The 144,179-nt window shown below is 43.3% G+C and overlaps 2 protein-coding genes and 2 long non-coding RNA genes across 10 annotated transcripts; all 4 read left to right on the top strand.

Moving 5' to 3' along the window:
- The first annotated feature begins 65,001 nt into the window (after positions 1 to 65,001).
- Positions 65,002 to 76,724, top strand: CNBP (CCHC-type zinc finger nucleic acid binding protein). 6 transcript variants are annotated; one of them, XM_078853684.1, is made up of 5 exons: positions 65,002 to 65,059; positions 74,099 to 74,239; positions 74,649 to 74,741; positions 74,918 to 75,119; positions 75,637 to 76,724. In XM_078853684.1, exons 2-5 carry the CDS (start codon positions 74,116 to 74,118, stop codon positions 75,752 to 75,754), a joined length of 537 nt encoding a protein of 178 aa, XP_078709810.1. In that variant the 5' UTR covers positions 65,002 to 65,059; positions 74,099 to 74,115; the 3' UTR covers positions 75,755 to 76,724. The 6 variants fall into 6 exon arrangements, with proteins under 6 accessions (XP_078709810.1, XP_078709811.1, XP_073208366.1 ...); XM_078853685.1 differs by lacking the exon at positions 65,002 to 65,059 and adding an exon at positions 65,110 to 65,224; XM_073352265.2 differs by lacking the exon at positions 65,002 to 65,059 and adding an exon at positions 65,382 to 65,558 and having other exon boundaries at positions 74,921 to 75,119.
- Positions 76,725 to 94,046: 17,322 nt separating this feature from the next.
- Positions 94,047 to 95,465, top strand: LOC140915276 (uncharacterized). The gene is made up of 2 exons (XR_013636123.1): positions 94,047 to 94,291; positions 94,862 to 95,465. It is a non-coding gene; the product is annotated as an uncharacterized LOC140915276 (long non-coding RNA).
- A 6,620-nt stretch (positions 95,466 to 102,085) lies between these two features.
- Positions 102,086 to 123,989, top strand: ISY1 (ISY1 spliceosome associated protein). Of its 2 annotated transcripts, XM_073352229.2 has the most exons (11): positions 102,086 to 102,213; positions 103,040 to 103,062; positions 104,686 to 104,737; positions 107,064 to 107,129; positions 107,668 to 107,710; positions 108,827 to 108,939; positions 111,544 to 111,661; positions 114,152 to 114,274; positions 118,507 to 118,616; positions 120,643 to 120,729; positions 123,062 to 123,989. In XM_073352229.2, exons 1-11 carry the CDS (start codon positions 102,211 to 102,213, stop codon positions 123,167 to 123,169), a joined length of 846 nt encoding a protein of 281 aa, XP_073208330.1. In that variant the 5' UTR covers positions 102,086 to 102,210; the 3' UTR covers positions 123,170 to 123,989. The 2 variants fall into 2 exon arrangements, with proteins under 2 accessions (XP_073208330.1, XP_078709809.1); XM_078853683.1 differs by lacking the exon at positions 107,064 to 107,129.
- Positions 123,990 to 127,278: 3,289 nt separating this feature from the next.
- On the top strand, positions 127,279 to 138,733 carry LOC140914445 (uncharacterized). The gene is made up of 3 exons (XR_012159866.2): positions 127,279 to 132,788; positions 136,326 to 136,890; positions 137,853 to 138,733. It is a non-coding gene; the product is annotated as an uncharacterized LOC140914445 (long non-coding RNA).
- The last annotated feature ends 5,446 nt before the right edge of the window (positions 138,734 to 144,179 follow it).

Below are 144,179 nucleotides of genomic sequence, written 5' to 3'. Positions count from 1 at the left end.
AGATCCCTTTTTTAAAGGCTTGTATCAACGAGGTTGACACGACCCATACTGTCTGGGTATTTACTGACTATCTTAAATTACTAAATTGGTAAAATTTACCTTTTTTAGAAGACTATAGTAGATCAGAAACTCCTTTATGGTCTCTGGCACTGGGCCCCTGAGCAACTGGTGCCAGTCTATAGCTGCAGCAGGAGGTTCAGAAGCTCTAACGTTGTCCCAGAGTCATATTATGATGGTATTTGCTGAGACTTTGGAGAAGGCTCCCAGGGCAGAAAGCCCACTGACCTGTGCTATGAGAGACTGCAGTTGTAGAAAGTGACCACAGACTCTCCTCCACCAGAGAACCTGTGTGGATTAGCACAACCTTAAAAGTGGGTAGTACTGGCTAGGGAATGGGTATTACAGGGTATTAACTGCTGCCACTTTGGCAGAGGATACATGGAATCAGCACGTTCCCAGATTAGCCTCTTCCGGCAGGGCTCTTAGATTCCAAACTATAATTTAAGGCTGCCCTAGCCAGGCAGAAACCCTCAGGAGAATGAGGATGGCAGCAGTTAATACCCTGTAATACAGAGGGCCAGCCTGTTGTATGGAGGTGGTGTATATTGCACCTCCATACTTCAGCCAGTCTGCCTGAAGTGAGACCTTTAACTTCTTGTCTTTTCAGAGCCATCAGATGATACAAAGCAGTGCTCTCAACATGTGAGTTTTGGGTGCTGCACTAAGGACACTGATGTTTGTGCTGGGTAGGAATGAAGCTAAATATGCTGGGAGGCTTGGATTGTGGCCTAAGGCAGGTTCCTGAGGACAGTGCAAATGTTGTTAAATCACCAATGCCTCAAGCAATAAGAGCTGAGTTAGCGGTGATGGCCGTGATTTCTATAGCAGAGCAAATCACAGCACCTCTGACACAGAACCACAGGGGGTGAATTTATGTTAGAGCTGCTGGACACCCAAGAAGCCTGTAAGCCCTGTGTATGTAAATATTTCTAGGGTTGATGGCAAATCCTGTGCATTAGTGTAAACATAAGTTCTTCTGTTATACACTCAAATGCTAGTGAGTTTTGTTGTGACCGTAATCATTGTGCTGCGTAATCTCCTTCAGTAAACAGTTTCTTTAAACTAATCTCTAGGAAAGATAGCTTCCCACACTGTCATGTTTCCTGCATTTGTATACAGACTTGTTATAAGATTTCCCCGAGTGACCTTTCTTCTCCCTGGGCAGTGCTTGGATGCAGTAGATGATTCATAGATATTTAGGTCAGAAGGGACCATTATGATCATCTAGTCTGACCTCCTGCACAACGCAGGCCACAGAATTTCACCCACCACTCCTGCAAAAAACCTCACACCTATATCTGTGCTATTGAAGTCCTCAAATCGTAGTTTAAAGACTTCAAGGAGCAGAGAATCCTCCAGCAAGTAACCCGTGCCCCATGCTACAGAGGAAGGCGAAAAACCTCCAGGGCCTCTTCCAGTCTGCCCTGGAGGAAAATTCCTTCCCGACCCCAAATATGGTGATCAGCTAAACCCTGAGCATATGGGCAAGATTCATCAGCCAGATACTACAGAAAATTCTTTCCTGGGTAACTTGGATCCCACCCCATCTAATATCCCATCACAGGCCATTGGGCCTATTTACCATGAATATTTAATTACCAAAACTATGTTATCCCATCATACCATCTCCTCCATAAACTTATCGAGTTTAATCTTAAAGCCAGATCTTTTGCCCACACTGCTTCCCTTGGAAGGCTATTCCAAAACTTCACTCCTCTGATGGTTAGAAACCTTTGTCTAATTTCTAGTCTAAATTTCCTGGTGGCCAAGGGAACTAGAAATCTAGGCAAGGGGAGATATTGGTTTAATATTTAACCCCTGAGAGACTTGTTTCACTATATTTCAGTTAAGAGTCTTACACTATGTATCTAAAGGAGATTCTAAACTGAGACTGGAGAAATACCACTGAGGGTGCAGTTGCATGGTTCAGAAGTAAAAAAATAAATAAATAAAAATTTAGGACCAAATCGTGAGTTCCTTCCTCCATCCTCTCTGAGACAAACCATAAGCTTCAGTGGGAGTTTAGGATGAATAAAAATTAAGTACCTCAAGATTTGACTGAAGGTGACTACATTGATAGTAGAAATTTGTTAGAGGTTACCTCAGTGAGAGCTATGAAATGTGGTAACAGACAAATTTAGGAATAGTTTTTGTATTTGAAATCATTCAGTTTTCAATTTCTTGGTCATAAACTGTTCCAGTTCCATTCTTCAATATACACAGCTCACATTGACTTCAGAGGGAACTGCACACCTGAATGGATTCAAAATGGCTGCAGTGAAGAAAACAACTGACAATACCCACCTGAACCTTCCTATGTGGTGGGGAGGTGGTGTAAAGAACTAGTGGGGAGAAGAGTGCAGAAGATTGTATAAAGCAAGATGGGTAGGCCTTTAACATCACATAGAGAGATTGCAGGGAAGTATGACTAGTATGACACATGTAAACTTTTAAAAGTTTGGGAAATAATAACATAGGCTATAATTAAGCTGCTGGCTTTATATTGAGAGATGGATTCAACTGCACAACCAAGAGAGCTGGAGTGTTCTAATCTAGAGAAACCAATTCAGGCTACTTCTAATTGAACTCAAACTGCAAAAAAGCCCTGGGATAGTTATAGTACAAGCATCAATCATCAGAACAAGCTCAATGAGAGTAATAATTTGAGCCAGGACATGTACCTAGTTTTAAAAGGAAACTGTGGAGATGACATAAAGCACACAAAACAGCAGACGTCATGGAGAAACCACTTGAAAGTGCAAATTATTCCAGTTTTTAAAGGCTTAGTTTTACAATAGTAAAGACTGTTTGAACTGATGTATTTCTATAGGTCTTGTCACTAACTTACAAAATTAAGAGTTATGATAGACAAAAATGAGCAAATGCCTGTCCATTATCTTCGTCAATTTACAGTTCTGAGTCTTTCCTCACCCAATCTTTCCAGAACCCCAGATGAATATTCTTCTACTCCCAGTATCATCTACCAACATTTATTGCTTGTATTAAAATAGCATCTAGAGGCCTTCCAGCACTGCTGTGCTAGACATGGTACAAACCTATACTTGTTCCTCTGAGATTTTTATCTTGCACAGTTAAAATGAAAGGTCAAACTGAAGCTATGCTATGAAACAGTAGCTGAATTGTTTAAAATGGTATAAGAACACTACCTCCTATTTCTTCCTTCTGGTAATAGGCCTGCAGTACCACACCCTCTTGGCATGTTGTTGCTCCTCCTGGGAAAGGCTTAAGTGTATTTTGCTGAATACTGCAGTGATGGCACCAATGCAAGAATCTAGATAACTGGAACCAGAGTCATCTAATCCTGCTCAGAGCAAGTCTAGGTGACGTTGATTTAAAATGCCTGTGGCTGCAGATATCTTGGGTAAAATCTTCAAAAGTTCCTAAGTGACTTAGGCTCCTAGGTGCTTTTGAAACCCCCACCCCCTCACAGCTACACTATTGCCGCTACTATTGAAACAGTCATTGTGGTGGTTTTAGTGGAAGGAGGGTGAAAGGCTTATGTTGACAAGGCAGACTCATTACCCCACTCTGATAATAAGATGGGTGAGAGTCTCTCACTAGAGAGAATCTCTGGTAAGGGCTGACAAATCCTAATGGAGGAAACTTAAGTGCTACCTGATCTTATTGTTAATGGAGCCAAACCCTCTGAAGAGGTGAGTTGACTCAAGCAGGCATGGACTTTTAGATCCCAATGGGGAATGCACCTGTTCACACTTCTCTTTAATTGGTGGTGAGAAATGATATGTCCATCAAATATTAACCAATAAATATCTGCACCTGCTGTGGTTGCAGAGTTCAAACCTGGGTCAGCTAATGCGAAACATGGTGCATGAAAGTCACTTATCTACTATGAAACTAAGCTCATGCTTTTATTGTATTAATATTCAAAAATCCCAAATCAGAGGTCACTGAGAGTTGATCCCTAATCTCTTTGGAATTTCTTGATGAGGGGGCGGAGCTAATTTAGGGAGAACAGTCAGCTCATAAGCAAACGGGAATTTGGCAAGGGAGTTCTCTAAATGAAAGAGGAGTAACAGTGTAACTCTTGGGGTGAGTTTTTATTCTGTGCTTGCTTGCTTGAAGTTTATAGTGTGATCTATTTGGGGGGGGAGCTGTGTGCTGAGCTTAGTGGCCTGCTTGGCAAGGCTGTGAGCTCCCTAATGAGGCTCTAACCCTGCCATCCTTTGATCCCTAGTCCCTTTAGGATCCCTTGATGAGGGGTTGCGGCTAACTCAGGGAGCACAGAGGGTTTAAAAAGCCGTCTCATAAATGGCCAGAGGAGCAAGTAAACAGGAGCAGCAAAACAGGGGAATGGATGGAGCATGAGAGCAAGATACTTCTAAATACTCTCTAAACTTAGGCCAATAACATCCCACCCTACCCCCCAAAAATCCCCCCCAAAACACACACAAATCCACACACAAAGAACAAACAAAAAATCCTCCACAAGAGTAAAACTAATGCAGGTAGAAGCAGGGGTGCTGGAACAATTTGTATAGTGGGGGTGCTGAGAGCCATTGAATCACATTGTAAACCCTATGTATGATGGAAACCATTTCATGGCCGTCAGAGTATGGGCTCTTGAAACCAGAGTGGCCAAACTGGAGGAACTACTGGAGACATAGGGACATACCTGAGACTTCCCAGGATACAGTAGAGCAGTACAAAATGCATAGGCATGACTGAGCACTTTGCATTGGTGCCTGCAAGCTGCATGGAAACTTTTTAAAAACACCATAATAGAGTTTCAAAATATATATGTGCACCCCAAATAAAAAAAATAGTAAAAGGACCCCCCAAAAAGCCACAATGTTTAAACAACACAGTAAAAGAGGTGCTCAGAAACAAAGACATCCTTTAAAAACTGGAAGTCAAATCCTACCGAAGAAAATCAAAAGGATCATACATTCTAGCAAATCAAATGTAAAAGTATAATTAGGCAGTCCAAAAAAGAAGTTGAAGGGCACCTAGCAAAAGAGAATAAAAATTTGCAGTTAGTTTTTGTAAGTACAGCAAAAGCAGGAAGCCTGCCAATTGCTGGGGCCAGCAGAGGATTGAGGTACTAAAGGAGCACTCCTGGAAGACAAAGCCGTTGTGGAGAAGCTAAATGAATTATTTGCATCAGTCTTCACTGCAGAGGATCTGAGGCAGATTCCCATACCTGAGCCATTCTTGATGAGGGGGCGGAGCTAACTTGGATTGAGTTGTCAATAGAAGATGTTTTGGAACAGATTGATAAATTAAACAGTAATGAGTCACCAGGACTTGTTGGTATTCACCTGAGAATTCTGAAGGAACTCAAATATCAAATGCATTACTAACTGGTATGTAACCTAATGTTTAAATCAGCCTCTGTACCAAATGACTGCTGGATTGCTAATATTATGCCAATTTTTCAAAAAAGGCTCCAGAGGCAATCCTGGCAATTACAGGCTGGTAAGCCTGACAACAGTCAACAGTACACATACAAATTGGTTGAAACCATAGTAAAGAACAGAAATATCAGATATGTAGGTGAACACTGAGAGGCGATGTGGCAGCAGGGAACACATGTGGGGTCACATGCCCCCTCAGATTTGTTGCTTGGCTTGTACTGAGCATGCTCACACAGACCGAGCGTACTCAGTAACACTGTTGAAGCTGGCTGCCATCACTCTGCTCCCCCTCCCCATGACTGTCAGGCACAGATTGTCTCTGTGAACACTATATGTTGGGGTGGAGTCAACATGGCTTTTGTAAAGGGAAATCTTGCCTCACCAAACTATTGGAATTCTTTTAGGGAGTCAATAAACATGTGGACAAGGATGATACAGTGAACCTGGACTTTCAGAAAGCCTTTGACAAGGTCCCTCACCAAAGGCTCTGAGAAAAGTAAGGTGTCTTGGGATAAGAGGGAAGGTCCTCTCCTAGATCAATAACTAGTTAAAAGATAGAAACAACGGGTAGGAATCAATGGTCAGTTTTCAGAGTGCAGAGAGGTAAATAGTGGGGTCCCCCAAAGGATCTGTACTAGAGAACAGGGGATGGATCACTTGATAAATTGTCCTGTTCACTGTTCTTTTCATTCCCTCTGAAGCATCTGGCACTGACCACTGTCAGAAGACAGGATACTGGGCTAGATGGACCATTGGTAGGGCTCCGTGTTTGTCATGGAGGTCACAGAAGTCATGGATTCTGTGACGTCCTGCAACCTCCGTGACTTCTGCAGTGGCCAGTGTGGCTGACCCCAGGGCTGCCCAAACAGTGGCCGATGCGGCTGGCCCCAGGGTCCGCCTGAGCAGTGGTCCTGAGGGCAGCGGGAGCAGCCGCAGCTCAGCAGCTCCCGGCACTGGTCCTGGGATGGCCGGAGCAGTGGCTGGCCCCAGGGCTCCCTGCCCCTGGCGGCGATTGGAACAGCTGTGGGCCCCCTGGTGCTCCCCGCTCCCGGCACCCTCCTAAGATTAAATCAGGGGTATTTATGATATAAGTCATGGACAGGTCATGGGTCATGATTTTTTGTTTCTTGCCCATGACCTGTCCATGACTTTTACTAAAAATACGCATGATTAAATCATAGCCTTGACTATTGGTCTGATCCACTATGGCCATTCTTATGAGCTCTTCACAGCAGGCTCTTAGATGCTACCAGAATCTGGTCCTAGCTTTGAATTTAAAGAATTTGGCCATCATTGGAGCAAAAATATGAAATGAAGAATATTTAACACCTAAGGCTTCAGAGCACCATACCAACACTAACCATTTCATTAATGAAGTATAATGTTTGCAAGTATAAATCTATATTTAACAGTTAAACAATTCCAACAATGCTGGGCTTGATTTGAAAGCGGTTCAGCATCCAGGATCTTTTTGTTTAACTGCCAATGGAAATTGTGTACTGTACACGGCACTAGCTCATTTAGGGACAGATTTCAGCCTTCAGAGATTGCCTGGAGGGAAGCTTGCATGGCACCTGGCTCTACAGTAACTCCTCACTTAATGTCCTCCCGGTTCACGTTGTTTCATTGTTATGTCGCTGATCTATTAGAGGACATGCTCGTTTAAAGTTGCGTAATGTTTGCTTATAACGTTGTTTGGTTGCCACCTGTTAACGGATGGGGCTTGGAACCAGGGTGGGGCTTGGAGCCAGGGTGGGCCGGTAGCCCCCCTATCAGCTCCCCTCCGCCACCCCCAGTGCCTCCTACCTGCTGGCAGGCCCTGTGGATCAGCAACTTCCCCCTCCCTCCCTGCCCCAGCAAGCAGCTCTTTTGCAGGATTCAGGAGGCTCTGGGAGGGAGGAGAGAAGAGTGACGACGCACCACTCTCGGGGGAGGGGGTGGAGTGGGGCGGGCCTGGGGCAGAGCCGGGGGTCGAGCACCCCCTGGCACTTTGAGAAGTCAGCGCCTGTGCAGCCATGTATATGCCTTCCAGAGGAGGGAGTGGTGCGCTCCAGTGGGATAGCATGGGTTCATCATCACATTCAGTTTCCGCAGGGATGCGCTGCGGTGCATCTATTGTGTCTCCTGCCTCCTTCAATACTGTCTTGTAGAGTGTTAGGCTACATTATCATACACATTGTAAGGAGACTGATCACTTTAGATAAACTATTACCAGCAGGAGAGTGGGGTGGGGGGAGAGAAAACCTTTTGTAGTGATAAACACCCATTTTTTCATGGTCTGTGTGTATAAAAACATCTTCTGTATTTTCCACAGTATGCATCCGATGAAGTGAGCTGTAGCTCACGGAAGCTTATGCTCAAATAAATTGGTTAGTCTCTAAGGTGCCACAAGTACTCCTTTTCTTTTTAGGCTACATTAACAACAGCGTGTTAACCCTTGAGGGCTCAGCCGAGTGCTAGTTCATCATTTAGCAGCAAGGCATTCCCTGGGAAATATCCCACCTGATATCAGCACAGCTGCTTTAGGAGAAGCTCGGGGAGCTCATGAGCAGGCCCCCAGACAATCCTCTGATTAGAACTTATTTAAAACTTATACGGTATATGTCTATAATGTCTTTTGTTTGTTGAAAAGATTTCCTTGGAACCTAACCACTCCCCCCGACCCCATTTACATTAATTCATAGATTCATAGATTCATAGATATTTAGGTCAGAAGGGACCATTATGATCATCTAGTCTGACCTCCTGCACAATGCAGGCCACAGAATTTCACCCACCACTCCTAAAAAAGACCTCACACCTATATCTGTGCTATTGAAGTCCTCAAATTGTAGTTTGAAGACCTCAAGGAGCAGAGAATCCTCCAGCAAGTGACCCGTGCCCCATGCTACAGAGGAAGGCGAAAAACCTCCAGGGCCTTCCAATCTGCCCTGGAGGAAAATTCCTTCCCGACCCCAAATATGGCGATCAGCTAAACCCTGAGCATATGGGCAAGATTCATCAGCCAGATACTACAGAAAATTCTTTCCCGGGTAACTTGGATCTTACCCCATCTAAAAACCCATCACAGGCCATTGGGCCTATTTACCATGAATATTTAATTACCAAAACCATGTTATCCCATCATACCATCTCCTCCATAAACTTATCGAGTTTAATCTTAAAGCAAGATAGATCTTTTGCCCCCACTACTTCCCTCGGAAGGCTATTCCAAAACTTCACTCCTCTGATGGTTAGAAACCTTCGTCTAATTTCTAATCTAAATTTCCTAGTGGCCAGTTTATATCCATTTGTTCTTGTGTCCACATTGGTATTGAGTTTAAATAATTCCTCTCCCTCTCTGGTATTTATCCCTCTGATATATTTATAGAGAGCAATCATATCTCCCCTCAACCTTCTTTTAGTTAGGCTAAACAAGCCAAGCTCCCTGAGTCTCCTTTCATAAGACAAGTTTTCCATTCCTCGGATCATCCTCATAGCCCTTCTCTGTACCTGTTCCAGTTTGAATTCATCTTTCTTAAACATGGGAGACCAGAACTGCACACAGTATTCCAGGTGAGGTCTCACCAGTGCCTTATATAACGGTACTAAAACCTCCTTATCCCTACTGGAAATACCTCTCCTGATGCATCCCAAGACGACATTAGCTTTTTTTACAGCCATATCACATTGGCAGCTCATAGTCAACCTATGATCAACCAATACTCCAAGGTCCTTTTCCTCCTCCGTTACTTCTAGTTGATGCGTCCCTAGCTTATAACTAAAATTCTTGTTATTAATCCCTAAATGCATGACCTTACACTTCTCACTATTAAATTTCATCCTATTCCTATTACTCCAGTTTACAAGGTCATCCAGATCCTCCTGTAGGGTATCCCTGTCCTTCTCTAAATTAGCAATACCTCCCAGCTTTGTATCATCTGCAAACTTTATTAGCACACTCCCACTTTTTGTGCCCAGGTCAGTAATAAAAAGATTAAATAAGATTGGTCCCAAAACTGATCCTTGAGGAACTCCACTGGTAACCTCCCTCCAACTTGACAGTTCACCTTTCAGTAGGACCCGTTGTAGTCTCCCCTTTAACCAATTCCCTATCCACCTTTCAATTTTCCTATTGATGCCCATCTTATCCAATTTAACTAATAATTCCCCATGTGGCACAGTATCAAACGCCTTACTAAAATCTAAATAAATTAGATCCACTGCGTTTCCTTTATCTAAAAAATCTGTTACTCTCTCAAAGAAGGAAATCAGGTTGGTTTGGCACGATCTACCTTTTGTAAAACCATGTTGTATTTTGTCCCATTTACCATTGACTTCAATGTCCTTAACTACCTTCTCCTTCAAAATTTTTTCCAAGACCTTGCATACTACAGATGTCAAACTAACAGGCCTATAATTACTTGGATCACTTTTTTTCCCTTTCTTAAAAATAGGAACTATGTTAGCAATTCTCCAATCATATTAATTAATTCTAATGGGGAAATTGGATTCGCTTAACATAGTTAACATAGTTTCACGGAAAGTCGCATATTTTCAAGAACATAACTACAACGTTAAGCGAGGAGTTACTGTATTCAGAATTACTCCTTATTCTTATGGAGTCCAATCCTGGAAGAGTTAGAAGTCCAAAGAAAAGCTATATTTGCGTGCCTCTGGAGCTACCAAATGAGGGCTGGGGAACATTTTCACCTTGGAGTGAAGGACTATACAGAAGTCCTGGGATACCCACATAACATAACCAGATGTAGTCCAGCTAGGTATGCTCAGATGGTGGTAAATCCTTTGCTTCTTTGCTGATTTTTGGCCTTCAGGATTTACATTTTACATGGAATGCTCATAGCCCACATTTACTAGTGGGGAGAGACCTTTTAAAGTAGTTACATGTCAGGATGCTCCCACAGATGGGAATGGATATATTGTAAAGTGACCACTTAAACTGTCAACTCTGAAGTACTTTGAACATATTCTTGCCTTAAGAAATATTCCCCTTCTCACACACTCTGATAATTTATGGATATAGAGTTATCTTAATCTGTTCTTGTCAATACACTGACAGACTTTTTTTTATAATATCATAACATACTTTGTACTTCCTCATAACTAATTGCTTAAGTAAAGGAAGATTACTGCATCAACTAGAATGACTCCAGCTGTTCTGGTGACAAAAAAGAACATTGTATTTTCAAAGACTTATATAAAACAAAGACAACTTAAGTTCCAGACGTACAGCTTTGCCACTGACTTGCACGTGCTTTGTGACTCTTGGTGTAGTTTCTTTACTTTGTTACTAGCCTACTAGTTTTGAGTCTGACCTACACTTGCTCCTTCGGATCAGGACCACCAACCTGGCAGACAAGCTCTTCTGCCAGGCAGGAGTGTGCACATTTTCAAGAATAGAGACTGGCATCAGGCAGACAGACTTGTCTAACTGCAGCAGTTAAGGACCCTGCTTGTGTGATTAACTTCAGGACCAAAATGTACAACTCTGCTGCTGCAAAGAAATAGCAAATCTATGACGTACATTTTCAGATCCCACAATCTGACACTGAGATTAAAGATAACATTTAATTAAAAGCTCAAATAACAATTCATAGTCTGATCCTTTTTCCTCAGGCTTTTTTTTTTTTTTTGGGGGGGGGGATCTTTTGGAAGCTTAATCAATTTCTACCTTTTTATCAAAATGCATTTTATTCCATCACTCCAACAGGTTTTGTTGTTGGCTGGCCTCTGTGAGAAGCCCTATGACAGGTTTTGTTTTTAAGGAAAAAAAATAGTAGTTAGCTTTTTTGGGGGCAAAAATGCATATCAGAATTACATGGTCGTCTTATACAAATTTCCATAGCATTGATCACTGTAGTATCTTAAGCAGCTATAATACTTACAATTTCTCTAGTACCTTCCATACATGATTTCAAAGTACTTGATAATATAAGTCTGAGAATGAGAGAGTAAGCCTCATTATCATTTTACAGACTGAGAAACTGAGGCAGACAAGATCAGAGACACAGGAACTAAGTCTGAGCTGGGAAGAGAATTCTAATCCAAGTGATACATCATCTCTAGAACTAGTCACCAAGCTCTGTCTTTCTACTTCCAAGAGGTAAATCACACAATGTGACTCAATGAGAAACCACAATTAATGAATGTCTGGGACACAGATAATTCTGGAAATGATAGCATAGAATAAACAATGCAGAAGGAAATATACTGTTGGTAATAGGCTCCTCTATTTTTTATGACAGGTTTCAGAGTAGCAGCCGTGTTAGTCTGTATTCGCAAAAAGAAAAGGAGTACTTGTGGCACCTTAGCGACTAACCAATTTATTTGAGCATAAGCTTTCGTGAGCCAGTGAGCTGTAGCTGACGAAAGCTTATGCTCAAATAAATTGGTTAGTTGCTAAGGTGCCACAAGTACTCCTTTTCTATTTTTTATGCATCAGAAAAACTAATGAACAAACAAATTCAACTCTGTGGTGTAATGTTTAATTTAAAGCAAGGGACTGTGAACCAGGACTTCTGGGTTTTAGTTTTCGCTCTGCAACTGACTTGTCATGTGATTGTGGGGACAAGTCACGTAACTTCTCTGCCAGTTTCTCCATTTGTAAAATGGAAAATACAGTAAAATCACTTTTTGATACTGCTTGTGTAGCAGCAGTAAATATGTTTGGATAATCAAGAGTTTGGAAAACTAAATCAATAGAGAAAACTGGCAATTTGTTAGAAAAGGAGGTTCAGGTAAGCAGAACTCTACTGTACTTAAGACGATGTGAGGCTTAGTCAATCTTTGTAAAGCACTTTGAGATCACTGGCTGAAGCACTACTGTGTATATGGTAAGTGCAGAGTATTACTACCGCAGGTACTTTAAGAGAGCCTGAGAATTTGGCAGAGAATGTTGTATGCTAGACATTAGGTCTGTCAAGCGATTGAAAAAATTAATCGCGATTACTCACGTTGTTAAACAATAATTGAATACCATTTATTTAAATATTTTTGGATGTTTTCTACATTTTCAAATATATTTATTTCAGTTACAACACAGAATACAAAGTGTACAGTGCTCACTTTATATTTTTTATTAGAAATATTTGCACTGTAAAAAACAAAAAGGAATAGTATTTTTCAATTCACCCCATACACGTATTGTAGTGCAATCTTTTTATCATGAAAGTGCAACTTACAAATGTAAATTTTTGTTGTTGTTGTTACGTAACTGTTCTCAAAAACAAAACAATGTACAATTTTAGGGCCTACAAGTCCACTCAGTCCTACTTCAGCCAATCGCTCAGACAAACTTGGTTACAATTTGCAGGAGATAATGCTGCCCACTTCTTGATTACAGTGTCACCTGAAAGTCAGAAAAGGTGTTTGCATGGCACTGTTGTAGCCAGCATCGCAAGATATTTACATGCCAGAGGCGCTGAAGATTCATATGTCCCTTCATCTTCAACCACCATTCCATAAGACCTGTGTCCATGCTAATGATGGGTTCTGCTCGATAATGATCCAAAGCAGAGCGGACCGATGCATGTTCATTTTCATTATCTGAGTCCGATGCCACCAGCAATAGATTTTCCTTTTGGTGGTTCAGGTTCTGTAGTTTCCGCATCTGAGTATTGCTCTTTTAAGACTTCTGAAAGCATGCTCCACACCTCATCCCTCTCAGATTTTGGACGGCACTTCAGATTCTTAAACCTTGGGTCAAGTGCTGTAGCTATTTTTAGAAATCTCACATTGGTACCTCCTTTGCGTTTTGTCAAATCTGTTGTAAAGTGTTCTTAAAACAAACATGTGCTGGGTCATCATCCGAGACTTCCAGAACATGAAATATATGGCAGAATGCGGGTAAAACAGAGCTGAAGACATACAGTTCTCCCCCAAGGAGTTCAGTCACAAATTTAATCAACGCCTTATTTTTTTAGCGAGTATCATCAGCATGGAAGCCTGTCCTCTGGAATTGTGGCCAAAGCATGAAGGGGCATACGAATATTTAGCATATCTGACACATTAATACCTTGCAACACCAGCTACAAAAGTGCCATGCGAATGCCTGTTCTAACTTTCAGGTGACATTGTAAATAAGAAGCAGGCAGCATGATCTCCCGTAAATGTAAACAAACTTGTTTGTCTTAGCAGTTGACTGACAAGTAGGACTGAGTGGACTTGTAGGCTCTAACGTTTTACATTGTTTTGTTTTTGAGCTCAGTTATGTAACAAATAAAATCTACATTTGTAAATTGCACTTTCACGATAAAGAGATCGCACTATAGTACTTGTATGAGGTGAATTGAAAAATACTATTTCTTTTGTTTATCATTTTTACAGTGCAAATATTTGTAATAAAAATAATAATATAAAGTGAGCACTGTACACTTTGTATTCTGTGTTGTAATAGAAATCAATATATTTGAAAATGTAGAAAAACATCCAAAAATATTTAATAAATTTCAATTGGTATTCTATTGTTTAACTGTGTGATTAATCATGATTAATTTTTTTTAGTTAATCGCATGAGTTAACGACGATTAATTGACAGCCCTACTAGACATACATCACTTAGATCTCCAGGCCACCAAGTAGAATGTCTGGGTCTGCTAAGTTGGTCTTCATCCAGACTTGGTGGGTCAAGGATTTTTAGACTTTTTGGTGGGTTATAATTATTATCTGTTCTCTCCAATCTGATAGACTGATAGACTAAAAGCTCTTAGGAAGATAAAGCCATAAGGTGTGGATCATGTCAGCAACTGTCAATGTGAGAAACATGTTCCGTATCATGAAAGTATTTGACTTTGTCTCTAGTGTCTATAGCAGCTACTCTGACATCAGAATCGGTTTAGGTCCCAGAACTCCTTGCTCCAGCAATGGGAGTAAAGGAAATCTCTGACCCCCATGTGGCTCCTCCTGCCTCAATCTGCCTGTTGTCAGCCCAGAAGTAGAGACTTCACATGTTTCCCTATTGGGACTGATTCTGTAGCCCTTAACTTGGCAAGCTTGTCCCTCCCCTCGTGTATAGAGAGGAAAAAAGTTTTCCAAGTGCATATGCTTTGAGTAGTGTAAATTCAATGTTCAGATTTTAGAAAGGAACAGAGGGAAATCAAATAAATTAAAACAGTTTCCGGATATAAACATTCTTTTACAGTATTTGCAAATTAACTATTGCAAATACTGAACTAATACAAGAGAACAAGAAACTGACTGGTTAATGTCACTTGTTTCTAGGCGAGCCTCATTCTCCAAGCAGACACATTCTGTTGGAAACACCAGTAAAAAGTGCATTATTAAATCTGAAATTAACCACTTAATCTAGTTTAGTAGTAACAATGAACTTTTTTTCAAAAACATGTATTTTTCGACTTTACAGGGCTGCTTTAAAAATATCTCTCTGCAGAGCCTGGTTTGCATATTGAGACAAGTATAATTTAGGAGAGCTACTACCATAACAGAACTCCCCCTGGACTGAGTCAAAGCCAGAAAATGTTATACAAGGCTACTGGCTATCTTTTAAAATATGACTTTAGCAACAAACATGAATTTGCTAAGAATGTGAGGTTAGAGACAGCTGCCAGACCTTTGATCAGCTCTCCTTTTTCTATGCAAGCTCTTCTAAATCACATTGTTTGGTTCTTAGATATATCAATTCTAAGGAATTGCTGCTATAACGGTTCTGTATCTAAGCTCACTATTTTATTTAAACTTGCCAAGTAGTGGGGAACTGGGCCCTTTAAGAGAGGAAGGTTGGGAGAGTTGCAGGGCTTGCTGCAAGGCAAAAGGTTGTGTGCAGACCAAAGAGGGAACTCTGTGCAGCACGGGGCTAGCCCTACATGTCAGATGAACATACAGACTCATGAATGCTTATCTGAACTTTGATCATTATTTATAAAGCCAAAAAACTATGGTTCTGAAAGAATGGTGTTATAATGGAGAATATATTAATTACAATGATCAGTCTCAACTAATTTGCAGGAAGAATGAGACCGTAAATACAACTGGTGCTATGGAGACCCTCTAATCATTTTTAACATTAAAGTGATTTTTGTGAGCTAATCTGAGTTTATCCTATCTGTGATGGCTAATGTAACTACAGGAGACATCTGGTGTTTCAGCTGTAGCAGCTATTTTCTTTAATTTGCTTGCATGGTTTTAGTCATGCCCACATCAAAATCTAGTCTTGACATGCTGTTATAGATAGAACTATACCTAGAAATTGACTCCATCTGTATTCAGTCACGCCTAATTGCTCTTCAGACAAAAATAAGTTTCTACTACTGTTAACGCTACAGCAGACACAGCTATGGGACAGTGAGGTGCATGCTGTTTATCAACAGAACTGTTAACTATGTTACAATTGTACAACCCCATATGACTGTATGAGCCAGGAAGAAACCAGCTTGACTTAAGCCTCTCGGGTGTCTTCACTGCAGAGGTTACCAAGGTCAAGCCTCCCTATGAGCACCTGTGCTGCGGAGCCACGCTCTGCTCATACCCCTGTAGCTGCCTCCACACTGATGCTGCAGTAACCTGGGTTAGGTCATTAAACATTTCTTGTAGCAAATCAACCCTGTATACTTTATTCGTTCCTGGTTCAATCATAGTCCTTTCCTAAGAGGCCTGCATGAGTACCTCAGTCCGTCTGAGGTGGATGGTCCTGCCAAGGCAATGCAAGAACACTATATCCATGGAAATAAAAAAAAATTCTCCTTTTATCTTCTGCATCAAGGCAAGGCCAAAAGTAGATACCTGGTACATTTCCACATGTTAACCTGTTCAGGAGTTGCTGCAGAACAGATTACCAGTCCCCAGATACTTACTATAGAATATTTCAGATTTTCTTCATTTAAAAAATTAAGAGAATTTTTGGGTCTGGTTGAGGGGTTAGGGCGATCAGACCAATATTCTTTCCTGTACTTGCACCAGAGGGCAACCAGAACTCTTATGTGATCCTCTGGCTAGCTAGGTGCATGCTGGGATGAGGGTCTCTGGGATGGATGAGGGTGGCCAACCTTCCCAGATTGGCCAGGAGTCCACTGAAATTGGCATTGATCTCCTGGGGACTATTGAAAGCAATTCGGGATATTTTAATAGGCTGCTAAAAGTCCAATCAGCAGCGCAGCGGGGCTAAGGCAGGCTCCCTACCTGCCCTGGCTCCACGCGGCTCCCGGAAGTGGATGGCATATCTGGTTCCTAGGCACAGGGGTGGCCAGTGAGTCTGCCCCCACCCTGAGTGCTAACTCCGCAGCTCCCATTGGCTGGGAACCACAGCCAGTTGGAGCTGCGGGGGCAGCGCCTGCAGGCGGGGGCAGCGTGCAGAGCCACCTGGCTGCCCCTGAGCCTAGAAGCCAGAGGGACATGCCAGTCACTTCTGGGAGCCGCCCGAGGTAAGCCCCGCCCGACTGGAGCCCGCACCCCAACTCCCTCCCCCAGCCCTGAGCCCTCTCCCACACCCAAACTCCCTCCCAGAGCCCTCACCCCAAACCCACTCCTGCACCCCAACCCCCTGCTCCAGCCCTGTCTTGCTCTCTGAACCCCTTGGCCCCAGCCCAAAGCCCCCTCTTGCACTCCAAATCCCTAAATCCCAAATTTAACTGAGCCTATCACGTTCTCTCAAGTCTGTTTACTGTACACCTTGCTAAGTGCAGTTATTGCCTGTACTGTTTCCTCAGTTTCTTAGGTCTTGGTCAGTGTAACTTTTCAAAATGCCGTATGGAAAATGCCTAATGTAAACCTGGCTTGCTCCTCTGCAGGTTTTTCCAGCCCACATCTATTGTTCAGCATAGCTTTAGTTTATCTGACTGACAACCTCCCTTTAAAGGCACAGGCAGGTATCTGAAAGGTAAGAGACTAAATATGTTCTGCATATGTGGATATGATATGTCTTTTCCAGAGCTATTATCTATGATTCATTACATTACCTAAATACTTTCAGCTATTTTCAGACTGGACCTAAATTCCAGGTTACACCTCCTCTTTGGGCTTTTTACATAAGGGTAACTTGGCTTTTGCACACATGGTAAAACAAGCTGAACTGCTTTGCATATTTTTTTGTTTCTTCAGCCAGTCTGTCTAACAAGGCCAAGTGCATACTGCTGACTTAGGTGCTGCACTGCACAAGCTACATTTTACATTAGTCCCATGTCTTCATGGCCTAGAAGAGGAACTTTGCAGTGGAAGCACTGTGGAATAATCAAGTGAGATAGGCCCTGCACACAGCGGTGTGGGGGAACCTACCAAACTAAAAGCAAAATTCTCTTTTCAATTCTCCCAAAGGTGGAGATACAAAGTACACAAATCAGGAAACTCTCAAACACAAGGTTGCTCTGCCACATTGTGCATCATGCATATTTAACGGTATACCCTAAGAGCAAACAATAATAATTGAGGTTTGCATCACAAAGAGAAATACGTGCACCAGAGCCAAGTTCATGTGGCAACAACCTCAACTCTGGAATTGCCCCCCTTTTGAGTGATCAATCTTAGTGTTCCATTTTAATGTGCCTTTAGAAGAAAATCTAGAGTGCTTCCAATGAGGGAGTTTGTGCATCACCTTGAAGGTGGAGTTATTTGATTTAAAAGGCCAGATTCTGTCCTGTGCAAATCTGCTCAGTGCAACACTGGGGTGGTTGTCTGGGAGCTGGCTGTGATGCTGGCAGACCAGGTGCCAGCTCATGCCAGAGCCCCAGGCCAATTCACTTGTGTATTCATATAGATCAAAGCAATTGTTAAATGTGTAAGAGTGTATTTGGTGTTTAAACTTAATGAAAACTAATGGAAAGTTGCTTGTATTGTTTTCACTTTATATGTATCCTGTTATAATGCAATAGCAAACATTTACATTGTTCATACCCCTGTAACTAAATAACCCATCAAATGTGAAAGAAGCCTTGTGGAATGCAAAGAAGAACTTTAACAGAGAAGTGCTTATTTCAAAGCAAGTGGCCATTGTATGTGATGACTGGAGGTTAAGGACTCTAAGTGCATTCCTCACTCACTCTCATCAAAGGAAAAGTCCATGTAGATAATATCACTGTCCACTTCTTTTCTGTGAGAAGAAGCTACAAGTACGGATTCAAGAAAAGATCCTTCATCTCTGGACTGCTTGCACTCTTGAAGGGAAACATACCAGAAGCAAAGAGGAAATCCCAAGAGACAATCTGGGTACCCTGAGAAGACTTCTGGGAAACTGGCAGTTTATTACATCACTGCCACCATTTTAAATTATGAACTGTGACTCACCTGTGCATATATTTTTACCTGCTTTAACCTCTCAGTAACTCTCATTTCCTTTCAGAGTAACAGCCGTGTTAGTCTGTATTCGCAAAAAGAAAAGGAGTACTTGTGGCAGCTTAGAGACTAACCAATTTATTTGAGCATAAGCTTTCGTGAGCTACAGATCACTTCATCGGATAAATTGGTTAGTCTCTAAGATGCCACAAGTACTCCTTTCCTTTTTGTCTCATTTCCTTTTCTCAGCTAATAAACCTTTAGTTAGTTGACTATAGAACTGGCTGCCAGCGTTGTCTTTGGTGTAAGACGTAGAGTGCCAATTGATCTGGGGTAAGTGACTGGTCTCTTGGGACTGGGAGCAACCTGATCTGGTTCACTGCACAGTTTTATCACAAAGTCCTTTTATCACAAAGTCCAGTTTGTCTGGGTGGCAAGATAGCTTTAGACTCTCCAGTCTATGTCTATGCTACTGATCTTACAGCAGCTGTACTGCTGCAGCTGCGCCTCTATAAGGTCTCCTGTGTAGCCACTCTATGCCGGCATAATTAAACCACCCCCAACAAGAAGTGACATAGCACTGTCCATACCAGTGCTTTTGTCGGTGACACTTATATTGGTTGGGGGTGTGTTTGTTTTTTTCCCCACACCCCTGACTGACAAAAGTGCTAGTATAGACAAAGCCTAAGGGGAGTGCTGTGACTCTGTGGTAAGACTGGTACAGTGATTCAGGAGTTCACATTTGTTACTGGCTTGATGAAATCTAGTTACAGAATACACCACCAGTGTGGAGTGACTGTCCTGTTTTCTGACGGTCTGCCCTGAGATGCACACTCACATTCGTGAGCTACTCCAGACAGCGTGACACAGCCCCTGATCCTCATAGCACACTTACACGAACCCCTCTGTAGCCTAGGTGCTGGAACACAGCGGAGACTCTTACCTGAAGCCACCTTAAACTGATTTTATTCAACTAAACCACATTTCACTGATCTTCCACAATCCAGATGTACTGCTGAATATACAGTTAAAGTGGATTAAACTATTTAAGCTGCTTAGGGGATCTTAAACAGCTTTTGAGTAACCAGAATGCAAAATTTCTGACTGCAACATAATAGCATCACCCCCCCCCCACACACACACACATTTGAATAACTCAAAACTGACCACTCATTTCATTCAGGCTTTCAAAAAATAAAGTTAGCCTTTGATCTAGGACTAAGCATGGAAAGTTTCAGCTGAAAAGGAATTTGTTTAATAAAGTTAAAAGCAACTGAAGAGGGGTTGTTAAACTGGAAAGCAGGACTGTTTCCTAGTGGTTACCATCTGTGTCTGCTACAGTTTCAGCTTAAAGACTGTTGTCACTTTTAAAAGACAGCTTTGGACATCTTGGATCCATCTCAATCAAGAGACCTATGCCAGTTTTGTTCAGTGTAGACCTTTCAAATAGGTGAGGATCACTTCTAACCATGTAGATAGTATCAGTTATGTGAATTTTGAACTGCCCGCAACTTTTGGGCCTCCTGGTGGTGGCAGCTACTCTATCTTGTTAAAAGGGGACATGACATAACTACCAATGTGTATGGAACCAAAGTCTAGGATTGTAAATGAGCTTTTGGCCCCTTAATCATCTGTTGTTCTCTGAATTTCTTCCCAAAGGAAAGGGGAGCCTGGGCATGGAGAGTTGCTGGGAGGCTACAGGAGAACAGCCTGAAGTTTGAAAAAGCAGGATCAATCCCACCATATGTGAAACTCCAGTTGTGGTTCAGTGATATCTCCATCAACTTGAAGGACCCTTGTTCTGTGTTCTAGGTTCTGTGTTGCCCTATTGCTTTTAGCACCAATGCTATTCTAGACATGCCCCCTGGCCATCAGGATTTACCTTGTCTTTTAAGGCTCTTCACACTTAAATTGAATTGCAAAACTCCTCCCTGTAAACTCTGGTTACCTGTTTTGTTTTGCTTAATTCTGCTGCACCATGCTAAGCATTCATCCTTATATGGGTCTGTCTCTAATTAACTGGATGGTCTAGAGCAGGGGTTCTCAAACTAGGGGTCGGGACCCCTCATGAGGGGTCGCAAGCTGTCAACCTCCACCCCAAACCGTACTTGCTTCCAGCATTTATAATGGTTTTAAATATATTAAAAAGTGTGTTTAATTTATTGGGGGGGATCGTACCCAAAGGCTTGCAATGTGAAAGGGATCACCAGTAAAAAAGTTTGAGACCCACTGGTCTAGAGGCCTGAAAACTGGTCTGGTATCCAGAGCTCCTGACCTCTAATCTTGGCTCCGTCCCATCAGCCTTGAGTAACTTGAGTAAGTTATTGTGCCTCTCTGTTCGTTCATGATGTGCGTATAGTTTCATTCCAGGTCCTACAACATTAGTATAACCTCCTGGCCATATGGCTGGCTATCTATCTATCTATTTGGCTGAAACGGTTACTGAATTACCACTTTTGGTCTAAATGCCATGGGACTGCCTCCCACCCCAGAAGATTTGGGATAGTAGAGATGATCCATGAACTTCCCAGACCCATATCGTCTATGTATGCCTTTTGAGGAAAAAGGACTGAATCCTGAGGATATTAAAACCTAGGATAAAGTGCTGGCGTGTCCTTTAAAGGCTCCACAATAGTCAATTGTATTAGTCAATGCAAAACATGCTTCTGTAGAGTTGTTTATATTTAATAAAACAAAATATTTAGAATGTATTGGACACTGCAAAGACTATATGAGATAAAATCTCTTCCTTTGGATACATGCTGGCATTGTGGTAAAGATAATACCACACTGGTGCCCATGTCATGGGAATGTCCTCCAGTTAAACATCTGTGGAAAGGTGTTGACAGAATTAAACAGATTTTAGGCTTTAGCGAGCAAACATTGGCAAGAAACTACATATTCAGATATTTATGTGCAAATTCGGGCCTCTCAGCAGCACAGAATTTGTGGTTCGGGAGCAGTTATGATCACAAAGTGAATAAATTGACAGAGGTGGAAAAGTAAAACAACAATGGTATTCTGCCAAAGAAAGAGTCACCTTCCACTTCAGGGATCGACTACATACATTAGAAGAAATCTGGGCTTTTTAGAAACATCTTGACTAAGGGCCACCCAAAGGCTTAGTCCACTCCAGACCTCTTTCCCGCTGGACTTTCTTCATGCTCCCTGGCCTGCCTTGTCTGTGTCTGTGTTTTGTAAAGTATTGATTTATGCAGTTTAATAGTAAGATTGTTATATGCTGTTTGCACAGGTGTGTTAATGCTGTGGTGTCACAGATGGTAATTAAGGTTATAATCATTTTTTCTTTTTGCATTGTGATTGTATTGGAAAACAAAAATTAACACATCTTAATAAAATCTAGTTGCTGTAATGATTATTTATTTCTATTACTGAAGCACCTTGGAGCTCTAGTCATGGACCAGGACAACTAGGCACTGTACAGTTGTTACTGCCTATAGTTTCCTAAAGGTATGAATGGAAGACCTTAAAATTATTAGACCTGCACAGAACATCCTATTTCTCATAATTACAATAACTTGAGTTTATAAGCACCCACAAAATCACTACAAATACTTTAAAACAAAACAGTAGCTTGTGTGTGTATATGCTTGTTGTAGCCTCAAATTAGATATTATAGATTCATAGAATATCAGGGTTGGAAACGACCTCAGGAGATCATCTAATCCAACCCCCTGCTCAAAGCAGGACCAATCCCCAGATCTCTAAATGGCCCCCTCAAGAACTGAGCTCACAACCTTGGGTTTAGCAGGCCAATGCTCAAACCACTGAGCTATCCCTCCCCCCATACTACTACTTTGATCTGCCAAGAAAAAGGGTTTTCTTTAAAACTGGCTGATGCAGACTCATTTGTATAGACTATGGGGTTAGATTGTGTCTTCTGTAAAATGTGTGTTTTGTTTCTCCATGACAATGTTTGGTTCCAGTTAGCATTAGCCCTTTCCTGGAAGGAGTGAGGAAATTTCAAAATAACTCTGAACTGCATTTATTACACTTTTTGTTGGTCAAAAGAAGATATACATAACTTTCATCAAAGATTATAAGGTAAATACCTAGGTCTCTTACAATTTACTTTTGCATTATCCATGCAAGAAAATACATTAGGGTTTTAGACAGCCTTTAGATTCTAGTAGAGCTTCTTTACAAAATCTATATTCCTTAACAAGTATCTCCAAATATCTTAAAACTTGTTTGATGTGATTCTGTATTTCAAGGAGTGATGGCCAGTCATTGGTTTAGAGGCTTAGGCCCTACACCAAATCCTAGTTGCTTCCCTCCCATGGTAAGGATGGTTGAAAGGGATAGGCCAGGCACTAGAAGGGAAGGATATCATAGTGGGTTCGGGGCTAGAAGGGGAGGGTTTTAGGTATATTATGCTTGGTACAGCATCACATTTAGTTGCATCATAATGATCTCATTTATTATGACATCATCATTACCTTCTCTCTCAATCAACCTCTTATCAGTCCAACCTAATTAGTATGCCTTTAGTAAACCAACTTTAAATATTTATGTATTTAGCTATTTATATTAAGAGATCCCTTATTTCCAAAAAGCTGGTCAAACTTTGGATTGAAGATTTGGGAAGCTCCAATAAGCCCAGCAATATCCAGCTCGTGACTGCCCAACATACAAGGGGAAAACTTAGCAATTTTTACATGTGCATTTTCTCAGTGCAGACGGTGATTTTGTTAAGTCAATAAGTTGACATACGTCATATCAAACATCACTGATAAATGAATAAACAGTCCTGGGAAAAGACAGCCCAGTTAGAACAAAGTACTATTTATAATATACAGATTAGCTGTCCAAAAACTTCACACAGTTAAGGTTGACTGGCAGTGCCTTGTACTCTTTCAGAACATTGAATGCTCACTTACTTAAACCTCTGAATACCAGGAAATAGTTGGTTGCATGCCAGAATGTTTGCAGTCGAGGCCTAATCCTGCTGTATGTGCACAATTGACTTTCTCTGGCTCGATAACCTGGCTTGAGATGCAAGTTTTACCCTATATAAGTTTTTAAATATTGCTTCCCCAAAAGGGCAGTGGGTATCCAGACCCTCAAAGTCAAGGCTGAGCGGTTGAGAGCAGTTTGGTTAGTAGCAGGCTGTATTTTGAGCCCCAAGTGTGGGCAAAAAATTAGAAACAATATAATTTGATGCCATGAGTTGTTTTTTCTCTTATGGAGACTGTATCGGGGCAAACACTAGTTCAAATGACTTAATCCAACTCTGGACTCCAGAGGTACAGCAGTTTTCAAGACTCACCCAGTAACCATGCGGACGTTAGCACTTTAACTTATAGTTTAATAGATTTGTATTTTTTTTAAAGTATCAGTCTTAACTATAGTAGTGCTTCTGAAGTACAGGAGCTGGCTCTGCTGACTGCAGACTGAAGGTCCTCTGACAACAGAGAGATAAAGAGCAAATGAGAGCTGCTATATGTACTAGGTGTATGTACAAGTTTGGTGTATGTACTAGGATCAATCTGTCTGTCTTTCCTTCAGATTAATGAGTAGACAGAACTGTACATATAGACAGAGGACTCTGTGTCTTTAGATGTCTTTTAGGATTGGTATTACTGTGTCAAACACCAGCTGCTATGGTGGTACAACGGGCTGAGTTGGTTTGGACAACATGGACGAGGTTTAGGGATATTTCCGCAACTGCTAAAAACAGTTGTGGTTTGCAAATTCTAGTGTCCATGATTTGTGGAGTGTGTGTGTGAGTCTGTGAAAGGGGGTATAGGAGTGAGGAATCATGGTTTCCTGTATAAACTCCGCAGCCTCCAGTGTAGGTATCCCCTCTGGAGCTATCCTGTTCACCTCTATGACATGTGGAACAAATGAAGAAAATATTTGGTGTATTATAAAATTAGTCAGATGTGGTTTATTTTGTGGTCTAACTGCCAATGTTAAAAAAAAAAAAAAAAAGCCTTATGGGAAATTAAGCTGCTTTTACAATCTTCTCAGCTGCTGAAAGCAAACATGTCAAACCATCTGTATGGTTGGCAGTTGAATAACTGAAAAAGAGCTGCACTGAGTAATAATTGCTAGTAAAAATAAAAATAGCAATAAGAAAAGAATTCAACCAGCCTGCTAATGTAAGTCCATTAATTAATTAAAATATAGATCTCTGAAAACTGTCTAGCTTTACCAATCTCCTCCCCGCAGCCCCAGCACCAAATAGAGGGACTGTAGCTCACGAAAGCTTATGCTCAAATAAATTGGTTAGTCTCTAAGCTGCCACAAGTACTCCTTTTCTTTTTGCGAATACAGACTAACACGGCTGTTACTCTGAAAACTGCTTTAGTAGGACTAGTTACATGACCAAGCCTTGCCAACTTTGTCCAATACAAGGTCAAATTAATATATTATTATGTAGTCAATTAATTTCTCCAAATGAATATGTTTTTTTAAAAATAAAGCTGTCAGGAAAACAGGGTTGCAGCTTCCTACAGATCCCCTGACCTGCTTACTTAATGGTCCAGTGTCACGGAGCATGGGGGAGTCAGGGCTCTGCACCCGCCACTTCCTGCGAGTCACCGTGACTCTCAGCCAGCCAGTAAAAAGAGAAGGTTTATTAGATGACAGGAACACAGTCCAAAACAGAGCTTGTAGGTACAGGAACCAGGACGCTTCAGTCAGATACCTCTTGGGGGATAGGGAGCCCAGGCCCTGGTTCTGGGCCTCCCTCTGTTTCCGCAGCCAGCTCCAAACTGAAACCCCCTCCAGCAGTCTTCCCCAGCCACACACCCCAGCTCCTTCTCCAGCTTTTGTCCAGTTTCCCAGGCAGGAGGTGTCACCTGGCCCCAACCCCCTCCTGGGCTCAGGTTATGGGCTCAAGTATCATCCCACAAGTGAAGTCACACTCTGATATCCCACCACCAGGGATGAAAGTAACCTAAAGGACTTATCAGTACGCCGGAGTCCTGAACAGGGGGCATGGCCTCAACTGGAAGAGGCGGGGCCTTTAAATACCCAGGCCCTTTAAATCAAGATTTAAAGGCCCTGGACTCCGGCTGCAGTAGTGGTGGCTGGGAGCCCCAGCCCTTTAAATCACCCCCGGAGCTACCAGCTGCAGAGGCGGCTGGGAGCCCGGGGCTCAGGGGCAATTTAAAGGGCCCGAGGCTCCAGCCACCCGCTACCGCAGCAGAGCTCCAGGCCCTTTAAATCACTGATGGAGCCCCAGGGGCACCCAGCTGCCGCCACTACCCCAGGGCTCCGGCAGTGGAGCTTGGGAGACGATTTAAAGGGCCAAGGGCTCCGGCCGCTGCAGGGAGCCCCGGGCCCTTTAAATCGCCGGCCTGGGGAAGCTGGTCCAGTCTGGCACGTCATACCAGCTCTTGCTGGCTTACTTTCACCAACTTTCCAGCAATGGGGTTCATAAGTTCCAGGGAGACAGCCCGCATTCCACGCCTCCCCCTGCCCCAGGAGATCGCTGCCTGTGATTTATTTTTGCAGGGCCCCCCTTGAGCCGGGGCCCTGGGCTGCAGCCCCTAAAGTCCCTGCCTTAATCCGGCCCTGTTCCTCATAATTAAGGCTAAGATTTTGTCACGGATATTTTTAGTAAAAGTCAAGGACAGGTCACGGGCTTCCGTGAATTTTTCTTTATTGCCTGTAACCTGTCCGTGACTTTTACTAAAAATATCCATGATAAAATGGGAAGGTACTGAGCAGCTGCAGGGTGGCTGGGAGCTCTGGGACCCCCACCACCCATGGGGACTCAGAGCTCCAGGGTCCCACTGCCCCCAGTGCTGGAGGGGAGCTGTAGGGTCTCCCTGCCCCCTCCCCAATGGCGGTGAGCTGTGGGAATCCCCCTGCCGCCACCGTAGTGGGGAGCTGCGGGGGTCCCCTTGCCCCCCATGGTGGCCAGGGGCTGTGGTGGTCCCTCTGCCCCCACTGAAGCAGAGGTGAGCTTTGGGTACCCCTGCCCTGTGGAAGTGGTGGGGAGCTTCTGGAGTCCCCCTGCCCTGCAGCAGCCCAGTGGCGGGGAGCTGCTGGGGTACCTGTGCCCCACGGCCGTGGCAGGGAGCTTGTCAGGATCCCCCTGTTCCCCACAGAGGCCAGGAGCTGTGGGGTACCCCCTGCCTGAGGTGACTGGGAGCTGTGAGGTACCCCCACTGCCCATGGCATCTGGGAGCTTGGGGGCCCGCTGCCTCAGGTGGCAGGGCTACCTTATAGCTCCCTGCCACTGCGGGAGGTGGCAGGACCCTGCAACTCCCAGCCTCTGGGGCTGAAGTCATGGAGGTATGCGGAAGTCACCAAATCTGTGACTTCCGTGACCTCCGTGACAAAATCGTAGCCTTACTGATAATCAAAAAGCTCTTATTTTAGAAGTAACTGGATGAATTAAATGGGTGTTCAGTCTAACCACTCCCCTTCTGGCTCTGTTGGTTTCACCTCTGCTCTAAGAACACTGCCTCTAGCATCCATATTCTTTAATTCTCTCCTTTTTTGTTTATTCACTTTCTAATTTATTTTTTTTAGGATTAAGGGCAGACCCAAGATAACCCAACTATCTTCATGCTGATGATACTGAAATGTACCATACATATCTGACACCTTTAATGACTCCTTCCCATCCATTTTCTTTGCTGGCCATGACCCAATAAATGTGAATCCATTTCAGTTACTTGGATGCTATGCTGATGGGGATCAAATAAATATCTAGATCTAACAGCTTGATGATTCAAGAACCCTAGTTTTTGTGGTCAAAAGGAACATACAGCTGTCATTTCTAGCTCCCTTCTGAACTCAGACTATCAGCATCCTTGACATCCTCCCACTGAACTCTCTTCCTTTCCCTTGTTGGTAAGTTTGCTTACCACCAAATTCTTGACTCCAAAACATGGAGAATGCTATTGCCTGACTTCTTATGTGTACAAAGTATGCCACATCATTCTCATCCTCAGAGTCCACTCACGCCTCCGTTCAGGTCAGGTTCCAGTTCAAAACTACCCTCTTGATTTCAAAGCTGTCTATCCGAAGCCTTGCCTCAGCCTCCCTTAGACCTTACTTTGCTCTACTCCCTACTTCCTCCACTCCTGTAGTAGTGGTTTCCTTTATCTTTCTACATAATCTTATCACACTGGGTACAATAGCTTTGTCCTTTGCATCTCAATATCTAGAACAGCTTTTCCTGTGTCTCTGCCTCATTGACTCTCACGATTAAACTGGCTTCTGAAATATGAAACTTAAGACTTTGGTTCTAATCTTCAAAGGAATTAATGGGTGAAGCCTAAGCTACAGTAAAGGCTTAAATTTGATCTATGAACTGCCATGACATCTGAGCTCCCCTGTGACAATGCAAATCACAAACTTAAGGGGAAGCACATGAGAACTGGGGACAAAGCATTATCCCCAAGAGGAGTCTGGCTATGGATCAAACATCCAGAGGAGATTAGATGTATCAGGAGTCCAACAATCTTTAGGCAAACCACAACTTTCCTCTGTGTAAAAGGCTTTTCTCCATAAGACAACACTTAATATTGATGCACCTTTCCACCCTAATCCCCCCGCCACCATACACACTTTCTAAAAACACAAATTCTGCCCCACGCTGAATTTTCACTCCAGAAAGGGAGACTTACCAGAGACTCCATGACATTTTTGCTGTTAATTTAATATGGAAGGTGCCCAGATCCGATGGTAATGGGTGGCAACATAAAATCCTTGGCTAGAACATCTCTTCTCTATTGTTTTTACTTGTTAATTTCTCACTCCCTCTCTGACTGGCTCTGTCACTGTACTTATAGTTATTTTAGTGTTCTGAGATATAGTTGTTATGAAAGATGCCAAACGCAATAAAATCGGTGTGAAAAGTTCAAAAGGAGGTGAGTAGCTTCTTCTAAAGATGGGAATATTTGTTAATTTGCTAACGAATGTAACACAATTTACTTTTCAAGTTAAAGTCACACATCTCTAAGCTTATTTAATGTATTTCAGACTTAAGCCTTATCTAAATGCAAAAACTGCACTGGTTAAATTTAAATGGGTTTTGAAAACAATGTTATTAAACCAGTACAAAAGCCTTTTTGACTTACCCTGTCAACGTGGAATCTATTTAAAATAAACAAATGAACAAAAATAAGCCATTTCTCAACTTAACTAAGAGTGTCCATATAGTATTTTCACTGCTTTTAAATAAGCTGATTTAAAATAGCACCTTAAATTGAATTTGTGCGACTTTTTCCTGGCGGGTAGACAAAGCCCTAAGTAGCTGATTTCATTCTACCTCATGCCACTTGCTCCCTCTTGTGGCTGACACACAGATTCAGTTTAGATTTTTTAAAATAAAATAGGCAAGCTAAGCTTGGGTCACCAGTTACAGGGCCGGCTTCAGGCACCAGCAAACCAAGCAGGTGCCTGGGGCGGCAAATGTAAAGGGGTGGAAGGACGCCAGGCTGTGGGGCGTTCCGCGCTCGGCGGCAATTCAGCGGCAGGGACGCGACTCTTCCTCGGTCGCCGGCAGCAATTCAGCAGCCGCACCATCGCTCCACCTCCATGTTCGGTGGGCAGGGTTCCGCCTCCCCATTCGGCAGCAAGTTGTTGGTTTTTTTGCCAGTTGGGACCAGTTAGACTGCCCTTAACAATGACTTGGTAAGGTGTCCAGAAAGACAGCAGCTAGTAGCTTATCCTAATTTACAGTTCAAGAAAACTATCTAATTTTTTTTAAATAGGTGGAACACTGAAGTTGGATATTCATGTGCTACTAACTGCAATCTAATTATTTAGAAGACTTTCAGAATAAAATACCTAGCTGTGAAATGAGTTATATCAAGAAGTATTTTCCATTCCAATATTAATGACGTTAACATAGCCTGTACTAAGATGGGTAACATGAGGACAAATAACTTTGTCAGCTGGACATATTTCCTATATTCTGGGATACTGAATGTCAGTGGTATACACAGAGATGGTGTGGGTCAGATACTATCAAGGAGGGCAGCCAAAACCTATGTGCGATCCCCAACTCCCAGTACAGGCTCTTGGAGTTACTGGCAAATGACACAGTTTAAAGCTGTACTAACCTATACTGGTTCGGAGAGGATTATAACAGTACAACTTACATCAAAGTTCCAGAAAGTGTCTTGTATTTAATGTTCCGCTCCAACAAATGAAGCAAGCCAAGACAAAAAAGAACTTCTATGAGCAGCTACAGATAAGGTCCTCAAAAGAGATGCCCACCTTGTAATGGGAGATATGAATACTAAAGTAGGAAGCAACGAAACTGGCAGGGAAGAAATAAGGCCTTGGTGAAATGAATGAAAATGGTGAAATGTTTGCTGATTTTTGTGGAATGAATCACCTGGTCATTGGAGGTACTATCTTCCCTCACCAGACAGTTCATAATATAACTTGGAGGTCACCAGATCACAGAACAATGAATCATACTGATCACATTACAGTTTGGTGTAAATGGAGATGAACTTTAAAAGCAGAAATGGAGCAGATGTAGAAACGGACCACACTTTAGTAGTAACTAAACTGAGAATAAAAGTAAGAACAAAAAAGAGATCTGAACAGTAGATGCCCATTTTATAACATCACTAAATAAATACCAGGTGCTTGAAGATGAGGATGATGGAACAGTATCTATTTTCATTTGCCTTTTAAAGGAAACTTTAGTGAAAGTTTGTAAAGTACTGGGATTCAGGAAGAAACACCACAAAGAATGGTTAGCTGAGGGTACGGGGCCAAAAATAGAGACTGAAATTTAAACTAAATCAGGCAAGTACGCAGACTCCATGACTCTAGGAAGAATATGCTATGCAGAACAAAGAGGTCAAAAAGAGTGCTAGGAAAGACAAGCAAGATTTTATAGATAGACAAAAGGGCAACAGATGCACAGACTGATGCAGCACAAAGTGACATGAAGACACAGTACAATATCATTACACAGATGAACTTTTGTCAACTACTGAATGGTAAGCCAGTGACCAACCCCTGAAGCAGAGAAGGAGATCTAGACATCTAACTAAGGCCTATCACCATAGTAGACGTAGAGAGGGCAGTCAACTGGTTAAAAAGTGGAAAGGCACCAGGTCCCAATGGAGGTTCTTAAGGCAGACTTGAAGAACACAGACATTTTGATAGGCCTGTTACAAAAGATAGGGGAAGAAAAAAATAACAAACAGGCGGAGAAAGTGTCATATGATGAAGCTATCAAAAAATGGAGGCACATTCAATTATTGTCTACCCCAAGTCAGGTATTTACACACATTATTCTAGACAGAATAAAGAACACAGTAGATTCAAGATGATGAGAAGAACAGGCAGGGTTCAGACAGGAGAAATTGTGTATAGATCAAATAGATCAATTTTGTGGAAGTGATGCCACTATGGAATCCCCACATCATTCAGAGCTGCTGTGAAGATATGACATGCTAAGTAATACAGAACAGTGAACTGACTAAGCCATTAGAGGTTACTACCAGCGTCAGATAAGGATGCCTTATATGACCCATGATCTCTTTACTAGTAGTCGACTGGGTAACGAGGGGCATACAATGGACTTTCAGGCAGAATTTAGAAGATCTTTACTATGTAGATGACCACAGTTTGCTATCCTATGCCCATAGAGACATACAAGGCAAAACAAATTATCTCCAGGCCTATTCACAATCAGTAGGGTTGACAATGGACAGTAAAAAAACTAAAACTTGTTAATCAACATGCAACAAGAAACACCCATAACCTTTTCTGGAGCTGATGTTGAAGAACTCTGATATTTCACATATCTTAGCAGCACTGTAAGTGGAACAGAGGATGATGAAAGCCAGACATGCCTTCATAACTCCAAAGACAATCTGAAGAAACAGAACTCTTGCCCTACAAGCTAAACTTAGAATATTTAACACCATTATACAGTTTCTTTACTATATGGTGCTGAAACTTGGAGTCTTTAAGATCTGACTGTCTAAACTCCAAACTTCCATAAACAACTCCTTTAGACAAATCTTCAGTATCAGATGACCAGAAAAAAGTCATAAAAACTCTGGAGGAGGACAAAACAGAAACTGATAAGACAGGAAATTACAAAATGAAAATGCAGATGAATAGGACACCCATGGGGGAAAGACACAAATAGCATAAGACAGGTGTTGGACTGGAACCCCCAGGTAAAACGTGACAAGGTAGACCAAAGACAACACAGAACTGCACAATAGAAGAAGCATTGAAAGCTCTCAAAATGACATAGGAAGAAGTTAAGGCTGCAGCAAGAGACTGTCACAGATGGAAGGCAGTGGTGAAAGCTCTATGTTCTATGTGGAATAAAGAGGTATAAGTCAAGTCACTACAGCCTGTTAAGTCACACACTGGGAGGGGACTAGAATGAGGAAGAGGAAGTTGGGGAGGAGATGGTGAGGACAGACAAAGGAGTGGAGCAGGGCTGCAGAGAAGATAACAGAACAGGAGGAAGGAAGCCTGTTTGGAGTTCAGAGATTTCAGCTTGGGGCTGCCTGTGTGGGGGCTGCATTTCAGAGCTTGGAACCACATCACCTACTGGGGAGCCAAGAAACTACTGAAGGATTAGCATGGGGAAGGGTTAAGTTCACCTTCTGGCTCTCAGAGGGAGGGGAGCACCAAGAACCTTTGGGGGGGGCGGTCTGGAAAGGGAGACTGGGGCATGGCTGGAGCCCAGGATCTCAGTAAGAGGGAGAGGAGCCCCTTGAGAAAAACATTTTCTAACCTGAAAAAATATGGGTTCAGTGAATTGCCAGGCAGTAAGGAGAAGGGTCGGTTCTTGTTGTAATTGAACCAGTTTATCTGATATCTCTATCATTCTCCTAATGAGCAGCGTAGCAGTGAAATACACTGAATCAACAGCATTTAAATCTGACTAAAGCTACCAATTTTCACTTGGTGCCAGGGCTGGCCTTGGCTGCAAAGGATGCTGAAAAGCAGGCCCAAATCTCCCAAGCCATGAGTTTGTCTGTTCCTAGTGCTCTGCTGTCACTGCAGTTCTGAAGCTCCTTGGTGGCACATAGTGTAGACACAGTGCTTCAGTTTCCCCTACTGGTGATGCTGTTTCTGGGGAGACACTTTACTGTTGCATCATTGGACATCAGAGGAGAGAGAGTCCTGGAGAAGAAGAGCTGAGAAACAGTGAGAGATGCAGAGGAATGGCAGCTGTAGAAGAGCAGGGGGGTGGCACAGCAGAAGAGAAAACACAGGAGTAGGAGAATGGAGGAAAGAGAGCACAGAAATGTACAGTTGCCACTTTGTTAACTCTGTCCTAGTCATTCCTTCATAATGACACAGTATGGAGTTGTGATACTCTGATGTGTTGCTACCCCATGACACCAGTAACACCATGTGACATGGAATCAGCCCGAGACTCAGGATTTGAAATAAATAAAATAATCAGAAATTTAAACATTTTGCACTCCCATAGTAGCTACCACCCTAAAACTTTACAGATGTTATTGAAGTCAACCCCATAACACTGCTGTAAAGCAAGTGTTTCCCTCACTTTGCAAATGTGGAAACTGAGGCATACAGCTTAAACAACTTTCTCATGGTCATACCAAGACAGGGATGGTCCCAAGAATAGAGTCCAGGTCTAATACGCAGCTCTGCAACTTGTGTGCAAGACCACTCTTCCAATGCCTTGTAATGACATTGAACAGCCCAATTGTGAAGAAGGTTATCTTGTGAAAACTGAGAAGTAGCAACTCTATGACAGAGAAAGATGATTTTGGTGCTTTAAAGGATTTTATGGCTGTGAGTCTGGAAAAACCATCTCTGCTGCATTGGCTAGGCTACATGAATAACATGGCTGCCCCAAAAGCGCAATAAAAACATTAAGCATTCCTTTTTTTTTTTGCTTTTTATTTGTTTACCCTTTTCTCTGCTCTGCACCCATCCCACTTAGTTTCTATGGAAGCAATGATAGTGTTGGTTTAGGGTGGAGCTTAATGATGCCTCCAAGAGAAGGAGGGGCTTTTTTAATACAAAAATTGGAAAATTACACCATGGCTTCTAAACTGTAGTACAGTTTGTAACCACCCTGAGTAGTATAATAATGAAAACCATCACAGCCATAGACTTGGATGGCTTTCATTATATTTACAGCGCTCAGGGTGGTCATGAGCACCATCAGTTATAAACCACAAAAGCTGTCTGCTGGAGCAGAGTATTTGGACAGAAATATGCACTACTTAAGAGAAGGTAATGTTGGATGTTTATAATAGCCCATTTGAAAACAGGCCTATTAACTTTAATACCATTTTTTCTCCCTTCAGTTTCTTAGCCCACCCCCCCTTCCCTATGTAAAACTGGTAATGGGATGGTTATGTTGGTGGTAACTTTTCTACTCTCCCTCTTGGATCTTTCTTCTCACTTTGTGGTCTCCCTCACATCAATCAACCCCTCCCTAGGCCAAAAAGACTGGTATACTGCTCTCTAGTTCAAGGATGCAAATTTTTACACTATGATGCACCTAGCGTACAGGTGCTTCTTGAGGTTTGTGCTGAACAAACACTACCTATACTGGATTCTGCCTTAGGATTCTGTATAGCACGCCTTGTATTTATAAACGGCCTTGCAGTGATGGAGGCCTATCTCAGGGAGATGGGCATCCAGCTGTTCCTGTACTCTGGTCAGGGGCCACTCAGGTGCGGGCCAGCATCATGTCCATCTTCCAGCTGTTTGCACATTTGGGTTTACTGGTGAATGAGAAGAAATCCACATTAACCCCTACGAAGTTGGCAATACAGGAGGGAGATAGAGGAGCCAATTGGTTAGTGCACTGCATGTGCACTCCCTCCCACCTGAAACTTAAAACCTGCTGCGGCTTGCAGGTCCTATGTCATCTTGCGTTTATGGAGTTGAGACATACTGGCAAAGCTGCTCTCAGTGATGTAGCTAATACAGACTTCAATTGTCAGCTGTCTATGCTGCAGCTTTCAGCCATGCAAAGGAAAATATATGGAAGTTAACCTACTGTGTAAGCCACACTAGGTGGATCCTGAAAGCTTGCATTCCAAACTAGATGCATGGAGGTTTTAGCTGCTCAGCTCCTATTAAAGCTGACTGGAGTTTCATGATCAAAAACCTGTTCATCAAGTCTGTATACTGCCTAACTCATGCACTCCTTACACTGTCAATTTAAGTCACTGTCTGAACACTTTGTACCAATAGTAGGTGCAAGTAACACCTAAGGTTATTTTCATTACAAGATAAGAAGTAAAATTCTTGGTTTGCTGGGTGTTGGATAGCACTTTGCTTTCCTCCTCTTGCAGTAAAACTGACCATACAGAGAGAGCTGTTTCAAGGAAAAGTGACTTCTGAATAATATTTCTAGAATCATTGCCCCATAGGCTTGAATATTTGTACTTGTACAGTATACCTAGACTCTCATAGTTCAGTGGACTGAAGATTAAAGGAGAATTTATTTTGGAATAAACCATTAAAATCAAGAACTATAAAATAAGGTGCTATTACTGATTGTTTGGGGCTAAGTTAGCCCCAAATAGATTAGATTTTTTTTTCTCCTTATAGTTAACTTTTGCTGTAATAAGATCTTGTGAAGTCAGAATTTAGTCAGGAAACAGATGCTCTTGGGCAAAGAGAAATGCCATTCTGTTCTAGAATAATGAATGTCATAGATGGATGCTGTTCCCACAGTATCTTTGCAGGTAATTCTTTCCTACCCTACCTCTAAGCTTACTTAAGAAACAATCTTAAGTATAAGATATGTTTTGTACTGCTAGTCTGAAATCAAAGATCTCCTGAAGGCAAGAGCTGCATGTCTAATAATTTTAACTGTTAAGTCTAGGTGCAGCTGTAGCCCCTTTATCTCTTTATTGGGTAGATCAGTGACCTTGTCTCTTGTTCATATGGAGCCCCTTCTTGAGGTATGAATAATCACCACCTTCTTTCCTTCATCTGTACCTGACATTAAATACAATTAAAGAATTTTGATGTGAGCTTTTTTGAAAATCAAATTATATATGACCCTGTATTGCTGATCTTTTTCCTAAAAAAGATCACAATCTAAAATAGTGGTCAAAACAATTACAGAAGCTTTTAAGCAGATGCTACTTCTTACCAGAGAGGTATCTGTACTTCAGTGATGGATTCTATTTATCTTGGACTTCCATCACAGTGGGGCTGAAATACCTTGCTAAGGTTTGTGGAACACAGAGATCCTTGAAGACAGATGCTGTAGAAACGTGAAGTATTAGGTTATGTCTACACTAGCACTTTTGTTGGTATAACTTGTTTCACACCCCTGAACAACATAAGTTACACTGACAGAAGCACCAGTGGGGACGCTATGTTGGTGGGAGACTGTCTTGCCGACATAGCTACCGCCACTCGTTGGGGTTGGTTTAATTATGTCGACGAGAGAACTCTCTCTCCAATTGGCATGGAGCAGCTACATGGGAGATCTTACATTGGTGCAGCGGCATCAGTACAACTGTGCCACTGTAATCTCTCTAGTGTAGACATGGCCTTATTGCTGTTGTGCTTGGTCTTATATATACACAGGTTTTTTTCAAATGTTTTGAAAGACTTAAGTTTGAACCATTAGATAAATCTCTTCAATTCCAAAACTAAGACTTGTAAATGTTTTTTTTTTTAATTGTTTAGGTAATGGAATAAGCTAGTAATCATGTAACCTACCATTTCAAAGGCAGAGGCTTGCCTCATCACTGCTTTGCACCTTGGGTAGTCACTTAATTATTCCTGTGCAAAGGAGGTGTAGAATGCTAACTTTCTGATTGTGTAATATTTTACACCCACTTCACAGGTGTAAGTGACTACACCAGGCAGATCCAATGGACTGATCACATGAGTAAGACTGAACATTTTGACAATCAGAAGAACAGGGACTGAGTGAAAGAGAAGACATAGGCTGAGATTATCAAAGCAGTCTAGAAGATTTTTTTAGACATACTTTCCATTTAAATTTAGTGAGAGATGCATCTAAATCCCCTACACGGCTTTGAGAATCTCAGCCAGGTTTGTTATGTATGGAATTTGTTTTGAGTACAGTAAATATCTTTTTATGGACTAAAGTATTACTCTACAGGGCCAATCCTATAAACTCTCTTTATTCCTTTAAAAAGTACTCTCAGAGTACTTTGGATTCTTTTTAAACCCACTGTTACAGTAACAGCTAAAGACCCCTATTTTCCCCCAGTTTGTTTACTTTGAAGATTTGTCATCCATTTTATTGTTATTCCCCATATAGCTTATCTTGATATATGTGTGAGTCTTGCACACAGCAGCAAATGGACAGAAAAACACTTTAATGTTATTGTAAATACCTACAAAAACTGCTAGATTGAAGGGCAGGCTTGGTACCTAAAAGCACTTTTAACTCACTTCTTAATTTGACAAGATTTTGAGTTTGTCCCTTTTAACAATACACTGTATTAAATTCACTCACTTTCACAACTGCTATCATAGTCATTTCCGTTAGTGGAGTAAGAGAAAACATGGGCTTCTTGACCACGATGAAAGTATATGGATATCACAATATCCCTTAACTTGCATAATTAGTATTTAAAAACCAAGCTGCACAATCAGAGCAAGATAAATGCCATTTGAAACCAAACTTCTGTTGTAAATGTGAAATAATCACAAAGGACTAGTCTAAGTAACAGTGCCTTTTATCCCAATCTGAGAACCTAATTCCTTGATAATGCCTGCCCACCTCCTCACCTCAGAGTTTGACACTGCAAAGTGCTCTAAGTGGGGACTCCTTCAGTCTACCTGAAAACCAAAGTGGATCAAGAATGTGGCAGCATGTTTAATGAGTGGATTCTCACCTAGGAAAATGTTACTAGTGCTCCATGATCTGTTTTGGCTGCTGCTTACTGGTTTGAGGAGAAGTTCGACATAAGCAGGCCCCTTTTATGTTCCATTGCAACAAACCGTCAATTCCACAGCATGAATTCTATTGCCATGAAATACTCTCTATTCCCATCCTTCTTCTTTACTAAAAACCCAAACAGCTATCACTCATAGTTGAAAATAAGGTAATTAATGTAAGATTCATTGGTTACTTTCAGCAGTGATCAGTTTCAAGGAGGGATTTCTTGTTGTGCTCCCCACCTAGCCTGGCTCCTATTCCCTGGTGCCCAGCTCCCAGGATGTTGTCCAGGGAGCCCAGTCCCGTGCCTCCTTCCTCAGGGCAGAGGGACTTTGTAGTCAGCTTCAGCAGCTCATTTCCCTTGGCCTCTTCTGCTGCACTGTTCATCCAGCAGTTGAGCTGGCCATCCTACATTTCTGACTTCATTGGCTCCAACAGGAGCAAAAGGGTTTGGTCACAAGCTGGCTCTAACTGTGGGTCCTTGACGAGCTGTAACACTGTAAGGAGCAGGCCCTGTACTCAGTTAATGCACCAGTGGGAAGAGCTGGGGAGCAAGAAGCCACTGCAGGGAGACCAAGGAAAGTGGGGTGTGTACCTAACTGCAGCAAAATGGCAAACTTTCTGGAAAAGATGCTGATTTGAGAAGACGCTTGGGAAAAGGCCAGATTCCATTACCACTGCTCAGCAGAGTCCATGAAGGGGTAGTTCAGCCTTCTGAGCTATACTTTCATGCTCTTTGCAGCATCTGCATCTTCAGACTCTCGTCATATCTTCAAGGTTATCTCTACAACCAGAGTGGCTAGAAACATGCTTAAAAATGAAAGCTGAGATTCTGGAGCATAGTTCTGTGGCAATGGGTAAATTCCACCATCCATGCAATCTACAAGGTCCTAAATGGTTTAGGGCCTTCCAGCCTGAGGCTGCCTTCCCCTCATATATTATCACCACAGCTGCAGTCAGCAAAGATGTTGCAGAGCCCTCTGTCCAGAAGAGGAATTCTACCAGAAACCCCTCCAGGAGGGGACCCCCTGTATTAGAACATATACATAGCTCAGAATGGTTGACTTTCAGGACACTGTGCTAGCCTTGTTTACCCAAGCTTGTGAAGAAAGAAAGGCATGATGTCTCCAGAGCTCTCCTGCTGACAAAATATTTCCACTCCCAACAGTAGCGTAGCGTTAGCTTTGTTGGCAGGAGAGCACTCCTGCCGACAAAGTGCTGTTCACACCAGTGCTTTACGTTGACAAAACTTTTGTCTTTCGGGGTGTGGGCTTTTTAACACCTCTGAACAACAACAGTTTTATTGTTCAGTTGCCAGTGTAGACAAAGCCTATGATTGACATATCTGCAGTGCTCAGGGACGTGAAAAATCCCGCTGAGCACCATAGCTATACCAATCTATCCCCTGGCGTAAATGCAGCTAGGTCAATAGAAGAATTAGCTACCTAGTTGACCTAGCTACCATTGCTTGGGGAGCTGGAGTTTCTCCAATGATGGTACTCTGCATCTACACTGTGGGGTTACATCACCATAGCTATGCTGCTTATAACACCCATAGTGTGGATATGGCCTAAGGCAAGCTATTTTAATTTTGTCTAGTGGTATGGGCTGGTTTAAACCTCACTGAACCTAGGGGTATAACCATCACCCTTCATTTGGGATAAATGTAAGAAATAGCTGAAACAATAGCAGCTTCCACTCAAACCAAAGGTATATGTGAGTGGAGGTGTTTTGCTGGGCATTGTTTGGTGGAGGGGTGTAGATGTGACAGAGAATGACGAGAAAGACCCCAGCAAGGAGGCAGCAAGGAAGCATCAGACACAGCTTGGGCTGAGTGCTGTCAAGAAAGGGGGCTAGACTGGGAAGCAAAGAAACAGTCTCTTGCTGTTTCATTCCTGCTGTGTTCAGAGAAAGAGGACTTTGTGCATTCTTTGTAAATAGGATTGTAACAGTAATTCCTGGCTCCATTAAAAATTTCTTCTCTTAACTCATTAGCTCTCAGGACCTTGACTTTTGTCTCACTGCTTGGGTCGAGAAGGGGTAATACCTCGCATAGAAGGCTTCTGTGTGAAGCTTTTGGACTGTGCATTCCCCTCCCAGTGTCCTACTCTGCACAATCAGCTGAAACTCCTGGGACATAGCACACTGGCTTCATCTGAAAGAACAGTGTTCCGTGCCTTTCATAGTTCCAAAGCTAATGAAACAATGACAGGTACTTCTAGCAACTTTAAAAAACATAGGTAATATGCTGTGTGTGCCTTGTATTATGGGCAGAGCTAGCAGTGCTCCTGTTGCAGGGTGATGGGCCCCTTTAAGAGGGAGCAGGATCCAGTGCACCTGGACTATAATTAGCTGCTGCCTAATAGGACTTAAGGGAAGATAGCTATGCCTTATCAAGGGGCAGACAGGTGCAGGTTGTTGGGCAGATGTCTGCAAGCACTGAGAAGGCTCCTGCAGTGCCTTGAATCAGCAGGAAGAAGATGATGCTCTCTAGTTACGAGATACTGGCAGAGGAGGAAGCTGGACCTCCAGGGAGGAGTGGCTGTGCCTAGCTTGGGACTTGGGTGAAGACTTTGTAAGTTTGTTTTCTTTTGAAAGACTTTGTGCAGGATTTAATGAATTGGACCTTTAAAACAATCAATATACTCCCATTAAACCAAAGATTAACTGCCCAGTGGAATGGAACTACTTTGCTTGGGAAAACAAAAATAATACCCAAAAAGGATTGCCAAATGCATTTGCTAATGACTAGTCTCAGAGTATGAAATAACAGGCAACTTCAAATGTATGTGCTAAGCTTAGCTGATATTTTAATTTGCAGAATGGCTTTTTCTACCAACTTCTTCCAACTGATATTGAATAGACCTGGGTGGGAACTGGATTTTCTTTTTAAGGAAAATTCTGTGGTTGTCCTCTCCCCCCCCCCCCCCCCGCATTCTAAAACCAAAAAGTCAAATTTTTTTGCAAATTTTGGGGAAAAAATGGTCTTGGATTGATTTTCATAAAATCAAAATATTTGTTATGATTTTGATTTTTTTAAAGTTAAAACATATATGAATGAGTAGGTTGAAGAGTTAAAAAAACTCTCAACTTCCCATTCCAAAATGGGACACTTCACTGTTACTAAAATGCCTTGTTTCATTTTTCAAAACAAAACTTAATAAGAATCAACATTTTAAAGCATTTTGATTTCAACAAAAACCATTCAAATAAAAAAATTCCAACCAAGCTCTAATATTCAATGAGTTCAGTGCTTCCATGGAAGTTTCTGGGGCAGGCCTAGAAAAACAAGCCACTGCCTCCTGAGAATGGTAAAATCAGCTGATTTTAAGAGATGTCACCAGGAGTTGTACTGAAGGAGGGTGGGTGTTAGATCACAGCAGTGAGACTGGGACAGGGTCCAGAGGGCCTGGGACAGGGTCCAGAGGGCCTTCTTGACTGCAAGATTTTACTCAAGTGTACAGGCTGGAGAAATCAAGTACCCAGTTGAGCACTCAGAAGGGAGCCTTTTTGAAAGTCACCTTGAGAAGACTCTTGTTAGAGCTCTGGGCTATTGCTAGAGAGCTGAGGTTTAATGGAAGCTGTCCGCCTACCTCCACTGGCTTCTCCTCAAGTAGAGACTTTGATGGTGTCCAGGGGCCGCAATCAGGGATTGGGCTCCCATCGTGCGTGAGGCACTGTACACACACACCACAAGACTATCCCTGTACCAAAGGGCTTTACAGATCTTTTATTATAAGCCTGTGCGCACTAAGAATAAAGCGGTGCAGAAAGACTCCTTGGTCACTGAAGATTAGTTTTCTTTGGGGGGGTGTTCTTTTTTTTTTTTTGAGTTGCTGACCAGATTTACCACCTTACAACTCATGAACTTCTGTAACTTACATTTCCAAATACAGTGGATCATGCAAACAAAAGCTTTAAAAAGCTATCCAGAATAAATTCTGTGCACTTAGTGATGGCAAACTGCCTGACTGCTCTTCAGATGAATCACTGGGAGGGGTAAGCTTCAAGAATTCAGCGTTAAGGATCAGATTAGCAAACTTTTGGATGCTTATTTGAAGCTTCTTTGAACTATGCACCCACTAGCAAATGCAGAAATAAACTTGTCTCACAGGAACATGCTTTCATGAGATTTTGTTTTAATGTTAATAAGATGTACCACACTGTAAAGACATTGTTCTTTACAAATAGTACATTCCCTACCTTAGAGAGCTTACAATCAGATTTCCAACACTATTGCTTCTAGTCTCAGATGGAACAGCCCTTGTGGTTTGGATCATCTAGTCCTGGCTAGTAATGAGAATTAAGAACACATCTCTGAAAATTTTGATCTCTGTTTGGGTAGCTTGTTTCTGGAAATAAGTGATGAAGTTCATACAGGATATGCATGGGAGGGTATTTTATGCAATTCAGTTAATCCATCACGACTTAATAGATCTCGTACTTGAACAAGTCATTTAAGTGTGTGTTAATTGGACAGAACATTCTGCCTTACCTGTACAAGAACTAGTTCTGTTAACTTTCAAAATCATTTCAGCACTGGAAGCTTATTCCCTTAGCAGGGTATTAGTAGTGATGGGTGAATGGACTAGCATAAAACCAAACCCTTCCATGCCCACCCTGCCTGAACATACCGAAGTGTCTTTTTGTGGGTGAGGCATTGGACTGAGCCTCACAAGATCTGGGTCAAATTCCCTTGTAGCAACTATGAGACATAGCTTCCCCATGTTAGCCCAACAGCCTAGAGAAATGTGTAAGCAGGGCAAGGCTAGGATTAAGCTTGAGACCTTCCCAGCAAGCATACCACATGTACATGCATGTGCCAGTGCATACACACATTTGCCCTATTTAATGCAGCTTCCTCAAGGAGCCAATTGTGAAGGGTGGGACTCCTTTCCAATGGCTCCTTATTTAGGAGTCCCAGTCTGGCAGGCATCCTCTTCACCTTTGGTAATGTGACCCTTAATCCTGAGCGAGGCAAAGTGCATGGCGGTAATATCTTAATCTTACAACTCCTGGAAGAGCAGCGGTCTGTTTCTGATTCCAGTATGAGGGGTAGGAACAGATTCTCCATACTAGGCAAGCTAAGCTGGAACACTCTCGCATTATGGCATTGGTTGACAACAGCAACCTCTGCAGGAAGTTAGAGGCTGAAAACTTGGGACAAGAATCTTAAGCGCTATGGAGAATCCTGAAGCAGTGCTGACACTATGTAAAGCTTTTTCCAGCCACTCCTGCCTGACCACATGAACACACATCAATCAATGCAGTACAAGAACCTATATGGAATCAATGCAGTACAAGAACCTATATGGAAGAGAATAGACACAGCAAAGATCTTGTTAATGAGGAACACAACATCACTGAGACAAAGATGCAGAATAGTCAGAAATAAGGGGCTTCTGTTTAGTTTCTGGGGTTTAGCAACTGGGTGTTTCCCACTGAATGCAGGTTTAAGAAACCCCAGTTGTGAGTATACTCGATATGGGGATATATGTGAGAGTCTTATGAAAATCTGGCATTGTCCTTCACAACAGGGCAGTTGCTGTGTTGTCACCCAGATACTGATCTGAAGCATCACACACAGAAACTCTAACAAGATAATAGGCCTGTTTCTCCTCTGCCTTATGCTTGTATTACAGACAAACTATGTTAAAAGAACATTAAGGTTCAAGTACTCAAAAGTTAGGAACAGTTGCTCATGCAACCTTAATTTGTCCATCATGCGCAAATGCGTGATGATACAGTTTTGAATGTCCCATACTATTTTTTTCCACTCTGCCTTATTCAACACACAGAATAGACAGTGCTCACTGAATAAACAGCTATTCAATGTTTTTGTTTTATCCTCATTGTTCAGTGGGTGGGCCCCTGCCTTATTTACTGCATGCTAATTAAACCCTGTTGTAAGGATAGTATTTTTCTCATGGCTGTCCTATGACACTCATCATAGTATCTGAGTGGTTCACAAACATGAATTTATATTACACCACCTCTGGGATATGAAGGGGTCTTATAGCCATTTTAAATGGCTAACAGGCTCTGAAAGAGTAGTGTCAAAAGTATCCATTATTATTTATATTATCATAGCACCTAGAAGTTCCAGTCATGGACCAGAACCCAATTGGGCTGGGTGCTATACAAACACAGAACAAAAAGACAGACCCTGTTACAAAGCTTACAATCTAGGTATGAGACAACCGAAAGGAAGGGAAAGGGGGGGAGGCAGGGCAGGATAGTAGACGGTAGGAGGGGCAGCTGTGAAGTGAAACTGAGGTTAACATAAGACCTTCCATTGACCTACTTATGCATCTGTCTAGACTCAAATTTGTCTCCTGCTGATGTAAGCGCCATTATGGCAACACATCTCCCCAAATGACCTGAAGTCATGGTTGATGTACTTGCACTATGTCACCAACAGCCCTCCAGCAGCTATCCCACAATGCCCAACAGCCAAGCAGGGATGAGCCCAATGCAGGAGAAGCAACATGTGTGCATGCATTTTCCCTAACAGTGTTTAAATGTAAAGATGGTGCCCACTCTGTCCCCAAGTTACCAAGACACAGGTATCAACTCTTCCTTTTTTTTTTTAACTCCTATGAGAAGAGGTAGTGGTACAACAAACAGAAGTAGTTATCTGTTTTTCATTCCCTTGGAGGATTGGGGTGTGGGGGCCTGTCCCTTGAATCCTCCTAAGAGATTGCTATGAAATTTTCATGGACATACTCTGCAATCCTCTCCTGAGGGTTTCTAGGATTGACTGCCTTATTTCTTCCTCTGCTGTAGGACACTTTCCCACACCACTTCCCAGTGAGTTCAGCTGGCACCATTGCAGTGAAGAGGCTAGTGGTGTATGGGCCAGGGCAGCTTCAGGACACCAGACGCAACTGTGCTCTTTGTGCCTTTGTTACCATCAGAAGTGAGAGAGCCACTAAAATCACCAATGCCTATGGAAAATAGAGAGCCATGGCACTGAAAATTGGCACTATTTGTACCCATGGAACTAGGGATCAAAACACTGTTTCATACAACTGAAAATGTTAATTCCTCCTCCTCCTTCCCTGTCCCCAACCTCCAGCTAGGCCATGCTCACCTTGACTGAGACTGGAGAGGGGTGCTGTGCCGAGGCACTCCACAGCTGAAGTGTCAATAACCATGTCTTGTTTAAAACATTTGGGGAGCAAGGGAAGGGAGTTCTGGAATTTCCCATTTGCTTTCTGATGGGACTATAAATACGATACCTCTGTGTGCGTTGTCTGTAGCTGCTGCCATGCACCCTTGAGCGGTTCTACCCCCACCACACCTGTAGAACAGCTGACCAGGAGGAGAAGTTCAGTGAGATACTGCAAGTCAGTGCTGCACCAGACTGTCAACAGACTCCCTGGATGGTCAATATTACAGGCGGTATCTAGAGGGAAAGGTGCATGAGTTACAGAAGGAGATACACCAGGGTATAATGCGGCTTCTCCAATAGCAAGTATAAATGCTACAAACTCCTGTTGACCTACAGGTTCAACAGTCATGGGCTTGCCTCCCGCTACAGCCAATGGAGAACTACACTTCAGCACCTCCTTACACACCCGCAACATTCCATGTGTCATCAGGGTCTCATCCCTACCCCTTCCAGTCCTTCCTGTCCCCAGCTGTGGACAACCACAGCTTCACAAACTAACTATGCCTCTCGCAGGTCAGTCGCTATGTGTAGCAAAAATGGACTACATTAGTGCACTGAAATGCTGCTTTTCTAAATTTAAAGTTCCATTTGGTTAACTTATGTTTGAAATTTGCATTGCCCTTTTTTATTTGCACATTTTTCACCCCTTTTGTCAGTCAATAAACTTTTCTTTTAAAATAAATAAATGTTAATTAGTTCATACCTACTGCAGTACTCAAAGCAGCCACTAGTTGTAGGTGTACATCAACACAGACAGGACTTGTAGGCTCAAGAAAACAACCAGGCATATGTGTAAATGTACTGCAAGCACCCTATAATTCATAGTTTCAGTGAAAGAAAATGTAATAGTTTATAAATGTACAGCAAAACACAATCGCTCATAGGTTCACTGTAAGACACTATATTGTATGTACACTAAAGCACTACACAATTCCTAACTGCCCAAAAACTTTCAGGGCTGGGGTGCAGTCAAGCACAGCATGTTAATGTGGCTGACCATTAAAGTGCTCTTTCAAAGCATCCCATAACCGCATCGCTCCATGTTTCGTTCTTGTAATTGCCCTTGTGTCTGGCTGTTCAAACTCACTGGACCTCCGCTCTGCCTCTACCTCTACCCTCCATGCCAGCAGCAGCATTTCTCCCTTTGCCTCACATATATTATGCAGCATGCAACAGGCAGCTATAGCCATTGGCATTGCACGAGATGGGAGCGTGTTGCACAGTGGGATAACCTACCTATGGTGCACTGCACTTTGATGCAAGCACTCCTGGTGAGTATGCTCAGCACCAGCGTAGCAAACCAAGTACATAAACTTGCACAAGTGATACACTAACTTTGGCATCTGTGCACGGACATAACTTGTGTCGATCAAAGTTTATGGTGTAGACATGGCCTGTAATTTTGGGTACCCAATTTGGGATGTCTAGAGCCTGATTTTGGACACTTGGGTAACAAAGAACACACAACATGGGCATGTCAGCAAGTGTGAAGTGAAATTTTTCAAAAGCTTATAGCTTGGCCAAACTTGTGGTGGTTTTTTACAGGAATGGCAAAAGGCACATCCCTGACAGCAGGCCTCCCCGACCAGGTTTCAAGCATTTGCTCAAAAGGCAAGGGGTACTAGAGCTTGTCAGTGAAATGGTTCATAGGTGCTGGAACTAAGGGTGCTGCTGCCCCTGGCTTGAAATTATTTCTATCGTATACTGGGTTTACAATTTGGGTCAATGGCTCTCAGCACCCCCACTATATAAGTTGTCCCAGCACCCCTGAAATGGTTGTAAGAATTTTCAACATGGGCAAAAAAACATATTTTCCTGTATTGGAAACAGCAGAACCATTTTTGCTGAAACTTAAACAACAACAAAACTGAGGCAGACACCCATCATGGAAAATTTGAGTCTGAACTGTTAACGTTTGGCAAAGTTGTGAGCAACTGAAAACAGTGTCTTATAATGGGAAGTGTCAGGCAGCCTTAATAATAGGCAGGGCTCCCAGCTTTGGCTATACTAAATCAGGAGTACCTCCACTAAATGCAGTACACTTGTGTATGTCAGAGCTGAATGAACCTAGTGTTTCTACTGTAGCAATAACAGTAACAGGCAACAAATCACTTTCTGCTAATATTCCACATTCCCAAGACTGTAAAACAGAAACTATAGAGAACGAAATCACTGATATGAATGCAGATTGTGAGTGATAACTATACTTTGTGAAAGTGAAATGTAATGGTAGAAATCTCAAAATGGAACTACATCCAGGGATAGCAATAAGTGCTAGGTTGGGTGGGGGCGGAGGGGAGAAACAAAAACCATTCAAGAATAAATTCTGAAATGTAGAGGCCAGTAATTTGTTCTAGCAGCAGTTAGAAATTAAATGCCAGTAAGTGGGATGTTTCTAGATGAGGTAGTAAATTTCATGGTTTTAATGTGTCGAGCAGGGGTTCTCAAACTGGGGGTCGGGATAACTCAGTGGCTCACAAGGTTCTTACATGGTGGGGCACGAGCTGTCAGGCTCCACCCCAAAGCCCGTTTTGCCTTCAGCATTTATAATGGTGTTAAATATATAAAAAGTGTTTTTAATTTATAAGGAGGGGCCAGACTCAGAAGCTTTCTATGTAAAAGGAGTCACCAGTACAAAAGTTTGAAAACCACTGGTGTAGAGCAAAGGTATTTTGAAAAGTGTTTATATAGACAAGAAAAATTTGAATGGTCAAGAATGAATCAAAAGCTGTACCTGCATTTAAGCTAGGAATGGGTTTGCTTAGAAGAACTGAGATAAAACTGTGTTTCAGAGAAAACTATTCCAAAATTTTATAAAGCTAGTCTAGTGCCTTATGCCTTGTGGCATTGTGAATCAGCAATTCAAAAAGCAGGAAAATGAGAGAGCAATCTGCCCTGCTTCTCAGAGAGAAGTCTGAATCAAAATGATTCAGAAACACAAATTTGTGGAGACAATAGAGTGGCAATACTGGCTTAGATGTAGATCACTTATGTGTTTCAGTGTTAGCAGGAGGAAAGAAGTTCACCAAGTTAGATTTGATACAAGCTAACCAGTAAATGGCCCAGAATAGTCAATCTAAATAGTGCCTTGCTGTGGATGGCTGGTATGTGGGTTATTTTTAAATCAGGGACGTGCACTCATGTTAACTGGAAGCAGTAGTAAGCAGAGTGCAAGACTATGGGCCAGATTCCTGAACTAAGCCTTTGTGCTTCTGAGATTAAGGGGTGATGTGCAAAGGTGGCTTTAAACCAACTTTATACCCCTCTGATCCTGGGCCTGCTGACCTGGCTGCCCAGCAGCTGGAATTACTAGGACATTCCTGTACCCTGGCAATACCCGTTTACCCTGCCTGTGTCCCTTAAGCTAGGAGGGGATAGGGCATAGGACTCAACTGTGACAGCCCTATGCAATTGGAGGATTCCTCAACAGAGGAATACTGGAGTGTGGTGCTGGGTGTTGAGAGCACAGAAAACAAACTGGGGTGGGGTTTTTGTTAGGATAATGTAACTTATTAAACAGAATTGACACTGAAGGAATTCCTCCAGTTATAGCAATCAGCTGAATCTATAAAGCTAGCCTCATTGTTACCAGTGTTACTGAACTAGGGGCTTTCTTGCCATCAGTAAACTATTACTAAAGGAAATACATTTCATCCTTCTACAAACTGGATGGAATTGTTACACTAGAACTAGAAAGTGGGATTGTTCACAGGAGTCTTCCTAATTCATCTGTACACTTTTAAATATTATTACTCCAAACACACCACCTCTGGTTTCCAGGTGAGCCATGCCTTCTATTTTTCTTGAGCTTTAATGGCTGCCTCACCTAAGTCATAGCTCTATCTAGTTTATAAGCGTTTTGCTGTGGTGGTAAAACAACTCCATTAACTTAATCATGCAGAATATCTGACATGCCTATCTCCCTCTGACCTTTTCATTCTGATACTGTCTGCTCTGTTGCTTTTTTGACCTCCTAATAATGCACTTTTTTTATGGTCCTTTGCTCACCCTCAGCTTGAGGTTTCTCATGCTACTAAAATGAGAACATGGCTATTTTTAGCATATAAAATATGCAAGAACTACAAAACTCTTCCTCTGTGTTGGTAGAGCCTAATAGTCTTTGGTTTTGATTGAAATGAACATGGACGTATTCTAACAAAATCTGGGGCGGAGGGTTGTTATATATATTAAGATTTACATTTTTAAATAAACATCAGCCTTGCTTGGAAGTTACTCACACTGCTTACTCACTGAAAGCATACCACCCTGGTATAGGATGAGACAGATAACTATAAATACCTTACACATGCTTGTTTTTTTAACCATTTCTCTTTTAAAAAATCTTCTAACCTTTTGGTACCAATGGAGACTTTGTATCAGTGAGGGTTTTCAAAAAATTCATTTGTAGTAGTCACAAAGACATATAATTTCATACCCACAACAGTGTAAGAGCTTTGTGTAACTTTATTGAACTGTACCCCATGCATGTTGTTCTGTGCTGCCTAAATTATTACTCTTTAATGTAGATATAAGTAAAACAACAAACTTGAAAAGATTAAAGCCAAGTCAGATTAATCTTTGCACAACACATTTAACAGTTGTCACAACAGATTAATACCCTGGCAGAATCACAGAAACATACTTCATCTTTTCAATTAAATGAACATCTTGTTGGCAGAATGTATATTTGATAGGAAGGTATGTATAGTGTTTGTCTATAAATTATCATGCTGATCAACTTTTCTTAGCCAAGCAATGTCTTCATGATAACCGTAGGTCAAATGGTTTCCTGGCGGGTTATTTCACTGGTTTGAGATGTTGTAATAAATGGCCTTCTTTCATTCCAATTTAGCAGACTATAAACAAGAAACATAATGGGATATATTGAGTAAACAAGTATTGCTAAAAGTTTCTGGTACAACTAGGGCCAAGTCCTTACCCAGCCTTCCTCCCACTGAAATCAACTGAAGTCTAGTCAATACTGAAGGCCCAACTCATTGTTGCAACTGAACTGAGTTGGAGGGCTGCAGACAGGAAAGGCAAAGGGAACTTTACTTCACTTTCATGACTCTTCTGGGGTTGGCTGAAGACATCTCACCCACCAGCAACAGAGTTACAGCAGCCTCAGGATCTTATCTACCTTGCACTAAGCCGCCTGTAGTACCAAGGGGCTGTCCAGCAGTTGGGAATACTTGGATTGCAGCAGTGCTCAGACCATGCTATTTTCCCCCCAGGAACTCCCCCTTACCACAGCAGCCATGTGAAGAGTCCTTCTATACCAGGGAAATTCTCCAGTGCCCAGTTACAGTGGCTATACAGCAGCTTTAGGCTGGCAGAGCTGGGATAGCAACCATGAATTGGACCCTGAGAAAGGACTCCAGGATTATGTCCATACAGGTTAGCATAGCTGCCAAGTAAAGGCAAGATTTAGCTATAGGGTCTGAGTCTCCTCTCCTGATGGTCTAAATCAGGAGTAACTTCACTGAAGTAAATGAAGTTGCACTTGTGTTAAACTGATATGTACATGAGAGGAGAATCAGGCTCATAGAGTGAAGGCATCTTAATTACCAGTCAAAGATCAAAAACATTCACAATTGCTTTGAGTCCAATAGTTTCAGAAAAAAAAAATAGAATATTGATCTGCTGCTTCTGGTTCAGCAAAATTTTGAGCTCCGGAATCACTTGTATTAATCACTGGGTTAGGAGAGAAAAGTATTTGAAAGCAGCCAAGGCTACAGATTGACTGCAGCAGATGTTTTAGCATCTGACAGCTGATAATATACTTCCATCTGCTTCAATGTATTCATCTGTAAAATCAACACTACCTCATGACCTTGGTTCTGCATTGTAATGTTTTAACATTAGAACATTACATTGAGATAGCAGCCACAGCAGCATTACAAAATCTGACTTTCTAGTTGAAGATCCTCTTTAAGTGTTAGGGGCGTCAGAGCTCTATGAAGAAATTGTATGTCTTGAATTAATAAATGAACATACATTGTCTTATTATTATCATGGAATGGCCTCCATGTTATAATACACTTCAGATTACCTAGGCTAGTCTGCAGCCTTATTTATGTGCATAGTCCCAAGGAGTTCAATGGGACTATTGTGGTGAATAAGAGCTGCAGGATCATGCTCTAAATGATTATTTTTAATGATGGTCATACTGTCAAACCAAACACCAATGTATTTTTAAATGTATCATTTGGGCTAAGAGGAATATAACTACCTGAATAAAAGCAAGCTGACTGACCTACACATATCGATGGCCCTGAGAACATGGTGCAAAACTGCTCCTGCTTCTAAATGGCATTGTGAGACAGTATAGGAATCGAGTGGGAGATTAAAATGTCTTGAAGAGTGAAAAGGTGCACCCCCCTCCTCCATGAATTCTTTAAGAATGGGACAAGAGGAGCAGCAAAAGACTTCAGGTTTTTCAGGCCAGTAGAGGCTCCTTAAGGTAGACTTTACCCAACATGTTTTTAAGCCAGATACAGTGATCGCTATGCTAGGCATTAGCTCTAAATATACCTATGTACGTCAGTTATGCCTTCCATTTTCATATGCCACCAGCATCTACTGGTCTAGGCTTATACCTTGGACCAAGTTCTGAGAACCTCTATCTACGCTGCAAATTACTTAAACTCTCTGTGTAAGGGTCCCTATACTCCAGCTATATCCTGAAGCTACTTGGCCTGGACAAGCTTTCCTTTGGAATCTGTCAGTGTCACCCTTTGTTTAGCAGGAAGAGGAGTATGCTCACATGGTCTTGTGGTATCCTTCTCCTCTCAGGGTTGGGTTCAGGCTGCTACCTCCACAGCCAATAAATCATATTACAATTAAGTATGATTAGTCATTCAAAGTAATTACAGATTTTTAGAAATGTAGGAAAACCTGGCACAGCAAAGTTCCATTTCATTTCCTTTCTCCTGTACTAGAACAAGCTTAACTTAAGAAACCAGTCTGCGTAATTTAGAAGGAAGGACGTGTCATTGCCAAGTATGTTAGAGAATGGATAAACAAGCCTATGAAGGAATGGCTCAGCCTGACTACAGAGGTGAATACCCTGTGAAAGAAGCTTGCAGATTTCCCTTGGTAATTGCTACGTAAGTCCATGAGTTGTTGTTGCTTTTCGGATTTCAGAAATCCCTCAAGATCACCACTGAAATATAGCTGAACTGTCCCTCAAGCAGGCAAGCACCACTTGCAGTCAGCAGTCAGTCATCCTTTCTCTAGAGTAAAACTTGATAGGAAAGTCATGATTTTAAGAAAAATACTGCAGTAAATGATATATTAAAATATTATGATATACATTTTTAAATGCCAGATGGGGATAGGAGGCTACTGCTTCTTCCAAGCAGCAGAGCTCCTCTTCCCCTCCTACTCACAATCATGTATGATTGAGGAGGCTCAAACCATTGTATTGTGCTTTTGTTGCCACTCAGCAAACACTGTGTTGCTTGTTGATGCATAGCACACATATGGGGACCTGGTTATTCAAACGGAAGAAGCTCAGTCTCCCTATGTGTGCCTCACAGAGCTCATAGACTCAGAGATATTAAGGTCAGAAGGGACCATTATGATCTAGTCTGACCTCCTGCACAATGCAGGCCACAGAATCTCACCCACCCACTCCTGCAAAAAACTTCTCACCTGTGTATGAGCTTTTGAAGTCCTCAAATCATGGTTTAAAGACTTCAAGGTGCAGAGAATCCTCCAGCAAGTGACCCATGCCCCATGCTACAGAGGAAGGCGAAAACCCCCAGGGCCTCTTCCAATCTGCCCTCGAGGAAAATTCCTTCCCGACCCCAAATATGGCAATCAGCTGAACCCTGAGCATGTGGGCAATCTGAAGTTTTGGACAGTTTTTTGAATTGGAGTAGATCTTACTTCTAGTGAATGTAGGGCCAGAACGGACCTCAAGAAATCATCAAATCCAAGCTCCTACGTAGTGGCCAGGACCAAGTAAACCTACACCCTCCCTAACAGATGTTCATCCAACCTGTTCTTAAAAACCTCCAATTATGGGGATTCCACAGCCACCATGGAAGCCTAGTCGAGAACTTAGAATTAGAAAGTTTTTCCTAATTTCTAACCTAAATTTACTCTTGCTGCAGTAGGACATGGAGAACAATTGATTGCTGTCCTCTTTATAGTAGCCCTTAACATATCTGCAGACTGTTATGTCCCACTTCAGTCTTTTCTCAAAGCCAAATATGTCCAGTTTTTTTAACCTTTCCTAATATATCAGGTTTTCTAAAACTTTTGTCATTTTTATTGCTCTCCTCTGGACTCTCTCCAATTTGTCCCCATCTTTCCTTAAATGTGGAGCCTAGAATTGGACATAGTACTCCAGCTGAGGCCTTGCCAGTGCTGAGTAGAGCAGGACAACTACCTCCATGTCTTACATACGACATCCCTGTTAATACACCCCAGAATGACGGTAGCCTTTTTTGCAGCTGCATCACATTGACTCGTATTCAATTTGTGATCCAATATAACCCCAGATCCTTTTCAGCAGTACCACCAGTCATTCCCCATTTTGTAGTTTTGAATTTGATTTTTCCTTCCTAAAGGAAGTACTTGCTTTTGTTTTTATTGAATTTCATCTTGTTGAATTCAGACCAATTCTCCAGTTTGTCATGGTCATTTTGAACTCTAATCGTATCCTCCAAAGCGTTTGCAACCCCTCCCACCTTAGAGTCATCTGCTAATTTTATAAGTATACTTCCACTGCATTATCCAAGTTATTAACAAAAATACTCAATAGTACCAGATCCAGAAGTGATCCCTGCAGGGCCTCAGTACATATACCCTCCCAGTCTGACAGCAAACCACTGATAACTACTCTTTGAGTATGGACTATTATTTTCCAGGTACTTATGTTCCAGGAGCTTTCCAGATATTAAAGTTAGGCTGACTAGTTTTTAATTCCCCAGATCCTCTTTGTTCCTATTTTTGAAGATAAGTAATGTTTCCCCTTCTCCAATCTTCTGGAACCTTACCCATCCTCTAGGAGTTCTCAGCGATGGCTACTCTCAACCTCCTTTGCTCCCTGCTGGAATATCTAGGCGTAGGCCTTAATAATAGTCCTGATCACTGACACAAGGCCCATTGAAGTCAATGGAAATACTCCACTGATTTCAATGGGCTTTGGATCAGGCCCTCAGCAGCCAGTTGTTTTTACTGTGTTTTTACTCTTAGGAAATACAAACTCAGAACTGGAGAAGGCTCTTCCCTGCTCCTCCCAGGACCAAATGATGCCGGTTCTTCCTAAGTGAGCTATGTGTGTGTTGCTGAACCACAGGATATGAGAATTTGGAACCATATGTGCTAGCCTGTAGACCATGATTTAAGACCAAGTGTGTTACAAAGATTCTGAGGAGCATAATGACAGATAGATAATGTCACTGGTCAATATTTGGACACAAATCCTTTCCCCTTTATTATACTGTTTTCTTCTTTAAAATGGGGATTAAAGTTAGCAATATTTCTGTTACATAAAAGCCGTGGGGTTTTATAATTTTCTGAAGGTCAGCTATAATCCATACTGAATGTTTTTAGGTTCTGTTTGGTTTATTGTATTTGGCAAAAATGTAACTTGCAAGATGGAGTAAGATTTATTTTACCATTAACAAAAACATGTTGTATTGAGAAGAAATGTTCTCTAATAGAGTGCGGGGACTGGGAGTCAAGTCTTCTGGGTTTTGAAAGGCAGTGTGGCCTAGTGGATAGATCATTGGACCTGAGTGCTATTCCTGGCTTGGATACTGGACTGCTAGGTGACTTTGGGCAAGTAACTTCATTGCTCTGTGACTCAGTTTCCCCTCTAAAATGGGGTTAATGATACTTTCCTCCTTTATAAAGCACTTTGAGATCGCCTGATTAAAAGTACTGTATAAAAAACAGGTATTATTATTATTTTATTATTTTATTTATTGTTCACAGCTCTGCCAGTAGACAAGTCAATGAATCTCTATGCAGCTCAATCTACCTGTCTGAAAAAGGAGTATATAATTTAGAGGACCTAATTCCTAATGGTGTCATGAGAGTTAATTACTGCGTGTAAAAGCATTTTAAGATCTTTGAATTAAAAGCTTTATACGATTATTACTTATTCAGATATCTACATTTTTGATTTCTTATGGCCTCTGCCCCTGAGAAATTGAAGTGTGAATAGTAGGGTGTGTGACAGAATGGGTATATGTCTGTGTCAAATTATGAACTCCATTTTGTTTTGTGAATGCCAGATTTGATTGTTGTATTGCAGAGTTGTAGTAGCCATGTTGGTGCCAGGATGTTACAGAGACTGGTGACCTGAAGAAGAGCTCTGTATAAGCACGAAAGCTTGAAACAGAATTTGGTCCAGTAAAAGATATTATGTCACCGACTTTGTAAATTTTAACATTTCTCTAAATTTGATTGTAACCTTCATTGTGACTGCCACTTTGTATTGTAATCTTTTAGGTTGGGGTGTGACCCCCATGTTGTACTGCATTCTCCATTGTGAATTAGAGTAACCATTTTGTGTTACAGAGTAGCAGCCGTGTTAGTCTGTATTCCACTGAATGCATCCGATGAAGTGAGCTTTAGCTCACGAAAGCTTATGCTCAAATAAATTTGTTAGTCTCTAAGGTGCCACAAGTACTCCTTTTCATTTTGTGTTAGGGGCTTGACACCTAGTGGAAAGACTATGTGCTGGTCTACACTAGAAAGGTAGGTTCCCCCTGCTCTCAGCTCACACCCCTGAGAGATGTAGTTAAGCTGACCTAAGCTCTAGTGTAGACAGTGCAAGGTCAACGGAAGAATACTTCCATTGATCTAACTGCCTCCTCTCAGAGAGGTGGATCTACTACAGTGATGGAAGAACCCTTTCTGTCACTGTAATAAGTGAAGCCCTACAGCAGTGTAGCTACAGTGGTGCTGCTGTGCCTCTCTAGTATTTCTAGTGTAGACATACCCTATGCCTGAGAAACTAAAACAAAGCAATCTGCCATCAACTCTGATTGTCTGTCAATGACCAGCCAGCCAACCCCTGGAACAATGAACTCTCTACACAGCAGCCTGCCTGGGGGGAGGGGGAAAAGATGAAATTTCCTAGCTAGAGCACATAGCTGGGAGCTCTCCAGTTTCTCCTGCTTGGCACGTGACCAAACAGGTCAGGAACTGTTTTAAAAGGTGGGGTGCTTCTCTAATTGAGGGGCCAATCCATCAGCACGAAGAAGAAGAAAGGGATGGCGAAGGAGAAGGCAAGAAGGGTTATGTAGCCTGTGAATGCTGACCAAATCCAGGACTCACAGAAGGGGTAAGATCAGATTCAGGGGAAGTGCATTCAGGACCGTTTGTTGTTTTCCAAAGATCTGTAACTCCCAAGTGCTTTTAAAGTGCCTGTGGTTAATAAATTCTTTTGTTAAGCCTGTATTCCTTGCTAGTCTACCACATTGTCCCTGACAAGGTTAATCGAGAAGCTCAGTGCTCACAAGGAGATGGGACTCTGAGGGAACGTGTATAAGCAACTGGGGGCTCAGGAAGGCAGAGGCACTGGTTCTGGGATTTAAGGTGGCTGGGCTGCAGAGCCCCACATCCCAAGGAAGGAATGCAGACATAATCTGGGAATGTGGCTGAGCCCTGGACTACACTATGAGTTTAGGTCGAATTTAGCAGCGTTAGGTCGATTTAACCCTGCACCTGTCCAAGCCTATTTTGTCGACTATGCTGATGAGCTCTGCATGGTCACCTGTGCAGTCCCAGAATCGCAAAAGAGCTCCAGCATGGACCGAACGGGAGGTACTGGATCTGATCGCTGTATGGGGAAAAGAATCCGTGCAGGCAGAACTCTGTTCCAAACGACGAAATGCCAATATATATGCCAAAATCACACAGGGCATGATGGAGAGAGGCTACAACAGGGACACACAGCAGTGCCACGTGAAAATTAAGGAGCTCAGGCAAGCCTATCAAAAAACAAAGGATGCAAACGGTTGCTCCGGGTCAGAGCCCCATACATGCCGCTTCTATGATGAGCTGCATGCAATTCTGGGGGGACCGGGGGGGGGGCCTACCACTACGCCACCACTGTCTGTGGACACCTGCAAGGGGGGAGTCTCACGCAACAAGGATGAGGATTTTGTGGATGAGGAAGATGAGGAGGAGGTTGAGGATAGCGCACAGCAGGCAAGTGGAGAATCCCTTCTCCCCAGCAGCCAGGAACTGTTCTTTACCCTGGAGCCAATACCTTCCCAACCCTCCCAAGGCAGGCTCCCGGACCATGAAGCCAGAGAAGGCACCTCTGGTGAGTGTACCTTTGTAAATAAAATACAGGGTTTAAAAGCAAGCGTGTTTAATGAATAATTTGTCCTGAAGACTTGGGATGCATTCGCGGCCAGTATAGCTACTGGAAAAGTCTGTTAACATCTCTGGGGATGGAGCGGAAATTCTCCAGGGACATCTCCATGAAGCTCTCCTGGAGATACTCTAAAAGCCTTTGCAGAAGGTTTCTGGGGAGGGCAGCCTTATTCCGTCCCCCATGGTAGGACACTCTACCATCCAAGGGAACATTCAGAAGTGCCCGTTCCTGCTGGGCTGTTTGCCTTTGGCTGAAAAGAAATCATCCCCGCTGTTAGCCATGCGGTGGGGGGAGGCCCATTCATGCTGAGCTATTCGCGTTTTCCTGACAGGGATCTTCCCTGATACTAGCCACGCGGTGGTTGGGTGGGGTGGGGCGGGGTGTGTGAAGTGATTATCCCGGAGAATTGAGGAGGGGGGGTTGGGTTGTGCTGCACACTCACCCTAAAACTGCAGCCCCTCCTTTTAAATGGCCAACCCATTGGGCTTTTCTTGGTATGGGAAAGGAGGGCACTGCTGTTTGAAACCATTCCCACACGTTATGAAGGCTGAAGAAGCTGAAACCCTTTGCCTTACCATGGCTGCCTGCAAGCCGAATTCTGTTGCCCAGCCGAGCGTGTGTGATGTCTCACACCAAACCGGCAGGCACTCAATGTAAGAGGCAAAATGCAACCTTGTAAAAGCATAAGTGTTATGTAATGTGAATCGCTTGATTTAGTGTGAAATAGTCTTCCCTTTGTTCTCTAAAATGTATCTTTTTAAATACTACTCTCCCTTTTTTCCTCCCACAACTGCAAATGTTTCTATGCTCCCCCTATCATCTCCGTCCCAGAAGCTAACACAGATTAAGAAGGTGAAAAAAATGCACTCGCGATTGACATGTTTTCAGAGCTCATGCAGTTCTCCCGCACTGAAAGAGCTCAGCAGAATGCGTGGAGGCAAACAATGGCAGAGTCCAGGAAAGAGTTAAATGATGAGAGGAGGGAGGAGTATGATGAGATGAGATGGAGATGAGAGGAGGGAGGAGATGAATGATGATGAGAGGAGGGAGGAGTACGATGAGAGGAGGCAGGATGCAATGCTGAGACTAATGGGGGAGCAAACTGCCATGCTCAGGCGTCTGGTGGAACTGCAGGAAAGGCAGCAGGAGCATAGACCACCACTGCAGCCCCTGTATAACTATCTACCCTCCTCCCCAAGTTCCATATCCTCCTCACCCAGACGCCCAAGAATGCAGGAGGGGGAAGGCTACGGGCACCCAGCCACTCCACCGCAGAGGATTGCCCAAGCAACAGAAGGCTGGCATTCAATAAGTTTTGAACTGTAGTGTGGCCTTGTCCTTCCATCCTCCCTTTATCCACCACCCCACCCAGTGCTTCCCTCCTCCCCACCACTCCCGGGCTACTTTGCGAGTTTTCCCCCTATTTGTGTGATGAATTAATAAAGAATGCATGATTTTGAAACAATAATGGCTTTATTGCCTCTGAAAGTGGTGATCGAAGTGGGGAGGTTGATTAGCTTACAAGGAAGTAGAGTCAACCAAGGTGGTGGGTTTTCATCAAGGAGAAACTAACACAACTTTCACACCTTAGCCTGGCCAGTCATGAATTTAGTTTTCAAAGCTTCTCTGATGTAAAGGGCACCCAGCTGTGCTCTTCTAATCGCCCTGGTATCTGGCTGTGCATAATCGGTTGCCAGGCAATTTGCCTCAACCGCCCACCCCGCCATAAACATCTCCCCCTTACTCTCACAGATATTGTGGAGCACACAGCAAGCAGCAATAACAATGGGAACATTGGTTTCGCTGAGGTTTAACATAGTAAACCGCACCAGCGAGCTTTTAAATATCCAAATACACATTCTTCCACCATTCTGCACTTGCTCAGCCTATAGTTGAACTATTACTATTACTATTAATAGTAATAGTTACTATTGTCCAGGGTGCCTGTTTATGGCTTCATGAGTCATGGCATTAAGGGGTAGGTTGGGTCTCCAACGATAACTATAGGCATTTCAACATCCCCAACAGTAATTTTCCGGTCTGGGAAGTAAGTTCCTTCCTGCAGCTGTTCAAACAGACCAGAGTTCCTGAAGATGCGAGCATCATGCACCTTTTCCGGCCATCCCACACTGATGTTGGTGAAACGTCCCTTGTGATCCACCAGTTCTTGCAGCACCATTGAAAAGTACAGTTGCAGTTTACGTACTGGCTGCCAAGGTGGTCCGGTCCCAAGATAGGGATATGCATTTCGTCTATTGCCCTACCATAGTTAGGGAATCCCATTGCAGCAAAGCCATCCACTATGACCTGTACATTTCTCAGAGTCACTACCTTTGATAGCAGCAGCTCAGTGATAGCATTGGCTACTTGGATCACAGCAGCCCCCACAGTAGATTTACCCACTCCAAATTGATTCCCGACTGACCGGTAGCTGTCTGGCGTTGCAAGTTTCCAGAGGGCTATCCCCACTTGCTTCTCAACTGTGAGGGCTGCTTTCATCTTGGTATTCTTGCGCTTCAGGGCAGGGGAAAGCAAGTCACAATGTTCCATGAAAGTGCCCTTACGCATGTGAAAGTTTCGCAGCCACTGTGAATCATCCCAGACCTGCAACACTCTGTGGTCCCACCAGTCTGTCTTTGTTTCCCGGGCCCAGAATCGGTGTTCCACGGCAGGAACCTGCCCCGTTACCACCATGATGTCCAAATTGCCAGTGCCCGTGCTTTGAGAGAAGTCTGTGTCCATGTCCTCATCACTATCGTGATTGCGCTGTCGTCGCCTCCTCACTTGCTTTTGCAGGTTCTGCACATACTGCAGGATAATGCGTGAAGTGTTTACAATGCTCACAACAGCAGCGGTGAGCTGAGCGGGCTCCATCCTTGCTGTGGTATGGTGTCTGCAGGAAAGCAGAGTTGCAGCAGAAGTGGTGATTGCCACGAGAATAGATATTTATACAGAACAACAAGAGGACCTGCAAGGTGGATACCAGGAGAGCAGAGTTGCAGCGGAAGCGGTGGATGATGACAACATGGAGAAATTTGCTATTAAGACTGAGCTCATTTACAAGAGCAGGAGAGCAGAGTTGCAGTGGAAGCAGTGGATGACGACAACATGGAGAAATTTGCTATTGGGAATGAGTTCATTTACAAGAGCAGGAGAGCAGAGTTGCAGTGGATGACGACTGCACCGTCTGCTGACAGGAGCACCCAGGACACAACAGCAGCGGTGACAGTGAGCTGAGCTGAGCGGGCTCCATGCTTGCCGTGGTATACCGTCTGCACGGAAAAAAGGCGCGAAACGATTGGCTGCTGTTGCTTTCATGGAGGGAGGGGCGACTGACGACATGTACCCAAAACCACCCGCCACAATGTTTTTGTCCCATCAAGCATTGGGAGCTTAACCCAGAACTCCAATGGTTGGCGGAGACTGTGGGAACTGAGGGATAGCTACCCACACTGCACCGCTCTGTAAGTCGATGCTATCCGCGGTAGTGAGGACGCACTCCGCCAGATTCTAACTTAATGCACTTAGTGGGGACATATGCAATCAACTGTATAAAACTGATTTCTAAAAATCGACTTCTATAAAATTGACCTAATTTCGTAGTGTAGACATACCCTTAGAGACCCAGAGCTATGAATAGTGACATAGTTCTGCCAGGATCCATTTGGCTTAGATTGAAGCCACTGGGATCCAATAGCTGGGTTCACTCACAACAAACTGGCATGCTTGCAGAGAGAGATTTGGCTAGGTTGTGACAAGGTGTATCTGCAGTAAGGGAGGAAACCATTGTAGGGACATTGATGGCATGAACTGTTTTGTTGAATTGCTTGTCCTTGAAATGATTTCATTCATCTGCACACCAATGCTTTTAGTCCTGTCTGCATTTGGAAACAGATCTGGTGATGAAACAACAGGTCCCGCTGAACTGCTACTATTCTGAGGACAAAACTACTTTCAGCACCATTGCATAGTGTTCTTGAGACTTGGTAGGGATGGAATTTTATTAGAACTGGACCTAAACTGGATCTGAAACAAAACATTGTGGTTTAGGGCCATCTCTACTCCCTACTTATAATAATGAAAATAATTCGTACCTCTACTGTGCTTTCTATCTAAAGATTTCAAACCTCTTTAAAGAAAAGAATTAAAGTTTGCAACACTCTTAAGCATTATTATGCCCATTTGCAAACCTGGAAATGTAGACACAAAGAAATTAACTAATTCACTGCAAGGCACATAGGAAGCTACTAGCAGAGCCAGGAAGAGATATCACGCCTGATGACTCTCACTTTTGTGCTTTAGCTGCAAGACTGTCCTTCCCTAAATGTCATAGAGGAACCAGTGAAACAGGAACTGCAAGCTCTGCTTAGCTGAGCCTGTAACAGGCCAAATTCATCCTTCATGCACAATTCCAGTGTAGTCAATGGAGTCATGCATCATCTGCCAGAGATTAATTTGGTCTAAGTAAACAGAGCTTGAAATTCCTATATCCTAAATTTGTCCCGTGGGTTCACAGGGGATGACCAATACCTTTTCCCACCAATAATGAAACTTTCTGGGTGACCCTATTTGTTTCTCTATTTCCAGTTAAACTAATTGAAAACCTTGTATGACTCCTTTTAAACAACTTGAGATTCCCTTCAATAATGCAAACAGTGCTTTTGCTCAGATGATTCACACAGGCTGTGAGGAAAGGTGTTGACTGCATCAGTCACAACGCTTCCAGTGCCAACTCATCCATGGAACAGCACCAGAATTAGGTTTGGGAATGTTAAGCACCTCCACCCTAGCCTAAGGAAAAGTATCACAAGTACAACTAAGAAGACAGGACAGAGAATTAGGGAAGAAAAGTTGAAATTATTATAGGGGCCACCTTAAATCTCTGACTACAAGCTGGGAGTGTAAGACAGGAGTGGATCACTCCATAATTGCTCTGTTCTGTACATACCCCCTGAAACTCTGGTATGGGGCACTGTCAGAGGGATACTGGGCAAGACGGACCATGGTCTGACCCAGTATCGCAGCTCTTTTGTTCTTATACTGTATAACCCCAAAGTTCCAGACACTTATTATATAGACTTATATGGTCCTTCCAGTTCTCTAAGCAAAACCTAACTGATCCCCCTAGAATGCCAGTAGACTGCAATTATAATGATTTAAGGGCAGTCAGATACGTTTTCTAAAAGATTTGAAGACAAATGATTGTCTCTCTTCTATATTACTCCTCCGGTCTTTGAGGTATGGGACTATTTTTTTAAATATGTATCTGTAGAGCAATCAGAACAGTGAAAGCCACAATCCTGATTGAAACCTCTGAGTGCTTCTGTAAAATAAATAACAGTAATTAATTTTCTTCTCTTCTTTATTGCCCAGACTCAGCAGGAGATAAAACTAAAAGTACAAATATCGGTGAATGTTACCAATCATGGCACCTCTTAACATGTTTTAATTTTGCAGTGTATCTAAGGCAGCAAAACCAAGGGCATGGAAAATTTTGTTGAAGTCTTAGCACAAAACTAAAGATAAAAGAGAAGTTTGTTATTGGGAGCGCAAAGACATAATAGTTTATACAAAGTCTGTTGTCACTGTTGACATTTTTTACATTGCTGGAACAATAGCTAGTGCTCCTAAGGCAATAATGTGACATTTTGAATATCTAGTGGAGTGAAAGATCCTTTCACTAGCAAAGGTTGATGCTCTGAGCCTGAGTTCCAACCATTTTAATTTGGTAGGCGGTATGACGCATAGAATTATAAAAATATAAACAAAGGATAAGATTGACAACCAATTTGAAAGAGATCACAATTGTCAATATAAGAACTGGGTTTTTTTACATTTATGTAAATCATATGTTCTAATAAACACACCATACCATACTGATATAACACAAAGTAGATTCATATCTAGAGGAAAGGTAAGTCAGAAGCTATCTGTCTTTTTAACAGTGAGGGTAGAATCATAGAACTGGAAGGAACCTCGAGAGGTCATCTAGTCCAGTCCCCTGCACTCAAGGCAGGACTAAGTATTATCTAGAGACCATTCAGTTCTAGTGGTAATTAACCACTGGAACAATTTACCAAGGGTTGTAGTGGATTTGCGATCACTGGAAATTTTAAATCAAGATTTGATGCTTTTCTAAAAGATATGCTGCAGTTCAAAGAGAAATTATCTCAGGAAAGTCCCTTGCTCTGTGTTATACAGGTCAGACTAAATAATCACAGTGGTCTCTTCTGGCCTTATAAACTATTAATCTCCAAAATCAACTTTGCACTGTCATTTTATTGACTCATGTTTGTAAATTTTAAAGCCATGTGGCAGCTTTCTCATTCATACAACAAACCTATTGCTAGGGAATCACACTGCAATATAGGCTTGAGATGCTGGAATTTTCAGGATGTTGGTGATGACCAAAGAAAAGGAGTAGTTAGGGAAAGCTCTTGGGTGTAATATTTAACCAGTGATTCATTTGTGAAGTACCTAGAAGAAGGGGGATGAGAAGTCATATAAAACGGTCTTTGCATCTGAAGATTGAGGTAGATAGTATATTGTAATATATGTATGAGAATATGCAAAATACCAAAAAACATAAATAAGGAGACAAATATATTTGGGAATCTAATGACCCATAGCTCTAAATAATGTTCTTTTTCCTACAATATTACCGGAGCAGTGATCGATCATTCAGTTGATGAGGTAAGATAAGAACCACTGTTGCCAACTCTCATGATTTTATGGTGACTCTAGTGATGTTTGGTGGAATTTATTAAGCATCCCATTACTGGCATTAAACTTAAGAATTTTCACTTATTCACAATGCCCACCACCACTTCCTGTATGACCTTGGGTAAGTAACTTAGGCCTAGTTCCTCAAAGGTAGTTAAGCCGTTAAATCCCATTGCAATCAGTTGTATCTCTGTGCCTCGGTTCCCCATTTGTAAAATGGGGATAACAGCACTTCCCTACCTCCCAGCGGTATTGTAAGGATAAATTCATTAAAGATTGTGAGGTGCTCAAATACTGCACTGATGGGGGCTATACCACTAACTCCTGTTTCTAATGAGACTGGAGCCAGGATGCCTTCAGGTAAGTGGGTGCTCCTTGAAGGTTAAGAGGCTGCTCAAAATTCCACAAGGAGGCAGGGAAATGGGGAGCAGGAAGGAGTCTGAGGAAGGAAACTGAGAGGTGCTGGAGAACTGATGTGCAGAGAATACGGGGGAAGATTGCCATACAGATGCAAAAACACAGGCCATCCAGGATGATCTTGAGTCCATAAAACTGGACAGCTGGCAGCATGTGCTGAGCACCCTTCCAGACTTCCTAGGACAGCCTGGACAGGTGGTGCCCCCAAAGTGGGGTGCTGGAGGAGACAGAGTCCTGTGCAGGGGAATCAGTGCAGGGAGAGATGGTGAGGCCGGGGGTGCAGAGGAACAGGGGTTCAGTGGAGAGACTTAGGGGTCAGGGGAAGGAGAGGCAGAAGGCTCTGTTTGGGAAAGTGCCCATTGAAGGAGAGGAGAATGTGGGGAGCAGAAGGGAACAGGGAGAGGTGCAGCAGAAGGAAAACATGAGGGGTAGGGGACTGTAAATGAGACAAACTGTGGGGCAAGGGGGGGAGCGGGGTCTCCAGGGGGCGGTGAGGGAAAAGGGAGGTAACGGGGGTCAGAAGTAGAATGGCAGCTCCCCGCAGCCCAGGGACGGGGTCCCTGCCGGCCACGGCCATGTGTTTCGGGTCGAATCGCGGCTACCGCACGTCTTGGGCAGGAAACAACCACCACAGGGGCCGCCAAGGGACTGGCTTTCCTCGCGCACCGTGCGAGCCTCAAGCCTCGTTCAGGATTTTGGCGGGAGGCGGGCGCTGACTCCCCTGTTCTGCCGCATCACCTCACAAGGGCGGGCGGGCGAGCGTTCCCTGCCTCCCCGCGTGACGCGAGAACAACACGGCCGGGCGGGGACCGAGCACTGCGTCTGGGCTGCCTCCGGGATGGGGGAGGGGAGCCGCAACTTCCTAGCTTGTGAGTCACAATAGAGGAAGGGCAGGGCGGCGTTGCGGGAACCCAGGGGAACCTCCGCGCACTGCAGCACCCTCGGAGTCGCCAATCTCCCCGTGACCTTAGAGCGGCGGCGGCGGCGGCGGCATAGCCACCCCCAGCCAACCGCCCCTTCTCCTTCACAGCGCAGTAAGGCAAAAAAATAGTCGAGACTGGCCTGACCTGGTAGGCGGGCACCTCCCCCTTTTCGACGGCGCTGATTGGTCCTCCCATCCCCAGCGGTGATTGGCTGCACGGGGGCAGCGGCGGGTGCCCATTGGTTGTGCGAACGGGATAATGAGCCGTGCGCAGAGTGATAGGGAAGGGCGGGGTGAGAGTGAGTAAGCGCGTGTGTGGGGCCGTGTGCAAACCGCGTGTGGCGCAGGCAGCGGGGCTCTAGTATCAAGCGGGGGAGATCGAAAGAGAACCGGGCCCATCGTCGCCCGGACGTGCTACCTATCGCAGGAGGGTCGGGAGCCTGCAGGTAACCGTCAAGCCGGCTCGTGGAGCGAGCGGGGGGAGGCCTGGCCCCGGCCTGCGTGGGGGGTGGCGGTGGCGCACTCTGGCCTAGCGCGCGGGAAACCACCCGAGCCCTGGCCGCGCTTGCCTGCAGCCCTGGAGGGAGAGGTGGCTAGAAGCGGCGCGTGTGAGGGGTCCCTTCGGGTGGGCCGGGCGCGCTGGCCGGGCTGAGTCACCCTGTGGGCGGCGGTGAGAGGAAGCCATCGCTGGTCTGGAGCCCGACGGCGGAGCGGGTTGGGGACGGAGCGCCGCCCCCCCCCCCCCCCCCCGTTCGAGACCCGGGTGAACCGCCCTGCGGGGGGCTGCCTGGGGCACCTCATCCCGGTGCGTGGGGATGGAGGAGGCTGGTGGCTGGGCCGCAGCCTTTCCTGCGCGGCATGAACACACTTGTCCGGCTGGGCGTAGGGTCAGCCGGCTGCGTCGGGCCTATTGCTCCTGGGGGCAGTAGCGGGTCTGGGCTGTGTGATCCGGGTGGGAAGGGAGTTTGGGGCTGAACTCGTGCTCTGTGTTCAAGCTGCCGTCTGCTCTACCGCTCTTCTCTCATTTGTTGCGACCTAGCGCGAGTCGGGAAGGTGGTAATGGCCAGGAGGGCGGGCCGTGGCGTGATTGCACCATGTGCTCGGCTCAGGAGGGTTGGGGTGTTCCATCGATTTACATCTGACTGGAGATATAGGAGGTGTCCCACTCTGTCTGTGAGCCCTGCAACTTAATAGAGTAACTCCTGCGATAAAGGTTGCACTTCTGATTTACAATCACTTTATTTGAATGTCTTTTAAACTTAGGTTTTAAGTCATCCTAGTCTAGTCTCACTTACTCCAATATTGCTTATCTAGTATCTGGAAGTGAGAGGTGCAGAATAATGTCTTAAGGAGTTGTGGTTATTTAGGTACTTGGGTGGGTCCTATCACCTTAGAATTTGAGTGCCTCTAAAGCCAGGAAATATTATCCTTTTACAGATAAAGTGTAGAGATTAAGTGAGTGACTAAGGTCACAGAGGAAGTCTGGGAGCCAAAAACCGAACACATGGTTTTTAAAACCTTGAATTGGACTTGAACTACAAGACCATCCTTTCTTGGAAGAATTCCATCTTGGTTTAGGCAAGATGAAACCAGTAACTGTTAACTGTATACCCCTGAACATTTAGAATGTTACAATAAATTCATTTGGGGGTGTGGGCTTATATTCATGATGTAACATTACAATTAAGTTTCTATACCCGTATGAATATTTAGAGACCTAAGTGGTGGGGTCAGTTGGGTGGGAGAAGGTAAGAAAAGATACTTGAAATGGTAGTGATAGGCATAAGAGGTGTGGGAATATGTACTATGTGGAGTGGAGGCACAAGTAGAAATATCTTTGCTTGGGATTGTTCTAGTTAGTCTGTTCTATAACTTGAGCTAAAAAAAAATCTCAAATTATTTTTAGGGTGTATTAATGTAAGTAGTAACTCTTTCTGCGTAGACTCTTGAACTGGGGTTGTGTTTTGTGAGGAGGTGGGAGCTAGAGTGAAATTTACACCTTACTTACACTGGCAGTCTCAACTCCTGTTTCAGTTAGCTATAGATCCTCTTGGATTAGGAAGCCTAGGTTTCCCATGTGAATAAGGTTTCATCCAAGCAAGTGGCTTGCAGTCTCTTTCTGCAGCGTACCCTCTCATTGACTTTGCCTCAATCTCCTAGTTTCCCATTTTTTTTCAGTGCTCAAAATGTTTCATGTGTTGGGTTAACAGAAGGCCTTAGTAAATTCCTGGTGATCTGTGGACCGCAGTTTGAGAACCCCATTGTTAAGGCTATGCTTGCAATAGCCAATAACTCACTGGCTCCAATATTGTCTTCCAGTATCATACTTACAGGTCATGTGATATACAGATTAATTGGGGACCCATTAGGGTTACAGTGACAGTATGTCAGCCTGACTGGTATTAAAGAATTAATTCTTTTGGAGGAAGTAAATAGTTCTTTGTGGAAGGCACCTTTGCTCAAATACATGGTGTATAATAGGCCATACTCTAGAACAGGAGTAGACAAATTATTTTTGTCACGGTCTAGACTCCACAGAAAATAATAATAATAAAAAAAAAACCCCAATAATGATAGTAATAAGTACACAAAAAGATGTCAGGGTCTGTTTAAAAGCATCTGGTGGTCCAGATTTGGCCTGTGGTTTGTGTATTGACTACCCTGTTAATGCTGACCTATTTTGCCAGGAATCATATTGTCCCTACCCTCCTTTCTGGAAGCTCATGGGAGGAAAAGTAACTGCAGAGTAGGTTGGCTGGTATCTGATCACCTTTGTCCCTTGATTGGGTTGTGGTGTATGGATCTAACAATATAATGTCAAGTATTGTTCCTGATTCTCAAGTTTGTCACTACTTTTGTTAGTGTGAACTTGTGTCTGGACCCTGCTTGCGTAGATTACTGTTTGGTGAGTCACTTCTGATACTGGTTTCAGAGAGGTAGCTGTGTTAGTCTGTATCAGCAAAAGCATCTGATGAAGTGGGTTTTAGCCCACAAAAGCTTATGCCCAAATAAATTTGTTAGTCTCTAAGGTGCCACAAGGACTTCTGATACTGAAGATGGCTTTGGGAACGGTACTTTTGCCTGCTGGTTTGCCCTTGGAATTCCACAGCATTTTAAATCTCTACTGTGTGTACTGCTTTTGTTTGGGAATAATAGACTTGGACTTTGATCAGTATTTTGGTCTACATCTTTCATTGTACCTGGGTGTTGCTGTCTCCTGGCTGCTGCAGTGAGTGCCTGGTTAAAGCTTCAGCTTCTAGTATAAGATGCTGGTAATACTAATAAGTTGAGGGGAAATATTTAGTAAGTATGGTGAAGATAATTGGCCCCATTGTTGGCAAGAGGAGGGTTGTACTTGCCAACAGAGTTAACTGTGGGCACTTCTGGATTCCAAGGTAGTGCTAACATCTCTCTGTGGACCTCTCAACAGTTCTGTTAGGTGCCACCAGACTCATTGTTTTTGTTCATTCTGTACTATCTACGTAGTGTAAGTGAAGTTAGCTCCATGGGTCATTAAGGCTTGTATTGCAGTACACATAGGAGGGGGGGAAAGGGCAGGGCATTGTGTTGGCTCTTGCCCTTGGATTAAGGCTGATTGACGTTAGCTTTTTTGTGTGTGTGTGTAATCTAGGAAACTGTTTGGGTGCTTGCTAGAATAAAGCAAACTGGCAGGGATGAAAGCCCCTATGAGATGAAGCTGGGGGGAAGCAGGACAGCATGGGGTAAAGTGTGGTGTTTTTTTTCCCTTCCCCCTGTGCATGGAGTCTGGATTTTTCCCTCCCCTGGACAGACCTGTGTCTTAACTCCTTGAAACTGCTGCTCTGCTCACAAGTAATTCAGCAAGGTGGCTTGTCTTCACTTACTTGGTCTTTGCTCTTGTTTGTTTGGGGTTTTTTTTGCCTTTATGCATTTGCTGTTGTAAATATCCAGTGAAGGCAATGGTGCAGGTCAAATTCCATAATCAAGGATTAGATTTATAACTCAGAATGAACTGAAAGTACTAAAACATTAGTTGCTTTTTCAGTTGTTCAAGAAAATACCTTCTAGCTCCATTTTACTCGGACATAAAAACTTAGAATGTATTTTTCAAGCTATTGTATCTACTCTTCCTCTTCTCCCCCAGTCCTTAAGCTTTCCATTATGAGCTATTTGCATTTCTTTTTTGGTCTAACTCTCTGCTTATGGCAGAAGCATTAGTTTATTTAAAAGGTGAGTGCAGGTGCAGTCGGTTTTATGACCAAAACAGTGGTTTAGGAAACTTGACTTCTAACAAACAATAGATATGCTGGACTAACGGTTTGTAAGGAAAAACAATGGAGTGTTATAGCTCTTCAGACCCATTAAATTACAACATTTTTTTAGTCTCATTACTCTTGCTTGCTTTCCAGTGGGTTCTCAGTAGCTTCTTTCTGTAACTTAATTTGACTTCTGGGTATTCTAAAGGAAAAACTTTTTGGCCATAGTGCTACAAGGAAGACCACTTTAAAACTTTAGTTTGGAAAGTCTCTTTACAGAAGAGTGGAACTATGACAAACAGTAACACAACACTGAAAGTACTTGTTGCTAATCTCTGACTGCAACTTTTATATAATAAAAAAAAATCTAACCTTTGATATAAACAGAGTTCTAGAGTTTCTGATATACAAGATGCAAGGTACTGCAGTACTATATTGTGATATGAAAGCTTAAATATACCCACATTCAAAGATCTGGAAATGAAGGTTTTCAGCTCTTTACAGTTGATAAATCTAGTGTAAAAATCACACTGACACTTGGGCCTAGTCTACACTGGGGGGGAGGGGTCGATCTAAGATATGCAACTTCAGCTACGACAATAGCTTAGATCAACTTAGAATTACTTCGCACCCTTGCGGTGCAGGATCAACAGCTGCTGCTCCTCTGTTGACTCCGCTTCTGCCTCTCACCCTGGTGGAGTTCTGGAGTCAAAAGCAGAGTGATAGGGGATCTATTTATCGCGTCTAGTGTAGACGCGATAAATCAATCCCCATAGACGGATCACTACCCGTCCATCTGGCAGGTAGTATAGAGGTGGCCTTGGACATACAATGTATCAGAGTTAAGACTGTTTGTTTGTTTGTTTGTTTTTGTTCTCTTTTTTGAAAGAGCTCTAGCATACTGCTTATGGAGTTCAAGTGTTCTGCAGGGTCCTTGCCTTCCTCCCGCTCTCCTGTGCTGCAGAAACTTAAATACTGTATACCCATATTTCCCTAGCTGACCTTGTCCTTAAAGCCTTTGAGTTAAATTGGGTATCTCTAGTTCATAATATCTTATTTGTGCTGTTTGAGCTTCCAAGGTTCTTCAAGTCCTTGGCTGTCCTGGCTTAATCTTCTCTCCTCCTCCCCCCCCCCCCCCTCTTACTCCCCAACACCGGTTGTACTTGTTCATGTACTCATGGGGTAAAAATCAAGCTCCTCTGAATAGGATATTAATAAAACTTGTTCATGTTTAAATCTTCCAAAATTTTAGTGCATCCTGAAAGGTTTTTTTAGTTGAGTATAATGAACATGAAAATAAGGTTTATAGTAAAGATGTGGCTGTAACCTTAAGGTGACTTGCAGAAGGCATTCCTGTGTGGATTTTTTTGTCAGCTGCACTGTGATGCATGAAGACCTAATGAAAAAATGAGAAGGTATTTATTTTTTTTTTCTTTTTGTTCTTTGGCAAAGGGGCTTGTGTTGAGAAGGTCATGTCAAGTGTGCATAACAAACTGCCTTCTCTGAAGGAGAAAAGGATGTCTATTATATTTGAAACCTCTTAATGTCAGTTTTGTTGGGGTAAATGTCAAAGGTTTAAAGAGTAACTAAAAATCCTTTCTCCCCACTTCTTGCTTAGCTTGCAGTTGCTTGAAGTGCTGACTTCTGGTGTTTGAGTCCCTTAAGATTCAGGTCTTCCCTGGAATATTAAGGTTTATTATTATTAAACAATATTCAGGCCATGATGCATCATACAAAAAACCCCACACGGTTTTTCATTGCAGGTCATCTTTAACTGAGACTCTTGGGTGGCTCTAAATAAAAGTAATGCTAATGACTAACAGGAAAAATTGACCAATTTACATGATTCTGAAAGTCTGCCTCTTTACAAAGAACTGATTGCTATAGATGAACAAACACTCATGCTGTCCAACCTGCAAACAGCCATGAAGGAAAACCTGGCTATGTATTGTAATTTAAAATGAATAAAATCATTAACTCTGCAGCATTACATTTGTTCAGATATGGCGCATACTTTTTCAAGGGACAGCAATAAGCCATATTTGAACTACTGTCCCTAGATGGCTTGTTCGCATATATTTTTAGAACTCAGTCCTCTGTTTCTAGCAGTGTAGTTCTCTGAATTCTGAAGCAGTTTCTCCTAAAAGGTGGAAACATTCTTTTTATTATGTCTTATAATACACTTGTCATCTTCATCAAGTCTCTAGTTACAGGCTATAGATTGTTCTAAGTGTCAGCATCACAGTGGAGGCCCTGAAAGTGACCCAAACTTACATGTGGACATTAGAATTTTGGTGCAGAGAAATACAGTAGTTTAAAGTGACTGTCAAGGTAGGTTAACATAAGCTGTAGATGCTGCAATCAGAGGTACCTTTGAACATACAGAACAGCGTCTAAATCAGTGGTACTCAAACTTTTGCGTTTGCACCCCTCCCCCCTTACCAGAAAGATACAGGGGAAAAAATAGAGGTCCTCAAGACTATAGGAACAACTACACAGTATCTAAGTTTCAATCGCCTGCCACATAAAAGCAGGTGGAATAAAAAAAATTCATATCAAGTAGTTGATCAGTATTGATGCCATGCTAATACTTAACAAAAGTGGCCCATAAGGATTTTCTCAGCTTTCCTTTTTACTTGTCACAAAGTTGCAATACTGTAAGCAGAAGACCCTTATCAATCCTTTTCCCCTCCTTTTTCTGCTTTTTTATTGCACCAATTTTTGCATGTTAACTTTTGTTGTACTCCCCTTTTTTTAAATTCGAGACTTAATAATATGTCTGCATAGTGATTAAAATTGGGGCCTCTGGATGTTTCAGTACAGAATACTTCTGGTCAGCTGGTTGGGTGGTAGTTCTTAGTGTCTGTCTTGCATACACTACTGTACCAGTTTACATTAATCTTCCCATGCAGCATGATGCTGCTCAACAAAATGTCAAAGAAACCTAGGTAACAGTGTTAACAAGTGCACAAATCCAGCTGTTGTACTACTTAGCATGATTGTAGCAATCAGTGACTTTTGTTAACAGCAGAATTTCCTTTGTATCCATGTCTCTCTCCTTGGTCAGATCAGCAGTATAACTTTAGTTATGCAAAAACTAAGTTAATGCAAAGGTCAGCTAAATATAAGTAGAAATGGCAATTTCTAGTTTGAAATTTTCTAATCTCTATCTAGTTCTACAGCAAGTTTAATCTTCATAACAAAGTTTAAATTTTCAGTTTTTGTACTTTATTTCCTGTTAAGCGCAGTCTTACATTATGGTTGAGTATTTGAAGAATTTAATACCTGAATAGTCTAATGATGAGTCTTCAGAAATAAACAGTACATAATTTAGAAGTTAAACATTTGAAACTGCATAGCTAATGTTGGCCATTACATGCAAGCCTATTTTATAACAAACAGGTGGATAGCAACTGAGCTTTTCTGTTGAGTTTCTGTTATACTAATCAAGCAGACTTCATAAAAGCTGGAGTGACTTATGCTGTGTGTATTTAGTTGATCATTGTTTGAGCCTTTGTGTGTGTGACTTTGTGTTGAATTGTCTGTAGTTCAGGTGCTACTAAAGATGTAACTTTCAGTGACTGAGGGAAATTTTCCCAGTATAAAACTTCAACATAGCTGAAAATATGCTGTTTTACTGCGAAAGTTATTCATGTGTAAGCAAAGTTATTCTACATAGCTTATCAGCCCTAGATATTAATGTGCCACAGTTAAAGGACACTCAAACAGGGTTCAAAATTTACTTTTGGCCTAAGCAATCTTCTACAAATTTCAGACTAAGTGTTTCCAGGAATTTTTAAATTCTGAGGAGTTACTTAAAATTCCCCAACCGTATTTGCAATCACATCATGCAGCACTGTAGTGCATGAGATGTGAAAGTGAAACTGTTTTATTTACTAAACTAAAAAATGCCAAAAAACCTTTACAAAATCTTAAGATCTAAATTTGTCAAAACTTAATTGATGGTGTCCTTAAACACCTATTGTGTTCTGGAAGATTCTCAAATAGCTACTTAAACGTGGGTGGGTTGGTTTTAATTGGTTCACTTTTCTACAAGGTTGATTTCTCATTCTTTGGTAGCTATTAAAACATTGATTTGAAACTAAATATTACCTATAGCAAACAAGCCTCCTATTTAGTGTAATGAGGATACATTATACCTATACACACTTCAGATTCTGTTTTCAATCTCTTACAGTGATTGATAGAAAATGGCAAAGAATGCATTTTTTTTAGTTGTGTCACGCTCTGTTTGGATGGAAACTTAATTAAATGCACAAGAAGCATTTTAACTTTTTTAAGTCCTGATACAATCTTGTCATCAAATCATGCTTTGGAATTAAAATAGATTTTAGAACTAGTAGATCTCATCCTCACACCTAGTCTTGATATATAATCGCAGGAAGAAAATGAGCATTCCTGCTCATACAGCTCCCAGTTGGCTTAACTTTGAGTGAACTAAATAAACTGAAACAAAGAAAATATTCTTTCTGCAATTGCAGAAGAGGTTTCTGCAGTGTCAAACTGATTAAACACCTCCACAAACTGGTGCCCAGTGCTTAGCCACTGACTTTAAAATAAGAGTCAAATCACTGACCTAGTTGAAAAGTCAAGTTTTTTTGTATGTACAAAATATTTGTTAAGTTTAGACATTCACTGAAGCTGTCAACTTCAAATTTAATTTTCAATAGGCTCACTTTTAAAAAAACCCATAAATATCTGCTGTAAATTTAAAATGTTTTTATGTGTAGGAAATCAAACCGCAGTGATGAGCAGCAACGAGTGCTTCAAGTGTGGACGTACTGGTCATTGGGCTCGGGAATGCCCTACTGGAATTGGCCGTGGCCGTGGGATGCGGAGCCGTGGCAGAGGTGGATTTACCTCCGCAAGAGGTTTCTAATTTACACGTATCTGAACAAACAGTAAAATCTCACTAATTGCAAATGTGATACTAATGACATCTTTGCAAGTATTGCTTTAGTGACTGAGCAAACACAGATCAAGCATAGTACACTAAATCTATTTTGGTAACCTTATTTTGTCAAGTGTAGTTCCAATTTTAATTTGGTAATCTTTCGTACTTACAGTACACCAAAGTATATTTGCTAAGTCTTAATGAGGACTTACTGCAACCCTCTGCTACTAAATCTTTAAGAATAGTGAAGTTGCTGTGGGAAGGATTGTAAACTGCAAATTGTCACTTTGCTAATGTCCTAACCCTTATGTTTACACTGTCAAGTTGTTTGATGTATATTTTGATCCCTAAATAAAAATGCTTTTCATGTTCCCTATCTAAAATAGGCTTCCAGTTCATGTCTTCATCTCTCCCAGACATCTGTTACCGCTGTGGTGAGTCTGGCCATCTTGCCAAGGACTGTGATCTTCAGGAGGATGGTAAATATTACTAAATTTTTCTATATTTTATTTACTCAATGTTGTAGAAGGGGGGGGGGAAACACGTTTGTCAGTTCATTTAAAAATAAACTGATCGTTTATTTCTGTTAAATGCATGTTGTGTTGTAACTTTATCAAGGTTTTATAGTCTTGTTTGGCTTGTTTTCTTATTGTGGAAGCCTGCTATAACTGCGGCAGAGGTGGCCATATTGCTAAGGACTGCAAGGAGCCAAAGAGAGAGCGAGAGCAGTGCTGCTACAACTGTGGCAAACCTGGCCATCTGGCTCGTGACTGTGACCATGCAGATGAGCAGAAATGCTATTCTTGTGGGGAATTTGGACACATTCAAAAAGACTGCACCAAAGTTAAGTGCTATAGGTAAGCACTTAAAAGTGTTTTTTATAGCACTAAAGCTATAAAAGTATACCTTAAATAGCTGTAAGATATCTTACCCTTAATCTAATTTGAAGTTTATACAAGCTAACTTTGTATATCCGTTTTGGGTATATGCCTATTTTCTTGTGATCTTTCTAAAGAAACCAACTTTGACTCACCACCTGTAATGTTTAGACTAATGTCTGATACAACTTGTTGCTTTTGACTTAAACAGGATTCAGCATGTATAGCAGTGCAACACATTCAGTGAGGTCAGTCAGGATATTAGAAATGGCACACATTTCTCTGGCATAGAATTGAGCTTGCCTAATATCGAAGGGTGTAGTTCCAACTGATTAGAACAGTTATACAGCAGAAGCCTCAAATGCAGAGTTCATTAGTGGTACATCAGGTTGTACTGTTGACGGCAGTGTTGAAGTAGTTCCTGTTCTGGCTTTTGAGGAGGCTAACAAATCCACTTTTAGTTGATCAATAACCTATTAATATTTCTCTCCTTCAGGTGTGGTGAAACTGGGCATGTAGCCATCAACTGCAGCAAGACAAGCGAAGTCAACTGTTATCGCTGTGGCGAGTCAGGGCACCTTGCACGGGAATGCACAATTGAAGCTACAGCTTAATTATTTCCTTTATCGCCCCTCCTTTTTCTGATTGATGGTTGTATTATTTTTCTCTGAATCCTCTTCACTGGCCAAAGGTTGGCAGATAGAGGCTACTCCCAGGCCAGTGAGCTTTACTTGCCGTGTAAAAGGAGGAAAGGGGTGGAAAAATCAACTTTCTGCATTTAACTACAAAAATGTTTATGTTTAGTTTGGTAGAGGTGTTATGTATAATGCTTTGTTAAAGAACCCCCTTTCCATGCCACTGGTGAATAGGGATTGAGTGGGAAGAGTTGAGTCAGACCAGCAAACGCTCTCCATGTTCCATGAGAGTGATCCTTTGCAGGAGGAAGAATAAATCCTGGAAGTGTCTGAACTTCCACAAGTAACTAACTTTAATTTTATTACAATGATGGCCTTGGATTGTCTGACCTCAGTAGCTGTTAATAACATCAAGTAATGTCTTTATCAGGCCCTACCTAGAGCATATAGCTGAGTGGGAGTAAACAAAACAAACAGATGCACGTGCCTGTTAGTGGCCGAGAGAGAGAGAGAGGGAAATCAGGAATAATTAAACAAAGTAACAATAATTCAGTCAATGAATGTTAATGTTAGCAATACAGAAGGTAATGGGAAGCTTTTGAGTAAGTATTTCAAACTAAATCTAAAACCCAGAACATCAGTTACAACATACACAATTTGGAGCTATTCAGGAGTTGCAAAGAAATGCATTTTCACAGAAATCAAGATGTTATTTTTGTATACTATATCACTTAAACCAACTGAGTTTCATTTGCTTGTAATCAGTTTTTAAAGTAAAATGGTAAAAGCAATTGAAGTCCTAGAACACAGAAATGTAATTTTAAACTATCAATAAAGCTGGAGGAGGAAGGGGAGTTTGGCTAAAGTTCCTTTTTGTTTAGCTTTTGTTCATGTACATAGTGCAAAACACCATATTAAAGAGGGGAATGTGGAGGTGTTGAAAAGCTTACAGTTTGGACTTTTCTTTTGTATGAAATTTATCTGGTATAAAGTTGAGTCCCATAACATAAAATAACAAAATACAGCACTATTTACAGGCCTGAATTTCTTTGCATACAGTGACACTTGCAAACCATTGGTTCCTACTTACACTATGCTCTGCAACCTTTGCACTGGCTACCCATTAAACCATCAGTTCATATGTGTCTTTTACAATCCTAATGACTGGGCAGAATAAACTGGCAGTGAAGAGACCAGCTTTATGTATCATGCTGTAATAATATTAACTCCTGTCAATAGCCTGATAAACCATATTGGTATCAGACAGCCTAATTCTTCAAAGGCAAGCATGTCCTTACTAGATGTTTAGAAAGAATTAGTATTTTGACCTATCAAGTGCCCACAGAATATAGGGCAGTGCATTAAGATGTAGTTTTAGGTTGTCATTTAGATGACAGAAGCTTATGACAAAGGTAGAACTGTTAGGCCTTGTCTACGCTACAAAATTTTATTGACAAAAGTGGTGGTGATGACATTCCATTTTTATAATGGTTTGAGCATGTTCCCACTCACTTCCTCTGTCAGCAGAGCACATCCACAGTTGGGGCACTAGCCTAGAGGGTGAGCAATGCACTGTGGGTATCTATGCCAGTCTAGCTTGATACCTTTTGTTACTAGATGTTGTGGGAAGACAGACCAGATCACAGCACATCTTGGGACGGAGATCAGTGTCCCATGATGCGTTACTTTCTGTCCCAGCACTCCATAGGCTTCTGGCTTTCTTTTGTGGCATTTTTTTCAGTGGCTGTCAACCTTGCTGTGCACCTCAGCATCTTTGTGAGAAGAGATGGATCCTGCACTGCTCTCCTATGTTTAACTGTCATGAAGACATGGCAGTGCAGTTAATCGTGACGTTCCTAACTGAAGACTTCCAGTTGCCTGACATGCTGTGGGATTGCTTTTGGCATTCACAAAACAGCTGCATAGGGTAGACGGTCACTTTTGGATTTGTGAAACAAGCATTCAATGGTGGGTTTGTGTAGTTGGTAGGTGTGGGATGACAAGCAGTGGCTACAGAACTTCTGGATGCAGAAAGCCACCTTCCTGGAACTGTGTGCAGAGCTTGTCCCAGTACTGCAGTGCAAGGACACCAGAATAAGAGCTGCTCTCAGTAGAGAAGTGTGGAAGCTGGTCACTAGACTGCTAATGATCACTCGTGAATCAATTTGGAGTCGGGAAGCCAACTGTTGGGGCTGCATTAATGAGAATGTGCAAGGCAGTTAATTGCATCCTGCTACAAAGGATGCGACTCTGGGAAATGTGTATGAGATAGTTAGGAAAACCCATTTCTGAACTGTGGAGGGGTGATAAATGGCACACATTCCAGTTTTGGCACCAGACCACCTTGCAACAGAGTACTTCTAGAAGAACGGTTACTTCTCCATGATGTTGCAGGCACTTATGAAACACCCATGAGTGGGTCACTGACATCCACATAGGGTGGTCCAGGAAGGTGTATGATGCACACATCTTCAGAACACCAGCCTGTATAGAAAGCTACAAGTGGGAGTTTCTTTCCAAACTAGAAGATTACAGTTGGGGATGTTGAAATGCCCATAGTGAACCTGGGAGACCTGGCATACCTCCTACAGCTGTGGCTCATGAAACCTTACATGGGGAAACCTGGACAGCAGTAAGGAGTGGTTCAACAGGCTGAGTAGGTGCTGGATGACAGTGGAATGGGCTTTTGGCAGATTAAAGCCATGCTGGTGATGCCTTTTTGGCAGGTTAAACCTTAATGAGGAGAATTCCCATGGTCATAGCCACATGTTGAACATTGCATAATCTTTGTGAAGCTAAGGGTGAAAGACTCGCTGAGGAGTAGAGCGTTGAGGTAGACTGCTTGGCAGCTGATTTTTGAGCAGCCAGATACCAGGGCTAGCAGGAGCCCAGAGGGGGGGAATTTTGAATCTGGGAGGCTTTGAGGCAACACTTTGAAAATAAGAACCAGTAATGTAAATCTCTAATTGGTGCTGCAATGTCATATTACACGTAGCTTTCTTAAGAAGTAATGGTGATGTTTTGGGGCCTTACATTCCAGCAAGCACACGAATAAACTGCCTGTGTGTGTATTGGTGGTGCCTGCTATCTCAATTTGCAGGAACCAAATAAAGGTGAGTTACAATTCAGAAACTTTGCTTTTATTGCACAAGGAACAGCACACACAAAGATGATAGGAAAGGAGATACCAGGGAAGGGCAGACTTTCGGAGTTGTGTGTAGGTCCCGCTATCATTATGAAAGTAGTCTGGGGGCAGGGGGAACAGAAGTCATGGAAAGGACAAGAAGCAGAGTTTGGGAGGGCATGGAAAAGAGTTCTGAACGTGCTGCAGGGGAAGGCAGGCACAGATCTGTTCCATCTGCAGTATTATTAAGGACTTCAGCATCTGTATTTGCTCCTCCATTACTTTAATCATCTGCTCAATAGAGTCCTTAAATTCCTGCTATTTCCGGTCTATCCTGCCTTTCGGCTTCCCAGCACTTCTTCCATTTCCTTTTCTCTGCATTGGAGCAGTGCAGTATCTCTTGGAACGTCATTTTTGCTCCATCTTGGGTGCTTTGTTTATCTGAGTAGATACAGCAGTTTCACAATGGTCCAAGCCAGGTCAGTGTTTTCTGTGGTCACCTGGGAAGATGCAATGAGACCTCTCCACCCTGAGAGAACAGGAAACGGAATTTCAAAAATTCCTGGGGCTTCTAAGGAGGAGGGGCAAATGGTTGGTTGGTTACCTGGCTGCAGGGCAGGGGAGTTCAAACTGCTGACCAGAGCTGTCACCCTGGGCATTGTGGGACACTTGGAGGCCAATTAAAGCAATTTAAAATTAAGTGTGGTGTCTACGCTGGCACTTGGTTGACAAAAATTTAAAGAAAAGGAGTACTTGTGGCACCTTAGAGACTAACCAATTTATTTGAGTCTCTAAGGTGCCACAAGTGCTCCTTTTCTTTTTGCGAATAAAGACTAACACGGCTGTTACTCTGAAAAATTTAAAGGAAAAAGACTTACCTCTCATTGGGGTGGTTGTATTTTGTCACCAAAATGGCATTTTTGCCCCCAGAAAGTCACATTGCCGTGGTTTTTGCCAACAAAACTTCAGTGTAGACAAGGCCTTGATATCTGATGATTGTAATCAAAGTAACTCAAATTTACTGAAATCTAGTTTCTTAATTCTAATCTCACAGGAAATACATACTTTCCATTTTAAGTGAAGAAACTTTATACAAATATGCTTCATTTTTTCCATTAGACGTTAGCCAGAATAACTCATTAAAATCATTACTTCAACTGAGATATTACAGAATGTTTTTGTTTTGTATTACAAGCCTGACAAAGTTATTTCTTTAATGCCAGCTTTACTATGTCTACTTAGTGATTTTACAGGTGAGTGCTGTGGAGCTCCCCCCTCAGAAGTTGCCAGGGGGTGGTATTTAATGTGGTATTTATTTTCATGCTAAAATGCAATTGGAACAGTAAATGTGTCATCTTACAAGCAATAAGAAACTAAAAGCTGCAAATTGGCAAACAAAGTGAAAATCCACCAAAGGTCCTTTGCAGAGAGGGGAGCACTTTCAAAAATTCAGGGCATGCTGATTACAGTCTAATACTAAAAACTGGCACTTAAATAGCCTGTGATAGTACCCAAATTTCTATGGTAGCTTTAATATGGTTATCACTAAATCAAGTCTGCAAATAATCCTTTCTGCTCTTGTGTACTTATTTTTTTCACTTCGCAATGTTCCATTTTGGGCATGCAATCCAATGGCTTCAGTTGAAGCAGCAGCTGAGTTCCTAATTAGTTTATAGCAATCTGAGTGTCTTCTAATTTATAGATAGTGCCTATTGTCTGAGCAGTTAATTGCTTTTTATTCATCTTAAAGGTGAAGTTACATTCTTGGATGTTTATATGGCAGCAGCCAGACATGCAGATCATAGTCTTGCTCCCCCTTGTGTAAACTGTTCGTTTATACAATGCCTTTGAGCATTCATCTTGATTGAATGGGGGAGGATGTTGAATCTAAATGATTTTTAACCTGCTTTTTTCTAAATAGACTAGAGCAACAGTTTATATCTTAAAAATTCTTAACTCACTCAACCTCTCTCATGGGTCAGTATTACCATTTCAATAGTTATCAAGTCTGTCTTTTTTAACAGACTGGAGCTTAATTTCTAATATTGGAAAGATTTTCTGTTTGGTTTTTCACCCTTTGTACATAAAGTAACAACTAGAAACTCAAGCTTGCACCCTTTATCTGGCTCCTCACTGGAACAGAAAAAACTAGTCTTAATGGCATTTAAGGTTTTGGGAGTTGGGCTGTTATAGCATGAGGCAAGGTCACATCTTTGTATTACCATAGCACATAGGAGCCCTCATCACAGACTAAGACCCCATTACATGGTCTTTACTGCAAGATAGCAGTACTTTCCCACAACTCATCAAGAAACCATGATACCTAAATCCTCTAAGATTAACTTATTGGTTAGAATAGGTCTTTGAAATAGCAACAGCTGGTCCCTCAGCTAGGTCACTAAGCTGTTTTAAAGCAACTGATTTAAGCTCTGTTCATATTCTTGCTCCTTACCTAAATACAAGAGTGAGGATACTCTCCGCCAAGAAGCGTGGTCATACTTAACAGCACTCACTCTGATTCCATGTTGTCCTCGAGGGTATTTCCCATTTGGTCTCCCACAGACCAATTCCCTGGGGGTGGGAAAAGGCAGTTTTCAACTCAGCTGTACAGAATTTCTTGAAGAGTAGGCTGTTTCTCCTCCTCCTCAGATTCTCTGGTGTATTCTTCCCCCTCTTGAACAAACTGGGACAGGAGTGTCATTGCTGTGGAACTTAAAAAAGGTTGCACTGTCTCTCTAGCTGCTTAAAAGAGAATCCTTCAAGTTGACAGCAGCAGCTGACACCTTTAGGAAACTTATTTGACCTTTTGAAAAGTGCCTATATTGTATTTCATCCCTATTTCCCACTTTATAGATTTATGAAAATCTGAAAAATGTGTAGAAGAAAGCTCTAGCCTTCAAGTTTGGCCACAGCCCTAAAACCCTTCAAGAAAATGATGGTGGTACTGGCTGCTGCCTGTTTGGTAGGGATTACTGTGATCATGTAGCTAGACAAATAGCTAATTTAGGGTACTTATCTTGGGCAGCTGGGCTTGGGACCAGCTCAAAGCTGATGTCTTTCCCTTGGGACTGATCAAGAAGGTAAATGCCCCTGTGACCTCTAAAAGAGTATACAGACCCATAAGCAGTGTAATCTGGTGGGTTTTTATACAGGGTTGCTGTGGTTCAATTGCCTGACACAGTAGCCTGCCCCTAATGTCTCAGCCTGGCTTCCACTGGTCTAGTTGCCCTTTGTAGGGAGATGCTACCAGCCCTTCCAGTCCCAAGACTCCCCAGACTTGTCCTTCCCAAATTCTTAAGACCTCTCAGACTGTTCAGCTGGGGTTTATCACCCCTCCTCAAAGGTTTAAAGGTGTGAAACCAGCCTTCTGAGCTGCCAACTTTTATTAACCATACACACTCCAAACAGCTTGCATGCTAGAGAGCTGTTACTGAGAAAAAACAACTTGAAATTGATATTTGCTTTCCCTTAATATTTCACAGGTTACACAGAGGATAAACAAAGGTGTAACCTCAGGTTTTATACTTGCCTATTGGGCATTCCTCTACTAATTAACTTATCTTTAGTTTCCCCCTGTCCCCCTGCTAGTTGTATGAGGGAATCCAATGTTCAGCCAGCCTCCTGCCTAATCTCTGTCCCTCAATTTCTGAATAAAAGCCCTCAAGCCCAAGCCTGGTTGTAAAAAGTTTTTTTCCCTTCCCTTCTTCCCCCCCGCCTCCCTTAATCTCTCTCCATAGTGACTCAGTTATTTAGAGTGGGTCAATTCCCTCTTGATAGCCCAGATGTCTCACTGTCTTCCCATTAAATGTAGTGGTCCATTATTGTCTTTTCTTGAACTGTACAGTGGGTGGTTATTTGCAACTGGTTTTCATGGCTTGGGAGGTGTAGTTGAAGACATAGTATTGGTCATGAGCACAGTTTTCTATACACATAAATTCATAACCACAGCCTGTATACACTTCCTAATGATCAAGTTCAGAACATTACGAACTTTCATAAGAGCTTATTCAATGTACTTTTATAGTACAGTAACACAGCATGCAATCAGCTCATCTGCTCATTTTTGGGTTTTAAACCACCTGCCTATTAGGATGAATTGTCTCCTATCAAAGTAGTGCCATTGGCTCAGCTTCACTGAAGGAGCAGACTGCCGGGTTTCTCTTCAGGAAAGAGCCATCCAGTTAACTTTTCAAATTGGAAGTGATAGTATCAAATCAGATCCAGATGTGTTGCTTAGGTAAACACTGGAAAACAATGAAGGGGATGCCACATTATCTGTGAAAGGCTTCATGTAATGAGAGACTCCAATCTCCTCGTTTGGGGAGCTTAATGAGACTTCATCTGGTTCAAAGAAAATAGTCTTTTGTCAGAGGCATTTCTCAACACAAATGTTCTAGAGGTCAGGAAATTCCTAAATAGCTCTTGTTAAGCTACAGTTTTGCTAGAATCAGCACATTGTTTGTTTGCAGGTTAGGCAAAGCTGCTGTAATGACTTTAAGTCATCAAGGTGGAGCAAGTTGAAAACCCTAATCAAGGCAGTAAAGCTACCATCTGTCTATTTTTGAGTGCTTCATATTCCAGGGAAATAAACCTGATGTGAAACTGCTTCAGCCACAAGGAAACCCATCTGAGTGTGCGCTTCCCAAACAGTGGTGGATTTTTCTAGGCAATCCAGCCATAGACTTATATATACTACACAAGAAAATTACAAATAAAGGTTCTACAGCAAAGGGAGGCCACCAGGAAGCTGTCATAACTTGCCCTTTTTCCTCTTGTGTATATGTATATGCCCTTTTGTTCTTATTTGGATGCTGAAAAATTCTTTTCCTAATGGATACTGCATCTCTGAGCTGCACATTGAGAAAGAGCCCATCTCATCTGCACTAGCACCAGTGCAGCCATCCCCCCAAAAAGGATGATCAGGTAAGAGCCCCTTTTGGGAAGCCAGATGCTTAAAACAAACCACTTGAACATGATTAATAAATTGTGGTATAGTTGAAAAGATGGTGGCAAAAAATTGCCACTTGAAGTGAATGTCTTCTCATTCATAGCATAAGAGGACTAATCATAGCACACCTTGCAGAATAAAGCTTCAAAAAACAAATGGTCTGCATCAATGAATTTAGAGCCTTTGGACGCAAATGTTCTAGGACTGAAAATGCAATAGCTTCTGTTAAAGAAACTTAGAAAGCTGCTGCTACCAATCTCTGAAGGTCAGCAGGATTTACTAGGTCTTACGTGATCCACAGATACCATCTGTATCTTATAAAGTGTGCAGTTCTGCAACTATAAGCCTACTGCTATGGAATTTACAAGATTGGCACGTGGTAAACTTCATTTTGACCATTGACACCTCATATTTCTTACAAGATGAGGCCAGTGAAGACTGTAAGGGCCGGGCTGTCCTACAGGCCTTGTGAGTTCCCTAGGCAACACTTGTAGGTTCTGATAGCTTTGCCAAACCAATAGCTATGACTTAAGGAACTTCGAAGTTTTGCAGTCATACTTGGTGGAGCCTCAATAACACCTCCCCAAGAAATCACCGCACTGTGCTCAAAAATCTAATAAATTCCATTGTAGTAATGGGGGAATAATCTAATCTGCTCCCCTTGGACTGAACAGGAGTGTCTTGGCTTGAAGAGAGAGGTTGCTGCTGCTGATCTTTGGACCTCTCAAAGTTAGGTGTCGCCCAGCTGTTCTGAAAACTAATACGACTTTCTTTTCTGAAAATTATTTTAAAAGAAAATCAGCACTGTAAACAGTGTAAGAAAGAAATAGACACCTAAGAAATTTGGTTTTATTTAAGAAGAAACAAAACAAAAACAAAACAAAAAAATCCCAGTAAGTAAACAAAATGTATTTCTAGACCAAAAACTTTAGGAAGAGCGAGTCAAGGCTGGAATTACAGAAAATCTCACTGGAATTTTGTAGTTCATAAAAAATATTTCCAAGTCAAGGATTTTGCAATTAAGGTTCCATAAACATAGAACTGTCTCAGTGTTATTTGCCGCCAAAGTAGTATAATAGCTTTAGAAGCTCTTCACATCATAGACTGTAAATTTCTAATGTAATAGATTCTGTACATGCATTAGGAGAACGATGTCTCTTTTCCATATAGAAGTAATAAGGTCTTAGTTTCAGTGAATGTGGTACTTTTGCATGAGGCTTTTCCGAAGTTTTGCAAAGTTGATTGTATCATTGTTTTCATATTTAATTCAGTAAATCCTCCTGTTTTGAATTTGCTGTCTGCTGCAGAATTTCTAGTCTGCTGCACTAGTGCCACAGAAACCAAGGAGTCTTGCAGCAAGAGACCACATGTGGTGATTATTATTTCTCTCCCTCTTGTGGCTTCAGTGTTTTTTTGGGGATAGGAGAGGAAGGAGAGTGGCTAGAACTACTTCCCCCAACCTCACATTCAGCTGCTCCACTGTCCCAACCTCAATATTTGCCACTGAAGGATAAGGACAGTACTGTAACTGGACGCCTCTGATAGAATGATCAGAAGTGAAATAGTCAACGATGATAACATTTAAAATTTCATCATGTATGTTTCAGCTTTAATACACCCCATTTAGAGGAATGAGGGAATTTCATATCCCTCTCAGATATTGTGTCAAGGTGTCGGTAAACTCAGGTGACAACTGCATTGGCTTGCACTTTGTTCATGTTTGGAAGGTTTTCCTTCAGGAAAAAATAAAAGGCTTAGATTCTGAGGCACAATTCTACACCATAAAAGTATTCAGCATAAAAAAGCTTGCATTCCAAGCTACTACTAAATATTAGAATAATAGAATATCAGGGTTGGAAGGGACCTCAGGAGATCATCTAGTCCAAGCCCCTGCTCAAAGCAGGGCCAATCCCCAATTTTTGCCCCAGATCCCTAAATGGCCCTCTCAAGGATTGAACTCACAACCCTGGGTTTAGCAGGCCAATGCTCAAACCACTGAGCTATCCCCCCCCCATGAAGAATATTTTCCATTTTATCTGAAAGAGCTTAAAAAAAAAAAGACTTATGTAAATCACAGTGTAATCTAACCATTGGTATATTGACCTCAAAATGATGTCCCTGGGAGTTAGAATTTGCAAGTTCTTTGGTCACAGAGTTCATGGAGCATATCTGGCTTGTATGTGTATGATGGGTGAGCTAGATACAGTGGGCTGGATTCTCCAGTCTGCTGCAGTGGCAGCTCCTCTGCCTTCTGTGCCAGCTGCCTCCTCTCATCTAGCTACAGAGTAGAAGGGAAAGGGGTTATGGTGGAGTGGAGTTCTGAGGTGCTTCTGTGCAAGTCTCACTTGCTCTGGGGTTGGAGGATGTGAGATCAGGGAGTCATAACCAGGTATTCAAAGGCCTCTCCTCATTGCATCTGAATCTACCCCAATGTGGTTTCTAAGCTATATACAAGGGATGGATTGGAGTCTTCAGCACGTAGTGAAATCTGTGGACCCTATGTGGAGGGTAAGATGCAGAATGTTTTGATCCGTGGACTATAGCAGGAGGTTGGGCAGTAGGAGGGTCTGCTGTGTGGGGGTTGGATGGTTCACAAACCATTACGTAGAGTTTAGATGCTGATGTGTGTGTGTCTGTAGATAATATGAGAAACTACAGACTGGGTAAGATTGATTAGGAATATAGGATCACAGTTTAAATGTACAATGCAAAGATAAACAAAATAGTGCCTTTTACTGCTTCTTTATGATGTATAAAGACACCCTGGTTTAGGGGGAGGAGGAGGAGGAGGGAATTTTGCTTCCTCCTCATTTGGCCTATCAGGTCCTCGCTTGCTTTTTGGGGTATTTGGAAAATTACTTGGAGGATCAAATATGAGTTGCAGCTGCATCTTCCCCTACTGTGACCTCATTATTCATTTCTTCCAAAGATGTTGCCAAAGTCTTTCAGCAAAGAGAAAAAGAGCTGAGAGAGAATACTTAGACAGCAGAAAAATATTTTTCCAGTTTTATAACAAACCGTACCTAATAAAATGGCAAGGCCACACAACTGTAGAGACTGATACAATACTGTATATATAGCTTTAGGTTGTCTGGCATCCAGAGTATTCAGCATTAAAAAAGCAAAAAGGTTACTAAATATTAACATGAAGAATATTTTCCATTTTATCTGTGAGAGCTAAATAAAAAAAGATGTAGATCACAGTGTAATTCAATCATTGGTATATTGACCTCAAAATGATGTCCCTGGAAGTTAGAATTTGCATTTTGGTCTCTGATTTAGATGATAAATGTTTTAAAATGCATGAAGCCAGACAACTCCATTTCAGTTATATATCCAAGAAGACTCCAGGATGTAAATCATTCCAGTAATGGTCTGAAATGAATTATGTTCCATAAATTGGTTCCAGATCATCTTGTTACCAACAGCACCAGATGAAGAATTTATGCATTTTTGCTAAGTCCACTGTCACCCCATTTTAAAGCTCTGCCATCATAACTGTAAATGAGATTCAGATATGAAGTCTCTTAGTTTTGGGAGGACAATACAATAGCTGTAAATCCAACTGTTTAGCAGGAAAGCTGCTGGCAATCTATCTAGGACAGGGGTAGGCAAACTTTTTGGCCCAAGGGCCACATCTGGGTGAGGAAATTGCATGCAGAGTCATCAATGTAGGGCTGTGGCAGGGGGTTGAGGTGCAGGAGGGAATGCAGGGTGTATGTGCAGGAAGGGGCTCAGAGTAAGGGGTTGGGGTGCAGGGAAGGGTGTGGAGTGTGGGAGGAGGCTCAGGGCAGGGGGTTGGGGTGCAGGAGGGGTATGGGCTCCAGCCCGGTGCTGCTTACCTTGAGCGGCTCTGGGGTGGCAGCAGTACGCAGCGGGGCTAAGGCAGGCTCCCTGCCTGCCCTGGCCCCACGCTGCTCCTAGAAGCTGCTGGCACCACATCCCTGGGGAAAGGTGGAGGGGCAGAGGGCTCCGTGCACTGCCCTCGCCTGTGGGTACCTACCCCACAGCTCCCATTGGCTGCAGTTTCCCGGTCCCAGCCAATGGGAGCTGCAGGGGGGTGGTGCCTGCAGGCGAGGGCAGCGCGCAGAGCCCTCTGCCCTCCCCTCCTCCAGGGGCTGCAGGGATGTGGTGCCGGCCACTTCTGGGAGTGGTGTGGGGCCAGGGCAGGCAGGGAGCCTGCCTTAGCCCCACTGCACCATGGGGCTGGCAATCCCGTGGGCCAGATCCAAAGCCCTGACAGGCCAGATCCGGCCTGCAGGACATAGTTTGCCCACCCCAATCTAAGACATGTAATTGCAAACTCCTTTCCAGTCATATTATTCTATGATATCACCTTCAAGATCTTTTAGATCAGTTGTTCTCAACTAGGAGTATGTGTGCCCCTGGGGGTATGCAGAGGTCTTCCAGAGGGTACATCAACTCGTCTAGGTATTTGCCTAATTTTACAAGGCAACATAAAAAGGACTAGCGAAGTCAGTACAAATTAAAATTTCATACAGACAATGACATATTTATGTTGTTCTATATACTATACACTGAAATGTAAGTACGATATTTATATTCCAATTGATTTATTTTATCATTATATGGTAAAAAAAAAGAAAGTCAGCTATTTTTCAGTAATAATGATACTTTTGTATTTTTATGTCTGATTTTGTAAGCAAATAGTTTTTAAGTGAGATGAAACTTTGGGGTATGCAAGATAAATCAGACTCCTGAAAGGGGTACAGTTGTCAGGAATGATTGAAAGCCACTGTTTTAGATCATCTTATAGACTTCATAGCAGGGTTACGGGTCCTAAAGAACTGCATGGCAGGCGTAGTGGTCCCCCTGCACCCGTTTACGCATTCAAATATTTCCTTACCTGGACGATTGATGAGTTCACAGAACATCAAGCAACCAAGTCCAAAACAGCATATATATGATCAGGCAGTTATTATCTGGGCTGGATGCTAAATTTGGAGAAATGAGAGTTACAACAAACACAACGCATACGCTTTATCAGGGTGGACCTTGATGCCTCACCTGCCATGGTTTTCCTTCTGATGGAAGGATTTCTGTCCAGAAGCCCCATGTCCAATCCAACAACAACAGTGCATTCCTGCCTACAGCTCCTGGGTCCCAAGGTCTCATGCACATACATAACTCCACATGCCAGACTTCACCTTCACTGTCTGCAGGCCTGGCTCCAATTGGTATAGTGTCCTACCAGGCATTCTCTGGACTTGTGGATTTGCATACCTGCATGAGTGCTTCAGTCTCTGGATTTGTGGTTGGATTTGTGGAACACATGCAAAGGAGTTCCATTCTGTCCCCAGAACCTACTAGAACTCCGGTAACGGCTGCATCTGCCAAAGGCTGGGGTGCCTACCTCGGTCAACTTCAGACTCAAGCTCTTTGGTTGCCCCAGTAAGTTTTGCTCTATAAAAGTATGTTGGAGTGTGAAGCTATTCACTAGGCCTGTGAGACATTTATGTCCATCATCAAGCACCAGGTTATACACGCTGCTATGTTTTATCTGAACATGCAGGGGAGGTGTAAGGTTGTCTCAGGAATGCCAGGAAGCTATCGACCTGTGGAATCTATGCATAAGAAACAATCTCCCTGAAGACATTCCACCTTCCAGAAATAAGAAAAACAAGTGCAGATGCCCTCAGCAGGGATTTCATACACCTGTATGAGTGATTAATGAGCAAGGACATTCTCCTCCAGATTTTCCACTAGTGGGACTGCCCGGTAATAGATTTGTTCACAACCAATCTGAACAACAAATGTAGGAGATTTTGTTCCATCACAGTTGCCTTTCTTCTCCCTTGATCCAGTCATCTCATATATGCATCGCTCCAGTTCCTTTCATTCCAAGGGTAGCCAGGACAATGAAAACAGACAAAGGATGATGAATATTAGTGACAGCAGCTTGGCCAATGGAATATTGGTTCATGGACCTACATCAACTCTCTGTCTGGCCACAGATAATTTTAATTCTAGTTGAGGATCTCCTGTCTCAGAACCAGGGCAATTGCATCCCAACCTCCAAACTCTCCACCTCATGAATGAGCTTTGGTTGAGTATTTATGAGACATCATGCTCCTAATATGTGCAGACCATCTTGGTAAGAAGAAAAGAATCCACTAGAACCATGTATGCAGAAAAGTGGAAGCTGTTTTCAACTTGGGCACAATTTCAAAACTTATTGCCCCATCATACAGGAGTTAGACATGTATTGGACTATCTTTTGCACTTGAAATCATCTGGCCTGCCAGTCCATCTGTCTTCCATATCTGCACAATGCTGACTAGAGGGCTTTTCCATTTTCTCTCACCCTCCGCTTTCCAGATTTCTACTCAACATTTATTCTCCTTTCATGGGATCTCAGCCTAGCCCTCTCCAGACTAATGGGATCCCCCCTTTGAATCTAGGGCAACAATCTCCCTATTTCTATTGTCTAACAAGATGGTGTTTCCAGTGGCATTCACTTCCTCAAGGAGGGTTTCAGAACTTCAGGCTCCTCTGGCTGACCCCCCTTTCATGGTGTTCCATAAAGACAAGGTTTCCATTAAGCCACACCCTAAGTTTGTGTCAAAGGTACTGTCACCTCTGCATTTGAACCAAACCGTTCATTTCCTGGTGTTTTCCCCAAAGCCCCATTCTTCTAAAGCTGAAGAAAAACTTCACACATCAGACATTCACAGAGCTTTAGCGTTCCACCTGGACTGTACTAGGACCTTCACAGCCTCTCCCAGGCTTTCTTCTTGCCTACACTGAGAGCATTAAGGGTCTATCAGTGTCCACTCAGCATCTCTCACATTGGATTTCTGACTGCATGAAGCTCTGCTACAAACTTGCTAAAGTCTCTCCTCTCCTGAGGATACAGCTCACTCCACCAGGGCTCAGTCTGCTTCATCAGCCTTTCTGAGCAATATACCAATATCAGATATGTGCAAAACAGCATGTAGTCATCTGTATGTACTTTTTCCAGACATTATGCCACCACTCAAGCCTCTTGTAATGATGCAAACTTCTGCAAATTGGGGTAACAATTTGTTCAGATGATCCAAATTCCCTCTACCTGTAAGGGAACTGCTGATGAGTCACTTGCAGTGGGATGTATATGTGCATAATCACTGGAAGGAGAAAAAACAGTTACTTACCTCTACAGTCTGTTGTTCTTCCAGATGTGTTGTGCATGTGTACATTCCCAACCCTCCCACCTTCCCCACTACTTCGGACATTAGATACACAGAAGTGTGAAGGAACGGAGAGGCAGGTGGTAGATATGCCCCTTTTATGTCCTCGGATGAGTGCACAAGGAGAGTAGGAGTGAATGTGCCATCCCTTGGTTCTGCTGGTAAAAGTCTCCGACTTGAGTGCATTGGGCTCACAATATACCTGCAGTGGCGTTTACATGTGCACAACAGATTTCGAAGAACAGCAGTTACTATACAGGTAAGTAAGCATTTTTTTCTTTTAAAGTAGAACTGTTGGGATTTTTTGTACAGGATGATAATACTTTGCACTCTGTGACAGGGTCGGGCCAGATGGCTACAGGAGAGTAATAGAAGGCAGATATATTAGCCCCAGGCTAAGTAGGTCTCTTTTCCCTGGGTAAGGTAACAGGGAAGGTTCCAGAATAATCAGGAACCTTCTGGAGACAATTAAGACAGACAGGCTGATTAGAACACCTGCAGCCAATCATGAAGCTGCTGGAACCAATTAAGGCAGGCTAATCAGGGCACCTGGAGTTTTAAAAAGGCGCTCACTTCAGTTTGTGGTGTGCGTGTGAGGAGCTGGGAGCAAGAGGCACTAGGAGCTGAGAGTGAGAACGCGGACTGTTGGAGGACTGAGGTGTACAAGCATTATCAGACGCCAGCAGGAAGATCCTATGGTGAGGATAAAGAAGGTGTTGGGAGGAGGCCATGGGAAAGTAGCCCAGGGAGTTGTAGCTGTCGCACAGCTGTTCCAGGAGGCACTCTAGACAGCTACATTCCACAGGGCCCTGGGCTGGAACCCAGAGTAGAGGGCAGGCCTGCGTTCCCCCAAATCCTCCCAAGTCCTGGTCAGACACAGGAGTCGTCGACCTGGACCTTGGGTTCAGAAAAACAGCCAAGCTGAGGGCTGCTGTGAAGCTCCAAGATGAGCAAATCTGCCAATAAGCGCAAGACCCACCAAGGTAGGGGAGGAACTTTGTCACAACTCCTATAACACCTTTAATCAAAGCACTTTGCAAAGATGAGCTAGTATTATCTCTACTTTACAAATGGGGAGAGAGAGATTTTCAAAGCACAGATGACAGGTAGGCTGCCTAACTCCTATTGACTTTCAGTGAGAATTTGGCACCTACCTGCCATTTGTACCTTTTGAGAATTTCCCCCAGAAATGTTACCTGACATGTCCAAGGTCACCCAGTGAAGGATAAAATCTACAATGTCCCTCTTTCAGCCTGTGCTGAATTCATTAGACATGGAGGTAGTAGCACAATGTCATCACTTATGGTGGAATTCTGCTAGAAGCTAAACTGTTTCAAAAAGTACTAAGGAACCTGTAAAGACCACAGACGGTCAGAACCTCAGATTTCCATCTCATCTGAAGACAGCACCTTCAGCAACAGATTGCCTCTGACACCATGCTGGGAAATTGGTTCAGTGCCGACTCTCTGATGTATCTTTGCTGAATAAGGACGGACTTAAGCATGTGCTTAAGGATAAGCACATACTTTGCTGAACTGGAGCCTTAGATATAATGCTGAAAGAAAATATAACCAGTCGTGAGATCGGCATGTCAGGGGGTTTATTACAGCATTGTGTATTGTTGCTTTTAGTGTAGTGACAGCAAATATCCATCAGTGGCACAAGTATATAAATCATGATTCAACTGAGTGTTCTCTTCCATTCCTGCAATGCTTAGTACACTTAGGTACTGTTTTCAAAATTTGCTTCCACTGCTGCTGACTCAGGTGCTTCATTTAGCATGTTGACGTGTCTGGGCATGTGTTTTGGGTTACACTCACAACAGAATTCAGAAGCAGTACAGAACTGTGTACAAGCCACACTTAACACTTTGGAAACCTCTTCCAAAGAAAGCTTAAGTGTAAAATAGTATTCCTAGAGCAAAAAATGTTAAGGTTGTCAGTGTACAATACCAGTGTAATAACATCAGTGTAATAATTATATTATTATTATTATTATTTATTATTTTATTTGTATTGTGGTAGTACCTAAGTCTCCAGTCAGGATTGGGCCCCCTTTGTGCTAGGTGATATACAAACACAAGAAGACACAATCCTTGCTTTGAAGATTGTGTTTGAAGAGCTTGAAATCTAATTGTAGTCTGAAAAAACACGAGCATCTGAGAGCCAGGGGAAATTCATTGTTATTATTACATTTAAGTACAAAAATGCAAATGCATTGTTACAGTACCCCGCCACACATATAGCCATCTATCTAGGTGTGTATGTGGTCCTCACCACCATAGACTCTGAGTACCCCCCTATTAGCTTTGTCTTAGCCCTGGTCTACACGAGGACTTTAGGTCGAATTTAGCAGCGTTAAATCGATGTAAACCTGCACCCGTCCACACGATGAAGCCCTTTATTTCGACTTAAAGGGCTCTTAAAATCAATTTCCGTACTCCACCCCTGACAAGTGGATTAGTGCTTAAATCGTCCTTGCCGGGTCGAATTTGGGGTACTGTGGGGTACTATTGGCCTCCGGGAGCTATCCCAGAGTGCTCCATTGTGACCGCTCTGGACAGCACTCTCAACTCAGATGCACTGGCCAGGTAGACAGGAAAAGAACTGCGAACTTTGAATCTCATTTCCTGTTTGGCCAGCGTGGCAAGCTGCAGGTGACCATGCAGAGCTTATCAGCAGAGGTGACCATGATGGAGTCCCAGAATCGCAAAAGAGCTCCAGCATGGACTGAACGGGAGGTACGGCATCTGATCGCTGTATGGGGAGAGGAATCCGTGCTATCAGAACTCCGTTCCAGTTTTCGAAATGCCAAAACCTTTGTCAAAATCTCCCAGGGCATGAAGGACAGAGGCCATAACAGGGATCCGAAGCAGTGCCGCGTGAAACTTAAGGAGCTGAGGCAAGCCTACCAGAAAACCAGAGGGGCGAACGGCCGCTCCGGGTCAGAGCCCCAAACATGCTGCTTCTATGATGAGCTGCATGCCATTTTAGGGGGTTCAGCCACCACTACCCCAGCCGTGTTGTTTGACTCCTTCAATGGAGATGGAGGCAACATGGAAGCAGGTTTTGGGGACGAAGAAGATGATGATGATGATGATGATGATGAGGTTGTAGATAGCTCACAGCAAGCAAGCGGAGAAACCGGTTTTCCCGACAGCCAGGAACTGTTTCTCACCCTGGACCTGGAGCCAGTACCCCCCGAACCCACCCAAGGCTGCCTCCTGGACCCGGCAGGCGGAGAAGGGACCTCCGGTGAGTGTACCTTTTAAAATACTATACATGGTTTAAAAGCAAGCATGTGAAAGGATTACTTTGCCCTGGCATTCGCGGCTCTCCTGGATGTACTCCCAAAGCCTTTGCAAAAGGTTTCTGGGGAGGGCAGCCTTATTGCATCCTTCATGGTAGGACACTTTACCACTCCAGGCCAGTAACACATACTCGGGAATCACTGTACAACAAAGCATTGCAGTGTATGTTTGCTAGTGTTCAAACAACATCCAGTCTTTACCTCTCTGTGTTATCCTCAGGAGAGTGAGATATCATTCATGATCTCCTGGTTGAAATAGGGTGCTTTTCTTCAGGGGACATTCAGAGGAGCCTGTTCCTGCTGAGCTGTTTGCCTGCGGCTGAACAGAAATGTTCCCCGCTGTTAGCCACGGGGAGGGAGGAGGGTTGAGGGGGTAGCCACGCGGTGGGGGGAGGCAAAATGCGACCTTATAACGAAAGCACATGTGCTATGTATGTAATGTTAACAGCAAGGTTTACCCTGAAAGACTGTAGCCACTGTTTTATAAAATGTATCCCTTTTTTTTTCTCCACCAGCTGCATGTTTCAATGATCACAGGATCTTCTCCTTCCCAGAGGCTAGTGAAGCTTAGAAAGAAAAAAAAACGCACTCGTTATGAAATGTTCTCTGAGCTCATGCTGTCCTCCCACACTGACAGAGCACAGACAAATGCGTGGAGGCAAATAATGTCAGAGTGCAGGAAAGCACAAAATGACCGGGAGGAGAGGTGGCGGGCTGAAGAGAGTAAGTGGCGGGCTGAAGACAGGGCTGAAGCTCAAATGTGGTGGCAGCATGATGAGAGGAGGCAGGATTCAATGCTGAGGCTGCTGGAGGACCAAACCAGTATGCTCCAGTGTATGGTTGAGCTGCAGCAAAGGCAGCTGGAGCACAGACTGCCACTACAGCCCCTGTGTAACCAACCGCCCTCCTCCCCAAGTTCCATAGCCTCCACACCCAGACACCCAAGAACGCAGTGGGGGGCCACCGGCCAACCAGCCACTCCACCACAGAGGATTGCCCAAAAAAAAGAAGGCCGGCATTCAATAAATTTTAAAGTTGTAAACTTTTAAAGTGCTGTGTGGCATTTTCCTTCCCTCCTCCACCACCCCTCCTGGGCTACCTTGGTAGTCATTCCCCTATTTGTGTGATGAATGAATAAAGAATGCATGAATGTGAAGCAACAATGACTTTATTGCCTCTGCAAGCAATGATTAAAGGGAGGAGGGGAGGGTGGTTATCTTGCAGGGAAGTAGAGTGAACCAAGGGGCGGGGGGTTTCATCAAGGAGAAACAAACAGAACTTTCACACTGTAGCCTGGCCAGTCATGAAACTGGTTTTCAAAGCTTCTCTGATGCGTACCGCGCCCTCCTGTGCTCTTCTACCCACCCTGGTGTCTGGCTGCGCGTAACCAGCAGCCAAGCGCGTAACCAGCAGCCAAGCGATTTGCCTCAACCTCCCACCCTGCCATAAACGTCTCCCCCTTACTCCCCAAGAATAACTATAGGCATTTCAATCTCCCCAACGGTTATTTTGGTCTGGGAAGAAAGTCCCTTCCTGCAGCTTTTGAAACAGACCAGAGTTCCTGAAGATGCAAGCGTCAGGTACCTTTCCCAGCCATCCCACGTTGATGTTGGTGAAACGTCCCTTGTGATCCACCAGGGCTTGCAGCACTATTGAAAAGTACCCCTTGCGGTTTATGTACTCGCCGGCTTGGTGCTCCGGTGCCAAGATAGGGATATGGGTTCTGTCTATGGCCCCACCACAGTTAGGGAATCCCATTGCAGCAAAGCCATCCACTATGACCTGCACATTTCCCAGGGTCACTACCCTTGATATCAGCAGATCTTTGATTGCGTGGGCTACTTGCATCACAGCAGCCCCCACAGTAGATTTGCCCACTCCAAATTGATTCCCAACTGACCGGTAGCTGTCTGGCGTTGCAAGCTTCCACAGGGATATCGCCACTCACTTCTCAACTGTGAGGGCTACTCTCATCTTGGTATTCTTGCACCTCAGGGCAGGGGAAAGCAAGTCACAAAGTTCCATGAAAGTGCCCTTATGCATGCGAAAGTTTCGCAGCCACTGGGAATCGTCCCAGACCTGCAACACTATGCGGTCCCACTAGTCTGTGCTTGTTTCCCGAGCCCAGAATTGGCGTTCCACAGCATGAACCTGCCCCATTAGCACCATGGTGCATGTATTGGCAGGGCCCATGCTTTCAGAGAAATCTGTGTCCATGTCCTGATCACTCACGTGACCGCGCTGACGTCACCTCCTCACCCGGTATCGCTTTGCCAGGTTCTGGTGCTGCATATACTGCTGGATAATGCGTGTGGTGTTTAATGTGCTCCTAATTGCCAAAGTGAGCTGAGCGGCCTCCATGCTTGCCTTGGTATGGTGTCCGCACAGAAAAAAGGCGTGGAACAATTGTCTGCCGTTGCTCTGATGGAGGGAGGGGCGACTGACGACACGGCTTACAGGGTTGGCTTCAGGGAGCTAAAATCAACAAAGGGGGTGGCTTTACATCAAGGAGTATTTCAGGCAGGACTTCACGGAGGGTTCCAAAAAGAAATGGTTCACCTAAGTTATTGTTCTTTTTGGAACAAGGAGGTTAGCCTGGCCTCTGATTGATACATGGCTAGATTTACATCGCTGCACCTTCTCTGTGAGTGACTGCAGTGTGACCTAGAGGAATGAGTCCCCTAGACGGGGGAGGGGGGGAAGCAAATGAGTATAAAACAAATCTGGTCTATTTCTTGTTTTGATCCATTCCATCTATCTTTTACATCTTTGGCTGTCAGCAGACGGTGCAGAAGGACTGCATGCCATCCACATCTCATGGCTGCCCGGCAGAAGATGGTACAGTACGACTGCTAGCAATCCGTATCGCCTGCCTGCTCACCATAAGACGGTTCAATAGGACTGATTGCAGGACTAAAGAGAATGATCTGGTCAAGTCACTCCAAATTTAGTCCCTGCGCCCATGTCTGCCCAGGTGCTCCTGGCCGACGTGGCCAGGAGCACCTCGGACATGATGATGACAGCTACCAGTCGTACTGTACTGTCTGTTGCCACAAGGCAAGGGGTTGATGCTGCTATGTAGCAATGCAGTACCACATCTGCCAGCACCCAGGAGACATAGGGTGACGGTTACCTGAGCGGGCTCCATGCTTGCCGTGGTATGGCGTCTGCACAGGTAACTCAGGAAAAAAGGCGCGAAACGATTTTCTGCCCTTGCTTTCACGGAGGGAGGGAGGGAACAGGGGCCTGATGATATGTACCCAGAACCACCCGCGACAATGTTTTAGCCCCATCAGAGTGCTCCATTGTGACTGCTCTGGACAGCACTCTCAACTCAGATGCACGACTGTTTGCCGTTGCTCTGACACAGGGAGGGGCGACTGAGGACACGGCTTACAGGGTTGGCCTCAGGGAGTTAAAATCAACAAAGGGGGTGGCTTTACATCCAGGAATATTTCAGGCAGGACTTCACGGAGGGTTCCAATAAGAAAAGGTGCACCTAAGTTATTGTTCTTATTGGAACAAGGAGGTTAGTCTGGCCTCTGATTGATACATGGCTAGATTTACATCGCTGCACCTTCTCTGTGAGTGACTGCAGTGTGACCTAGAGGAATGAGTCCCCTAGACAGGGGAGGGGGGGAAGCAAATGAGTACAAAACAAATCTGGTCTATTTCTTGTTTTGATCCACTCCATCTATCTTTTACATCTTTGGCTGTCAGCAGATGGTGCAGAAGGACTATATGCCATCCACATCTCATGGCTGCTCGGCAGAAGATGGTGCAATACGACTGCTAGCCATCCTCATCTCTTTCCTGCCCGGCAGAAGATGGTGCAATATGACTGCTATCCATCCTCACCTCTTGCCTGTCCGGCAGAAAATGGTACAGTACGACTGCTAGCAATCCGTATCGCCTGCCCGCTCACCATAAGATGGTTCAAAAGGACTGACTGCAGGACTAAAGAGAATGACCTGGTCAAGTCACTCCAAATTTAGTCCCTGCACCCATGTCTGCCCAGGCGATCCTGGCCGATGTGGCCAGTAGCACCTCGGACATGAAGATGATGGCTACCAGTCATATTGCACCGTCTGCTGCCAGAAGGCAATGGGTTGCTGCTACTGTGTAGCAATGCAGTACCGCGTCTGCCAGCACCCAGGAGACATATGGTGACGGTTACCTGAGCGGGCTCCATGCTTGCCGTGGTATGGCGTCTGCACAGGTAACTCAGGAAAAAAGGCGCGAAACGATTGTCTGCCCTTGCTTTCACGGAGGGAGGGAGGGAGGGAACGGGGGCCTGACGATATGTATCCAGAACCACCCGTGACAATATTTTAGCCCCATCAGGCATTGGGATCTCAACCCAGAATTCCAATGGGCAGCGGAGACTGCGGGAACTGTGGGATAGCTACCCACAGTGCAACACTCCAGAAGTCGACGCTTGCCTCGGTACTGTGGAAGCACTCCACCGAGTTAATGCACTTAATGCACTTAGAGCATTTTCTGTGGGGACACACACACTCGAATATATAAAACCGATTTCTAAAAAATCGACTTCTATAAATTCTACCTAATTCCGTAGTGTAGACATACCCTTAGTTTCCTGACTCCATGGAAGGTAATTATCTGTCTAAAACAGTGGTTCTCAAATTTCATTGTACTATGATCCCATTCTGACAACAAAAATGACTACGGGACCCCACAAGGGAGGACCAAAGCCTGAGTTCGCCTGAGCCCCGCCGCCCCAGATGGAGGGGCCAAAGTCAAAGTCTGAGCCCCACTGACCTGGACGGATGACCTGTAACCTGAGCCTCACTGCCCAGGGCTGAAGCCCTGGGGCTTCAGCTTTGGCTGTGTGGCTTGGGCTTTGGCCATGGGCCCCAGCAAGTCTACCTTCCATTCTGATGACCCCATTAAAACAGGGTCGAGACCCACAGTTTGAGAACCGCTGGTCTAAAACCAGGTATCAAAGTTCAGCTAAATTATGGACCAGATCTTCAGCTGGTGTAAGTTGGCACAGGTCTCCACCGATTTTTAGCTGAAGTCAATGGAGTTTTGCTGATTTAGCAGAGGATCTGCCCTGACATCTTAAAATCTGGATACTGGGTTTGTCCCAGCATCTGGGAATATTAACTCCATGCACTGCAGACTTTTACCTATGAACATCTTAAATCATTCTCAACATGGTTTACTTAGCAGGGTATATTTAGCCTAACTGTAGGCATTTGCTAGGCTTCAGATGTCTGCATCTGCAGGGAGCTCAACCACTGTGAAAAATAAAAGTTTAAAATGGCTGTGGCAGCTCCAGGGTTTGATATTGGAGGAGTTTATTAGGAAGGAGGGATGGCTGTTTTATAGGTCATGGATATAGGTGCGGTATACTGGTGCTGTCAAAACCTTTCAGCTTGAGGGACAACCACTTTATTACAAAAAGGGAATGGGATTGCACTCAATATCTGGGGGCAGGTTCTGTGTCCTGCTCTGCTCCCTTTGCACCTTCAGGCAGAAAGGGAGCAGAAACCACACACAAGTCCCCTGCTTGGGATTTCCCCCAGAATTCCTGTGGAGTCACCTGTGGCAAAAAGCCATCATAGGCAGCTGTCCCAGTGCCCTCTCTGCAGCCATTGGTGTAGCAGGCATGTTGAGGGTAGACAGGGGATTGGCTGGAGCAGCCCGCAGGTTACTTGTTCTAAGCTGGTCTGGGGAAGAGAATCAAGGAGATAGAAGTGACTGTTGGTTCTTCTAGCTTCTCTTGTTTATTCACTTCTCCTGGGGTGCCCTATGGCACCAATGTGGGAAAGGGAAAGGAGCCAACCTCTGCTAAGTGCTCCTCTGGGCAAACTCCTGTTTTGCTTTTGGGGGCTCAATGGCAGGTGAGATTCCTATTTCCTCCTGGTGACCATGGGGCTAACTCTCAAACACGTTCATTAAAAAACTGCAGGGGCAGATCAGGAAATGTATTTTCATTCATATCAAATGCACATTTTCATAGATTCATAGAAACTAAGGTCAGAAGGGACCATTACGATCATCTAGTCTGACCTCCTGCACAATGCATTTTCTTAATATTGTCATCCTTGAGCACCACAGGTTGGACACTACTGAAGTATGCTAATAATAGTCAGTATAACTTTGTTAAAAAAAGAATTAGATAAGTTCATGGGGGATAGTTCCATCAATGGCTATTAGCTAAGATGGTCAGGGATGCAACCCCCACACTGGGTGTTCCTAGGCCTCTGATTGCCAGGTGCTGGGAGCGGATCACAGGGGATGGATCACTTGACGTGTACTGTTCATTCCCTCAGAGGCATTTGGTATTGGCCACTGTCAGAAGACAGGATACCAGGATAGATGGACAATTGTTCTGATCCAATAGGGCCGTTCTTATGGCTCCATATTAATTTCTTACTAATTTACATTTGCTCGGTTTGCAAGAATTAAGATATCTTGGGGTTTTTTTTTACTGCCGTCCCTGCAAACTCACTCTAAGCTCTGACCGTCAAACCAGATTATTTCCATCCATCATTCTCACACTGACATTACTTTTAAATAGATTTGCAGCGGTGTCACTGGGCATAATCTCCAATATACAGTGGGACACCAATCTTGGTTGGGGCCTCTGGGCACTACTGTAATAGTAAATTAACGTGGGTGCATAATAATAATAGAGGTTTTATAGATGAGGGCATAATTTGGCCTACAGACAAGTATTACGGAAGAAGATGTGCAAGATGAATAGAACCCTATTTGACCACCAGAGTTCATGGGGCTGGCAATTAACGAAGGTCTGTTTACATGCAAATAAAGGAAATGTGCTATGGAATCCGACAGTCAATGAACGCAGAAACCCACAATACTAGTTTCATAGTCATTTTAAAAAATAGAACTCTTGAAGTATTTATTAGATTATGACAGGTTTCAGAGTAGCAGCCATGTTAGTCTGTATCTGCAAAAAGAAAATTGTGGCACCTTAGAGACTAACAAATTTATTTGAGCATAAGCTTTCGTGAGCTACACCCACTGTCAAAATGTGCCTCATCTCCCCTTTTATGGCTGGTATCATTACTTAGCCCGAGTGGCAGAGAGGTCTGCGCTGTGGATCTAAAGCTTCCAGCACTGCTGATGACCCACCTGGGAACCATATGGCTCTAAGGTGCCGCAAGTACTCATTAGATTTTGAGGAACTGTACTGGTGCGAAGGGTTTTGCACTCCTCTACTATTGAGAAGGTTGGATAACAAAGTTAATGTGCAGGGGAGAGAAGGTTTACAAATAATATTTTTAATTGCCTGTGCCTAGGGCAGGATTTAGATCCAGAGCCGCATTAGGCACCTAAATCCCTCTGAGGACCTGGGCCTTAGTGCTGGGGAAAGGTAGCAGGTGGCTGCGCTGCAGACTGACGCCGTCTAACCCTTTGCCTGCGTGGGAAAAGCCTCAACACACCATAGAGCCCACCCCACTCAGCAGATTTACTGCGCCTGCGCCTTCAAGCAGGTCGCAAGGGAGGTGAGCGCTTCACTGCGCATGCTCCACAGAGAACCACACACTGCTCTTGCGCGAAGACAGCTCAGGCAAGCGCCAAAGTACGAGCACGGGGTGCAAAGCCGGAAGTGTCGCTGCGTCACGGTCCAGCGAGCGGCTGGGACTAGGCTGGAGGGGAAGTTCTGTTTCCGGTTTGGCTCACCTTACGTTCCGTAGCCAACTTCCTGCTTCTGCCGCCTCCTCAATCTTCTTCCGGGGCATTGGCGGCTGACGTTGACCGCTGACCTCCGCCCTGCTCCACCGAGGCGGCGCTTCCTGTTGTCCGCGCGTGGGAGGCGGCCGGAGAAGAAGGTGCCACTTGCGGGGCCCGTGAGGCAGCGGGGATCATGGTGAGTGACGGGCTGCGTCCGCGCCGCGCGCCCTGCTGGGACCTCTTCCCTGCACCCTTGGGATCCCCACGCCCCCTCTGCATACAGGCCGCCCCCGCCCGGCTCCCCGCGGCCCCCTCCACCGGCCAGCCTGGGCCTTCTCTAGAGGCGGCTCCGCCCCGCTTCCCCGGCTGTGTTGTGCCGGGACCCGCGCGCCCACGTTCCTCTCAGCTGCGTCTGGGGCCATGGCGTTCGCACAGTGACTAGCTCCGGCTCGCAAGGGGGCTGCTGCTGTGATTTGTGTTGTGGTGGAGCCTTGGACCCTGGGCCCCAGATCCTTGTGCTAGGCGCTGTACAAACGTTCTTCCCTGGCAGCGTGGAGTTCATACAGGCTCTGTGCATTTTCTCGGGGTCCCACTGTGTTCATTGTGTGCCCTTTGCCAACAGCTCCCAGGACACATGCGTGGGCCTCCCTGGGAAATCCAGTTTGTTCACCCTCTCCTTGAAGCAGCGTCACATTATTTCCCTGTGCTCCTTTGCCAGTCTGGCCATCTGTTCTCTGGTGTTGTATTTAGATTATAACATCTTTTGGAGAGGGACTGTGTTTTCTGAGTTTGTACAGTGCACAGTGAGGTCTTGGTCCATCCTAGGTGCAAAAATAGTATACATAAGATTTAAGGCCTGGGATGGGGGACTGGGGAGATTTTGAACAAAGGTGGGCACTTCGTTCTTATTTTTATTATTTGCAAGCATTTACTAGTGCTAGTCATTTTTGTGCTAGACTGAGGCTGAACTTTTAAGTATTAGTTAACCTGTTAATCTGTTTCTCTGTCTTTTTTTTTTTTAGGCTCGAAATGCAGAAAAGGCTATGTAAGTACAGCTGTGAACTTGGTTATGTTTGTCATTCAAAGTGTCTGTCACAGTGCACTGCCTATTGGTATATGTTGCTCATCACCTTGGTAACTGAACACTTAGATGCGTTCTTTAGCTATTAAGTTCTGTCCGCATGTCTTACCGTCTAAATGAAGTACTTGTTTTTATTTCAGAGTAGTAGTGTGTGTGTGTATATAGATATGCAAATGCATCTTTCATATGTGTATTTTGATGTATGAACAGGACTGATGATCTGCTCCATGCTTGAAAGGCATTGGTATTTCATCCACACTGACTTAAATTCAAGGAACCTTGGTTAATACACAGTAATATTCCATGTTAAACATACCTGTAAAGTATAATTTGTGATGATACTCAAAGTATCAGGACTTTTGTAATACTTCCCCCCTACTTAATCAGCTGTTTTTTATGGCAGTTATGGACATTACAAGATGAAAAATCATAAACCAGTGTTACTGTTTAGCCTCTGGGTTCTAGAAGTGTTACTAAAGTTAGATGTCAGATGCAGGTGTGGTAGCACTTTTAGTGGTCCTTACTGGAACAGCTGTGTTGTCTTTTTGGCTGGGCAGAGGTGAACATTCAGGAGGTGAATGGTTTGAAGTATCTGCTTGCATTATCATGGCACTTGTGCCTCTTTTTCTGTCAAATTGTCTTCAGCATTGTAAATGTGAATTGATTACAGAATTGCAACCCCCCATTGGAGATGTGTGCTAATTTAGATGCTAATATATTATGAATCAATGTGGTATGTCAGTTTGATGAGCAGCACCCTTTATTCTTTGCATGGCCTGTTAGTGTTGCACAAAGTACTTTGTCCTGTGAGAGTTACTTAGCTCATTGCAAAGCGAGGAAAGTGTTTTGTTCTTGGGTTTTTAATTTACAGGAAACTAACATAGGAGTAGCCTGAAGTTACACTGCCATGCAACCAAGGCTTAGTTCAGTCCTTCGCTGCCACGATGGGAGGACTGCAGCATTATCATGTTTATGCCCATACCCTTAGGAGCTGTTTCTTCTGTCTCAAGCAACTGTGTCCTCTTTAGCTCACTAGAGGAGAACCAATCTGAAGTAACCTGCAGTCATCTTGGCTAGAGTCAGGGGTGCTATAACTTTGGTTATGGGGGACAGTGGAGGGATGGGTTTTTGCAGAATCCCTTGGTAGTAGTGGTGGGAGAGATACTTAAAGAAATTTTTAGACATACCTATTTTTAAAAACAAACAAGCTATGTATATTAATCAGCCACAGAACGTACGGAGACTCTTCCTGAGCTGTTGAGAAATATTATTGAAATGTTTCTTTAAAATGAACAAGCTTGATGTAGTAGTCTCCCTCTGCCTCCCCAGCAGGCTGTTGGTACTTCTAATACTAACACAAAATTCATGGCTGGGTGACTGCACTGGTGACTGGTGGCTTCTTCAATGTTGGAATGTTCTTAATGGAAACAGTAGTTATCATTTTATTTTTTGAAAGCCTATATATAATATAGGTGTATCCATGCAGAACTTAACCAGTTAAGTCCTTTGAAAACCTTGGTTTAGAAAATCACTGCTGTTAGAATGAAGAGGTTTTAAAAGTAAACTAATTTCCTTTCTTCCTTTCAGGACAGCCTTGGCGAGATTTCGCCAAGCTCAGCTTGAGGAAGGAAAAGTTAAGGTAGGCTGGAGAAAAATAGGTCTTCTATGTTGGTTTTTAAATGGATAACCAAGAAATTAGTCCTCACCTATCAGCACATAATGCAAAGCGACATGCAGTGCTGCTTCAACAACTGCGAGCAGAAGGAATGTGACCCATGTAATTGCTGCACAAGGGCTAAGGTGGCCACCAGGAAAGGGGCTTAAATTAGGAGAAGCTCTGGAAAGCAGTATGGCAACAAAACCCACAAGTAACAGTTATTGCTGCGGAAGGTCTGAAAAACTGTTCTGGAGAGGCATACAGTGGACCATGCTTAAATCAACTTCTAATACTGTAGATAGTCCATATGGCCAAAGCCAAGTTGGCATTTCACAGTAGAAGCAATATACCTTGATATTGGAAGAATAACAGAGATACCAGCAAGGTCATTCAGAAGGCAATTCTAAAAATGTAGTGATAGAGATTTCCTTCTGCTAACTGAGTGTACATTCATTGACATTGGTTTTGATCATGGGCTTTGTTTGGCTTCTTTCCCAGTTAGCTCAGGAGAGCTAGAAAAGCCCTTTTATAATCTTTTCACTTCCCTAGTATTGTACTACCAAAGTAGCGACCCCTAAGCATTCCACTTCAAGGGCTAATCCAAACTCCGGGCTTGCACATGACACAGCATGCTGTGCCATTATTCAGCCATGTGGTGTCTTCTATCACATCTATGCTTAAATTTAACCATGCATGGTAGGAGAAACTTTTAACCCTCAAATCAAGTTAGATTGGCACATGACTTGAAAAATTGTTGGTCAGTGGCTTTGCGTAAAACACTGGTCAAAAGGTTGGATTCTGAAACTAAAAAAGGACCCATTATCTTAGGCCCTGATTCTTAACTGACTCCCCAGGTGCAGCCATGCATTGACTCCACTGGAGCTCTGTGTGGGTGCAGGAGTCCACTCTCTTCAGGTGAATTGCAAGATCAGGTCAATGGAAGGATTTGGATCAATGTTTATTTCTCAAAATGAGGACAAGTTTCTTGTTTGGAGTAAGTGTTTTTTCAGAAGGAAACACACAACCTACTAAAGGGCTTTGTTCTGAGTTACAATTTTGCATCTTTTCCCCGAGTACTGATACATTTATAAACTCCGAGGAGGACAAGATAGAGCAGTGGTTCTCAAACTGTGAGTCGCGACCCCATTTTAATGGGGTCGTCAGGGCTGTCTTAGACTTGCTGGGGCCCAGGGCCAAAGCCCAAGCCTGAGGGCATCAGCCCTGGGTGTTGGGGCTAAGGTTACAGGTCCCCGGCCTGGGGCTGAACCACTTGAGCTTCGGCTTTGGCTCTCTGGCCTAGGGCAGTAGTGCTTTGACTATGGCCCCCACCCCTGGGTCCTGTAGTAATTTTTGTTGTCAGAAGAGGGTTGTGGTGCAATGAAGTTTGAGAACCCCTGATATAGAGTAATGCAGTAGGAAACCATGGCTATTGCAGATAAACTTTGAACAGGTGGCTTTTCAGGAGTTTCCTAGAGGAAGGGATGATGTGTTTTGGGGGTTGGGGGACACACACTAATTGGGAGTCTGTTCCAAACATAAGGGGAGACATAAATTATGTGAAAGTAAGGCCTGGAAGGAGTGTAAGAAGTGGGAGTAAGAGGAGCTGTAGGGGCAAATATGTAAGTAGGGAGACTTGAAGGTGAGGAATACTATGAATGTATGTATGGAATAACAGATGTTAATGGAAGGATGCAAACAAAGGTAGTGAAGTGGCTAGTGGCAGGAAAGGAAAATGATTTTTGTAGCAGTTTTTTGAATGAACTGGAAGGGTAAGAGGCCATGGAGTTGGAAGCTGTCGTTGTTAATGCAGAAAACTAGGACATGGACTGGAATATTAGCAACAGCAATAGAAAGGAAGGGATAAATTTTATAGATGTAGAGAAGCAATGGAATGGACTAGGTGTGGGCAGAGGAGTCAAAAGTGATGCTACGCTTGAGTCACACTGACTAGAGCATTGCTGGTGATGAAGAATGGAGAGAATAGGGTTTGGAGAATGGAGGGAAAAGGATTTGAATGGAAAGACGACAGGCTCTACTTGTACATGCTGGGCTTGAATTGGTGGCTGTGTTCAGTGGTTAAATGGAATTTATTTAATCAGGGCTGTTATATTAAATCTTTAAAGATGGGATGGGAACACAGGAAACTCAAGTAAGGAGGCACGAGTGGCTGATTTGCCTGGGACTAATCCAGGAACAACTAGGCCATGTTACACTCAGAGCATGAAATATCAGTTGTTTTGGAAACATGTGAAGCTTCAATATTAGGTGGTTTGAAGCTTTACAATGTACATGTCTTTCTCCCAAACAGGAGCGAAGACCTTTTCTTGCATCAGAATGTAATGAGTTGCCGAAAGCTGAGAAATGGAGACGTCAGGTATGCATCGCATATCTAGGCAGTGAACGTCAGGCTTTTCTAATTCTGTAGAGGATGGACTGATAAATAATCAAAATATGCATAATTTTAGCAAAATATTTATACAGTCAAAATTAATGAGATAATTGTACTGAACACTGAACTAAATCTAATTTTTTTGCTGCTAGAATTGTTCTCCTTACTCATGTGTAAACAGTTAAATTAGGGATTGACTGAGGCCTGAGCTAAAATAGAGCGTGTCATATTTTAACCATAATAACCAGAAAGTTAAAGGATAGACTGCAGGTTATTGTTAGCACAAAGGTGCAAATGTCTGTACAAAAAGGAGTCATGGATGATGCATTTCCTAGTATGGATAGTTCTTTAGATAGTCATTCTAAATAGTGTTTGTGCCCAAATTAAACTTTTATTAACATCTTATTGATATTTCAAATATAAGTTCTCTTAAGCATGTAGAATGGTTTAACAGTTGAAACTACCTTGACTTCTGATTCATCAAGAAAAACTAATTTCTTCGTAATTGTTTTTATTTAAATAGATTATTGGAGAAATTTCCAAGAAAGTGGCACAGATTCAAAATGGTGAGCATCTTTTAATTGCAGTTGATTTGTGTGAAACTTTGGTACCAATGTCAGTTAACTCTCTGCTTTAATTTACCTGGCTATAAAATCATATTGGCTGCTGTTTTTAAGTTGTGGATCAGTCTCAAAATAGCACTGCTGGACAGTGGTCCTGGTGACTATTTTAATGCTCGATATCTGACACTGGGGCTAGAAGGAACTCCACCTCTTCAGTGGAGCATAGCAATTGTTTCTAGCAATAATGGGTTTGATGTTAAAACTGCATCATTCTATTTGCCATCTTACCTCCTTCCTTCGCATCAATTCTGGCCTGCTTTTAGTGGATGCTTTTAAGGCTATCTATGGCTAGACCTCATTTTTAAAGTGTTGTGTTGGTTTGCTTAACTCTTACACTTTTTTCAGTATTTGTTGGTAAATATTTACTTTTTTAAAAATTCACAAATTAAAAATCTTTATTGCCACGGAGATTATCTGCACTAAGAAACCTGAGAGGCTATGTCAAATGCTGTTATGAACAGTTCTTGTGTCTGCTTTTATGAGGAGCTACAATAGTCCAATTAAATAGGGGAGAAAAGTCTAATATTTTATCCACCTAACTGTGCTGTTGAAGCTTGTCTTAAGGTTTCATGAATTTAGTTTTGTGAAATGATTGACGTTTAAGTGTCAGTATTCAACTACAAATATTGAAGAAAATTAAGTTAAATGACACCCAGGCATTATACATTTCATGACATGCCAGGACTAAAAATGGATAGGCCAGTGCTTTTAGGAATAATGTACTCTAAGTACTGGTCATGGACCAGTGAGCCGTCACTTTTCATCCCCATTTAAGATATTGCTTCCTGGCAGAGTGGATAAAAATGAGTTTCCTATAGGAGGGTCAGTACCTAGTCCAACTCCTTCTCCCCAAGGAGGGGCAGTGTGCTCAAGTTAAGTCTTTCGAGCCCTCAAACTGCTTGTTCAGAGGCAAGAACTCTGGTTAAAGCAAGAAAAGTGCTGGGCCTCCAACAAGAGTTTGGAGAGTATTCCCCATAGGGGAACAGAGAGAAATGAGTCTTTCCGAAGTGGTTAGTATACAGTGCCTGTAAGAACTTCTTCATTTGTTTTATCTTGAAGCTGGTTTAGGTGAATTCAGAATTCGAGACTTGAATGATGAAATTAACAAACTTCTAAGAGAGAAGGGGCACTGGGAGGTCCGGATAAAGGAGCTGGGAGGTCCTGATTATGCAGTAAGTATAAAACAACTGTGTTGGTAAACAACATCTCTGCAGTTAACTGTGAATGGCTAGCAAAGTGAAAGGCCATCAACCCAAGACTAGAAACTTTAATCTACTGAATATTGGATGTCCAGCATTTCATAGTGTATACAACAGAGATGTATTAAACACGTTTGGTTATTTTTTTCCTAGTGGCTGGTATTTCAATGATTAACACATCTTGTTCAACCTCTAAACACGCTGAATGGCATGTTAGATCAAATAGTGATGTCCTATCTTTCTCTCCCTCTCCAGGTTCTGAAAATGACTATTTGATGGCTTTCTTTCAGCCTTAGGGTCTTGTTAAGATTAGGCTATTAGTATTTTTTGTTCAGAATCCGAAGAGATACACAAACTCTATCTGCCACTTTCTGTGGCTCCACTGTCCTATATTACATGTCAGTCAGTGTGTAAAGGTGATCAGAGAGTAAATCCTCTGACTGATCATGAAATAATTAAATACTTGACTTTTGACATACAGGTCTCTGACACAAAACATCTCATGATGAAAGATCAAAATGTAATTTGTAGGGCTGTCAATTAATCGCAGTTAACTCATGCTATTAAAAAAATTAATAGCAGTTTAGTTCTGTTTAACAATAGAATACCAGTTGAAATTTATTAAATATTTTGGATGTTTTTCTACCTTTTTAAATATATTGATTTCAGTTACAACACAGAATACAAAGTGAACAGTGCTCACTTTATATTTTTGATTACAAATATTTACACTGTAAAAAAAAAAGAAATAGTATTTTTCAATTCACCTCATACAAGTACTGTAGTGCATTCTCTTTATTGTGAAAGTGCAACTTACAAATGTAGGGTTTTTTTGTTACATAACTGAACTAAAAAACAAAACCATGTAAAACTTTACAGCCTACAGGGCCCACTCAGTCCTACTTCTGGTTCAGCCAATCGCTAAGAGATACAAATTTGTTTACATTTACAGGAGATAATGCTGCCCATTTCTTATTTACAATGTCACCAGAAAGTGAGAACAGGCATTCACATGGCACTTTTGTAGCTGGCATTGCAAGGTATTTACGTGCCAGATTTGCTAAATATTCGTATGCCCATTCATGCTTCGGCCACCTTCCAGAGGACATGCTTCTATGCTGCTGATGCTCGTTTTAAAAAAATGTGTTAATTAAATTAGTGACTGAACTCCTTGGGTGAGAATTGTATGTTTCTTGCTCTGTTTTACCCGTATTCTACCACATATTTCATGTTATAGCAGTCTCTGATGATGATCCAGCACACATTACTTGTTTTAAGAACACTTTCACAGCAGATTTGACAAAACACAAAGAAGGTACCAATGTGAGATTTCTAAAGATAGCTACAGCACTCAAACCAAGGTTTAAGTGCCTTCCAAAATCTGAGAGGGTCAAGGTGTGGAACATGCTTCCAAAAGTCTTAAAAGACAAAAACTAATGCAGAAACTACAGAACCTGACCCACCAAAAACAAAAATCAACCTTCTGCAGGTGGCATCTGACTGAAATGATGAAAACGAACATGCGTCAGTCTGCAGTGCTTTGGATCATTATCGAGCAGAACCGCCATCAGCATGGATGCATATCCTCTGGAATGGTGTTGAAGTATGAAGGGACAAACGAAACTTTAGTGCATCTGTCGCTAAATATCTGGCAATGCTGGCTACAACAGTGCCATGCGAACACCTGTTCTCACTTTCAGGTGACATTGTAAACAAGAAGCGAGCAGCATTATCTCCTGCAAATGTAAAGAAACTTGTTTGTCTGAGCAAGTGGCTGAACAAGAAATAGGACTGAGTGGACTTGTAGGCTCTAAAGTTTTACCTTGATTTGTTTTTGAATGCAATTATTTTTTTGTACATAATTCTATGTTTGTAAGTTCAACTTTCATGATAAAGAGATTGTATTACAGTACTTGCATTAGGTTAATTAAAAATACTATTAGTTTTTTTTACAGTGCAAATGTTTGTGCACTGTAAAAAAAAAAAATAAAAAATAAAAAAAATCAAAAATAAATATAAAGGGAGCACTGTACACTTTGTATTGTGTTGTAATTGAAATCAGTATATTTGGAAATATAGAAAACATCCAAAAATATTAACATAAATAATATTCTATTATTGTTTAACAGTGCAGTTAATTGCGATTAATTTTTTTAATCACTTGAAAGTCCTAATAATTTGTGCTGATTTATCAGGCCCTTCTGTTAAAAGTTGGACTGGTAAGGATCACATAGGGAGTCGGATCGTAAACTTCTGTGTATGGCATTTTAATCCCCTCTTGTCCCTCTACTGTAAAATCCAGCACGTGAGATGACAAGGTGGGTCTGTCGTGGGTCAGAGTACTCCATGTTTTGCGCAGTCCTTCTAACTGCTTGGCACTCAATAAAAGAGAGGACATTTTCTCTTTTGAAAAATAAAAAGATTGTCTGAGTGGGCTGCTACTCCTGAATCATCTAACATACCTAGAGAACAGTTTTTTAGCCTAGTAAGCCAGAGAATGGGTAATGCTAATTAACATGGGGAAAGAAAAATGACCATGGACAGGAGCAATGATTTTTATGTACTTTATTTTTAAAGAGAGTTGGTCCTAAAATGCTAGATCATGAAGGCAAGGAAGTTCCAGGAAACAGGGGTTACAAATATTTTGGAGCTGCTAAAGATTTACCGGGTGTCAGAGAGCTCTTTGAAAAGGAACGTAAGTAACTTTAGCTGCTTTTCAGAATTATTTGTTGTTTCTGTATTGATGGGTGACTATCACAGATGCGAAGTTTCCCCCACTTCAGAATTGTGGCTTTTTCAGCCAGGATAACATCAGTGATCTCTAGCATCTCTGTCATACAAAATGTGTCATCTGGAATGTAGGGTGAATCCTAGGGAAAAGGAGGTGGGCATACATATTAGGCTAGTGATCAGTCTAGTCCAGGGGTGGGCAAACTTTTTGGTCCAAGGGCCAGATTGGGGTTGCAAAACGGTATGGAGGGCTGGGTAGGGAAGTCTGAGCCTCTGCAAACAGCCTGGCCCCTACCCTCTCCCACTTCCCACCCCCTGACTGCCCCCCTCAGAACTCCTGACCCCTCCAACCCGCCCTACTCCTTGTCCCCTGACCACCCCCCCAGTCCCCTGACTGCCCCCCTCAGAACCCCGGACCCATCCAACTCCCCCTCCACCCCTGACCGCCCGCGCAGAACCCCACCCCCTATCCAGCCCCCCCTGCTCTGTCTCCTGACCGCCCTCCCTCCACCCGAACCTCTGCCCCATCCTCCTGCCTCCCCCTCCCCCCCTTTCCATGCCGCTCAGAGCAGCAGGACAGGCTTACTGGAAAGCCTGGGGGGTGGGCGGGTGCAAGCTGCGCTGCCTGCATGGCAGCATGGTTGTGGGGGGGGAGGGGCTGGGGGCTAGCATCCTGGGCCAGGAGCTCAAGGGCCGGGCAGGACGGTCCTGTGGGCTGGATGTGGCCGGCGAGCCGTAGTTTGCCCACCTCTGGTCTAGTCAGACATTTACCATAGTATAACTTAAGTCCTCCATTAAAAGCTCTTTCCTTGACTGAGAAGAAACCCATTTATTTACATACCTATTCTTTCACAGCCATGATTAACTTGATTGGAATTAGATAAAATTGTTTTTCTGCACTCCCGAAGCTCAAATATTTTATATTCATTCAGTGACTGTTCCAAACAAGGGCAGGATGATAAAAGGGGAAATTTCAGAGTAACAGCTGTGTTAGTCTGTATTCGCAAAAAGAAAAGGAGTACTTGTGGCACCTTAGAGACTAACCAATTTATTTGAGCATAAGCTTTCGTGAGCTACAGCTCACTTCATCGGATGCAGTGAGCTTGAGCATAAGCTTTCGTGAGCTACAGCTCACTGCATCCGATGAAGTGAGCTGTAGCTCACGAAAGCTTATGCTCAAATAAATTGGTTAGTCTCTAAGGTGCCACAAGTACTCCTTTTCTTTTTGCAAAAGGGGAAATTGTCTTCTCTTCCCTTCCTTATTTTACAGTCATGCTCCAACTCCTGTATCTAGTATGAAGTAGAGACCACACACTTTTCTAAGGCAGGATGGCATGCCTGTAAGCTCATAAAACTAACCTTTGGTTAAAATTATTTGATGCTGTCCTGTTAAAATGACTCTACCTGTGTTCAGCTCTCCACTCCAGATTTCATATTGACTAAATCTCATGAAAAGGTGCTTCTTGTATTCACTATAATGCTTAAGAATGTGAACTAACTTTGTAGTAAAAGGAAAAGGTAAATATCCTATGGAAAATTTTTTCTTTATTTGTATGAGTTGGATTTAATCTAGCTTGTGAACTAGGTAAGCCATTGATCAGTAACAGTATAGCAGTCTACATATAGTTTCTGATTAATGGCCTATCTAATCTTCTATCTCAGTCATTTTTTTTTTTTTTTAAGAGGCAGGTGATCAATGGATATCTCTGTAATGTGTGTCTAGTGGACCTATTGACCCTTTGGCTGGTCCTAGCCAATCTTCTGCATAAATATTGCATAATTTGGTCAAGAGGCACTTGGGCCTAAAAGCCCAAATGGAACCATTTTACACTTTTTCCTCAGGAAGCCTTGCTCCAGAATCCCCCGGGGTATGTCTACACTGCAATAAAACACCCACAGCCGGCCTGTCTCAGCTGACTTGGGCTTGCAGCATTTAAGCTGCAGAGCTATAGTGTAGAAGTTTGAGCTTGGGCTGGAACACAGGCTCTGGGATCCTCCCCCATGCAGGGTCCCAGAGCCTGCTCTCCAGCCGCAGCCTGAGCCTGTACGCTGCAATTGTATAGCCTCACAGCCTGAGCCTGTGCGTCTGAGTCAGCCGACATGGGCCAGCTGCAGTTTCATTGCAGTGTAGACATAGCCACAGAGGGCCATATGGGATTTCCCTATCCACTTTTAGATATTGTCATCCACGGCTGAAGTAGGGTTTGTAGAACTCAAAGAAACTACTTTCTAGGAGCACTGGTTGGCAGCATGAAGCTGGCATCAATTAAAAGAAAATTGCCAGAAAGTGGAAGCTGATGGGAACGTGAGGGGTTAGGATGATGGTCAGATCTGCCTCGTTAGACAAATGGTACAGGGTTGATGTGATCCATGAGGACAGGACCAGCCCTCATGGATTGGTAGAATCATCTTTTTTTCGGGTCGTTGAGAGTGTGATGGTCTCTTGTTCCTTCAGCTCTCCCTCCTCCAAGGAAGACTCGAGCTGAGCTTATGAAGGCTATTGATGCGGAGTATTATGGCTACAGGGATGAAGATGATGGCGTCTTGGAGCCATTGGAACAGGAACATGAAAAGAAAGGTATGTGAAATCAAAAAGTCCTATATAAACTGGGTGCAGCTTCATTTAAGGCTGTTTCTGGTGTCCCGAGCTTGTTACATGTAACCATCTCCAAGTTGCATGTTACTTAGCGCAGAAGGGTTGGTGGGTTTTTTTTTGTTTTTTGCCTTTACTTTTTAAAATGGTGCTTCACTGCCTTTTCTTCGGTGGTTTGTAGATCTTCATTGTACGTAGTTCTACCTACAGTGAATAAGCAGTACTCCTACCTTTGATAGTTTAACTTAGTGTACTGAAAGCTCTTTGATAGGAATATTTTTGTTGTCCCATTTAACTACTGTGCTTCCATTTAAAATAAAAGGGTAGGCATCTTCCTGTCACACTTTCTGGCTGTCTCTTGCTGAAATTTCAGTGTAAAACTTTATTCAGCAACCTTTGAGTAAGTTATATAAAAATCCAACTCAGGAAAACTAGCATATTTTCATTTAAAGAGGGGATGCAATTTCTCTCATTCCTCCATCTGCTTCCAAACAAAAGTATACAGCTGCAAGGACTAATTTTTTTTGGAAGCCAGCTGGCTTACACCTTTCCACTGGAGCCAGTGGGTGCTGGAGAGCCTGGATATCTAGATACTATACCAGGTACTGCCACTAACACAGGCTTTGGGCACGTTAGCCTCTCTGTACCCGTGTTCCCTGTCTGTAAAATGAAGATACCAGTTTCCCTGCTTTTGTGTAGAACTTTAAGGTCCACTGGAAAAGGGCTATACTAGCCCTGATTGCTAGTATTACTATGGTGGGGCATACATGAATTCAGTAGAACATCTTACAAAAAAAAGTCCATTGGAATGTAACCTAAACTTAGCATTTAGAAATGTGCATTGGTAAGACTGGTTAAGTTATTTATTGATCCTAAATGGCTTGCTGCATAAAGGAGTAGAAACCATGTGTGTGATTGACCACCTGACTCCAGTTAGCCTAAGCATATGCTAAACTGTTATGTCTGTAATCACAAGGATACAGGGGAAACTAATCATTGTAATTCTTATATTATGGAAGGAATGAGCCTAAAGCAAATTAGATGAGCCACAGAGGAAATAGCTGAGCTGCTGTAATTGATTACAGGGGGAAGCTCTATAAATAGTTATGAAATACTGCCTTTCACCTGGTTTTTCTTCCCACTATGACCTCAATATTTATGGAGAAAACATTAGGTTGACTTGAGTTAGCTCATCTGCATAGCCAGTAAAAGTCCCAGGTTATACCTTCTTGAAATGAATATCTGTGTCGTTGTAGACTTGATATTATTCCATTGACTTCGTCCCTTTCTGGTTTACTTCAGTCTCTTTTGAATACATAGAGACAAACCTGTATTATATACTTCAGCTGAGTCAAATGATGTCAGAGCCACAGGTTATGCACTCAACCTTTTTTCAAGTCCCTTATAACAGCCTTTTCTTTCATGGCTTCCCCCCCTCATTTCTAACTGCAGGCTTGTTTTTCCTGCAGAGCTGTTCTTTTCGGATAGCTACTCTGTGACCTGATCTGACCATAAATGCTAATCCAGGCTGTGTAGTCATCAACTTGCATCTGTTCTGCTGCAGCTAGAAGGAGCAAACATTCAGTTGTAACATGTTTGAGCAGGCCCCATGTGTTGCACAATACACAGCACTTGAATTGAGCTGCAAAGCCAGGTCCCCTTTCACTACCTGCAATTTCAGTAGCACAGGAATGCTGAAAGCTGTGCAGTAGGGAGAGGTATATAGGAAACCATGTTAAAAGAAAAGGAGTACTTGTGGCACCTTAGAGACTAACAAATTTATTTGAGCATAAGCTTTTGTCACGAAAGCTTATGCTCAAATAAATTTGTTAGTCTCTAAGGTGCCACAAGTACTCCTTTTCTTTTTGCGAATATAGACTAATACGGCTGCTACTCTGAAACATGTTAAAAGAGAGCCTCTAAGGACTGCAGGGTGCTGCCTAGCTTCCTAGTTACTACAGGATCTAATGGTAGTGCCTCAAATCGGGGTCTTGCTGCATACCTAGGGTTGGAGCATAATTTGGCTTCCTCCTGGATGGAATGTGCAAGGACAGAAGTAGGTAAGAATAGATCAAGCCGATCTAAGGGAGTGGGTGATGATCTAGCAATGGTTGGACTGGTGAGAGTAGGAGGGTGCTTGGCGCACAAGGAGGGTTGGTAAAGGCAGCAGTAATAGTGTGGGACTGGGCTGCCATTGACTGGGATAGAAGCATTTGGCAGGAATGGGATTGGATCCTTTGTGGAAAGAATAGTGGGAAAGCACAGTGGAAGGAATGGATATGAGAGTAGCAGGGATATGAGAGTAGCAACAGTTGGAGTGTTGTGGGATGGAGCCTAAAGTGGGTGGAAGGTAGCAAAAGGTGGGAACAGGGAAGGGCTGGGAGCTCAAATACGCAGAAAGGAGTGAAGCATTAGAGTGAAAATAAGATCTGAGCATATATAGGGGCTGGTGCAAACATTAAAAACGTCTAGTGTTTTATCTTGGCATCATTTGGTTACAGACAGAAGGGGTAGTGTACTGGATTCACGTGACTGCTTAAGAAACTTTCTCCCCAAATGACACTGTGCCATCTGTAATAAATGGAGATGCTCAAGCCCCTTGGTTTGAATGCGGGGAAGCAGGGAATTTAATTGGTTCGTGTAAGGTGGAATTTGTTGGCCTCTGGAGCATGCTGTAAGGAGTATATGTTTTCTCTAGCTTCTTTTGATTGGGTGGGGGTTCAGGGTTATGAGGTCTCATGAAGAAGGTTGTTATTTTGGTGGGCAATTCATTGGAGTTCGGGAAAATAATATTTTGGATTTTTAACGTGTGTGTGTTTCAAAAGCTTGTGTAAGCTCCTAGAATTGTTGGGATGGGTGCTTCAGATATTTTTTTTTTTCCTCCCAGTATATGAAGGACTGCCCCAAAGTAGTAGCACATGACATCTTTAAGATGTTTTTAATAGAAAAATAAAGGTCACCAGTTATGTGAGACATCATCCAGGCTCTTTTATGGTCTGCTCATGTGAGATATAGAATTAAAAGGTTAAACACTACTTGAACTTTCCTAATTAGCAGTAGCTTTCTTTTTCATCACTTATGCTATCACGTAGCAGCACAGCTATATGACACTGGTCAGTTTGTTTTCTCCTGTAGTTTTGTTTCTTTACATGAGTAAAGAAGGGCTAGTAATTCCCTAGTTGCTGTCAAAGATGAAAAATTGCTGCTTTCTGGGTATTGTAACTCTAACTGCATGATAAGAAAGCTATTAGCAAATCTCTGTGGGCTTTTTAGAGACATTGCTGTCTTCTTTGCTAGGAGACTGACTAACCTTGAATGGTTGAGATGGGCTGTCATTGCATACGTTGGTAGTCCTTGCAGGATATTTGCAGGCTCATTTGAGATAGATGTGGACCCTAACGTGAAGGCTGCAAAATCAGGTAAAGGCATGAAGAAAAGAGGAGTGGAGCAACGTTCACACTACTTATAACTTGAAGTAGCACAGCTACTGTTATGGTTAAGGGTGTATTAGCATTTGCAGTACCCCAGGTATAGTAGCCCAACAGTAGTTATCCACAACATAAGGTCCCTACAACCAAGTCCAGTTACCTTAAATAGAAGTACATTTCATTTGGCATGGATTATAAAATGGAGAAAATAAAAATGAGTCGAGCAGAACGTGGTTTAACCATGTAGTAATTACTCGAGAAATTTTGTATTTGACAGCCTTATGGTACGTTAACTGCCATCAAGCAGCCTGTTTTCGTGTGCCTGCTTGCACTACAAATATAGCTGTGGTATTGAATCCATTTAGAACAGTGTTCCCTGGATCTGGTTCCAACACAATTATAGTGTGGAGTCTGGGCCATTAACCATGTTCTGTAACCAGTCTAACAACTTGGTCACGTTCAAGGTTCAGCCTGGTTACAGTGCAGTTCACACTAAGTGTGACTTTGTCTCCCTTTGGTAGATAACTACCTTTCCTTGTTTTGGGTCTTCCTCTGCCTTTGAACTAATGGACCTAGTCCTTTTGCTCAATCAGTAGAAGCTCATGGTTTTTAGATGGAGGTCCCAGGTTCAATCCCTGTGGATCTAACCAGGAGCATTGTTACAAGTGCATGATAAAAGTCTGTATACAAGAACTCAGAAGAATTAGCATCAGCTCTAGAACTGACTTTTTGTCTGACATTGCTTTTAAACCTAGTTATGTAGTATCTCCACTTTGTTTTTCTACCCAGTCATAGCAGAAGCAGTGGAAAAATGGAAAGTAGAGAGAGAGGCACGACTTGCAGGAGGTGACAAGGAGGAGGAAGAGGAGGAAATAAACATATATGCCGTTGATGATGAGGTACCACAGTGAATAAGAGACTGAAGTCTTGATAGCAATTAATAGGCTGGATAGCATGAGTATCCTTTGGATGTCTTCAGCATTAATTACTTGGAACCAGAATGGCTGCTTTGTTCTGAGGAGAATTTTGCTACCCTCTGTACTGTTTGCATGAGTCGGGCCCTACCAAATTCATGGTCCATTTCGGTCAATTTCACTGTCATAAGACTTTTAAAATCATAATTTTCATGATTTCAGCTATTTCAATCTGAAATTTCAGTGTGTTGTAATTGTAGAGGTTCTGACCCAAAAGGAGTTGGGGGTGGAGGGGTGTCGCACGGTTATTGTAGGCGGGTTGTGGTACTGCTCCCCTTACTTTTGCGCTGCTACCGGCGGTGGCACAGCCTTCAGGGCTGGGCAGCTGGAGAGCCACTGCCAGCAGCAGCGCAGAAGTAAGGGTGGCATGGTATGGTATTGCCACCCTTACTTCTGCTCTGTTTCCTGCAAAGCTGGGCCCTCAGTCAGCAGCTGCCACTCTTCAGCCACCTAGTTCTGAAGGCAGTGCAGAAATAAGGGTGGCATGGTATGGTATTGCCACTCTTACTTCTGCACTGCTGCTGGCGGGGCGCTGCCTTCAGAGCTGGGCACCTGGCCAACAGCTGCCACTCTCCGGATGCCCAGCTCTGAAGGCAGTGCAGAAATAAGGGTGGCAATACCGCAACCTGCCTAAAATAACCTTATGATCCCCCTGCAGCTCCCTTTTGGGTCAAGACCCCCAATTTGAGAAATGCTGGTCTCCCCTGTGAAATCTGTATAGTACAGGGTAAAAGCACACACAAGACCAGATTTCACAGTCTGTGGTGCGTTTTTCATGGCTGTGAATTTGGTAGGGCCCTATGCGTGAGTTTTTGGTTGATACAAATTAACACTAGAATGGGGCTTTTGATTCTAATGCATGCTTAGAGTGTGACCAAAGTCAGCAGGTTGGGAAGGCTTTTTCCTGTGATTGGAATGAAAACCAAGTAAGAAGACTAATTTTGAGTTTTTATTTGTGGGGGATGGCATAGATGGCATTTGAGATTCTGAATCTCTCAAAAGGTTTTTACTTATCAGTACAGATACGACAGTGTACATACAATATGTAGAATATTTAGTGTCTGTAGTTGAACTTAAGTTGTTTTGTGTACAGTAGAACTTCACTTATTCACACTTTGATGTACTACAAAACTATCCTCCAGCTTTTCTCTTCTGTGAAACACAGATTAGCAAGGTTCTGCAGGTGTTAATGAGCAGGGGTACTGCTGTGACATCACGCTTCCTGCAAGGCAGTGGGGGGAGTGCATGTCACTCCTAACCCTATCCCACACTCACTGAGACCTTGAGATAGGGCTACTTCTGTCTCCTATTCCTGGGAGGTCAGCAGCATTGCAGAAGCATGTTCTGATCGCTTGCATGCAGCTCTGCTGGGCCTGTCATAGGAACTAGTCTAGCTGACAAAGTTTGCCTTGCTGTTCCCCCACCACCTTGCTCTGTCTATATCTGTGTTAACTCCCATGGCTACATTGAGCCCAGCGGTGCGGAGTGAGGTGACAGCTCTTGAGCAACCACTCAACGGAAAAATGGCATGGCTGTCTCTGTAAAGGCCCCAATCCCCTGCCTGAGTTAACTAGTTTCTCTGCACTGCCCCAGCTGAGAAATGTGGGAAAAGTAAGAACATGGCTCCACATCCATGTGGAGAAATGTGGGAAAAGTAAGAACATGGCTCCATACATCAGCAGCACAAGGGGTGGCACCTGGTACATAGGAAAGTAAGCAACTCTGTTTTAGGACTTTAAATAGCAGGGTAAAGGTGGTGTGATATTTCCCTATTGCTACGTGGAGTGCAGTGTCTCCCACAGTGGTCATGCCCTTAGCGCTTTGTGGTTCTCAAGTTTCAATAATTTGCCTTGGGATTGCCTCTACTACTGCAGATCAGTGAGGTTTAGCTGTAGTAACCTGTTGATGGAAACTGCAAAATAAGCTTGTTTAAACTTCTTTCATTTTGTAGTCTGATGAGGAAAGCAGCAAAGAAAAAGAAGGCGAAGAAGGCCAGCAGAAATTTATTGCCCATGTTCCAGTGCCATCACAACAAGAGGTAAGAAATAACTGGGAGACAAAGGCACAAATGGACATTCGCAGGTTGTTACAATGCAGGACCTAATTAATGGCACGCATCCTATAGAAGGAGTTCCCTACTGGTTAAGGGGCAGAACTCCTGGGTTCTCTTCCTGAATATTGGCTCATTATGGAAATCATTAAAGCTCTTCACCTCCATTTACCCATCTTTTGAAATGGGGATGTTTACCTTCCAGGAGCATTATCGGACATAATGTTTGTAGTTTTGAATGTTTTCCTCTGAGAGTCTCAAACATTTTGTAAAGTAGTGTGCAAATAAGAATATACTTTATGATGGGTTACTCGAAAGATAATCCTGGTTTGCTACCAATAACTTCCTAAGTTTTTGAGTTTGGAGTTTTAGCATCTGGCTTTTTTTCTTGTTAACTTTTAATGCCTCTATTTTTGTTTGTTTAGGGAATCAAGTGATCATTCTTAAAAATGGCCCTGGTTAGATGAGCCTGAAATCAGTCACTCTTTTTCTGTTCACTTTTGAAATTGTTTTAGGGTACATACTTAGCTTAATTTATCAATTTACCTGAAACAACTCTTGACACTTCTCACCTAGTTTATGTTTACCTAGCACTAGATACCCCCTAATGCTTGGCACCAGAGCCTCAGAGGAAAGAGAGGACAACAGTAATATATCCATATGAAATGGTTGATAAGCACAGTGTTAATCTATGCTAAAATGAGATGGCAAAATTATAGGAGAGAGAAATGCTGCAGTCTGAATAGCAGTACTGTTGATTTAGTGAGCACAGCCCTGTGAGGAACAGTCAGAACAGGGTATCTGATGCTGAACTACTGTTCAATGATGTAGGCAAGGGGAATTATAGGGGGATTCCAGTTGTAAAGCAAAAAAGTTGTCTCTTGGGTAAATATATGCAAGTGTTAATGGACCAGACCCTTTTATATGCAAGTGTTACTCATTGGAATATAATAATCTGTTTCTAATGACTAAATCATCCATTTCTTATTTTAATGTTTGCCTATTGCAGCCTAGAGCTAGAGCTGAAGAGGAAGTTATTTTTAATCAAAATCAGTGTGGATATAATTTATAATGGTGTTCATTCTCTGAACGAATGAACTTTTTAAATGTCATGTACTAGGTACAGTCTCATTCAGACAAATATGTAATAGTTTTTAATAGGAATAACATTGATTTTGCAGTGTACTTGTGAATAAGAATTATGTGGATTTCAAAAGGAATGAGGAGTGTATTTTAATTATCTTGTGATGTTTGTATAGAAATGCCAGTTTTACATTAACTAAGCTTTGTACCTCTTCTGATGTAAAGGTTCCTGAAAAAGGTATGATCAATAATAAGGCCTTATCCTAAAGATATAAATCAGTGTAGGTGCAATTCCACTTCTTATTTTGTACTCCTTGTGGTGATATTTGACTTTCAGAGGGAACAATTAGAGAGATGGGGAAAAGTAAATGACAACACTGATTGTACAAGTGGAATTGCATCTGCTGATTTATATCCTTAGGACAAATGTAGAACTTGTTGATCATTTTCTCCTTGGCAACCTTTTAAATGAAAAATCCATATTTTTTACATGCAATTGGAATTTCTGCACAAAACTTTTGAAATACTAGAGCTTGGTTTAGACCAAAACCCAGGATCTGAACTTTCTCATGTGTTTGGAAGTTCAGATCCAGACTTTGTGGCTAAGGGCTATCTCTTTAAAAAACTGTTGTATGTGTTTGAGCATAGATATAGAGTTCAAGTGAAGATGTTTAATCCTGTAATTGTCAGAAACCTAGTGGTGATTTTATTAAGACTGCAACATATGCAGGCAGTTTCTTTTATTTAAAAAACAGCAATAAACTTTGAAATGAAAAGTAAACAGTACAAATTAACCTATTGTGGTATGGATTTGGCCTACTTTTAGAGCTGTCATGTTTGTGCATCCAAATCTCATTGCAAAGCCCTGTAATGGGAAAATGACTCACTTGAATTATTTTATCCAATCAGAGTTATGAGCAGATTGTCATATTCAATATAATGGAAGATGAGTCAGTCCACAGAAGCTTTTTAAATACTAATGTGCAGTAGCAAAGCTGTAAAGTCATCAGTTACTTCCATTTCAGTGATAGGCTTTGCTGACCGGCATTATTTTTTAGCTGAACGTTGGGAGCAATATGAATACTATTGCTGCTTCTGTCCTGTGCAGTACCGCTTTCTGATAAAAGGTCAACTTCTTCCAGCCTTCACAGGCTGTTTTCTTTTCTGCCTGATCTAGAATCTCTGGGTTTTAGTGATTGAACTGAAGGTTGAATGATTTTATGTTTTGTATTTGCAGATTGAGGAAGCTCTTGTCCGTAGAAAGAAGATGGAGCTCCTCCAGAAGTACGCCAGTGAAACTCTCATGGCACAAAGTGAAGACGCTAAAAGACTCCTAGGGTTGTAGTGTCTCACCACTTAGTAGCATGATTTTTTTTAAAATTTTTTTACAATCCATCCTGACAGCAGTTACTTTGATCCCCTAAATATAGACTCATCAGCAACTGTTAGTCTTTGCTAATGCTAAGAATAAAAGATGATCCTCCTGCATATTTTCCTAAAAAATTCCAGTGTTTTAGGTAGTCTACTCCATATAGGTTTGTCCTCTCATCTGTCTCCACCCTAAGGAATGTATTTGTTGTCCCTCAGTCTCAAAAAATGACCAACAAAAATAAGTTGGCCTCCTTCATGTTTTCAGTACTATTTTTTTTTTCTAGCTTCCATTTATTTCCCCTACTTCCCTGTTTTCCCTTTTCTCTAGTGGTCACTTCCATAGCGACCACTCTTGAATGGAAAAGCAAACCAAAGAGTTTCCTTCTGAAGCCAGAGGAGATGCCCTAGGAGTGACATGGCTGGCAAATACTTTTCATTCCTCCACATTCTGACTGTTAATTCTGCCGTCCTATGGTGACCTCTAGGTGCAGGTCTGCTAATTCTAAACTATTAGGATAGCCTATAACCTGTTAGTCTGAGATGGAGTTTGAAGACCGTTTCCATGATTATTTCATAAATTTCGGAAAAATAACTCAAACTCTGAAGAAGTAACCTCTCAATTATCTGCCCAAGTGGTGCAGTTTTCTTGTAGTCTAAACTTCTTTTCCTGCTATGATTCATAACTGTTTCTGGATGGATTACTAGAGTGCTGGATATTTCAGCAATTATTGTAATTACTTTTTCACCTTTGTAATAAGTTACTCAGATCTTTTTAGTAAAGCATTTTATACAAACTAATTTTTTTCTATATTGTTTTCCATCTGACTCAAAATAATGTGTTTTCTCCTTACTATAACTAGAGAAGGGAAGTCATAAGATCCCTTAGCCAGAGGGCTGTTAACTCTCACATCACCAGCTGCTCTTGGGTGCTGTAGCACATGATGAGGCAATCTCTGAGGTACCGAAGCTATGTAGTTTTAATAACTTATGAAACCTGAACATCTTATAGTGTACAGGCATGAATGGAGACTAACTGGAAGTCACTCCTGTTCACAGAGCATAGTCTGTGAGAAATGTAGCATTCAACAAACAGGCAGATTCTGTGCTAGCTAAAGTTCCCAGGCAGTCTTAAAATGTAGCCCCTGTGTATTGCATTGCAGTAATCCAGTCTGAAGGTGGCAAAGGTATGGATTACTGTGATGAGGTCTGTATCTTGCCTAGTACAGATATTTAAAAAAAATAAAAGCACTCAAGGCCACTACTGCTATTTCTAGACCTACAAGAAGAGTAGAGAATCTGAGTAGAAGCAGAGACTCTGACAACACCTAAATTGGAAACCTGAGTAACAAATACACATCTCCCTCAATCAAAGGAGTTGATAATACTACCACAATTTACTGAGTCTTTTTCCTAGCTAGCCAGCATAAGATCAGTTGTTTTGGGGCTGAGTTTTTGCCATTTTACCCTAATCTGAGCTCTGATTTTGGTCAGCCACTGTGGTAAGGGCCATTAGCTGTTACCATACAGGTCCATTGAAACAAACGTAAAGATGGGTGTGACCTGCATATTGAAAGCCCCTCAGCCTGTACCACTTCACTAACTTCTCTGGTAGCATCTCATGTGTTGAACGGGATGATTGCCAGAAACCTACTGCTTGAGAGAGCCCTTAGAGCAGCTGAGCAATTGCTCAATGCTGTCCTCTGGATCCTCTGAAAATGGAGCTCTTCAAACAGGGGCTGCAGCTTTTCAACACCATCTTGTGCTAAGTGACAGTAAAGGCAACATGAACACTTGAAGTTTTTAAAAAACATTTTATCCACTTCCACAAAAACCTACCACCAAGACCCAGTGCGATGCCCTATGCTATGCTCTGGGGTAAAACTGCATTGAGTAGGGTCAGCAAAGCCTATAAGGACTTCAGATATTTTCAGAGTAGTGTTTGTTACACTATAACGTGGTTTATGTAACGGGCTTCCGTGTGTTTTAGCAACATGACTCAACTACTTTATGAAAATTGCTGTATGCAATGATTTTTATCCCCATACACATGGAATTACAGTATGCTAAGGTAAAATGAGAGCAAATAAGAGGTAGCTGGAAAAGATGGTTTTTCAGAAGAAATTTGAAAATGGGTCATGAGAAGAATACCAGCTGCCGAAAAGGGTTGTTTCCACTTAGCAACTGAAAGCTTATTTAGTTTTAATGTGGAAAAACAGATATAGTATGTAATTATAGAACATAATTTTAGGCTGACTGTTGCATTAATGTCTTGCCTAATTGGGTTAATTTGACTGACTGTAGGCTCATGACCAAGATTTGACTCAACCAGTTTGTTTAGCAAGCTTATTTAATTTAATTCCCCCTCTTTTCTCTGTAAAGAACATTGATGGGAAAGTCATGGTAATTGTTTGTAGAAGAGGGTTAATGAATGGGAGACATGAGCACCATAAGTACTTGTGTTATAATACTATGGCCCTTTCACTTCATTTAAAGACAGTCACAGTGCTTTCAGGCCTTTGCCAGTTTTTTCTCTTAAGAGTTCAATTTCAGTAGGCTTATGCAAAAAATCTAGTATTAACATCCCACTGAGGATAGCCATGAGATGGTGTGCTAAGACACAATTTAGGAGTCTTTGAAAAGCTGCAGACCTTCTGGAGGAATGAACCTCCTAAGTAGGTTTGTGCAACCATTGCACATTGTTTGATCCTTATGCCATATGAAGGATATAGCTACATGCAGCTCTTAAGCTGTGGTTATCAACCCCTTCCATGCTGGGATCCATCTTCCACTTAGCAATATGGGAAGGGCAGGGTGGTTGTGACCCTCCCCCAGTAGCTGTTTGACTCCTGGGGAGTGGGTCATAAAAATGTCAATTGCTATTCAGTTACTTTCTGGCCTACATTAATGTTTAAATATGCTTGAGCAGATAACTAAGAAAGGTATGATGCTGTCAGCTTTTGCTCTTTACCTTTTTCTTTAGGTTTGCAGATAAGAGCTGCTGACTGCTTTGTGAGCAAGTCTCCTTTCCTACACAAGACAGATGCCAATAATGTTTCCCCAGGGCTCCTGGCCTGGAGCCTCCTTAGCTAGCAAGAATCAGTCTCGGGATACTGCTTAGAAATAGGCCCTTTAAGAGGGCATGCTGAGTAGAGAGGTCCTGTAGGACCCATATTTATGAACCAGCAACATTGGCTCAACTAAAGTACCTGAACCCGAGCCAAGGAAACATGAGAAGGGTCCTAGAAGAGCCAGCTTCTTCTCCCCAGTGGTAAGAAGCCATTAATGGGGCTTGGAGTTTAGTAAATCAGCAGGCAGCTTACTGTAGCCTTGTCAGTCCCAGTCTCCAAATCCTAGTATCTTGGGAAGAGAGAAGAGTGACCAGAAGGATTTGCCAAAATAATTTTACTGTTACAATTATTCCAGATTGTATCTGGAAAGATCCTGCAATCCTGTAGCCTTCATACTCCTACACTTAGGATTCAAAACCTTCAGCAAATTCACCTACCTCCCCAGGTGTATTTCTGATCATTCACAGTAGTTCTGAGCCTATCCCACAATCCTTATTCGTGTGAGTAGTTCCACTGAAGCAAATGGAACTGTTGACAAAAGTGTTCCAAAACTGGGCGCTCTGATTGCTCTCCCCTGGTCTAGGGCAGTGGTTTCCAAACTTTTTTTCTGGCAACCCAGTTGAAGAAAATTGTTGATGCCCGCTACCCAACGGAGCTGGGGATGAGGAGCTTGGGGGTGAGGGCTGTGGGGTGGGGCTGGGAATGAGGGGTTCAGGGTGTGGGAGGGGCTCTGGGCTGGGGCAGGGGGTTGGGGTGCAGGAGGGGGTCTGGGCTGGGGATGCAGGCTCTGGGGTGGGGCTGGGAATGAGGGGTTTGGGGTGGAGGAGGGGGCTCTGGGTTTGGTGGCAGTTCAGGGCTGGGCTGCAGGAGGGGGTCAGGGCTCTGGGCTGGGGTGCAGGTTCTGGGCTGGGGCCGGTCATGAGGGGTTTTGGGTGCAGGAAGGGGCTCCGGGTTTGGGGGGGTGCTTAGGGCTGGGGCAGGGGATTGGGGTGTGGGGTCGGGGCGCAGGCTTACCTTGGGCGGCTCCTGATCAGCAGCGCAGCGGGGGTTCAGAGGCATGCTTCCTGCCTGTCCTGGCACTGTGGACCACGCTGCGCCCCGGAAGCCGGCAGCAGCAGGTCTGGTTCCTGGCTCTGCACGGCTCTCTCCTGAATGCGCTGCTCCCCCCACCCCTCCAGCCAATGGGAGTGTGGAGCTGGTGCTTGGTGCAGGGGCAGCACATGGAGTCCAGTGGCGTGCCCCCTGCTCCCCCTGCCTAGGAGCCAGACCTGCTGCTGGCCACTTCTGGGGTACAGCATGGTGTCAGAACAGGTAGAAATTGGCCTGCCTTAGCCGGGTAGCACTGCTGCTGGGACTTTTAACGGCCTGGCTGGGGGTGCTGACCAGAGCTGCTGCGACCCAGTGCCTTACATTCTGTGACCCGGTACTGCCTCACGACCCGCATTTTGAAAACCACTGGTCTAGGGCACTTTCTGGTTATGTCTTGGCTCACAAAAGCCTGCAAATAGTCTGGTCCTAGCCTTGTGTTCTATAGTTATTGTACTGCATGCATGGTGAATGACTTTCATTAAGATATCTGCTGACTTCTTAATTGACCAACACTAATGTAATTTTATCTAATCATTCTACCTCGTGGCTGTATCTCACATGACAAAGTATAAGATTAAAAGTCAGGCCTGTCCCATTTTTTGTTGAACAAAAAATTACTGTAACATTTTCCTTTCTGAAATGCAGATTCAGGAGACAAATGACATTCTGAGAGACCCTACCATCTTGCACACTTACTATTTGTCCTCCTACACTGCTCAGATTCTTTTGCCTGTTCCTGTGTGTAGAATGCCTTAAACTCTATATCCCTCCTTAACTCAGTTGGACTTTAAAGTCCATGACAACTTAAAATTGTTCTCGTATTTTTTGCTTCCCTCTTTCTAGAGACTTTGCTTTACAAATTTGTTTAGCATACTTCTGGGTCTCCACTAAGAAGCTTTATCTTTGACCTTTTCTCACCTTCATTACTATATCAAAAGATGAGAGCTAGAAGTCCACAATAGGATTACTGCACCATGGTTGGTTTGTTCCTGTTCTGCTTGCCAGCTGGGTACTGGTGTGACGTCCTTCATCTGCATTAACACTTTCCTCCCATCCGTTAGCAGTATGACCATATTAATCTTATCCTGACTGCTCCACTTCTGTTTGATATCATTAGTCTTATGACCAGTTTTGCCACCCCAAGCAGTCGTTGCCGAATAGCCGCCGTGCCCGGAAGACCGCCCAAAAGCCACCGCGGTGGGAGGAGCTGCTGCCAAATTGCTGCTTCAGGACACAGACTGCTGCCCCATGCTCAATGCCACCCCAAGCACCTACTTAGAAAGCTGGTGCCTGGAGCCGGCCCTGCTTATGACCTGAGCTATTGTACATTTTTCAATCTAAACCCCACAAATAACCTTTTAGTGTCACTCCAGCTTTTTCCTTTTGGCTCTGCCATAACCTCTGCCTGGGAATGCTGTGGAGTGCTTTGCAGTATGGCTGCAGGCCATAGTGTAGAGTCTTTAGTAGTACTCGCTATTAACTGGTTCTTGACCGCTGACCAACTATCCGCACTTACCTCCTACGCCCTCCTTGAAATGGTCAATTTTCTTTCCTGTCTCCAGGCTCTTCAAATTCTGACTAGTTGTGCTGCTCAGTCAACTTTACTATTGCTATCACCACTTGTTGCCTTTGCTCTTCACGTTTCTACCCAATCCCTTATCATTCCCTCATCTATTACTCTGTTATCAAACCTCGCCATCTTTCCTCGATTCCCCTACTCCAAACCACCACTCCTCTTTCTCATCTCACTATCCCCTTCTCTGCTTACCATTTTGTTAATCTCCATCATGCTTGAACAGTCTCCTCCCAATTGCTATCCCCCACTTGTCAAGACTGCTTAATTCAATGTCCAAGCCTTTCAGGAAAACTCTTACAGAGAAGATAGAGGTATTTTTAAGAGTATGAAGGATTTGGTGAAAATGAATCCGTCCCTATTTATGCTTTTCTGTATTAAGAGAATGGGTCACTAATTCAAGGGCAAATTTAAAAAAGGAAAAAATTCTTTGCACAGCATGTAGACAACTCATGGAATTCAGGTTGTAGAGTCAAAGATGAGGACATTATTCTAAAAATGAGACTATAATTTTATGCCCAGTATTTTGTGGATATGCCAAGCTAAGATGGGGTAATGAAACAGTATATGTAAAGCATCAAGAGATTCTCCTACATCTTTGTGCACTATAAGAGGTTTGCCTATTTTTGGAGAATCCAGCAAAGGGCACTACTGGAGCAGGGACCCCAGTTTTAATGGACCATTGTTATGATCTGGTATGGCAAATCTTCTGAGAGTCAGGAAGAACTGGTAGAAGGGTTTTACAGTGAATTGTGATTTACAAAAGGAGACCAAGAATTGCTTACTCTAAAATGGATTTTTGTAAGTAAGCTAATTGGGAAGTGAATGCATTTTCTATGGAAACACTTGACTGTTGCAGAGATTGAAGTGTTGAAGAGGACAGCTATGGCCAGCTGCAAGGGACTGAGTTCTACAACATCGGTTGTTTGATCCTCCCACAATGCCTGTAGCTGTACCAACGGTTTGTGGGATATTCTGGGTAAGTACTGCTCCAGATGTTACTGAAGCTGTTGAGAGAACTCATGAGGGTGTAGAGAGACCGTGTCTATTTTGTAGCTACAAACGTATTGCTGGAAGAACTCTGCAACGCCTGTCCCTTTGCTCTTGAGTCTAATGCATGAAACTGCACAAATTGAATTGTTGAAAAGTAAGAGTCTTAATTGGTTAATTTATAAATGACTTGGTTAATGCTTAATCTCCTGTGACCGAATATAAAATTCTGTCTAGATTCTGTGTTTAGCCCTTAGCCTCTTTTGTGGGTTAATGAATGTAGGTTACAATGATAAAGGTGCACGTACCCCTGCTGTGTAACTAAAGGCTGGAGGTCATTGTGCAAACACACTGGTAGATATGGTCCCCATTCCTAAGAGCTTACAGTCTAATTTAAATCAAGATGCAACAAGTTAGTATGACAAACAGGAGGAAGAATGACAAAAGTAACAGAGAAGATAGTGATTCCATGGATTAACTGTGGCACAATGTGATGGTTCCTCATTTTACTGATGGGGAAACGAGGCATGCCCAAAGTGATACAACAAATGAATAGCTGAGTTGGGAATAGAACGTATGTTTCCCAATTCTCAGACAAGTGGCTTATCCAGTGGACCACATTACTTACTTTTTACTATTTACCTAAATTAAAGGAAGGGTAGTACATTTGGAAGCCCTGTCTCTCTGCTGGGATTTTACCTAGATGACTGTTTGTTAAACTGTGACATCAGCCAGTTTTGAGGAACTGCCAAACTCTTACCAGGTGGCACAAGGACATCCAGGTAAAGGAGCCTGGAGAGTTGACTTTTCATGGATCACTTTCACATGGATTGCTCCATTTTTGTGCAGTTCTGTTTGGTAATGAGTAATGAGTTCTGCTTTGGCTGGCTCCTACATTAGAAATAATGCAGAATGAAAAATTCCATCACCACCCAGACATGCATTCTCCAAAGTCACCATTTTCTTTCCAAATTTGTTTGTAGAGGAATCCTCCCTTGCAACTGTTTCCTTCTCCATATGTTTTGTTCAGAATGCCTGTAAATGCACCATTCTCCTTTCCCCAGAAAAGGCTCTCTCCAGTTCTTAGAAGTGCTATAACTATTCTTCTTTCTTACATAACTCCTATATGTTTTCAAAATGCTGTAGGCAAGCCATACAACACCTTTAACATGGGGATCATAACTAGCCTGCCTTTTTTGTATTGTGAAATGGGAAGGGAGTCCTGGAAAATGTTGAGAACCATTGCCCTATTACAGTGGGAGAGGCTCACTTTCTAGCATCATAGAAAGAGAATATTATAGTTCTAGCATGCCCGAGAGCATCCCCCACCTGCCTTCCCCCCCAAAAAAGGATATTGATGATGGGGGGAGAGAGAGTGTCTTCATTTGAGGGACAATGATGATGATGGGCAATAGCTATACTGTGGTCAGGGCATCATGTTTGTTTCTTGCTGGGTAATTTTCTGCTTGGGGCAGGTGTATGGTATTACATCTTGATTTTAGTAAGGATTTTGACATAGACCCACGTGATATTTGCATAAGCAAACTAGGGAAGTGTGGTCTAGATGAAATTGCTATAAGGTGGGTGCACAACTGGCTGAAAGACTGTACTAAAAAAGTAGTTACCAGTGGTTTGCTGTCAAACAGAGAGGACATATCTATTCGGGTCCCACATGGGTCAGTCCTGCTACTAGTCAATATTTTAATTAATGACTTGGAGTGGAGAGTATGCTTATAAAATTTGCAGGTGATACCCAGCTGGAATGGGTTGCAAGCATTTTGGAGGACAGGATTAGAATTCAAAACGACTTTGATAAATTGGAGAATTGGTCTGAATTCCCCAAGATGAAACTGAATAAAGACAAGTTCCAGGTACTTCACTTAGGAAGGAAAAATCAAATGCATTAACTACAAAATGGGGAATAGCTGGCTAGGTGGTATTACTTCTGAAAAGGATCTGGGAGTTACAGTGAATCACAAATTGAATGAGTCAACAATATGCAGCTGCAAAAAAAGGCTAATACCATTTTGGAGTGCATTAACAGGAGTGTCCTTTATAAGATGCAGGAGGAAATTATCCTGTTCTACTCATCACTGGTAAGGCCTCAGATGGAGTTACTGTGTCCAGTTGTGGGCATCGCAGTTTAGGAAAGATGTGGACAAATTGGAGACTGTCCAAAGGAGAGGGGGATGGAAAAAAATATTTAGAAAAATCTGACCCCTGAGGAAAGATTTTTTTTTAAAAAAAAGGGGGGGAGGTGGTGGACATGTTTTGTTTTGAGAAGAGAAGGCTGAGGGGAGCAATTGTCAACTATGTTAAGGGCTGCTATAAAGAGGATGGTGGTCAAATGTTCTCCATAACCACTGAAGGTGGGTCAAGAAGTAAGGGGCTTAATCTGCAACAAGGGAAATCTAGGTTAAATATTAGGAAAACCTTTCTGACTATAAGGGTAGTTAAAGTCTGGAATAGACTCCATTGGGTAGTTGTGGAATCTCCATCACTGGAAGCTTTTAAAAACAGGTGGACAAATACCTGTCAGGGTGGTCTAGGTTTACTTGGTCCTGCCATAGTGTAAGGGGTTGACTTGATGACTTCTTCTATGGCTCTCTCAAGCCATACACTTCTTTGATTCTATTATGTGTTAGTTCTAATTTTAGATATGAAGCAAAAATAAGTTCTCTAGTCCCTGTTAGAGTTCTGGGTTATCATGAGTTGGTTCCTGGGTTGCCAAATGTTTTATATAAAACTCAGCAAACATGTCAAAATAACTGAAAACTCTTTTCTGGCCTGGTATTTCCAGATGTACGGAGCACCCATAGCTCATGCAGCGAAGTCAGTGGGAGCCACTGGTGCTCAGCATGTCTGAATATTGGGTAATACTTTTCAGAATATTGTGTGATTTGGACTTATGGGGGCTTGTTTATTGGATGAGTTAACTGGTGGATTCTGTGTTCCATGTAAATGTAGACAACCATTATTTCTGACTTTTTTTAGCCTGTATTCTGCTTTCTTTTGACTCTGGATTTCCTGGAGTTTTCTTACGAATCATGTATGGTAAAATGTGAATATTCAGGGTCTAGTGGGGGAGAGGACATTAGCACTTATGCATGTTCTTTGGGTTTTTTTATTGGAAGCAGGGATGTATCTTGACATTCCTGGCCCAATACTAAGGTGGGAGAAATTCAAGGGCACTAAACCTACCCTTACACTCCAGTCATCAGTAGGCCTGCCCATACTGGTGCAGCAAAAAGCTTAAGGAAAATACACTCAATTTATGTAGAACTCTATGGAAATTATCAATGAACTATGCATAAATTGTACACTTTAGATACACTGGAACCCAACCACCCCCATTTTCACATCCTACACCAATCTTAGTCCACTGCCTCCTTCCAGTCCTTTGAGTCCCCATTTCATCCCACGTCTTCAGTTCTCCTTCCACATATGACTCCTTTCTCAGCCTCTCTGTACCTGTCCAGTCAGTACCTTTTATGGCAGTCAGACTGTTCTCCTGGGGTGGTGCAGCTGCTTCCCCCTGCCAGCAATTCACCACTCCCTGCCCTGGCCTCCTTTCTGCAGCTCCCTCTGTGTCTCCCACTGAAAGAGGGAGTTACAGGGAGGGAGGTCACTGATTTGGCTGGCAGAAGCAGGGGAGGGTGGGAGGGATTCTCATTTACTGGCCACTTCTTCACCCTTGTTGTTGGCCAAAAGCCAGTAATTTAGGCAGGTGCCGAGCAGGGTTCCGTGTCCTGGCTGTATGTAGTTCCATGGCATGCCCGAGTACCACTGTTCTTATCTTATGTGGTTTTAGAGTAGCAGACGTGTTAGTCTGTATTCGCAAAAAGAAAAGGAGTACTTGTGGCACCTTAGAGACTAACCAATTTATTAGAGCATAAGCTTTTGTGAGCTACAGCTCACTTCATCGCATGCTCACGAAAGCTTATGCTCAAATAAATTGGTTAGTCTCTAAGGTGCCACAAGTACTCCTTTTCTTTTTATGTGGTTTTATCACTAGGGGGCACCATAGTCCTGTACACTGGGCCAGTACATTATGCTTCTGCTCTGCAGAGGATGGGAGTTGGTGATGGGGCAGAATACATATCCGGCCTCACAGGGAGCACTGAATCTATAAGACGAAGGAATTCAGAGCCCCCCCACATCTCCTGTGGTGGGAATCGCCCATCCTCCTCCATGGCAGGGAGGAAGAGAAACTCTTCTGGAGCAGGGACCATGCTGTGCTGTGTGTTTGTACTAGGGTTGCCAACTTTTTAATCGCACACAACTGAACACCCTAGCTCCGTCCCTTCCCTGAGGCCCCACCCTTCGCTCGCTACATTCCCCTCCCTCAGTGGCTCACTATCCCCCACTCTCACTCACTTTCACTGGGCTGGGGCCTGGGGTTGAGGGCTCTAACTGGGGGTGCAGGCTCTGGGGTGGGGCCAGAAATGCGGTGGGGCCTGAAATACGGGAGAGGGCTCTGGCTGGGGCTGTAGGCTCTGGGGTGGGGCTGGGGATGAGGGGTTGGGGTACAGGAGGGGGCTCCAGGCTGGGGGGTGGGACTGAGGGATTCATAGTGTGGGAGGGGGCTGTGGGTTGAGGCGGGGGGGTTAGGTGCAAGAGGGGGTGTGGGCTCTGGGGTGGGGCCAGGGATGAGGGGTTCAGGGTATTGGAGGGGGTTCTAGACTGGGACAGGGGCTTGGGGTTTGTGTGTGGGGGGGTGAGCGATCCTGCTGGAGGTGCAGGCTCTGGGCTAGAGACAGGGATGAGGAGTTTAGGGTGCAGAACAGGGCTCCAGGTTTGCAGGGCTCAGGGCTGGAGCAGGGGGTTGGGGCGCGGGATTGGGGCATGGACTTACCTCGGGTGGCTCCTGGTCAGCAGCACAGAGGGGCTAAGGCAGGCTCCCTACCTGTCCTCACACCGTGCTGCACCCTGGAAGTGGCCAGCATGTCCGACTCTTAGGCAGGAGGGCCAGGAGGCTCCATGTGCTACTTGTTCCTGGCCAATGGGAGTGCTCAGGGAGGGGGCAGCACACAGAGCCCCATGGCCTCCCCGCCTAGGAGTCAGACCTGCTGGCTGCTTCTGGGGCGCAGCATACTGCCAGGACAGGTAGGGACTAGCCTGCCTTAGATCCGCAGCACCGCTGACTGGATTTTTAACAGCCCGGTTGGCAGTGCTGACCGGAGCTGCCAGGGTCCCTTTTCGACCGGCCAGTCCGTTCGAAAACCGGACACCTGGCAACCGTAGTTGGTACAGTGCCCAGCCTGAGGGGATCTCAGTCCTGATTGCAGTGTTGCTGGCACTCATGAATTTATTGCAGTGAATGTGATGTTGGCCCCTCTTGGCAGTCTCATAATTGTGTTTTTAAAAAAAAACAAAAAACAGAAACTCCTGCTGTTGCATGATTTTTGGGAAGCAAAGGAAGAGACTCCCACACACAATGCTCCTGGAGGCAGGGGCACAAAAGTGCAATCCAAAGTCACTTGTTCTAGCCTCAAATCTTCTGCAGAGTGCTGTTTTAATATTTCTGTGCCCTTCACAACCATCTATAAGCTCTGGTCCAGTCCCTGCGGGTGACCCAAACGTACCATTTCCCTCTGCTGTTAGTAGTAGTAGACCACAGTCCTATCCTAGAGCCAAGAATAGAAACCAAATATTTTGATACCCAGTGTTTTACTGATGTCTTGCAAATATTTGCATGAGCCACTGGCAATGTGTGTTGTCTTCATGTGTGGGCTGGTACACTGAGAATAACAGCATTTTTCTCTCCCAACACATCCTGTACCCCTCTCATTGACTTCTATAGCTGAAATGGAAGAGGTCTGTGTTGTGGATGTAAAGGCTGTGAGTTTAAACTTGCTGATGACCCATATAGGATTGGGAAATATACAGTTGTGTGTGTGTGTGCATGCATTCTAGTGAAAGGACCCTGGAGTAATTGTTAGAATTATTTTGTATTGCAAAACATTTTATTTATCAATTTGGAGCCTGCATAACTAGAATTTGTTTTACTGTTACATTTTTATTATTCATATTTGTTAATAGGACTTGTTCCTTTAAGCATCTGGCTTTGTAGACTGAGCCTTGGTTTACACTACGAGTTTAGGTTGGATTTAGCAGCGTTAGTTCGGTTTACCCTGCACCCATCCACACACGAAGCCATTTTTCCCGACTTTAAGGGCTCTTAAAACCAGTTTCTGTACTCCGCCCCGACGAGTGGATTAGCACTGAAATTGACCTTGCTGAGCCCAATTTGGGGTATTGTGGATGCAATTAGACAGTATTGGCCTCCAGGAGCTATCCCAGAGTGCTCCATTGTGACCGCTCTGGACAGCACTCTCAACTCAGATGCACTGGCCAGGTAGACAGTAAAAGCCCCGCGAACTTTTGAATTTCATTTCCTGTTTGGCCAGCATGACGAGCTGATCAGCACAGGTGACCATGCAGAGTTCTTCAGCACATGGAGTCTCAGAATTGCAAAAGAGCTCCAGCATGGACCGAACAGGAGGTACTGGATCTGGTCGCTGTATGGGAAGACGAATCCATGCTATCAGAACTCTGTTCGAAAAGACAAAATGCCAAAATATTTGAAAAAATCTCCAAGGGCATGAAGGACAGAGGCTATAACAGGGACCCGCAGCAGTGCCGTGTGAAACTTAAGGAGCTCAGGCAAGCCTACCAGAGAGGCAAATGGCTGCTCCGGGTCAGAGCCCCAGACATGCTGCTTCTATGATGAGCTGCATGCCATTCTAGGGGGTGCCCCTACAACTACCCAAGTCCTGTGCGTGGACTCCGTCAATGGACTCTCATGCAACAGGGATGCGGATTTTGGGGACGAGGAGGAGGTTGAAGCACAGCAAGCAAGCGGAGAAATTGTTTTCCCCGACAGCCAGGAACTGTTTTTCACCCTGGATCTAGTACCCTCCCAACCCACGGAAGGCAGGCTCCTGGACCTAGAAGGTAGAGAAGGGACCTCCGGTGAGTGTACCTTTGTAAATGTATTACACGGTTTAAAAGCAAGCATGTTTAAAGATTAATTTGCCCTGAAGACTTGGGATGCATTCGCGGCCAGTACAGTTACTGGAAAAGTCTGTTAATGTGTATGGGGATGGAGCGGAAATCCTCCAGGGACATCAGTGAAGCTCTCCTGGATGTACTCCCAAAGCCTTTGCAAAAGGTTTCTGAGGAGGGCAGCCTTATTCTGTCCTCCATGTTAGGACACTTTACCATGGCAAGCCAGCAGCACATAGTCTGGAGTCATTGCATAACAAAGCATGGCAACATATGGTCCCAGTGTTTGCTGGCATTCAAGCAACATCCGTTCTTTATCTCTTTGTGTTATCCTCAGAAGAGTGATATCATTTATGGTCACCTGGTTGAAATAGGGGAATTTTATTAAGGGGACATTCAGAGGTGTCTGTTCCTGCTGTGCTGTTTGTCTGAGGCTGAACAGAAATCATCCCCGCTGTTAGCCATGCGGTGGGGGGAAGGGGGAAGCGATCATCCCAGAGAATTTGGTGTGTGGGGGGGAGAGGGTGATGGTTAGTTGGGTTTGTGCTGCACGTTAACCCGAAAACCGCAGCCCCTCCTTTTAAATGGCCAACCCATTTTAAAAGGCCAACCCAACGGGTGCTTGGTATGTGAAATGAGGGCACTGCTGTTTGAAACCATTCCCACATGTTAGGAAGGTTAAAGAAACCAAAAGACTATAGCTTACCATGTCCACCTGCAAGCCAAATTCTGTTGCCTGCCGGCCCTGCGTGTGTGATCTCTCACACCATACTGGCAGGCCCTCGATATAAGAGGCAAAATGCGACCTTGTAAAGAAAGCACACATGCTATGTAATGTTAACAGCTTGGTTCACCATGAAAGAGTCTACCCATTGTTCTCGAAAATGTCTCCTTTTAAAGACTAATCTCCCTTTTTTCCCCTCCTACAGCTGCAAATGTTTCATCTCTCCATGTATCATCTCCATCCCAGAGGCTATCAAAGATTAGAAGCCGAAAAAAACGCACTCATGATGAAATGTTCTCTGAGCTCATGCAGTCCTCCCACACTGAAAGAGCCCAGCACAATGTGTGGAGGGAGACCATGTCAGAGTCCAGGAAAGCATAAAATAAGCACGAGGAGAGGAGGCAGGATGCAATGCTGGGGCTACTGGAGGATCAAACTGATATGCTCCAGCATATGGTTGAGGTGCCGGAAAGGCAGCAGGAGCACAGATGGCCGCTGCAGCCCCTGTGTAACCAACCGCCCTCCTCCCCAAGTTCCATAGCCTCCTTACCCAGATGCCCAAGAATGCAGTGGGGGGGGCCCTCTGGGCACCCGACTACTCCACGCCAGAGGACTGCCCAAGCAACAGAAAGCTGGCATTCAATAAGTTTTGAAGTGCAGTGTGGCCTTGTCCTTCCATCCTTCCCTCCTCCACCACCCCACCCGGTGCTTCCCTCCTCCTCCCACCCCTCCCGGGTTACCTTGGCAGTTATCCCCCAATTTGTGTGATGAATTAATAAAGAATGCATGAATTTGAAACAACAATGACTTTATTGCCTCTGCAAGTGGTGATCAAAGGTGGGAGGGGAGGGTGGTTGGCTTACAGGGAAGTACAGTGAACCAAGGAGGCGGATTTTCATCAAGGAGAAACAAACAGAACTTTCACACTGTAGCCTGGTCAGTCATGAAACTGTTTTTCAAAGCTTCTCTGATGTGCAGCGTGCCCTGCTGTGCTCTTCTAACCACCCTGGTGTCTGGCAGCATGTAATCAGCAGTCAGGCGATTTGCCTCACATCCCACCCCACTATAAACATCTCCCCCTTACTCTCACAGATATTGTGGAGCACACAGCAAGTAGTAATAACGATGAGAATATTGGTTTTGCTGAGATCTGAGTCAGTAAACTGCGCCAGCGTGCTTTTAAACGTCCAAATGCACATTCTACCACCATTCTGCACTTGCTCAGCCTATAGTTGAACAGCTCCTGACTACTGTCCAGGGTGCCTATGTATGGCTTCATGAGCCATGGCATTAAGGGGTAGGCTGGGTCCTCAAGGATAACTATAGGCATTTCAACATCCCCAACGATTATTTTCTGGTCTGGAAAGTAAGTCCCTTGCTGCAGCCATTCCCACAGACCAGAGTTCCTAAAGATGCGAGCGTCATGTACCTTTCCCAGCCATCCCACGTTGATGTTGGTGAAATGTCCCTTGTGATCCACCAGTGCTTGCAGCACCATTGAAAAGTACCCCTTTCAGTTTATGTACTGGCTGCCTTGGTGGTCCGGTCCCAAGATAGGGATATGCGTTCCGTCTATCGCCCCACCACTGTTAGGGAATTCCATTGCAGCAAAGCTATCCACTATGATCTGCACATTTCCCAGTCACTACCCTTGATAGCAGCAGGTCAGTGATCGTGTTGGCTACTTGCATCACAGCAGCCCCCACAGCAGATTTGCCCACTCCAAATTGATTCCCAACTGACCGGTAGCTGTCTGGCATTGCAAGCTTCCACAGGGCTATTGCCACTCGCTTCTCAACTGTGAAGATTGCTCTCATCTTGGTATTCTGGTGCTTCAGGGCAGGGGAAAGCAAGTCACAAAGTTCCATGAAAGTGCCCTTACGCATACGAAAGTTTCGCAGCCATTGGGAATCGTCTCAGACCAGCAACACTATGCGGTCCCACCAGTCTGTGCTTGTTTCCCGGGCCCAGGATCGGCATTCCACAGCATGAGCCTGCCCCACTGCCACCAGGACGGCCAAATTGCTGGGGCCTGTACTTTGAGAGAAGTCTGTGTCCATGTCCTGATCACTCTCCTCACCGTGCTGCCATCGCCTGCTTTTGCAGGTTCTGGTTCTGCATATACTGATGGATAATGCGCTTGGTGTTTAGAGCGGTCACAACTGCCGTGGTGATCTGAGTGGGCTCCATGCTTGCCATGGTATGGCGTGAGCAGGAGAGCAGAGTCGCAGCGGAAGTGGCGGGGGGATGACGATGCTGACAGCAATATGGTGCCCACACAGAAAAAGGCACGAAATGATTGTAGGCTGTTGCTTTCATGGAGGGAGGAGTAAGGGGTAGGCTGGCAGCAGACGGTGCAGCACAACTGCTAGCCATTTTGGGTGCTTGCGGTGCTGCTGGCTGTGAGAGCAGCCTGAGGCAGAATGGCCCCCTCAAGGATTGAGCTCATAACCCTGGGTTTAACAGGCCAATGCTCAAACCACTGAGCTATCCCTCTGCCAATATTCCAGGTAGGACTGAACCTCCATTAGCCAAACTTAAAAGAAGAGAATGACCCGAGTCACTCCCATTTATGTCCAGGCGCTCCTGACAGACCTCACCAAGGCTGGCCAAGAGCACCCAGGAGACAAGGACGGCTACCAGTCGTACTGCACCGTCTGCTGCCATAAGGCAATGAGCTTCTGCTGTGTAGCAATGCAGTCCTGCGTCTGCCAGCACCCAGGAGACGTATGGTGACGATGAGCTGAGCGGGCTCCATGCTTGCTGTGGTATGGCATCTGCACGGGTAACCCAAGAAAAAAAGTGCAAAACGATTATCTGCTGTTGCTTTCACAGAGGTGGGGCCTGATGACATGTACCCAGAACCACCTGCGACAACGTTTTTTGCCCCATCAGGCATTGGGATCTCAACCCAGAATTCCAATGGGCAGCGGAGACTGCGGGAACTGTGGGATAGCTACCCACAGTGCAGCACTCCAGAAGTCGATGCTAGCCTTGGTGCTGTGGATGCACTCTGCCAACTTAATGGTCTTAAGTGGGGACACACACAATCGACTGTATAAAATCGCTTTCTAAAAAATCGACTTCTATAAATTGGACCTAATTTCGTAGTGTAGACATACCCTTAGTGTGTTTGGGAGGCAGAACAATGTGTGGAAGGTCTTACCTATGAATTCAGAGAATGGAAAACCCTACCTGTCTAAGCTCCAAGAGGTTAGAAATTTACTTAATAAACTTATCCTTCCAGGCTGCAAGTCTCATTCTCGAAAGTATACAACTAGCACATATAGTGCTCAGATACTTTGGGGTAATGCCAGTGAGCTACAGAGCTTTTCACTAGTAGGTCACCAGTTTGAATCCTGCTCAGCTCAACAGAGTTGAACAGTTGTTCCCATTTAATGGATGTTTGGTAGCCCCTATGTCATAAATATAAAGGGAAAGGTAAACACCTTTAAATCCCTCCTGGCCAGAGGAAAAACCCTTTCACCTGTAAAGGGTTAAGAAGCTAAGATAACCTCACTGGCACCTGAGCAAAATGACCAATGAGGAGACAAGATACTTTCAAAGCTGGAGGGTTGGGGGCGGAAACAAAGGTTCTCTCTGTCTGTGTGATGCTTTTGCCAGGACCAGAGCAGGAACGCAAGTCAGAACTCCTGTAAAGAGTTAATAAGCAATCTAGTTAGATATGCATTAGATTTTGTTTGGTTTAAATGGCTGATAAAATAAGTTGTGTTGAATGGAATGTATATTCCTGTTTTTGTGTCTTTTTGTAACTTAAGGTTTTGCCTAGAGGGATTCTCTGTTTTGAATCTGATTACCCTGTAAGGTATTTACCATCCTGATTTTTACAGAGGTGATTTTTACTTTTTCTTTAATTAAAATTCTTCTTTTAAGAACCTGATTGCTTTTTCATTGTTCTTAAGATCCAAGGGTTTGGGTCTGTGTTCACGTATGCAAATTGGTGAGGATTTTTATCAAGCCTTCCCCAGGAAAGGGGGTGTAGGGCTTGGGGGGGATTTTGGGCGGAAAGACGTTTCCAAGTGGGCTCTTTCCCTGTTATTTTTGTTAGACGCTTGATGGTGGCAGCAATAAGGTCCAGGGACAAAAGGTAAAATAGTTTGTACCTTGGGGAAGTTTTAACCTAAGCTGGTAAAAATAAGTTTAGGGGTTTTTCATGCAGGTCCCCACATCTGTACCCTAGAGTTCAGAGTGGGGAAGGAACCTTGACACCCTATACGAAGTGAGCGTGGAGAGTCCTATTTCCAGTTCCTGTGTCACAAATGCACCAATATGCTTTGCACTGAATAGTAAACTCTTCAGTGCAGGGGCTTTCTCTGTGTTGTATGGTGCCTGGCACAATTGGGCTCTGATTTTGGTTGGGTTTTCTAGCAAGACCTCCTGGAACAGGGGTTAAAAAATTGCCTCAGTATAAGTTTACAAAAGTTGGTGTAATTGTCTAACACACTGGAGGTGGACAGCAGGACCAAACCCACTTTTTAAAAAAACACAAGATTTTTTGGGGGGGTCTAAGTCAGACTTTTGAACTTTAGCATTGGCAGTACTCTGAAAATGGCATCTGAGCATTAGCATAGTATATATATTTAATATGCTAGGAAATGGAAGAAAAACTGTAACATAGATAAAGGAAAAGAGAGTATAAAATGGTTGGGAAGGATAAAATTGAAGAGGCAGAATCTACAAAACATCACAAAGTGAAGTAAGGTGGCAGCATAATGATGTGTGAAGGGTGGAAAAAGCACTTACAAATGTCAAAATGATTAAACAGCAATTAGACTATGAAGAAATCATAGAATATCAGGGTTAGAAGGGACCTCAGGAGGTCATCTAGTCCAATCCCCTGCTTAAAACAGGACCAATCCCCAATTTTTGCCCCAGATCCCTAAATGGCCCCATCAAGGATTGAACTCACAACCCTGGGTTTAGCAGGCCAATGCTCAAACCACTGAGTTATCCTTCCCTACAGAAAAGGCAAAATTAAAAAAAAAAATATGTACAAGTTCCACCATACTGTTCAGTAGTGAAAGGACTAAATAGATGTATAAAAAGCTGTGATGTGAAAGTGAAATGCAAATTGTGGCTGCTGCTTGAACCCCCTGTTGGGGAACAGACACCCTGTTCAGAAATTACTTGAGTGGAAGATCAGTTCCCACGTACTCGGATACCAGCCTTGGCTGGCACCAGCTGAGTTCTTTTAGGCTGAATGTTCTCTTAGCTGCAAACTCCATAGATGGTATTTACCAGAAGATACCAGTGTGGTAAAAATGCCTGTGTCCTGTTTGCGTTACAGCTCCACAGTTTTGCAACTGCTAGTGGCAAGTATGGCTGTGAAGTTAGTTAATGTATCCAAGGCCTTAGGGTAAACCTTTGCTTGAGAATTACACTGTTGCAATTTTCACCAGTGCAGCTGAAACAGTGGATAACACCCACAGTCTTGTTTTGGGTACACACAATTAACTGCTTCCACATGCAGAACTCCATGGAAGCCTCAGAAGGCTGTGCCTTCTTGGACCTATCCTACAGTGCCTAGCACAGCTTTCTGAAGTGAGTGTAGAATGTGGTTTATCATGGCGATTAGAGCCTGTTGATATGTCTGTTTTTGTTCTGTTTCTGTTTCTGCCTAGGTCGAACGGTTCTGTCCTGCACCTGATTTGTGCAGGAGCTGCAAGGGGAGAACCCCTGTTGTGCTGTCACACACAAGGGAGAGGTCACATTGATGAGTTTGCATCATATTTCTTGCTCTCACATACAAAATGCTATGGCCCTTGAGATGATGGCCTCGGGCAGAGTGTGTGTGTGCCCCGATGGTGTGACATCTGTGTGTCAGAGAGACAAGGTGGGTGAGGTAATATCCTTTATGGGACTAACTTCTGTTTATGAGAGAGACAAGCTTTCAAGCCACAAAGAACTCCTCTTCAGGTCTAGGAAAGGCACTCAGAGCATCACAGCAAAATGCAAGGGAACAGATAGTTTAGTTTAAATTTATTGTTTGACCCAGTGTCTCGCTCCCAGGTGCAGTGTTGTGTAGCTTTTCTTTGCAGATGAGGACTGATAGGTCAGATATAGAGTGATCGCTTTGTGAAAAGCATTCTCCCACAGTTGATGGGGTGTTTTGTTTTTTATCACTTTCCTGTGTGAGTTCATTCAAGTGATTAGTGATTGTCTTGTTACACCCACATAGTTGTTGTTGGACCACTTAGTGCACTGGTACACCACATGTGATAGGCCCATGGATCTTGAAAGGTGTGTTGTGAGGAGTGTTGATCACAGTAGCAGTGGAGATATGTCTGTAGGTTTTGCATCTGGTGCTGCTTTGAGTTGTTTTTTTCCTCACAAAATATTTTTTAAAATTTCACTAGGAGTTTAAATTCATTACTCTGATAGACACTAAAAGTCCTGGACTGAAGAGAGAGATTGGATTTATGGCTTATTACAACACTGTAACTAGCTAAGGCCAGGTTTATAGTACAGACTTACATGGGTGAAACTACGTTGTTCAGGGGTGTGAAACATC

This window comes from Lepidochelys kempii, chromosome 7 (assembly GCF_965140285.1).
Source record: "Lepidochelys kempii isolate rLepKem1 chromosome 7, rLepKem1.hap1, whole genome shotgun sequence".
NCBI lineage: Eukaryota > Metazoa > Chordata > Testudines > Cheloniidae > Lepidochelys > Lepidochelys kempii.
Note: the sequence above shows the minus strand (reverse complement) of the source record. Positions and strands in the feature narration are given on the sequence as shown.

Excerpts from the sequence above, each read along its gene's own strand:
- CNBP (XM_078853684.1), top strand. The coding sequence starts at position 74,116 with ATGAGCAGCAACGAGTGCTTCAAGTGTGGACGTACTGGTCATTGGGCT. Across the intron at positions 74,240-74,648 it reads TGGATTTACCTCCGCAAGAG|GCTTCCAGTTCATGTCTTCA; the intron begins GTTTCTAATTTA and ends TATCTAAAATAG. Across the intron at positions 74,742-74,917 it reads CTGTGATCTTCAGGAGGATG|AAGCCTGCTATAACTGCGGC; the intron begins GTAAATATTACT and ends TTCTTATTGTGG.
- ISY1 (XM_073352229.2), top strand. Across the intron at positions 118,617-120,642 it reads TATATGCCGTTGATGATGAG|TCTGATGAGGAAAGCAGCAA; the intron begins GTACCACAGTGA and ends TTCATTTTGTAG. Across the intron at positions 120,730-123,061 it reads CAGTGCCATCACAACAAGAG|ATTGAGGAAGCTCTTGTCCG; the intron begins GTAAGAAATAAC and ends TTGTATTTGCAG.